General features: G+C 39.7%; 5 protein-coding genes and 1 long non-coding RNA gene across 8 annotated transcripts; 2 read left to right on the forward strand and 4 right to left on the reverse strand.

Moving 5' to 3' along the window:
* Positions 1-19,745: 19,745 nt before the first annotated feature.
* Positions 19,746-22,959, reverse strand: LOC140363150 (keratin, type I cytoskeletal 18-like). Its single transcript, XM_072449516.1, has 7 exons — positions 22,552-22,959; positions 21,946-22,028; positions 21,708-21,864; positions 21,170-21,334; positions 20,971-21,096; positions 20,473-20,693; positions 19,746-19,920 (listed from the first exon to the last, which is right to left on the reverse strand). The coding sequence occupies exons 1-7, from the start codon at positions 22,951-22,953 to the stop codon at positions 19,791-19,793; spliced, it is 1,284 nt and encodes a 427-aa protein (XP_072305617.1). The 5' UTR covers positions 22,954-22,959; the 3' UTR covers positions 19,746-19,790.
* Positions 22,960-23,927: 968 nt separating this feature from the next.
* LOC140363149 (keratin, type I cytoskeletal 18-like) lies at positions 23,928-30,723 on the reverse strand. Of its 2 annotated transcripts, XM_072449515.1 has the most exons (9): positions 30,420-30,723; positions 29,594-29,806; positions 27,522-27,604; positions 26,844-27,000; positions 25,930-26,094; positions 25,723-25,848; positions 25,119-25,339; positions 24,585-24,618; positions 23,928-24,050 (listed from the first exon to the last, which is right to left on the reverse strand). In XM_072449515.1, exons 1-8 carry the CDS (start codon positions 30,645-30,647, stop codon positions 24,594-24,596), a joined length of 1,218 nt encoding a protein of 405 aa, XP_072305616.1. In that variant the 5' UTR covers positions 30,648-30,723; the 3' UTR covers positions 23,928-24,050; positions 24,585-24,593. The 2 variants fall into 2 exon arrangements, with proteins under 2 accessions (XP_072305616.1, XP_072305614.1); XM_072449513.1 differs by lacking the exon at positions 24,585-24,618.
* An 867-nt stretch (positions 30,724-31,590) lies between these two features.
* Positions 31,591-74,646, reverse strand: LOC140363153 (uncharacterized). Of its 2 annotated transcripts, none has more exons than XR_011927135.1 (3): positions 74,537-74,646; positions 33,712-33,771; positions 31,591-32,643 (listed from the first exon to the last, which is right to left on the reverse strand). It is a non-coding gene; the product is annotated as an uncharacterized lncRNA (long non-coding RNA). The 2 variants fall into 2 exon arrangements; XR_011927134.1 differs by lacking the exon at positions 31,591-32,643 and adding an exon at positions 33,113-33,133.
* On the forward strand, positions 71,582-77,556 carry krt8 (keratin 8). The gene is made up of 8 exons (XM_072449517.1): positions 71,582-72,126; positions 73,548-73,756; positions 74,420-74,480; positions 74,559-74,654; positions 74,746-74,910; positions 75,006-75,131; positions 75,888-76,152; positions 76,759-77,556. Exons 1-8 carry the CDS (start codon positions 71,674-71,676, stop codon positions 77,049-77,051), a joined length of 1,668 nt encoding a protein of 555 aa, XP_072305618.1. The 5' UTR covers positions 71,582-71,673; the 3' UTR covers positions 77,052-77,556.
* Positions 77,557-91,871: 14,315 nt separating this feature from the next.
* Positions 91,872-95,458, forward strand: LOC140363152 (keratin, type II cytoskeletal cochleal-like). The gene is made up of 9 exons (XM_072449518.1): positions 91,872-92,435; positions 93,202-93,410; positions 93,483-93,543; positions 93,611-93,706; positions 93,816-93,980; positions 94,053-94,178; positions 94,256-94,476; positions 94,558-94,607; positions 94,742-95,458. The coding sequence occupies exons 1-9, from the start codon at positions 91,932-91,934 to the stop codon at positions 94,966-94,968; spliced, it is 1,659 nt and encodes a 552-aa protein (XP_072305619.1). The 5' UTR covers positions 91,872-91,931; the 3' UTR covers positions 94,969-95,458.
* Positions 95,459-96,945: 1,487 nt separating this feature from the next.
* On the reverse strand, positions 96,946-106,378 carry LOC140363161 (mitogen-activated protein kinase 12). Its single transcript, XM_072449533.1, has 12 exons — positions 106,156-106,378; positions 104,452-104,581; positions 102,371-102,429; positions 102,083-102,194; positions 101,063-101,092; positions 100,936-100,983; positions 99,412-99,526; positions 99,216-99,287; positions 99,025-99,104; positions 98,314-98,392; positions 98,045-98,218; positions 96,946-97,167 (listed from the first exon to the last, which is right to left on the reverse strand). Exons 1-12 carry the CDS (start codon positions 106,287-106,289, stop codon positions 97,106-97,108), a joined length of 1,095 nt encoding a protein of 364 aa, XP_072305634.1. The 5' UTR covers positions 106,290-106,378; the 3' UTR covers positions 96,946-97,105.
* Positions 106,379-117,306: the final 10,928 nt, after the last annotated feature.

Genomic DNA, 117,306 nt, shown 5'->3' on the forward strand with positions numbered 1-117,306 from the left:
AGCCTGGAACGTTCTGCACTATATGGCTTTAACTTCCTTTCTCATAATATATGTATGTTGTCTTATGATACTCATTCCCTATGGAAACATACTGTAAGAATCCTCCTTTTGCTGTTGTTTATTTCTCCTGTCTGAGTTCTTTGGCTCTAGTCTAGCTCAAACTTGAAGTAGTGAGGCCGTACCCCTTAAAAGGCAAATTCTTGATTTTCCTCCAGAGAGCCCCCACCCCTTCTTTGTATCACAGTCCCTTTTTCCCTGTGTTTTCTGTGTTTTCCTCACTTTTCCTCCCTCTCTCTCCCTCTCAGCCTGAGTGCTGTTGTAGGCACTCTGCCCCAGACAGACTCCTACCAGGTGTCCTTCCTCCATACCGCACCTTCACTTGTCCTTCCTCCATACCGCACCTTCAGTTCACTTCTCCACGCTTCAGCTCTCCCAAAGCAAGCCATGTTCAGACGGGGCCCTCTCTCATGTTCGCGGCCCCCTTCAGACTGGCTCATACCTTGTTTTCTCTCTGACTCGATGCGTGCCATGTGCAGTATAACTCGCAGACATGAGCTCACTCGACAGGCGATGTTTACAATGTGCCCCCCTCCTGCTTTACATGCCATGAAATTGACTCCTTCTAATCAACCACATACAGAGTAACACTTTGGGCTCTGCAAAAAGGTGAGTTTGGTTTAACTAACAAGGTGCACGGGATCCGGCAAAACATTGAATTCTCTCATTATTTGCTTGTCCGTTGAGGTGGGTAGAGTAGCCTGAATTTGTACTCAAGTAAGTGTAATGTTCGAAACAATATTGCTCCAAAACAAGTATAGAGTATTAGGCCAAGAGATTTACTGACATTAACTGACAAAAAATGGGGGAAACTTCTACTCAAGTAAAAGTAACTGAAAGAGTTTGAAGTGAATGTAACTCCGGACCCTTCTCCAGACCTTCTATAGACTCTTCTCTATATCTTCTCCAGACCCTCTCTAGACCCTTCTCCAGACCTGCCCTAGACTATTCTCTAGACCTTCTCCAGACTCTTTTCCAGATTCTTCTCCAGATATGCCCTAGACTCTTCTCTAGACCTTCTCCAGACTCTTCTCCAGACCTTCTATAGACTCTTCTCTATATCTTCTCCAAACCTTCTCTAGACCATTCTCCAGACCTGCCTTAAACTCTTCTCTAGACCTTCTCCAGACTCTTCTCCAGACCTTCTATAGACTCTTCTCTATATCTTCTCCAGACCTTCTCTAGACCCTTCTCCAGACCTGCCCTAGACTCTTCTCTAGACCTTATCCAGACTCTTCTCCAGACCTTCTATAGACTCTTCACTATATATTCTCCAGACCTTCTCTAGACCCTTCTCCAGACCTGCCTTAGACTCTTCTCTAGACCTTCTCCAGACTCTTCTCCAGACCTTCTATAGACTATTCACTATATCTTCTCCAGACCTTCTCTAGACCCTTCTCCAGACCTGCCTTAGACTCATCTCTAGACCTTCTCCAGACTCTTCTCCAGACCTTCTATAGACTCTTCACTATATCTTCTCCAGACCTTCTCTAGACCCTTCTCCAGACCTGCCTTAGACTCTTCTCTAGACCTTCTCCAGACTCTTCTCCAGACCTTCTATAGACTCTTCGCTATATCTTCTCCAGACCTTCTCTAGACCCTTCTCCAGACCTGCCCTAGACTCTTCTCTAGACCTAATCTCATCTAGAGAGCAAAGTCTGAACAGACTGTTGCTGAGCGTTCTGGCAATTTGTACTTGGCAATGTACTTGGATTTATGTTTGGATGGATTGATTGAACTTTCATTTTGGGTGTCAAGGCTGCTTCTCTCTTTCTTTTCTGTGGTCCTGGTGGTGGTTTCTTTTAACAACATCTGTCCCACTCGTAAGAAAACATCACATTTGTAATTTTCACATGTAAGAATGGGCATAGCTCTTTTAAATGACTGCAATTGCTGATTTACCACAGCTATTGCATTAGAGTGTTATTGCATATACAGAGTATACAAAGGGATGAGCATACCTTCTCACCAATGGATTGTGCAATACACTTCTTTAGCGAGCAAACAAGTGAAGTTACAGCTGGCTGAACTAAAGACAGAGACAATTACACTTTAATATTGAGAGGAATAACCTATAGGCAGCTGTCAAAGGTTTAAATAAAAGGTGAAATGTGGTAGCTTTTCCAATGACCAGATTCAAATATATATTGACATATTGCTTGGAGTTTTTGATTGTTTTTTGTTTTCATCACCTCCTATAGTGGACACTTTGGTAGAAGGTTATATAGACTATACACACTAGCATGCCTTTATTGTAAACAGAATATCTTTACCCTTCTCCTGGCCCCTGTGTGAGCCTGAGCATCTGTTTCTGTGGCAAGACTCTTGAGTGCAGCTGGAGTTTACAAAAAAAGTTATAGTCAGCGTGAAGCCACAGGCCAAAGACAGAACAAGAGCTACATGAACTGTCCCTAATGTACTATGGAAAATGACTTGACTAAATAAGTTAATTTGAGATCTATCTGCCTCTCATGGAATGGCATAACTAAAACAAGTGCATGAAATAAACACATGACAGTACAATAGTCCATCATTCTATTCTTATTAAACTACAAAGAAGATTATATTGGAGGCTGAACAATTGGAAATTTTGCCTAGTTTTGTCCTGAAATTCCTGAGCTGCTTCGCATAACTAAGTGTCAGCTTTCTCTGTGGGATTTATTTCCAAATACATTTTTGTTGCAGTTGCAGAAAATGACCAATGGCCAACGATGGCCAATAATATAATAGATTCAAAATGTGCTTTTATATTTGAGACAATTTTAAGAAACAATTAGCTATTTATCTTTTTTTTTTAATCCGTCACAACAAAATTGTACCAATCACCAACATGTTTCACTAGTTTATTTTTACAACCTAAATGTGCAATAGTTAAAACATTAGGTGGTAAACTGTTAAAGACTAATGAAATGTGGCAGCATTTACATGACCTTAAAAGAGAGAAAGGTGCCAGTGTAGTTGACGTCTACAGTGACATGGAACACTCATAAACACAACAGCAGGAAGCACACTGTCTGCTTCCACCTGAGTCCTCAGGGAAAATAAATAAAAGTCAACCAGGAGGACAGTGTCAAAACTCTGTGGAAAGTACTTGACAAAGAGAATTACCTCACACTGGAGCACTTTAAGTCCAAATCATAAAAATACTATGACGTTTCTTGTCATTTGAAAGTTTGCTCAATGTTTTAAATGTAAGGAGGCTTTAATTAAAAAAGTTGACAGTAGAAAAGAACAATCCATCCCATCAACCCACAGCACTCCTTTGTAAACCAACTTTGTATTTGCCCATAAGATTTATACAAGCTCTTTCAAGCATAGGTGGTTAGAGTACTCAATTACTTTGAAGTGGTATGGCTCAAGTACATTTAGTCAAGTGACAATTAGTGAACCACATAATTACTGAACTAAGAGTATAACACATTTGGAGAAATTACTTAGTACTGAGTAATAGTATGGACGTGAAATGCATATATTTAAAAAAGGATTTATGCTTACACTGTAGAAGGCTAACCAATTTTTTTGTTCTCAAGTAAGAGTAATGTTACTTCAAATAAAACATTAATCAAATATGAGTAAAAAGTTGTGCCAGAAAACTGTATTTTAAAAAAAAATGTTACTCAAGTAAATGTAGCTGAGTACTACCCTGCAAGAGCAACTATTGACGTGAGGACTTCCTGCGAACACATAGTCCTAAATAACATATAAAGGCTCATTACAGTATCTTGTTGTTAGTGTCACCCATGGGACCAGAAAGTGAAGACAGATTGAAGCTTTGGCACTTTTTACTTCTTCTACCAATCAGAGAGTGTTTTTTTGTATTTATAACGAGATATATTTTCTTAAACAATAACAATAGCTCAAAAGGAGGACCAAAATCTGGTCCGTCGACTAAGACCACTCCAGAAGGTTCCCAGGGCAGGGTGACTAAAACTGTGAGAACATTAGGTGGAATGTATTGCAGACATTTTGGGCATTGGCATGGGAACCTTTGACCAGTTATAGCTGATATTTATAGAAGCTTGTTGTGGAATACAGTGCATGAACTCAACATGTTATTTTACACTCTGAGTAAATGAGCAGACTAGAGCTCTATCTACTGGTTAGATTGTGAAGGTGCACCATTTTAGGATTGTGTGTAGTGTGAAAGTGGCTTGCTGTTTGATGTGTTAGTGGGTATATAATTATATTTTTAGCTCAGTCAATAAAAAATAACGTTGATTTGAATTTGATAAGATATTGTAATACTGTAATGTAACCCATAACTACCTCTTAAACATGCAAGCCATTTAACAATTTTCAGTTTTTATCTAAGCATAACTTTGCACCACTAGAGAGCAGTGCAAGAGAAGAAATGGTCAATACTTTGAGACAAGCCGTGATGGGATTGGGAAGAATACTTTTAGTTACAGAATACAGAATACCTCAAATGAAACGTGTGGTGTAACATGTTCCAATGGTCCAATCAGAGCACAGTATTCTGAATAATTGCATGATATTGTTGAATTATTGATCACTAATTAGAAAAAGAAAAACACAAGCACAAACACGCACTACACCTACTGAGTAATGTAATTAAATAAAAGGGATATTGTAGATAATAATAGCTGCTAACCAGATACAGAGTAAGATAATGAATGCATCTTTTTAACTGTCAGAGAGCACTCAACGTATTTATTGATGAATCATGGAATAAAAAATAAAAATAAATCGTATTTAATGGATGATGATATTTGTTTATGTTTACATTTGTTTATGGCTGTAGATTTTCCTGCACAAAAAAGCATGTCACTGTCACTTTTAGTTCAAAACTCTTTTCATGTCTGCCATATTGTTTACCCTAAAAACAGTGCAGAAACTAACCCATATGAGGGTCTGTGTGAACATAGGGGTGGAACTGAAAGACAAGGACCAAACAGAAGAATAAAAGGTGATTTTCATTCTCAGATTTACTGTCAACGTGGGGCCCAAGTCTCCCAGGGACTCCTAACAGCTCAATCTGTGTTTAGACAACAGTGGTTCTGGCACATTCCTCTGTACATGCCGCTTATGTGTATAATACTCTGGTTTATGTTATGAACACCCACAAGTACATCTCATACAAGAGCCTTGGACCCACACTCACTGAATCATAGTTACAGTATAATATTCAGGTCTCTCAAAACCTCTCAAAAGGATTTAAATGAATTGGGTGAAATAGATTGACATTGAAGTTCTGTATTTAATAACATAAAAATAGGCCTTAATGTATTATGATAAACATAAATTGTGCACAGAAGCTTCTCTCAGTCACAAAAAAGGGAAGGAAGACCATGGTGTAATTCACTGTACTCAAAGACAGCTCTTATTTGGACTTTTGTTTTGGCAACTGCTGCTGTCACATGGGCACAACTTCCCATTCAAGAATAGTGGGTGCCATGGCAACACTCAGAAGCAAAACTCATGTCTGGGCGTCCAGAAAGGTCCGGAATGTAGAGAAAATACATGCGTCACTGGAAAGGGAAATCGGAGTAGTCACGTAGCTTTAGTGTGAATTAAGGACAAGTCCGTCAAGTCCCCCATAATAACATATTTTTAGTAGAAGTCTCATGTCTTTCTAATTGTGTTAACTTTGTAAGCTTGTTCCAGTTTCCATTCTTTTTTTATATTCGTTTACTGTATAATACTCCCTCTTGTGGCGTGACTTCAGAACAATCCAATATGTTGCTTTATGAAGAAGGCTAGTTCTTGCATTTTTGCATCTACTTATTCTAAACTTTGGAGTAGGGCTTTGCATTACTATAATATAATATAATATAATATAATATAATATAATATAACATAATACAATATAATATAATATAATATAAAATAATAGCATAATATTTTATAATTGAGAAAATAGTTGGCTGCATAAACAATTCAACCAAAACACACTTTTAGTAAAGCTAAACTATAGGACAGACTAAATACTTTATTCAAGGGTCAGGTTATATTTTGGAAGTTGTAGATATATTTGCAGATATATTATGCAAGGAATCTTTTGCCAAAACAATGATGACAGTCACCAGGCCCTTTATTAGCAGTCTGTCACTGACCCACTAGTCACTCCAAGCTGCAGTGTCCTTTTTAGCAAACTGGTCCTCACTCAACATCATCAAATCAACCAACATCACCAGCTCATGTACAGTGGCAATAGATGTGTGCGACCTTGACTATAATAAAACATGTTGACTTTCTTTTGGCCACACACCTGCGCTGTTAAAATTTCATATCCTGTTTCACAAACACAAGACAAATTATTTAAAAAGGAGATGGACTCCGAAAACGCTTTGTGGCTAGGTGTTTTTTATTTTTATTTATTTAGTTAATTTTATTGTATTTCTGTTCTGTCTTTGTGATTTTAATGCATATTTCCTGCTGTGTGAAGCACTTTAAATTTCCTTGTGTATGAAATGTGCTCTACAAATAGACTTGCCTTGCCTTGCCTAATAGCGCCCCCTATTGTACAACACTAGTGCTGGTCTCTGTCTTGTGTGAAACATGAACTTGTTTGAGTGATCTCTGTGGTCCCTGGCACCGGCATCTCCAGCATTCCTCTGCCTGGAGACGCTCAAGTAGACAGCTTCCCCGAACGACATGACCTCCTCTGGGCAGACCACAGTGTGGGCAAGCTGTGAAAGCAGTGTATTGTCCGACACTGTGTAGACAACTACTGAATCAGTTAAATTGCTTGAGAGAAAATGGACTGCATTTCTTGGTGTTCATGCAGGGCAGTGGGAGTACAGTGGTGGTTTGTATCACTTGATTTATTAGAGGAAAGCCTGAAGATAAAGGTTTCAAGGGAAGGGTGTGTAGGCCTTTACATTGTGGTTGTAAAGTTGTACACGCGCTGTTGTCGTCATGTTAAGCCCATCTAAAAAGGCAAACATGGTTAAAAGATGTCCTTGGAGCAGATCTGATTTATTAGCACATAAATATGATTTAAAAGGGGATTTGTTGTCATCAAAACAAAATGGTTAAACTAGTGTAATGACAGAGTGGATTTGCCATTGTTCATTAGGATGTTGGTTGTTGAAGTGGCATGGGGGTCATGCTAGGATCATGCCCAGGTCATGGAGGTCATGGGTTGGAGGCAGTAATCATTTACTCTTATGAAGTGAATGGATGTTCTTCAGTTTATAATCCAACCATGTTTAGAGACAGTATTACACACTATTGCTCATTTCTGTACATTGTTCAATATCATTATTGTAAATCTGTATCGCTTTATATCATTATCTCATTATATTTTCACATTGTTTTAGTGACGCCACATGAACCTAGTTGAAGCACAGGTAAAGTTCAAGCTATACCAACGGTCTGGCTTTTATTAGAGGCGCAGAATTTCTTAATTTGCTTTCAGCATGGATGATCATCACTTATTCCTTGAGCAAATTCTTCAATAGCTCTGAATTCAAAAGCAATTTAATGGTTCAACTCCTCTAATCCTTTGTGCCATGTTAACCTTCAGAGCTGAGGAGGGAGGATCACACGCTACACCCTTTCCACACTCGTGTCAACAACAACAATAACAACAACAACAACAACACAGCCGCTCGTGGATGGCAACGTTTGTAAAAAATAACAAATAGATTAGAGTGGAAAGTCAAGCAAAGGATGCACAAAACAAAGCTGCTTAGAAGTCCCATATTTGGTTTGGTTTAGCCAAAGGAGAAAAGGAGACATGTAAAGACCATTCCCTAAGGCAGGCATGTCCAAATTACGGCCCAGGGGCCAAATGCGGCCCTCAGACCAATTTTTTTGTTGACCCTCTGGCTTCCTGCTAAGTTGTAAGTTGTGTAAGAAAAAATACTACTTTTTACTGTAAAATTGGGGGGGGGGGGGCATTTTGATGTTATACCAACCTAATATTAATGGTCCAAGTCTTATTAAAGGTGTGGAAGTGCATTGAAAGTGTGGAAGTGCTATGTCAAATGCAAAATTTCAATTGATTCACTTTGTCATTCAACAAATTTGACAAAGTTGGATTGTTTGTGGCCTTCTGCTCTGTATAAGTTTCAAAATGCGACCCTCGGTGAAAAAGTTTGGACACCCCTGTCCTAAGGCTCTGTTCTGGGTCCCCTATACTTCTCCATTTCTATATATTATCTTACATACTTCAAACTGCATAACACATGTTTATACTGAGGATTCTGTTCTGTATACTCATAAAGAAGGCTACATGCCTGGATGTACTTTATACTGTGAGGACAGAAGCTAGAGACGGGACCATTAGAGTTGGTGATTCTTTTTCTGAGCAGTTCTTAACCCTAATTTTAAACGGGTGACTTTACGATCTTTCCCACTGGGATTTGACTTGTTTTGCCCTCACTCCGCTCCATGTGAAGTCATTCAAGCTAAACTCATTTTAATTAACAACAATCATTATATTTTCCCTGCGATCAGCTTTCTGCCCTCTCATCCCCACTGACTTTGCCTCCCCCCTCAGATCTGCCTTTATCCCTCTCTTGGCATTAAAACACTCACGGAAATGCCAGTCCGCCTCATAGTCCTGTTCAAATGATGAAAAGCATTTGCGAGAAAGGAGGACTGAAATCTCCCGTTTATAGACTTGCATTTTGGGCTTAATACCAGACGTTCCTGATAACAAACACACTGTCCAAATAAAGTAGGGTCTAGTCCAAGCTTGGTATTCTCAATATTTTCGCAGCTGATGAAATGAAGCCACCTTTGTGCATTACATCATAGACTATACGGCCGGGGGGATTATCCACAGAGATGAGAGTAGGAGGACCCTATTAACTCATGCAATATGACTTCACTCTCCAAACATAACTGCGAAATGATAAAACGCAACTCTTGGTGAGACTATGTGAGCAGAAAAGCATACTTCATAATTGGATGGAGCTAAAAATAATAGTGTTTGGTTGAAGAGCAAAGAGCAAAAGTCTACAGGTTGTTTCATCATATTTGGTGGTGACGATGCACAGAGCAAAACAGTGATGTCATGGTCAATCTTGTGGGAGTAGACATTTTGAACACTGAACATACGTTTCCATTATGTCCTGTTATGTGGACATGTTTAGGATTTACTTGCCATACTTTGAAACATTCAGGGGAAGCAAAAAAAAAACATGGAGACAAGCAGGTGGTGAACAGTGGTACCAAGTTTGATTCCTGGACTACACGGGTCATTTGTCTTTCAAGTTTGTCATATCTGCATGATAATTTGGGTTCTGTGGTTTCACCTGTTTCAAAAACCTGCACTGTAGCCTTCATCTGATCAACACTTTTTCATTTTACTTTTGCTTCAAAGCATGAGCGCAGTTGTATTGTCTTGGAGTGGTTTGTCTGCTCCAGTCGGACTTCCTTAATGTGTGAGAATCATGGAAACAGACAGGCTCCATGCATGATATAATTTTCATTACTGAAACAACACTGGCTATTTTCAGCTTCTTTATTCAGTAAAGTGATGACCCAAAACCAAAGTCATTTATTGGAAAAAATACACAGCACAAAGTACGTATTTCCTACATCCACAATTATTACACACTGAACAGACATGACCTTCTTCCTGTCTCAACGTGTCCTCTCACACCTGGATATGTTTTAGTTTAAATCTAACTTGAAATGGGTCAGGTCATGGCAAATCCGTTTTGTCAGCTGCAAACAGGAGGTAGCCCCCATCCCACCCCACCTAACGGGACTTTCCTTTGCTCTTATTAGGAAGCCAGGTTATAAACCAACTCCATGTTAAATCACTTTCTGGACAGTGATTGGGTAAAGTTAGTACAAACATTCCGGGTCTTGTGGGGCTGAACATTGTGCTGGTGTTAAAATGAACTAACTGCAGGAGTCTCCCTTACATAGTCAGAGCAGTCTGTCAAGTCCAGAGCACAGAGCCACAGGAAGTCCAGTCACTGCTTATGTAAGAACTCGGCACGTAGGCCAAGAACAGAAGTTTATGCCTGTTCACACACCAGACAATAACATACAGACACCTCCATAGAGACTTTTAGAGAACAAGACTGAGGCAATAGCCCAGGGGGAGAATTTGGCTGCGTGACTCTCTTTAGACTTGAAGTTGTTTTTCTATTGTATTTGTTCACTACAACTAACCAAAAAACATAGTCAAAGCAAAGAGTCTGAAAAGCAGTCAAATAAACAAATATACTGCTGCCATCCTCTCCCTATTTTTCCATCCATCCATTCATCCTCTTTTCCATCCTTTTGCCCCAGGCCCGAAAAATGTTGTCACCAGGCCTGGCAACACAGAACATAAACTGGGGGTTTTGCTTATTGTCAATGCTTTAGGCTATACATATATACCTTTAACAGTACATTATTTAGACATCGAAACTGGCTTAATCAAAACATTGATTATAAAGAAAAGTATATAGTGACCTTTGTTTTGTTGCACCATTCAAACTATTTACTGCTAGACTTTAGCTCACCGTTTTATTATATTCCCCTTGGCTCTGACCCAGCCAGTCTCTTTTTCCCATATTAGAGCTACGATTACACTTTGATTATAATGGACTCAAGGTTAAGGTTAGTCCCAGCGCTAACTAAACCCACAGCGCTCTATCTCATGTAAGCGGCACTGTCAAGACAATCTCCCAAGGCTATAAAAGTTTACTCTAACTGATAAAACCTGTCTCTAACTTCCCACATTCCCTCTTCCTTATATCAGCTGTTAATTATTCCCAAAACCCTACCCGTTCATGCGCATAAATCCACTGACCTTTAGTAGCATTCCAAAACTGTCCAATCCCATGTGAGATGAGAGGAGAGCAGTCTGGACATGCAACGCCTTTTTTGGTCATATCACGGTGAGCTCAGGCCAAATAAACCACTTGCTGGAAGAATTGTGGAGTCAGCAGCAGCGCGTTACCGTTGCTTGACCTGGCTCTACCGAAACCTCCAGGCTACGCAACGGCTTCCCTGGACCAGGCCTGGATCTACATCAAGGACAGAAATGATTCCATGATCCTACATTTATGAAACTCTATGTGGTTTCACTGAGGAATTTAATTTGTCCTTGCGAGCCTTATATAATGTTTTGTGTGAAGAGCAGAGCTGACACAAGGGGGAGTGAGGTGTTAGAGTTAGGAGAGGTAGCATCATGTGAAACACTGCTTCTTCATGTCTCCAGAGGGTGAACTGGGGACAACAACTGTTATTAATTATTTATATTTAATTATTATAATAAAAATAATAATAATTAAATATAAATAAATGAATGAATAAATAAATAAATATATATTCTGATACACTGGATTTTTTGTTGTGCACAGTATATCAGAATCAACACCCACAAATATTACTTCTGATAATAGTGCAATGGATTTATATGGCACCTTTCAACACACCCATTACGCTTAAAATTCCATTATTCATTCACTACATATTTGGTGATGGTAGCCACGCATGCCCTGGGGCAGACTGACGGAAACAAGGGTGTCAATCTGAACCACAGGACCCTCCGACTACAATCCCTCCCAACAACAATTCCCATCTAAGTTTATTCTCTTGAGGTGCGTTCATGCTTGTCCTGATTTGGTCCTGGTTTGAGCCTGTGTTTGTCTTAGTTCTGGCCAGTCCAGGTTTAGTCCCAGTTTAGGCCCATTTGAATGGTCAATGTGAATGGTCTTTATGTTACCCTCAGTCAGCCCTGTGCCCAACACAATCACAGGCTGTTAATACTCCTCCCCATACCTTGACAAAATTGGTGACTCAGACCACCCACATGCTCCTTTTGAGCAGCAGACCCTGATCCAGCAGCAGAACAGACGGTAAATCATACACACCTTATTCTCGCGCAATGACACGTTTCTAATTCAAACATCACTATCTGTCCCTTGGATCACAGCTGCCCCGCATGTGTCCTCACCACCATAAGCAAAACCAAACAGACCCTGAACCCTATCTTCAAACGGGACAGTACGACAATGTGTTTTTCTCTCAATCTAACCATGGCAACGGCCTAAACACATGAGCACAACCAGATCTGTCAACGCAACCAACATTCGACCCCCTCCCAACTAGGAACAACCAGTTAGACAAATGTGTTCATCTCGTAAGAACCTCGAGTCCTTTCACTTCTCAGTGTACACAATGATGTCAGGTGAGGGCTCACGGCTTTCTATGTGTTCAAGGGAAAATATTTTAACAAAATAAAGTTTAAAGGAAAAATGTCTGGCTCTTTTAAAGCCCAAGTTCTGCACAAAGAGGTTGGCTTTAATGGTGTGTGTGCAAGACTAATTTATACTTGGGGCCCTTTCAACAAGCCAGTGTAAAGCTAACAATGACAACTACTGTTGATTACTGGCTCATTCCGTAGTCCGCTAGAGTACAGGGAATATTTACGCTCTTAGTTATCAGTGGTGTAGCTTTAAATGCACTTGTTCACACACTAAATTTTCTGTGCCACCCACTGAAAAACAAGAAGCGAGCCAAAACAGTGACTTTGAAGCTAACACCAAACGTTTCTAAGGGTTTTTGTGTCCAGAAAAAAGTCAGTTCTCTTGTTTTACTTAAGTTTGTTGGACTAAAGTCATAGCTTGGAAGATTCCTTTTGTTACTTTCTAGGTCTGTGGTTTCATAATAAAATAACCTTGTGATCCAAACAATATGCAAGAGGTGATAGTAAAAGTATGACTTTTCGTGTCAGCAATAAGCATCAAGGCTCATTGTTTGCTCACACGTCTCAGCCGAGTGAGCCAACAAAGAGAGGATCTTGTGACACAAGCTGTATTTCAAAAGCTTGTTATTTGCTATTTTTCTATGAACATTTACACAACTGAGCAGTTTGTGCTGTTGTATAAATAGCCTTAGAGAATATGTGGCCAATTCTCGTAGGCCTTTAGGCTACCTCGGGTAAATTTACAAAGAAAGTTCATAATGAATGTACGTAAATGAGAACAGACAACCAGCCCCCAGCATTGCTATCGTCAATTCCATTTTAAAATGCCAAAATGAAGGTGTTGTCCTCGAACTAGGAATTTTTAAGACTGCCCTTTTGAACACATTTATCAGACTCCATGGTCAGATTCTTTGCACAAATGCCTTCAACTTGAACATGTATTTTTATCACACCAGGGACAAACATATACGTGTCCTAATACGACCCTGCGAGAGCAACAGTTTCCCAAAAAGCAAATGTTATAAGCAGTAATTATGTGGCAGACCACTAAATACAAACTTGGTCTAAATCAGCGTTCCGTTATCTGTGTCCCAAACGAGACCCTGGTTTAACTGGGACCATACAGAGAAACCCCAGAGCGCCCTAAAGTCAGTCATGGTTCCAACTCATTTAACTTTCCCATGGTTAAAAGAACAAAGTCATCTGTCAGTATAAAGTTACTCCGGAGGACGCGGTGTGAAGTGCATAATATGAGCGGTGGAGGTGCGTTCGAGTGTCGTCAGACTTCCTGGCTCTCTGTTGTGACACTGGGTCAGGATCACATTTGGAACGGTGCAAACTGTTCCTGAGATGTTTTTCTTGTTATTTTAAACCATTTCATGCTCCATTTGGGTCTAAATGGGCCGTACAGGTTTACATTATCTGTAAATAAGAGACTTTCTGAATTCCTCGAACTGCCAAGGCCTCTGAAATGGCATGGGAGGGTACATATATTTTTAAGAGCTTTTTTTTACAATAACATCACAACACGTAGTGACACATATTTGAGTTTATAATATAGGCAGAGATTAAACTGTTTTCATTTCCACTACAATAAGACTCAAACCAAAACACTGTCTTAATCGTAGTTTTGTTCTCTCATCGTGCTTTGTTTTTTTTTACCAAACCGTAAAAATGGTTTGCTCATTGATAAACCCAATGCAGACACAACTTGAGTGGGATTGTGGTCTGACAACGTGACAAAACCTGTGTGAATTTGCTTAGAGACAGAATACGCTAATCACTTATCATGTTTGTTGTATAGTTTCACAGAATGGGTTATGAAAACACTGAAGGCATAGGGCGTGTTGCAGATGAAGTTCTACGAAATTGTGTGTTTCTGTGGTTGTGGTCTTTGTTTAATAGCTACTGACTATAGCACGACATCCCATATGCTAACTGCAGACTTAACACTTCTGACCGTGCATTCAGCAGCCTGTCATTAAAGTATAATGTGTGCCTATAGAGCACACTGTGTGGTAGATTCTACACTGTGAGGCAATGTGTTGGTCTACCTAATGATCTGTTGACAAGAAATATGATCTCAGTACGCAGCTGTGTTGTCAGGATTTTTCAGTAGAAGTGAGAAATGACAAAAGGATTTAATGAATAAGCTGTATCTGTACCTAATGATGAGAGACAATAATTCAGTTGGATGGTTGTTTGTCCTCAGTTCTGCCTGTCAGTACAAGGACATTTAAAAAAAAAAAATCGCCACCATGTGTTTTTTGCAACAAATGTACTAAATTTGGCAAGACCTTTTGTCACTAAAACCAACTCCATTGCCCTTGATGCTCCACATTTGATGAAAACATCTCAACCTGTATTTGTAAAGCTATAGCAAAGACAAATGTGTGGAGCCAATGTAGCGATGATGGTAAAGAGGGCCAGATTGGTAAATGGTGCATACTTTCAGGAAATTTATCAGAAACAATAAATTCTCCACATTGTAATTAAAAACGGTCTTCTCTTTTCCCCAAATCAACAAATGACACAACACTTGTGCTTATCAGGTGTTTAGATCAGTGAGCTCTTGCAACGGACTTATTCTGAAATAGAAAGATGTTACACCATAGATGGATAGAAAAATGTAATGCCACCAGGCAAATTCACTTGTTTGTTCACTTGTTTTTTCTCTGATTTACAAGTGAAGCCCTGGCTGAAATGTTACGCGTCAGGGAATTACAGGGTGCTATTGTTAATTGAATGTATTATTGGCTCTACTTCGGCTGTGTGACATTCAGCACAAGTTGCACATTTCCACACTGAAAGAGTTGAGCGGGGACTCTCTGGGCCGGGCCTGTATCCACTCCACAGAACAGCTCCCTCTGTCATATTTTTAGCTGTGGTTTGCGGTAATTATCCGTCCTACTCCTTTGGGTTGAGTTTCAACTTTTCTGGTCAGCGATTTCTTTCAGTTAGTCGCCTTAGGAACCAGACAAATGAGTCACCGCTGCATCGTGTCGAGATCTTTGTCAGGATGGAAAAGTGGATGAGGAGCCCAAACAGTGGCGGGATGATGGCACCAAGCCCAGTTTTGGTCAGTTTTGATCTGACTTTTGAACAGCCACCTACTCAGTCATAGTTCTGAACACTTTCATCCCATTTCCCACACTCTCGTACAGTATCCTAGTTTTGCAACACTGAGTAAACTTGCACAACGGTAGGACTGATTGTGGAGCCACGGCAAATTCTAGAGAATTGGATAAAAGTGTAACAAAGCTCACTTGTGTTTACTTTCTAGTTGATGGCAGATTGTGTATCCTCTGGTGGTGAGCAGTGATTAGAAGTGCTTCCTGTGGGCTGCCCAAATCCGTTTTTGGTTTAGTTTAGTCCGTTCATCATCTAGCAAACTACAAAGAAGACGGTATTGGAAATGTTTATGTCAGAACATCTGCCATAGAATTTTCCTTTTGCGTTTTGTTTAAAAAAATAGCTGTAAGCTGTTTCATCCTGCAACATTTATTTCTTTGCACATGTAGGGCATTTTAAGAACCCGTCTGTTTGTACTCTGGTGAAGGCTTAAATATCAGGTTCTGGTTAATGTTAGAAAAAAATGAAAAAAATTGATTATCTGGGGTTCCAAAATAGCCTGACGGTTGGAAATAGTTGTACCACAATGCCTATGAAAATGATCGAATTAAAGGCACAGTATGTAACTTTCTGGAGGTGGAATGGACTTTATGTCATACTGTGGAATATCATTGCCAAAGGAATAACATTTTCATATATGTAAACCAGCTTAAAGCAAGGACTCAGTTTAAAAACTATTATTTGAGTGCAATAAAACCATTAAAAAAAAAAAATGATTTTTTTGTTATGTACTGTGCCTTTAAAGTCATGTCTGTAAGCATCTCCATGGATGCACATTTCTTTGGATTAGAATTTAAGCCTTTCTGACATTTTTTCAGTTTTTTATGTGAAATTTATATTTTTGTTATACCGCACCCATAAGAATATGGTTTTGCATTCATTTGATATGAATTTGTGACTGGTAGATTGTAAGTCCCCTCATTAACTATCATGTTAATATCTGCCTTTTATTGCTGTGACACATCTGACAATCTGGATCTTCATAGATGTGATGGCCCGAGAAACATTCATCACCATTTTGGACTAAACTGAGCTTGAGGTTCTTTCACTCCACTTGTAAAACTATACTCACTTTTCCACCCTCTCTCCCACACCCCTGTGCTCATGCTCCAGCGCTCTTTCTCCCCCCTCAGTCTGTCCCACAGGAGAACGCCCCGCTCCGAGCCTGGGCCGGACACACCCAGTAGATGAGAGGGCCTCTCCTCCACATCTGTCTGTGTATAAATATGTATGTGTGGGTGAGTAGGTATTTATTACATTGTGGGGACTAATATTAGTACACACACAGTCACATCATGGGGACAAAATACGATGTAAATCCTTATTACATCAGGCGTATTTGTATGTGTCACTCTGACTGTTGTGCTGTCTGGTGTTTGATGTATGTGGGTGATATAACAAACAAACAAACAAACAAACAAACAAACAATCAAACAAACAAACAAACAAACAACTAACTAGCTAACTAACTAGCTAACTAACTAGCTAGCTAACTAACTAACTAACTAACCAACCAACCAACTAATTACACCAACAGCACAGTATGAAGATAAGATATGAGTTTAGTTTAATTTTGGGCAAATAACTATGGTTGAGGTTAGAATTGTGTAAAACGTGTGTGTGTGTGTGTGTGTGAGTGAGCCTGGGGAGTGATGGATAACTTACGCCTTATCAGACATTTTACCCCTTTACCAGAAAAGTCATTGTCCTGACCTCTGACCCTCCCTCATACTCAATCTTTCACAATAATGTCTCCTTAATGAGTTGTGAACTTTTTCTTGTTTTCCTTCAAATACAGTCTCAATCTATTTGTAATCCTTCCAGATGAGACTTGGACATCCACACGCCGCATGACGCAAACTCCCTGCAACACATGGAATGTAAGTATGTTTTCAACACAGTGAAAAAAAGCTGACATTCTGTAAAATTGCGGCCTGATTGTAGAGGTTAGTGGCAGACACCCAAGCACAGGGTAGACTCATCCTGGGTGGCACTGGATTCTTATGTTGTTACACCACACCAGATTACAGGAGTGAAAGGATTTAGCGCCAGGAAAGAAAAAAACAAAAAACCTTAGTCTTCCTTTGTTAAAAATGGGGAAAAACATGCTATAATCCACACAGTCCCTTGAACAAGGATAAGAGAGGATAAAGAGGCAAAGCAGGCCAGAATTCTCTCTTACAATCAGTAGGTGTTCATTCACAATACAGGATTCACAAGCAGCATAACACTTTTCATGAAGCAAAAGTTTAGTGAGGGAGGTCCAATATACAGACATATAGTCATGGTAGTAAATTACCTATCAAAAATGCAAATATCAACAGTTTACATGCACAATAGAGGTTAAGCAGCTATGGTAGAAAATGAAATAAAATAAAAACACATGTAAAAGTTAAAACTCCATATGATAATATTTTCTATCCATATAACAGCTGTAAATAAGAGTATGTAATATGTAATTATTAAGTTATTTCGAAGTTATCTGCTTGTATTATTATACTTATCTAATCTTACCTAATCTGTTTTTCTCTGGCTAATCTGTGTTGTGGCACTGGAATTACCCAATTGTGGGACAAAAAAAGGTTATATTATCTTATTTGGGGAATTAAATGGTGAAAAATGTATTATGTATGATCTATTATACAAAACACAATACAGAACACGACTGGAGAGCCAAAAAACAGAATCAATACGGATTGTGTAACGCTTTTACCCAACAAGACAAGAACAAAAGCATGTTGATTTATTTTACATTTTTATTGCACTAAATTTAAAACATATAAAAACGTGTGTCCTAACTGTGTGCTGGCTTGCATTTCCACAAACCTGACTCGTACATGACCTGGCGGAACCTCCTCGTGCTTGTTTCCATAGAATGTTGTTCCTTTAGCTTTGATATTCCACAGTAACCTTAAAATTGATCTAGCTACATGAAAAAGTATGGTTTCTATTTCCTTAACTTTCCACCTCCAGAAAGTCACACGGTGTAACATTGTTATTGTCCTCAAACGAAAATCCATTTTTGCAGCTGTACATCACCAGCACTTTCAAGTGACTCATCCAGGCACTGTCGTCTTCTTCTTGAATTAGTTTAGTTACAGGGGAATTTGAACCAGTTGATCTGCCTGTGTGAGTGATATTGCGGTTACATTTGCAGAAACCCTCCTGCTTCTGATCCATTGTGTGTCCGGCAGCAGCGACTCAGCAGCGCCGTATCAAAGTGTCTCCCCTTGGGCTCGCGGCCTGAGGAATGGCAGGTATGCGGCTTAGATCTCCTCTTTGTCCTTCATCCTCCGTCCGTCTAATCTACAGGCTTCACCAAGGCCTGGACACGAAACAACAAACGACTAACTATCAATGAGTCAAGCCAGGCACTAACGAACGATAGAGAGAACAGAAACAGGATTATGTTTGGTTGGGTTCTGCAAGTTTGTGACATGAGTTTACTACAGGGAACAATACATGTGCAAGTAAATAGGTTTTAAATAAATAACCTTTAAATAGCTTATTTTATCACTGTGTTGGTGGTTCATTAGGTGTGAATGTCAAGTGAGAATGATGACCTCTATAAAGTCATGACATGTGCAATGATTTCTATTTGTAATCAAAATGATGGATGGTTGGTTGGTTTCATGATTAACTGCAGGCTGATGTGACAAATGTGACAATTGAGCAATCGTTCCCGACAGCAGTAAAATCCCCATGTACTTGTGTCATCTATTATTGACATTTGTAACTATGGACATTTACAGACAAGGCTGCGTGGAACAGAACTATAAAATTGTGGACCAAAATGTCACTCATAAAGTGGGTGAATAGTGTGAGAAACGACCTTCTGAGAAAGATTGTAAAACACACTTGGTATTTTGATGGCAGACAGAATTTTCAATGAACTTCCACATTTCTGTCTGGTCTTTATACTAAATCTAACCGTTCCTGAATTTGGTAGCCTTTAATGTAGATCATTTCTATAACGGAATTTAGCTCCTTTTATTAGGCTTTTTGAACCAAATCAGCAAATGATGAAGAAAAAGTTCACTGTTTTTTTTTAAAAGTCTTATAATCAATAGTGACTTTATTGACAAAGAATAATATTCAGAGGTTGATCTATATTGTATCTATAAATATACCATTGTTGACATATGCCATTATAATGTACTGTATTGTATCTTCTCATCTACATATCTGGTTTACAGTAAATGTTGTGAATACTCTGCTCCGAGGCGACCTGGTTAATTTGCTCTTCCTTGAGAACGGGGAGTCAGAATTCTGATTTAAAGAGCCATTGAGGGTCACAATGTGCATTTCTCGGAAGCCGGAGGAATTTCCTGCCCTGCCTGTAGTGTGTGGGTGGAAGGGGGAGCACCTTGGACCTGTGCCAAGCGGCAAACAGACCACTTTGGGGGTAAGAATGCAGTCACAAGCTACAAGCCTGTTTCACTTTTTATTTCAAACAAAAAAGTAGTTAAGCAATGGTTTAGTCGACTACTTTTTCGCTGGATTTGACGTCTTTGCTCTCTGACACCACTTTTCCATCCACCAGAGTCTGAGTGACCGTCACCACTTTGGTCTGTTGCACCTTCTTCGGGTCAGAGGCATCCTCAAGCCTGGAACAAAAAGCAGCAGAAAGAGAAAAGTTTAATAGTTTGAAGTAATAAATCCTACATGAATCATAATACATTGAGAGAGGCAGTCCTGAGCATTGAGGATAGCTTCTTAAACTTAAAACATTATAGTTTTTTTTACCCTTAATGGTTCATGCACATTTGATATTGCTCCTATCTTCTACATTTCATCTCAAGGATAATTAAGTGCACTGGCATTATTTAGTATCTAGAATAAAGATCAGTGTGTCATGATCTAATCGGACAATTGCATATACTTAAAGCCTAAAGGACACTCCGTGATCTCAATAGATTAAGAAAAACTCTGATGTTGCACGCTCTGTCCAAGACCACAAAGCCTCGCCATGAGTTGTCTGGCTTTCTGGACTTGTTTTCCCTATCACATTTGAATAAGCTCATTTGAATGTTGGCTAATTTGCACAAACGGCTGACAGGGGCTAACATCTACTGCCCCTGTCCGAAGAGTTGTCGATTGTGGCAGGTATAATCTGGCAAATTGTGGTATCGTAAATGCGGCGTGTTTGTGGCCCTCACCTGAGATCTCCCCCGTCCAGCAGCCGTCTGTACTCTGCGATCTCGGCCTCCAGTTTGATTTTGATGTTGAGGAGCTGCTCGTAGTCACTGGAGTTGTGCTGGATATCAATGCGTATCTGACTCAGCTCCTCCTGCAGTCTCAGGATGATGTTGTTGTACCTTTCCATCTCCATGTTGTAACGTCCATCGATGTCCCTCAGGGTGCCCTCCAGGGATGCTTTCTGTAACAGGACAGTTGCCATTGGTTAATTGATGCCTGCTTATGCGAAAAATATACTACCCAGCTTTTGTCAGATATTAGTAGAAACTTGCAATTATTTAGTTTATCAAAATTGCCATGCAAGAAAACAATTTGCATCCGTATTTGCCCCATTAACCTAAATTGTAGCAGGTCAAAAAGGCTCTGACAAATGAAGCATGAAATTCACAGGACTTTCGGTGGTGACCTCAGAAGTAGAATAAGTAATAGTTGATCAATAAGTAACGTTGCTTTCATACCAGGCTGAGAGCAGACTGCAGGTCAATGTCCAGCGCCTGGTATCTCCTCCTGGTTTCACTCAGCACTGTGGTGGCTTCCTTCAAAGATGTGGTGTTCTCTGTTACCTGAACCTGGACTTCTGTGATCTACAGCACAAACATATTCCATATTAGGTTCATAAAGTAGAATCATTTATAAATATTCGTATGTATGACATACCTGAGATTCGTGCCATGCCTTTAGCTCCTGCTGGTTCTTCAGGGCTATCCTCTCGTAATTGGCCCTCATTTCCTCCATGACTCGAGCCATGTCCTGTCCTTTAGGAGCATCCACATCTACGTGCACGCTCCCGTGCATGACCTGTGCCCTCAGCTCTGCTACATCCTGTGCACACAGAAAATGGTCAGGGAGGGATTTCCTGAACAGGTCATTCAGGGTATCCTGTTATATACTGAAGGAACAAATAGCAATTTAATTTCAAGATAATCTAATCACTCCCTGTTACCAAAAGAAAATATAAAACTGCATTACAGAAGACAAACTACACTGATGGAATGTACGGTGGATTCAATATTAAGGCTTTTTCCTATAGGCTTTTGTTAGTAATGGCAGTTTTAGCTGCACAGTGTACAATGATGTAGCTTTTAGCCAGTGTCCAGTGCTATCTACACTTAATGCTAACAACACAATCTTTGCTGGCCTCGTTGCCAGTCCACAATCATAATAAGATATTTGAGTGTTATAAGTCTTGTCTTACGTCTTCGTGGTTCTTCTTGAGGGTGATGAGCTCCTCCTTCAGAGACTCGATGTCTCCCTCCAGGTGCAGGCGGATGACATTGGTGTCGTCCAGGAGCTTCCTGAGGCGGGCCACATCAGCGTCCACTGTTTGGCGCATGGCCAGCTCATACTCCATCCTGAACATGACACACAGAGATTAGGTTGTTTTATCTGAACTATTAGTGTAATGACTATAGTGATATGAAAGTGAGACTCACTTGACTCTGAAGTCGTCTGAAGCCAGGCGAGTGTTGTCCAGAGAGATGGCCAAGTGAGCATTGCCCTTGATCCTGTCTATGATCTGTACAGGAGGTTTATATTTAGCTTTAGCAAAAAAAATGGTTTCTAAATGGGTCTTATCATAAAACACAAGACTGCTCTAGTTCAACATTATCGGTCAAAGATAAGGATTCCAAGCAATAAACATTTCAAAACCTTAATGGTCTGACATTTTGAAGTCAGAATAAAAAAGGTCTGAATAATTAGTTTATAAACTTTATGTGGCCAAACTTTAATAGACAAGAATGCATGATTAAAAATCTATTTCTTATGTGTCTCTATAATTCTGACTCATACTGATTAATGTCTTGCCAATGAGTTAATTGAACAAGTTGGACATTCTTAAAACAACATTATGAAAGGTGAATATATTATGGCAGAGTTGGACCTGGTATTTGACCTTTTTTATTTTATTTCTTCAAATTCAATGAATGTAAGCATATATTTTATGCTCTTTATAAAGTAGCATTGTTAGATTTCTACACACAAACAGGTGATTGTTTTTCAGTAGCTTCTTTGTGACATTGCTGTTGTATGGCACTAACCTTGGCCCTGAGCTCTGCGATGATGACGTGGTATTTGGCGTAGTCTCTTCCCTCCAGCGGGCCTCTCTTCTCTATCACCTCACGGATCTTGATCTCCAGCGTGCTGTTGGCCTTCTCCAGGTTCCTCACTTGCTCCAGGTAGCTGGCCAGCCTGTCGTTCAGGTTCTGCATGGCAACCTTCTCATTACCAATGGCCAGGGCCGTAGTATCGGATCCAGAGCCATGGTAGTCGAAGCTGCCCCCGGTCATACCACTACCAAAGCGGCTTCCATAGGTGACGGTGGAGATCTTGGTTCCATGGCCTCCTGCGCCTCCACTCACACTGTGGGCGTAGTTACTTCTCCTCCCAGGGACAGCGGAGGAGTAAGAAGCGGAGATTTGGCGTTGCATGAGGGAGTCCATGGTGGAGGAGCGAAACAGTGAAAGAGCCGGCAGAGCTCTGGAGGTTTATATACCTCTGCTGCTGCACCATGGCCTCAGTTGATGTCAACCTTTAGCATGATAACCTTGACTTTGCCCCGGAACAGAGAAGGGTGTGACGCCATAACGCCCTATTGTATAGTAATAAAACTGTTTAACGAACTTATCTTTACTAGCCGTGATTTCAAAAGCAAGTCAATGCCGTGCAGTAAAAATGGGACCTAAATGTGTGGGACTGGAGGTGTCGAGTATTTTCGAGCTGATAAGCTATCTTTGAGTGCATGGAAATTTGACTTTAGGTCTACAGTATACTGCGTCAAGAATTTATGATATTCTTTACCCGTCCTTCTGAATGACTGATAAGGACTTAACTTTTCTTTTGTTGGATTACAAGAGGAAAGTTGATTCATGTTTATTGAATATTATAACTGGAAGTGTGTGGTTTATGGTAGAAATATCTCTGTTTATATATACACATCTAATACTTTGCTTGTTATATGAGCTTGGCTAGTGATCCTCAACAAGAATAACCACGGTAGTTTTCTTGTCATATTGGAAGGAGTGTGGCTGGAAAGAGTGTGGTTTCTAAGACTGAGCTGGCAACCATTAACCTTAACCTCATGGCATTGAAATCTGTAAAATAAATCAAATAAGAAAATGGAACTATATGGAAGTATAGTACAGAAAGTTGACTTTAATGACACCAGACATGAACATAGACTGAACTGAATGGACAGAAAACAAAAAAATATGAAAAATTGTTGTTTACAATTTGATTCTTTAACATTTCTGACATATTTTCTGCTCAATTTCCCAAATCTCAAATTTTGAAAACATACCGTCAACACATAAATACATGATTGACATGATGGAAATGAAATAAATAAAAGATGACTAGGTTTTCTGCAAAAAAAAAAAAAGGCCAAATGTAATTAGTGTTGCGTTCAGGGAGTGTGGGGCGGGGCGTTTAGAGGTTCTTGGTCTCTGTGCTGGAGGAGACCACTTTCCCGTCCACCAGGGTCTGTGTCACCGTCATCACTTTAGTCTTCACTGTCTTCTCTTGCAGGGCGTCTTGAAGGCTAAAGAGGAAACCATAAAGCGGTATTAGCAAAACATTGGCTATATAATTATATTCTTGGACAGAAGAAGAGTTATGTAAACTAATTATTAGGTCTCTAAATAACTTGACTAAACCATTCTTTCTTATTTCCATTTGATATAAACCAAGAAGCCACATTTTCCGACAAACCTTTTAACAAAGTTGTTGCTGTTTTTCATTGAATATTGTATTAAATATGATTATTGAGAGAAACTGGGAAGAAAGGATATTACAAATTTAATTTGAAAAAAATCATGGTTGATATGGCCGGTCTTTGATTAAATAACTTATGTATAGGACTTGGCCCCATTTAACAAAAACAATCAGTGAGAAACAGTTGTTTGCCCAACATTCTGGCACAAACCCTCATCATTCATGTAACAGGGGCTCTTTAAGCTCTTTATGCAAATGTATAGTTTTGTCTGATTCAAAAATCACTCTTGTGTTTTCAATTAAAATAGTGGCAATTATAAACTTGGTTAATTTGGTTGAAAATAATACGATTTCTACTTACTTTTTAGATTCACTGTACTTTTCCTTCCATTGAACTGGGAAAAGACAGGAGGCAGAAGATGAAGTTCTCCTTAAAGGGCCCATATTATGCTGAATCTACTTTTTATGCTGTGGCTTTAAGCTGTCATTTCCCCCTCAAGACACTAAGCTGTGTTTTGTTTAATAAACCTGTATAAATAGGCTTTCTTCTTTAAAGTTCAAAAAGTTAAATTCCACCAGATGATGTCCCGAGATGGTGCACTATTACAAAAAGTTCATACTCCTACACCTAATTTCACCACGCAAATGGCCTTCTTACAAAGCTTATCTCGCTAATAGCTTTCCATTTACACACTGCCGACAATCTAATGTTAATTACCAATGATAAGTGAAGATAAAAGTCTTAAAAATGCATAATATGGGACCTTTAAGAATAGAGCAGGAGTTATTAGGGAGACGTTTTGGACAGTTTAGCCAGGTTGGAACAAGTTGGACATGTACGGAAGATAGTGATAGAATAGATAATACAGTCTGACAACGACGGTGGTCTCATCACCTGAAGTCCTCCCCGTCCAGCAGCCGCCTGTAGGTTGCAATCTCTGCCTCCAGCTTCATCTTGGTGTTGAGCAGAGCCTCGTAGTCCTGTGTCTGCACCTGGATGTTGTTCTTCAGCTGGGTGAGCTCCGCCTCAAGCCCCAAGAGGATGGTGTTCAGCGCCTCGATCTCCATGTTGTAGCGCATCTCTGTATCCCGCAGCGTGCCGCCCAGAGACGCTTTCTGTATGTGGAAAAAGTTTGAATATATCAGCAATATTGTCTTCAATACTCTGGGATAACAAAATGCCTTTAATGAAGTCTTCTTTTTTTAAACTGCCTTGAAGGAGGTACTTTAAGAATAGAAGTGCAACAAGTCTTGATCGTCTCTAACATTTACAGTTGTGATTCTTTTCATTATTTGAGCAAAAATGGATGGGGCTTCCTGTGAGTGCTGTAAAGCGTAAACCAGCTGGTTAAAAGTAAATCGACTACGGTGTGGACAGCTCCATAGCAACAGGTTATTGGAGTGTTAAAGGTTCTGTCAACAGTGCAGTGAGCTGTAGTTAGAGTGCTGAGTATGTGAGAGAAGGTTTGTGTTAAATGAAGCGTGTCCACAGTCCTCACCAGGCTCTTCTGTGACTCCAGCTCAATTTCCAGCGTCTGTATCTGTCTGCGGAGGTCGTTCACTTCGGTTTGTGCGCCCTTCAGGGCCTCTGTGTTCTGCATCACCTCGCTCTGCACCTCTGTTATCTGAAAACAATGTCCATGTCATCAACTCAGCTGGTTTGTTATCATTTTACATCCATACAAAGTAGTGACGGTGGAACTTACCTGAGACTCGTGCCATGCTTTGAGTTCATCTTGGTTCTTCTTTGCCATCTGCTCATACTTGGCTCTGATCTCTGTCATGATATGGGACAGGTCTTGACCTTTGGGGGCGTCAACATCAACGTGGACACCTGATTGGGCAATCTGTTGACGCAGCTCTCTCACCTCCTATAAGTACAAAGACATTGATAGAGATGTCGGGCATGAAAAATACTTTTCAATAGCATTAAATTATCCAGTGATATATGAAATCTTTATTTCTATGATTGAGTAAACAATTACTTGTTGTGTTATACTTTTATAAACCAAGTTAATTTATTGCTACTGTTAAAATAAGACTGACCTCTTGAATATTATGAATCAAGGACACCCATTGTACTCACAATCTAAGAGTTTGCCTCTTTTAAATGACAGAAACATATTTTCCAGAATACCTTTGGTGACCTTACCATTTACCTCCAGGTTACAGTTAGATATAATAACACAGAAGGTGCCTTTGGTTCCTAGCTTTCAGTTTTCTATTTCCTTCAGTAAACAAATGGTTTTCTTTTGGCTTTGGCCACTGCATATTGTGGCAATTCACTCTTGCCAAACTCTGATGGAAATTCCTTTTACGATGAGCCTAACCGCTGAATTCACATCAAGATAGTTTAAATGGTGAAACATCCTCATCTTTGTATCTCTAGCTTTTCCATGTCAAATATATGGGAGTAGTTTGTTTGGAAATATTTTGTTGTCTGAATACAGGTGTGGCTGTTTGCTTAGCCTTTAGGTTGTTTTGTTGTTGTTCAATGCTTGGGGCACAGTTTGTCCTAAACATGTCAACAGTTAATTTGACACTAATTTTGAGAGTCAACAGTGACGTCAATGACCAAAGGCTACTGGTGGACCTGCAAAAGATTGTGTTATGTGCTTACGTTCTCATGGTTCTTCTTGAGATGGATCAGCTCTTCCTTCAGTCCCTCGATCTCACTTTCCAGGTTCATTCGGGTCATGTTTGTGTCATCAATCACCTTCCTCAGACCTACGATGTCTGCCTCCACTGACTGACGGATCGCCAGCTCGGACTCATATCTGCATTATGAGAAAATGAGCATGAGAAATAATACAATCATTTCTTAAGACGTTCTACACCCAAGAGTTATCGACATTTACCAATATCAAATAAAATGGATCAGATCATTTGCATAAAATGTAGTAAAGCCTTCGCTTCAGAACCTACAATATTAAACTAGCCTAAACTACACTGTGCTAAAAGATCTAACGTGAATGGTTATATGGGTTTTAAGTTACATTACTTGGAAACACTGATCCACATAACAAATAGCAAATGTATATTTTTTACCACTTTTGGGTGTTTCCTACTTGTCCTCACACAAATGCTCAGCTGTAATTCCCTAATCACCAATACTTAATATCCCTGTCTGTTCCACCCAATCTCTCCTCAGTCAGACAGAGCTCAAGGTGATGCTATAGTCAAATGGCTTTATGATGATGACACTGTGCGCCCACCCGCACACATTATCCAGGGTGTGTGCCAAAATCTGTCAGCGCTATATGTTTACGTTCTATGGGCGACACAGGGAGGGACTTACTTCACTCTGAAGTCATCTGCAGCCAATCGGGCGTTGTCGATATTTAAAATCAGACGAGCATTGTCAGTGGTGGCATCAAAAACCTAAAGGTTGAGCAAACAAAGACAGCTGTTCAACGAGAAGCTCAAACAGTAAATCTAATGGTCCCATTGTAAACGTGAGAGTAAATAGTCATCTGTATGGGCCCTGGAAGTAACCATCCCTTATATACATATTTGTATATAAGGGATCTGTGTAGTTTTCAAGGGTCCAGAACATTATAAAGTCAGAGATAATATACTGTTGGGATGTATCACGCCCAAGAAATGTAGTCATTCATCCATGGTCCATGTAGGAAAGGTTTCAAAGCCATCTGGATACACTGATGCATTTCAGCAAAATGTAATTTCCAAATGTCCAGATGACTACCTTTGAAACCTTTTCTAATATCACGCCCAATGGATTACTATTTTACTGTAATATAATTTAGAAAACGCATTCGGTTAGCCTTCTACAGAAACTGATGAGTATTTGCATTCGAGAAGATAAGGAATTAGAGCCAGAACCAGGTGACAAAGTCCACTGTCCAATCACAAACTGCCAGGTAACGTCTGACCAGGATGAGGGGGCATCTGTATGGAGCTGTGGAGGAGCCTGCGTGGCCCTGTGGGTGCATCGGCGTGGATGGCTGACTCTGCACTCTGGACTGGTCTGGGAGTTTGAGAGGCCAAGGTTTGTGTATTTTCCCATGAGAATTTCAAGAGAGGGAAACCGTTTGAATTTGAGCTGAGTGACGAATGAGTGCACCTTTGGCCTCCTGCGTGTTTACACAGCCCTTATGCCCTCAAAAAGAGTCCATGATTTTGACTAGCATATATAGTGTTATGTTACTTTAGTTTTGTTGATGTTCCTGCAATGCCCCATACATTTATTGGAACACATTTTTTCGTTTAATTAGTTTAACTTTCATGAGATTCTATTTAAAATGTGTGTATCAGTTTTTCCTTTTAGTTGTATTTGGGGGAAATTTGGCCTTTCCATTAGTGATGCTCCTTCCTAAAGAAAATATAATTTCTTTGAGGGAATGAGTAATTTATTTTCCACTTGCCAGAGCAGACATTTTCTAAGCGGTTGAACAGATTAACCAAACTGGAATGTTCCTCTGGGAAAGTTGTCCCTAAAGTCCAACACTGACAAAGTAAGTGAAGTTTGAACAAAACACATTTGTAGGACTTTCTTGAATTACTCAGTACAGTACAGTATATATTGGGCTGTATATACTGTAGTTCTATGGAAGTGAGCAATAGCATATTCCACATTTTTGTTCAAATCGGTTCTTAATGCCTCCCATATGTTCTGTACTCCGCAGTGAGCCTCATAGTAGCAGCTTTAGTATTTAATTGCACAGCCCTCTGTGTTTGTTTCTGTGGAGGAAGCGGAAAAGGCCTGTTACAGATGTGATGTATATCTGTTGTTTGACCCTTTTCTGGCCCTTGTTTTTCCCTGTTTATCTGAGAGTGGACATTCCTGCTTCATAGTGTTTCCGGCTCCTGCCCTCTGTGTCTGTCAATGCCCAGACAGCGGTATTGTGTGGGCACCATACCAGGACCCAGCAGGACCCTCTGTTATTTTAACAGTCAATCATTAACTCAAGCTGCTATGCTAACATTTAATCACATGGTTATAATTATATGGTTGGAAAATAATTGTAAGGGTAAGTATACACAGTTTATTTTGTTAAGTGGAAGAAAAAAAAAGGGATTTTACTTTTGTTGAAACCATTCATTTTACGTTTTATGATGTATTTGGGGTATTTTTTACTGGTAGTACAAGTGTGTGTTTTTCCATTGTCTGAATGTCGTTTGGTTTCAGTGTTGCATTGATGTGTGTAGCCCAAGGACACACGTGAAAGTCTTTATTTTTAATGTTTTGAGTAAATTTGTTTAGTTTCATGTGCGTAAAGAGAAGTGTTTGCCCACAGAAAATATTGTAGCTAAATGTACTTTACTGTATGTTTTAATGCTCCAAAAAGTACTGGACAAAAGTAGTACATTACATTTGTATATCTGAGTACCCAACACGGCCCCCCTCACCTTCTTCCTCAGGTCGTCCAGAGTGACCTGGTATTTGCTGTAGTCTCTGAAGTCCGGTCCACTATTGGCCATGGCCTCCTTGATCTTGATCTCCAGCTTCTGATTGGCCTGCTCCAGGCTACGCACCGTTTCCAGATAGTTGGCCAGACGGTCGTTCAAGTTCTGCATGGCAAACTTCTCGTTGCCCATGATGTCGGCGCTGTTACCGCTCATCTGGGGGTACAAATAGGCTTATTGTAGAAAATATTTGTTTATTTATCCTATGGTGAGTAAGTTTATAATGTTAGTCTTCAGAACAGTGAAAATGTGTTGGATGCTGTTTATAAAATTATGGGTTGAAATTGTAAAAGAGTTCCGTCATACTGGATGCTTAGACCAATAATTAAGTAACACAGGTGGCATACCATTGGCTGTTCATCTACAATGCTAGGCAACAGTGAAACAATGGCTGCCGCTAAAACATTAGTGGCATCACTGTGGAAGTTACTATTCCAGCACTGACTGTGTATGTTGATAGATATTATGGCAAATCAACAACATAAGTTATGATTTAATTTAATTGAGTCATGTCTAATAAGTATTAAACATAAATACGGTCATGTTCTTTTCCCCAAGAAGATCCCAAGAAGTACATCCATTTGTGTATTAAAGTTACATCATGTTTGTATGATGTATAACTAGAAATATAATTAGCATAATGATTCTAGAAATAGCAGAGTGAGTAGTAAAAGTAGTTGCAGTAGAAAGAGTGGCACTTTATACATTCTTCTCAATAAAATGTTTTTACTAGTATTATACATGGAAGCATTAGAAAATCTCCTCTCACCTGGATACTGCTGGAGAAGCCCCCCATCCCAGATCCGACCCCAGAGCCCATGGAGGACCTAAGAGTGTTGGCAGAGCTGACACTGATGCGGGACCCTCCGGCTCCTCCATGGATGCTGGAGGCTCTATAGACTGGGCCCGAGGCGCGGGACATGGAGATGCCCCCTGGTCGGGTGCTGCTGCCGCTGGAGGAGTGCATGGAGTACGTGGTCTGTCTGGAAGTCTTCATGGTCAGAGAGGCTGAGAGCACAGAGGCACAGGCAGGGACAGGAGCTCAGAGACACAAGGCAGGAGCAGCCGGTGAACCACTAAACTATATAAACCGTGGGCCCCAGGACCGCCCCGGCCCTGGCCCCTCCCCCTGAATCTCCGCCCCCTTTTCCACCGGCTTAAACCGCAGCATGCTCTCACTGAGGGCTTTGTAGTCTAAAAGTAATTGGACAGGAGATTTTTGAGATTAGTCCTTTATTAAAGTTTAAATCTGCTGACTGTTACTGCTTTGATTCTCCCCTTTTCTTTACGGAATTCAAAAGTGTATTACTTCACTCTAATTTCAAATAAAATATAACTTTGGTACCTTGTAGACTTTAAAAAAGGTGTTTGATTTTGACATATACCTACGTCTACTAAGTACACGCAATTGATTATGGTTATAATATCGATAGATGCAGGACAATACTACAATGCATGAATCAAATGGAATACAGCTTTGAGTGAGCTAATAATGATGGAGTTACACAGTTATAAGATAAATTCTCATAAAAGTATATTTTACATATGTCCCCTTTAAGTTATTGCATAAAACCTTGTTTTTAATAGGCTATATAAAAAATATGTCTTCACATCCTCAAAACTATACCATTGCAGAAAGCATTTACTCCTGCTCTAGTTAAACATGAGCTCGAGTTTATCCACCCTTCAAAAAAAATAAAAAAAACACAGAACAGTTTAGCAAATAAAAGGTTTGTTTGTTGTTTGATAACAAGACAACATTCAAATAAAAATGTATATGATAACCTCTTTGAGCCACATGGACAAGAAGACTAGAAGATCTCCATAAGGATCTGTAAATCCTGCACTTACCACTGCTCCTGACAAGATAATACAGTATTAGCTGTAATATTGAACAATCAGAGCACTTGAGTAATAACCAGTGCCACAGCTTGACACTCAGACTCTACATTCAGGAACAGATTATAAAGATGAGAAAACAAACAATTGACCACAGCACTTATCACCCCTCTGTCACAATGTGATTGAGACATCCACTATGTCACGCTCTGATGATTGAATCACTCACAGTATTGGAGCTGTCTCACTTGGGTCTGCTTAGATCACCCTTTCAATGACACTCTGTAATCCCCATGAGCCAGTCACTGATGAGACCATGTCTAATACAAATTATGATGCAAAATATGCTTTGTACATTTTATACCATCCAATTACATTTACGAGCTAATCACATGTCTGCTACAGCAGAAACGTAGTGCAAAAGGTTGTTGGGGTCGTTCATGTGTGAGAATGATAATTACAGACATAAACATGAGTGGAATGGCCTGGCACCAGATGTGGAGAGTGTTGTGTTATCTGGTCTGGTGCGCTGCCGGATGAGTGTGCGATGGGCCCGTCCCACAGAGGATCCGGCCAAACAAAGGAACAATCAGTGGCAAAACTGTAGGTACAGGCAACAATAACAGTCTCAAAGGCCTCCTGTAGATTAGGACATTCCACAGTAAACATTTAAAAGTACTTGCTGTGCAATTTTGAAAACATTATTTCAGTGTAGTGATTGGTGGGTGTGTTCAATAAAGCAGGTCATATTTTTCTTGACAATAACATTTGCGACATAATAAGTGTGAACCAACAATCCATGACATACATGACATATCCATTTGCTTGTCTCTTTCTTATCTGATTGTTTTATTTTCAGACTGTTTATTAGTTTGATCTAATCATTAAACTGTTCTGTTCCAACTTGTAATCTAACTTGCAATGGGCTAGGATAACAATGACAACATTTCTGACCTGTTTAGTGTGTCATATTTGTGTCAAGGTAAACCTCCATGCTGACAGTTTTCCTCCTGTCCGCAGTCATCCTCCAGGTTTCCGTGTTTGTTGTTCAGGAAGGAACCGCCAACAGGATATTAAAAGAATCAAGTGCTCCAGATTAATCCAAACAACCCGCATTTTTTTCTGGTACTGTCAGTCAGCCGGGATAGCACTTTCTGGAAAGATGATAAAAATAAATTAAACATTAAGCTTTTGTGTCCTGCACTATCTGAGGGTATTCAAGAGCCAAAGCCAATTCAAATGTGCAAGTTGGCTCTTGCTTGTTCTAAGTAATAGTCCAAAGATAGTGACTAAGGAGAGCGTGAAAAAATACCCCCATATAAAAGAGAAAACAGAATGAGGGTGAGAATTTAAAGTCAATCACGTGTAACAAAACAAAGTATCTCTTTGGTTTAGAGGATATTTATTTACATAGAAAGGGATTAAACAATATAGTTTCTATCATGACAAGCTAAAATGTATTTTAGTCAAGTATTTTCTGTAAAATTGTATCACAATTAAAGATGTTTTTTGTGTGTTTGTTGGAGAGACAGAATGTAAAACAAAAGTCCAAACCATTACCAGCTCACCATTAGCTTTGTTAAAAAAACCACCTTAAACACTCTAGCCACAGGTTATTGGAAAGATCCTGTTTCTCTAATCCATCTGCAAACAGGAGTATAAAAAGATAATTTTATGCTTTAAGAGCCAGCTCACTACACATAAGTGGATCCACAGCTGGACACAGCGTGTTACATTTCAAACAGGTTCTACCCAATATGGCAGACAGGTTTGGAACATATGGGTCTTTACTGGGGAATGGTAATGCCACTGTTGACCGGTTGTGGACCAATATACTCCCAAATCAGAAGCAGATGTGGATATGCTTAGTTCAGTCTGCAACACTTTAGCTAAACTATATTAACTGGTTGGGAATTCCATTTAAAAGATTATTAAGAAGTTATTGGTGATTTCTAGACCATCGTTATTTCTTACACAAAACACAAATTGAGTAAAAAAAAGTGCATGTCCGGTCACTTTATAAACACTTTGTAATGTAACAACTACTCAAAGTTAACTTCATTTATGTATTTATCTTTACTTCATTGTGGTCCAAAGAATGTCTTGTTTATAAAGTTTCTAAAACAGGTTTGAAATAGAACTGAAGGTCTTGTGGTCATGAGTTGCCACATAGTTGATAAGCTCTGAGAGTGGGTTATGAAAGTGGTTTGGAAATGTCTTACCTGGCAAAGTGGACGGAGTATTGTGATAGTGACCTCATGGTCCAAGGCAGGCTATGTGATCTGAGAGAAAAACAAATATGTAAATATAAAATGAAAAGCAATATCATCCTACTGCTTTCACAAAAACAGTACAACTTGTAAAACAATCAAAATAACCTCTGAAGAAAGACTTTCAGAAGTAAATAATGACACAGTATTTCTTTTATCACAGTGGGTTTGCCGCCTGTTTATCTCCATGGAAATGCTGTCTATTTGCCTTGAATGTTCCACAGTATAGCATGAAACACAAATAGTATCTTGAATTTATTTACTTTATACTTTTTATTGCTAATAAATTAAAATGGAGACAAGCAGATCATGAAACCATGAAAATCGTGAAATTTGAATTATGGCGACAACTTAGTCAATCAATCTAGCATTCTGTGTTTACTTCTCCTTGGAGTACATTAACACACTTCTAAACTTGAAATACTGTGTTGGTAATACTGTTGGTGGGATGGCTTAGTCTTCCTTTAGAGGTGATGGCCCAGTTTCAAGAATCTTTGTCAGCGACTCCCTGATCTCCATCACTTTTATTACAAAGATCTTGTTTCAAATCACCACAGCAATTTAATCTCTGCGAGGGAGAACACTCAGTACTTCACAGAAACAGTTCTACTAAAACTAAATGCTAGACATACTTTTATTCCGACATTTTCAAGATGGTGTTTATTGCATTTATTGTTTAAACGTTAATATGCTCTGAAAATATGAGAAATGGCATTGTGAATTTGCTCATTTCTCTTTACATTGCAGTAAGATAAGACAAATGCACTGTTAAGCACCTGCAAACTGCTTAGGTCCTTATCACAAAATAAACATGCAGCTTAAACGTATATTATAAAGTAGAAGACCAAATAGCACTACTCTGACCTAAGCCTTTCTTTGACAGACAAAATCTTTCAACACTGATTTCTCTCGGATAGAAAACTTGACATTGTAAACAAGCTAAGCTAATATTAGTGCGGTTTTGTGTTTTCACGTTTTTCAAAATTGTTGTCAAAGCGATGACAGAGTCTCTGCTGAAAAATGTCCTTTATACCTGCCAATAATACTGAAAAACCTTAGAATGAGCCCAGTGCAAAGCTCTACTAATAAACTTGGGATTAACATTACTCTGTTCAATTCGCTATTTGTATTCAATGTATTTCGATTTAACAATAGCAACAATCATTCTCCACATGTGCACAATCTTCTGGCAATTGTATACTGCCCTGTTCCTTATACCAATCAAACAAAAATAATTACAAGGTGCTAATAACCCATTTTTAAAAATGTCCTTACTGTTTGTAAAAGTTTGAGCAAGAAGAAAAGTATTCTTCTCAAAAATACACCTTTTTTGTAATTTTGTGAGTGATTGGCAGCTGGTGATTGGCATTACATTGACTGAGCAAGACTATATTGTATTTGTAGATATTCTTGTTTGGAGATTATTTATTTTTGGACACATCGCGTGAGTTGTACTGTTGGTTATCTGGGTCACTTAAATATAGCCTGATTTCTACTGAGGAAAGACATCTGTCACCACTTTTGTTTAGATAGCTCACTGGATCCAAGGGTCATATTTAGTCAGTAATTGAGCTAATATTGTCCAGCATGACTTTACAGTGTTCCCATGCAATCCAATTATTGCCTGAAATAAAGCAGGCTCGCTGAAAGTCTAGACATGGATTTCTGTATTCTTGTTGTTGTGCCGGACCCTTTTCTCCGCTCTGACCTTTGGGCGCCTGGACACCCACAGAACAGATGAATCAAAGGAAGCAGACGGGAGCAAAGATGCACCACAGAAAGGTCCTGTTGGCCAAGAACTTGGCCTGGGCCAAGAACTGACCAGATGCTGACCTCCGGGTGAGCGCCACACTGAGTGCACTTGGCTGATGCTCACTCAAAACACTCTAAACTGTGAAACAAGTCATCAGAGGACACCTGGTTTCACCAGAACTATCTGTGAAAAACAAGACCTGAATGCAATGAGAAGTACAGTGCATCTACAGCACTATTTCACATTTTGTTTTTTACAGGCTTATTACAAAAAGGATCAAAATCATTTTTTTATATTTCTAATAGATTTGCAATAATTCAAAAAACAACCTTCTTTCATGTTGTCATTATGTGGTATTGTTTGTAGAATTTTGAGGCAAATAATGCATTTTTAAAAAGGGGCAGTAACATAACACAAAGTGATTACTTTCCGAATGCACTGTAACTGTATGTTGCGGATGTTAAGCAGCAAAAAAAAATCTGGTTTTGCAAGAAATTTACTCTCAATGGTCTAAAAAGCATATTTTTTTCATTTTTTTCTTCATTATCATCGGGTTTTCAATCAGTATTAAGAGTAAGTATAAGAGAGTATTAAGCTAACTATTCCTAACTATTGAGTATTAAGCTAACTATTCAAGTCTAAAATGTCCGTATCAACACTAGTTTGTTTGAGTTACTTTGAAAAACCAGGTGCTCATGTTCTTATGGGTTTTGGATGTCTGGAGTGCTCTCACGTAATCTGACTTTACACTTTGCTGCAAAGATGTCCTGGAATCCTGACACGGGGCTGACAATTAGACGGTAAAAACAATTGAATCACCCGCACGCAGGTGGAAAAGTCACAACTCACAGGTGTGTGCGAGATTCCACCCAGGTGCAGACGCTGAATCACCAAACATAATATCGAATGTCAGGAAATGGGTCTGTTTTGGTAAGAACGCGACAAAATGACATCAACGGGAGGGGGAAGGATAAAGAGCGCTCTGCTGATTAGAAGAGAGATGCTTCATAGATTTACAGGAAGGCCCAGATGGCGCGTGTGACAGAGAAGGGCCTATTTTCGGACAGTTAAAAAGTTTGAATGAGGGTGTTGTCACGTCTTAAGGTTTACTGGACTGAGGTGGAGCAGAGATCGAATGTCAAAGGTGAAGTCAGAGGGTTGGGATGCAGGACTCACGCACAGAGGAATGCAGATGAATAGTGGAAACAGCGACACGCTGCGATGCTTTACGTGCTGTAGGCGTATGAATATGTTTGATGCATTCAGTATATGGAATATCTTTCCTCGCCCTCTGTCCTATTTCCACTGAACTCTGTACAATTCTAAATGCCCACCGTGGAACATATAGTTACCGAAAGGAAATAAGAGTAGGAATAAAACCTTGTTGTTAGTATCTGTCCCAGTGTCTAGTGAGTTTATCCATGTTTATGTTCAAAGTTAAAGTCAATTTGTCCATTTGGTAAATGTCCAATGTAATTTCAGTCCAGTCCTTGACAGTCGGCTCCGTCCCTGACATCCATTTACTTGTTATTGCTTTTTTTGCTGTAGCCAAAAGTACACTCCGTATGTATCCATCAATCGTTTCCATTGTTTGGGCATTATTTTAAAGCCAAATGGAACGTCTGTGTTGAAGACAATGTGCAGAGTCTCGATGATCTCAGTGCAGGATTTAAGAACAGGACAGCGCCTAAACACATGACGGTGATACGCCACTCGACAGCAACAGTTTCTCCAACAACCGGTACTTTCAAGTGAAAAATGTGCACTTTAACACGGTGTTATAAAATACTAGAGCCATATGACACAAACACCTAAGAGTTACATGTAAAACAGAAAGAATCCAAGCCTGCCACTTCTTATTCAAAGGTGCACTGCTTAACTTTTGTTCCACTTATGACATTAAAACTATCAATTTGGCATTCATTAATAACTGTTAGTGTTTTTATAGCTCAAAAATAACTTACGAAACAGGCAGTCTTACTTTGAGCGATGCTACCCTGTCTCCATGGAGATAAATTATGTTTAATGCCATCCTGTGAAACGTTCAAAGTGAGGCAATAACATCTCCACGGAAACAAGCAGGTGGCCAGACAAGAAAACGTACACAGGGTACATTTAAGTAAGTATCAATGTCATAGGTGAAGTATAAACAAGCTAAACAATTTGAATAGTATTAAGAAAACTTCAGTTATTAATTACACAATGATTTTCAGTTTAATTTAAAAGGCATTTTCCCTGATGTTACAAAGCAGAATCTAAAAGAAACAACCGCCTCTGTGTCCTCGGCAGTGGAGCTCCTAATGACCTTCTTTACCTAAGTTCAGCAGCATCAAAGCCCAACATGAACAAAGTGTACTGGTCCAATGGGAGGAGCATTCACACTTCATGCACTTTTCCAACAAAAATAACCAAAGCTAGCTAAACTCTAGCTTTCATCTTTATCCTGTCATCGGTGCGCAAAATCAAAGGTTGAAATTCCTGCTCCTGTTTGTTTTGACATCTTTGGAATTGCAACGTGGGTGCACGGTGGCAAAGGCGGTTAGCGCTCTTGCCTCCCAAGAAGGAGATCGTGGGTTAGATTCCCGGACCAGACCAACATCACATGATCTCTCTGGGTGGAGTCTGCATGTTCTCCCCGTGTTACCGTGGGTTCTCTCCGGGTTCTCCGGCTTCCTCTCACCGTCCAAAGACATGCATGTGTTAGGCAAAATTGGTGACTCTAAATTGGCCCTAGTGAATGAATGTGAGCGTGAACTGTCTGTAATGTCTGTGTCTCTGTGTTGGCCCTGCGACAAGTTGGCCACTGTCCAGGGTGTACCCCGCCTAAGGCCCGAAGTCACTGGGATAGGCTCCAGTCACCCGCGACCCCGAAAGGGGACAAGCGGTAGAATGGATGGAATTGCAACGTGATATAAAATGTGATTCAAATGTATGACTAGTTGTATTGGAGGTAGTGTTGAGGAGAAGGGTTTAAAGCATATTTTTGGGCCTGTTCAGAGGGAGAGGTTCTGGTTGTGTGGCTTCTGTGGCTTCTGTGGAATATTGTCGGCCAGAGGGTGGCTCCGATTAATGTGAAACATTCAGTTGTTAAAAATAAGGATGGGCAGTGTGTTGACACAGAACTGACAAAACAACTCTATTTGAATCTCCCACTACTTCCTTAATCATCAACAAAACATTTAGAAACATGAAGTTGTGGCTAAAGATGTCGACAAGTGTAGATTTACGAATTTACGAACGAGGAACTGTAAATTCACCTTCATTCACATTGTCTCTAATATATTACCATTGCTTTGTGATCATCTTTGTGATCTCTTTTATGACATAAATTGTTTTTAATTAGGTAATTTTATTGTATTTCGGTTTCTGTAATTTCTTTGGGATTTGAATGCATTTTTCCTGCTGTGTGAAGCACTTTGAATTGCCTTGTGTATGAAATTTGCTCTACAAATAAACTTGCCGTGCCTGTAAAACTGTAAAATCAATGTGACATAAACATGATAAAAAGCACTTTACTTTTAGCTTGACTTTTCTGGAGTATAGGTTGAATTGAAATTACGGAATTTTTCTTCTAAGATCCTCACAATTATTGTGTTTTATTACAATTTTGCCTATTGTGACCTGAACCATAAAAATAAATAAATAAATAAAAATACAAATAATTAAACAAAAAAATTGTCATTTGAAATATGTTTTAATAAAACTATACATTTGCTACAGGGCTGCAACTAATGAGGACTTAAGTCGATTATGTCTATTGTACATTGAGACCTTTTGAATTTCAGCCAAATAAATGTTGAAAAATGGTGACTTCAAGAAAGGATTATTGAGGAAAATCTGAAATATTTATATATTTTTTCACAATTTGATTTAAAAATGCCACTGTCTTTGTTATAAAACCCATGAATAGTCCAGATAACGTTTATCAAAATGCAACTACAACCAGTATGTTATAGACCACTTGTCACAATTAGTCGGTTAATTGTTGCAGCCCTGAATTGCTGCATGTGTTCATTGCTTTCTGACAGACTAATGACTAATACTACAAAAGGAAGTTTATGTGGAAAATTGACTCACTTTATTTGAGTCACAAAATTGCCCTCCCCAACTTAAATCTTCATCTTTTTTTATCATTCCCATAAGTTTCCACACATCTCGCAGTGATATTCGGATCCTCTGCGTCTCCTTCCTCGTAACCACCGGCGTTCCCGCTCTCCGTAATTACTCCCAGGATTCCTCGCTCTGACGCACAACGCAGCTAGGAAAAGCACAATCCCAAACGCGTTTCCATGACGACGAGTCAACCGTGCTCCGCTCTCTTTGGGATGAGGCCTAGAGAGTGGCGATGGGACTGGATTGACACAGTACATTTCACAAGACGCTGCCAGAACAGAGCAGCAAAAGCCGTGTTTGTGAGCACAATGGAGCCCTTTAAGTTTTACTGTGAATGATGTCCTCCGCAGGGCTTTCGATCTTAGTCAAGGGTGAAAAGAGTGAAAAGAAGGGGGTGCAGAGGAATGGCCCCTGTCTGGACCCATGGAATGTTGGACCAGGCCAAGTTTGACTCTTGAGGAAGAATCAGCCATTGATGGAGTTGTTTGCGACTCTATTCACTCCAGGACTTTTATCATCCAGGCAATTATGTTCATGCTGCTCAGTCGCTTGGTGTTGCACAGAAACGCAACAGTTTGAAGTATTTTCGAAGGGGCGCTGTATAACTTTTCTGGTGACAAGCAGGTAATGCCTCCAGACACAGTTACAGGCGAGCTCAGGTATATTAAGAATGTACTTTATGCTTTTAACTGTATTTTTTGAGTAATGTTATTAGATATTATAAAATAAGCGCTAGATGGATTTGTTTAATGTAATACTGGGCAAAGTAATAACACAGTATTGTTAAAGTGCTCTAACATCTGATATTAAATAGAAAAAACAACAACTAGATACTCATTTGAGCAAGTATTGATACAGACAAAAAAAAAATAAATCACTAACAGCAACAACTTTGACCTTTCCTGGACAGTTTTAGAATTATATCAATATCAACTGTTGAAAGCTGCAATAAGAAATATGTAATACAAATACATCATGCACATATAGGGAACAACACTGCCGTTATCTCTGTCCTTCACTTTTTTACTCTGCAATGTTTGTTTAGACCTTGTGTTACTCTGATTGGTTATTAATCTGCCTGTCAATCAAACTCATTTGAAAATGGAGAAAAAGGATATAATTCTAGACCAAAGCGTGTTTGTAAAGTATCAAAGTGTCATGAAGGGCTTTATGTTTATAGTCTAATTCACGGTGTCTAAGCGTTTTTCTTCAAATTGAACCTTAATGTAGAACAGGGCCCCAGACTGGCCGGGACATTTTTGATTATCCTTACAAACATCCGACTTCCGTTGTTTTGGAAGTCAAAACAGTGAATCATTCAAATGTGTGCATCGGTAGAGCTGTGGCACCGCGCCTTAGTCAGTCCATTACAATGCAAAACATTCAGTGGTCAGGGAACTTCAACTGCAGTACAAAAATGTTGCTGACATACAATCATAGCTTTTTAAGTATAATTAAGTGGCAACAGCTTCACTTGAATTGGCTGCGTTCCGTATATTTTACTAAATGCGTTGCTCTCATGCTGATCGCCTTTCCCCCACGACTTTAAAACGAAACACCTTGAACAGTTTCATTTTTAAACGCAGTGTCTAAAGTGGCTCTCAAGGTTTGAAAAATAGGTACAATGGAAAAATCTGTTCACCAAAAAATAACACATTATGCTTCTTACGAATGTGCCTTTGTGCCCCTGTGCGAAGAGAGGACCAATCCACAGAAACGTAAATACATTTTGAAAATGTGTTCCACGGCTGATTATATTTGGGATTACTACCCTCTAGAGACGATCTGATTCACCGATGTTTCCCTCTGGTCTGTGAATGGCTCTGCTTAAGTGTTCCCATCTGCAGACTGCTCTATTTCAGGTACGTCGTGGTGACTCAGTCCTCCCTGTAATTACGGGCCGCCTCTGCGCTACGTACTAAATGCAGCGCGAGGGCAGGCGGGCTGAAGGGAAATCCCACTTTGAGATGGGGCATCCCTAAACCAAGGCACCCCCGGACCCCTCCCCTGAATGACCCCAGCATATGGAGCACTATAGGTCTAATGCACGGCTGGAAACTATTACACACATTTTCCAACCGTGTTTCCCAGCAGTCTTTTCCATGGTACACCCCAATAACATGTAGCCCATAACTAGTGTTTAAAACGGTGGGGAAAAAAAGAAAAGAAAATTCCACTAGATGTATTCCTGTTATATGGTGAGCTGGGTACAGTTAAAGGAGACATATTATGCTAAAGCAACTTTAATGAGCTTTTAACCTTGCTTATTATTGGCGTAAGAAGTATTTTGATTGATTCATGCCTTTAATGTCCTGCAATTGAGGCCGTTTTCACCTACCCCCTATCCCTGCCCACATTTCTGTATTTGGTGGTGATTATTTAAAACATTTAGGCTCTGAGTGACACATGTAGGGTTCTAAATGTCAAGTAGCCACTTTTCAAAAATAAAAACATTTAAATGATCTGCTGCTTGTTACAGTGAAATGCCACAATGAGGAGGCGGGGCTTATCGGTTCTGCAGTTTTTAAGTCATTGGACCTGTTTCTATTACAAAGTCTATTACACAGACAATTCAACCATCCAGAGTATAGACATACCTTTTTCATTCAATTTGAATATTCTTTGTCAAATGAACCAACCGTAAACATTTTAAGAACTACATTTTAAATCAAGGCCCGAAGTCACTGGGATAGGCTCCAGTCACCCGCGACCCCGAAAGGGAACAAGCGGTAGAAAATGGATGGATGGATTTTAAATCAGAATAATTACTTGCTGGGGTACTTAACTTTTTTGTAAATCAAATGTTGTGATTCCCACAAAGACTCTATAGTAAAAGTCGCATTTTGCTATAATAGCTATGCCTAGAATATTCCACAGTGACATTAAAAATGTAAATCTCCATGGAGACAGGCAGGTGACTCCACCAGGCCAAGTTACTGGTCTGATCTGCGTGTGGTTATTTTTGAGCAATAAAAACACAGTGCACCTTTAACAGAATAGATGAAAATAAAAGCTACTACTACTATAATACCAACAATAAGGCGTCAATTAAAAGGCAGCATCTATTTTTTGGCGCTGCAGCAGTATCAAGCCTCTAATACTTTCCCACTGCAAACATGGTAAGTAGTTGCAGTAATCACACCAGTGGAGGAAGACAGAGGCAGTGGGACGAAGGCCAGAGACGGAGGACGACAAATGTAACACGCGCTTTATAACTGCAGCACTGGCGAATGTGAAAGAGAATGAGAGCGTAGGTGGCTCAGACGTGGCTCGTGAGCTGAAGCCCGTGGGGGGGCCAAGGGTCTGTCTGGCACACATATGTTGTTGGCATGTGGACAAGCGGGGGCTCCGAGGCTGCGCACTGACCTTCTCACTGCGCCGTAATACTGACACAGATGATTTAAAACTACTGCGGCGCATTAAGTCGTCGTCGTCTGAAAGTTACGTAAGATTTGATGTTTTTCCAGCTGGACTGTATTATTGTGAAACATAAAGAGAATAACTTTTTTTCACTAGCAAGGACCACGACCCCAGATACGATGCAAGGTGTTTATTGGCAGGGGAGAAACATGAACAGCACGAATGTACGAAGTTGATGCCGTTTTGGGTCTTCTTGCGATGAGGGCTGAAGGCTCCCGGGCCTCGATACCCCCATCTAGGAGATGAATTAGAATAGTTTAAAGAGGGTGGGAGGGAGGGGCACGAAAATCACGAACACAGGTGGGTGTGATCTGGATGATTAAGTAGTGTAGCCGCAGGAAGGGGCGTGGTCCTGCTCCCGAACTTAAGATAACAAACTTATCTCCATTTTGTGTTACTGTTTTACATTATAAGGTCATGCCAAACAAAGACCTCTGTGTGCTTTACATAGATTGAAAGAATTAATCATGCATGAAACTATGAAGAGAATTTACGGGTTTAGATTTGCGCTTTAATAGAGATATAGAGGGATATTGTTATAATTTTTTTTACAAATACTACATTATTTTTTGAATCAATCCACACAACAATAAATCTCTTTGAATTGCTGAACTGAGGAATGTTTGCATATTTTCATTCAACTATCTAGATATATTTGATTATTGGGTATGTACACTTTCAAATAAGCGTATATACCGGTAGTGATATTGCTGCACTTTTGTGATTAATTTGACATTTGTCTGATAATTAAACTTCGGTATACTCATGTTTGCCAATATAGTCCATTCCTTACTACCAGCGGTTGTGACTACAGTAAACTTTACTTCATTCATGAGTGTACTGCTGTCATAACATCTGTGCAAAGTACTACTCACACATACTTACTCCTTTGTTATATCCATTACTGCAAGTGTTTTCCCACTGTGTGTATGGAACTACTGGGCGTGAAGTTTATGTCTGTTTGTCTTCTGCCGACCTTCGACCTGGGTGTGTCGTGACATTTTGTGTGTAAACATTACTAATTCAACTAAAATAGCTCCTCCTTTTGACTTTCCCTTTCCGAAGTACTGCTCTATTCTTCCCTTTTTTTCACTAGTGCTCAGTTTCACTTCACTATTGCATTACCGTTCACATCTGCAACTGCCTTACTTTTCATTATCCCCTGTCCCATAACGCCATAAGTCTCCAGATCCCTCCTCCTCCTCCTCCATTTATTTCTGGGATTTAAATGCCATGAGGAGCCGAATCATTTTCAGCAGCCCACATTTTTCCCCGAGTCTGACCTTCAGGCTCAGATCCTGCACGCCTGACTCCTCCGCAAGAATGTGCTGCTTGTACATAAAACAGCGGAGCAGATAAGAGCGTCTTCACAAGGACAGTGATCAGACCGGCATTAGACTATCAGGGAAGATTAGTCGACTGACCGCAGAGCTCACATAAGGGGAATTCCTCTACATGGCCGCTGTTATATATATTTATTTTCTGGTCTGGTACAGAGCAATAATAAACTGCCAAAAGTAGAAATGTATGTGGTCAATAAAGTTGGTTGGAGATTGAAATACTTTAAAATAATAGCATTAGAAATAGCTTGAGTATTTGTATGATGATGTGTTTCTCAAATATTTCTACTTTTTTAAATGAATGACTTCCTGGTTAATGTTCAGTGCAGAAATTTGTAATGCTTCAGTCACGGAGTTCGGTCAGTGCAGATGTAGCCGTCACTATGGAAACGGAACACAAGCTTGTGACACAGCGGACGAAATGAGACGACTTTACGGAAAGGGTTTTCCACAACTGCGTTAAAGTGAGGTCAGTTCAGAGTCATTATAACGCAGAAGTCTCAAAAGATTCCTCTCATGCTTGTGAAATAGTCTACATATTTTATTATTTTATTGTGCTGTTGATGCAGCAATGAGGATATTAAAGTAATATTTACATTTTTGACACAATAATCTCAGTTGTATTAAGATAAATATGTTCATGCCTTAATGTATTAGTCATACTCAGTCAAAATAAAACTAAATCAAGGCTAATTTAGACTCAATGGGAAAAATCATGACTTTTTTCATGTTTTTATTTTGAAAACAATAAATTTCAGTTTGAGTTTGTTATAAATTATTTCTTCAGCCTACATTGCAATATTGATACTTTTGCAACATATTGTGAAAATGAAAAAACAAATCCACATCATGATATTACTCTGATATGTGTGATATAGGTGATATTATTGAGCAAAAGGACGATGGAAAACAAATTGCAGATTTGACCTGCAATTTTGGCAGCTTGTCTCCATGGTGATAGATAAGTTTAAGACACACAGGTGGTGGACACATGGACATAGTGCACATTTAAACAACATCAGCCCACCAACCAACCAAGATTGTTTTACCTAAAACTTTAGGGGGATCACAACCTGTTTCCATATTGTCAAATCACTATGATTCCGTTACGGGCTAAACTTTCTCTTTAGTCTATTCTTTTTCTAGTAGATTTAACTTCCCCTGTGTTGGCTAAGCACTAAATCTACGCTTCACATATTACATAATGGTGTCAGGTTACATGCAAACACTGGCAGCTGGCTCAGACAAAGGCTGCTTTTCTCTGCTACTACTGTCCCTCGCAGCTGGACACGGCCGGATCAGGAAGCAGTCCCCATTTCTCAAACGTGACACAATACCGGTGACATCTGTATTGAGCTGTTTCATAAATTCTTCATTCATGCTTTAATTCGTGCTTGTAGGCTTGCATGTTGCTTTTAAAAGTGCAGAGTTAGGAGTTCAGTTGCACGGAGGATCAGAAGGGGGCAGCACTGTGCAGGTGTAGTGACAGGTAACAACATTCCAGTCTGGTCTAATCTGATTCTGTACCGACCTTTATCCTCCCATCACTGTCCTTCACTGCTTTCAACTCCACGATGGTCATAGGGTTTTTATTGTTCTGTTGTTTTATTGCCTTGTGCTTGATTGTGTGTACTGCACTTTGGTCGACTTTGCTGTTTTTAAAGTGCTCTACAAATAATGTTGGATTAGATTGGATGCAGTTTTGTCAATGACTTGCTTTGACTATTAAAGGTTTTGCTAAAAATCTTGCCTAGTTTTCCCTCATGTGACAAATCATTTAATAGTTAATAATTGTACTTCCTGTTTGGACATGGGAAATCGATGTGGCGCAAGTTCAGATAATCCTTAGACAAGATTTATGGATCAACAAGGTTTCCATAGCAATTTCCATGTAAAGTAAAACATAAAAAGTTGCTTGTAAAAAAAATTTAAAATGTGTTTGATACGCATCTTTAAACTATCAGAAATGAGTTTGTGAACGGTCTCTACATTTCCGACAGAATTGTATGTATTGAACTACTGTGTGAGCTACTCCCTGTAATTTGCTACTTCCTGTAATTTTCATCTATTTATTCAACTTTCCTTCACCAACTGCAACTCGACAGATGTAAAACTATGATACATATTGACAACGTGTATTATCTCCTAAAAAAACATATTAATTAGAAGACGACTCAATTTGAATTACTGTAACTATACATCCAAAAATATATTTATTTATATTTTACTGTATGCATAAATGCTGTACTTATGTGGCACTCCCTATTCCACTATGTCTTGTAGAAAATACAAAATGTGTGGAAGGAAGGGCCTAATGGAGGGGCCCGCGACCTCTAGTGTGACGCTGGGAGTTGGGAACTGTGGGAGTGGTGAGTGTTTATCATCATTTCTTATCTGCCTCCGGAGTCCGGCCACATGAAAGGTGTTGTGTCTCAGTGTTAAAACAATGGCTTTCTGGGAAAATAAAATTCTTGTGGAGTAAAAAAGTAAAAAAAAAGATGTGTTATCTGCACACGGCACGTTGTAGGAAATGTCTGCCCATTGCTCACTTCTACAAACTCACTGTTACCTGTTTGATCACACTGTAGTTCTCTTTGTCCTCTCTTCTTTGTCACACAAACATAACTATCTCTACTATCTACTCATTTGGAAGTGTGTGGCCCCGGGCTGGAGGCCATTGTTCGCTCTGTCCTGACCTGGCCTGGGCCGCTGCTCTGCCGGCTGGAGCGGTGGCCATGAGAGGCGGTAGAAGCACACGGAAATCTGCAAATGGGCCTCTACTGGTAAAACTGTAATTAAAAAAAGAGAGAGAGAGAAAGAGAGAGAGAGAGCAATGTGAGAGCAGCTGCAGCAGGAGGAGGAGGAGGAGGAGAAGGAGGAGGAGGCGGAGTCTGAGGAGGCAGAGAGAAACGGTAACAAGAAACAGCTCTCGTCAATGAAATCATTTGGTTACACATTCAACAATGTCAACAAGAGAAACGCTTCACTACAATCAGAAGTACGCTTTCAACTGTATCTGAACTATACTTTTAAACTAGTGAAATACATATGAATCTAATCTGATCCTTCAAAAAAAAAAAAAAAAACAATGCTGTGGGTTATCCGGGGTCACTGTGTGGAAAACACTGTGAATTACCTGAAGTCGGTCAAAGCCATTGTACAATCCAATGATTATTGTCAACTCTTCCATCGGAAATAAGTCAGACATTTCAGAGTTTCCTTCAGGGATCAGTAATAATGTCTTGGTATGATGTTTATTTATGCACTAGACTAGATTAACTACTCATCTTGAGGTCTCGTGACACAATATCATCGCTCAGTCATCTTGTGTTTATCTCCATTTGTCAGTTGGTTGTAGATTTATCATATAAGACCCACATGTGATAGGACAATTAGGACGTTTGGACAATTTAGAATGATCACTTTAACATCTTTATTTGTTTTTTCTTACTGAATAAAATAATGGTGACAGGTGGGTATGTTCCATGCACATTTATAGTGTATGATCTTTACTTGTGTGTGTGTGTTACCTTTATTCTAAAGAAAACACAAGAACATAACAGGATATGAGTCTCCCGGCTTCTTCATATAAGACTCTGCTCTGGGGCACATTCACATCTCCACATATTTCATGCTGGAGGCTGCTGCCAAAGTCCCTGTGTCAACAAAGATAACATATTTAACCAATTATCCCCACATTTCAAACATCTGCAGCAAATCTTTTACAAAACATTGAACTGTGCACACTTTTGTGATGGATGTTCTGTCACCTGCTCGCCTTCATGGAGAATGGATAGAATGCTCCACAGTATAGAACTTTAAATCTATCTCCGTGGAGACGAGCAGGTGATGTCAACAGGCCACGTACAGGACAGATCTGTGAAAAGGCGACACCGCTCACTGTAAGACTGTTTTCTTTTGCAATACAAACATAATTGAATAAATGCAACCGTCACATTTTGGGGAAAAAAATCTAATTGAGATTTTTCAGACAAAAATTGCAATTGTCTATTTGTCTATTTGTGTTTTGATTCTATTCAAAGTTCAGATTTTAAATTTGTCCCGGAGAATTGACAAAAAAAAAAAAAATATGAAATGAAAAATTATGTTTTTTCAGAACATGTTGTACAGATCTCTAAACTTGAGTGTCAGCAGTTTTCATGTAGAATAAGGCAGGATATTTTGTTGTTTGTGAAGGAAATTATGGAACTTAAACAATTGCAATTTGCTTAATTGTGCTTAATTCTGCAGCTCTACTATGGAACATTCCAGGTAAAGCTATAACATCTTCATTAAAGACAATCAGACTCCTATAAGAAAAGTGACATAGTGAACCTTTACGCATTCACATTCAAAATGAGCAGTTTGGGAATAAAATGTACTGCTATCCAAACTAATGTTGGTGCAAAATACTTTATAGTCCAACAGCTTTTTTTTCATCAGTCATTCAGGCGGGGTTTGAGAGTGCTACAGTTGAAAGGTGTGTTGCAGGCGTGACCAGAGCCACCAGGTGTAGCCCAGATAAATAATTCACCAGAAGTGCACAGGCTAGAAAAGCTCTGAAGGATCTGGTTTACATGCAGCATACCAGCGTCTCTCACACACCACCACTGCTACCTTTGTTTACCACTGACAAACGGGAAAGGGTGAATAGAGTGTCTGAACTTGAGATGCTGTATTTTACCTTGAAAACACTGCCCAGGACACAGACGCACAATGGGTTACATAATACAATCTTTATGCACTGAAGTCCAGGCTCTCCGACAGACCCATGAATCAACTCAAGAGTGCTGCTATATATATATACACTACATTTTAACACTGTAAACTCCACCAGCAAAAGGCAACTCTCGTTTTCCTGACATCACAACAAGCAGCAGATAGACAGATGTTTAACCCTGGAAACTGGGCGCGGTCAGGGTCTGGCCCCGAGGTCACACTCAGACCAAGGTCAGGTTTAAATGGGCAAAAAGTAAACATTCTAAAACATCTTATTGGAACGAAAAGTCAAAGTCTTTGAAGAATTTCTTGATGTTTAACATGTCCTGTGAGCAAGAAGGAACAACATTTTCTGAATTGAATGTTTTAATTGTCTAAGCATCATCCCCCAAAAACACATTTCTAAAAACAAAAGATATTTCAATTACAATATAAGGGAAAGTGGGACTTTAAGTCTAGCATTGACAGGGGAGCTGGATGTCCTCTGGGACTTGGTGAGACTTGGTGAGGCTGTATAAACACTGCCTTTTGTATTTGTTGACCTGCACAGACCTGGTCAGACCAGTCAGGGAGCAAACTGCATCAGAATACTAGGTGTAGTAGTTTATTCAAAGTAGAGTGAGTCAGGTGTCTGCTTACACGAGTCATCACACCAGGATCACTGTGGGTTCACAATGTTTCTGGTACATTTTGGCTTTAATTCAATTTATTTATGGTAGAAAAAAATTCAGTTGAAGTCATCTGGACTCTGTTTTTTATGAAAAAACTATACTTTTCGACATTCATTCGAGAGTTCAGATGACCTCAACTGCATCTTTTTCTACCATAAATAAATATACTGAATTATTGGCGTTATTTTCGCACGTTACCTTCGTATATAACCTTCAGGTGATTCATTTAGCAATAGTCACGTTCTGGATGCTATTTGGTTGAATTACATAAAATTTAATGAAATTACTTGCATTATTGAGGCATTTATAAACTTGGTTTCTCAACAATTTGGTATTTGCATTAAACATGTCAAAGGAAATCAATAATCAAACATGCAATACACCGCAATTGCATTATGTTTATGGATCATTGAACTTGGTTATATTAGCTCCAAATGGAAAAATATAGTGAAACATCTCTTGCATGTGTGCACATATGGTTTGAGGCGCTACATGAGAACTTTAAGCAGTTTCATCTGGTACAACACAGAGGTCAGTTTCTGTAACATGGATCTCCACAGCGGGCCTCCCTGGCCCCCCGGCTCACTCACTGCTCCCTGGGCCTCAACAGGGTCAGGTCCTCTCTAACTTTCACCAAAAGTCTGGCCGTGTTACCCAGGGTGTGGCACTTGACTGTAGTAAATCACTTGTAGAAAAAGGAATTAGTAAATAAGCAGGACAATGGACAGTAAAAGAAAGGAAGTGTCTTGGTGTTTAACTTGGGATTTGGCCCTGACTTTAGCATTTGATAGGAGCCAAAATCTGCAGCTAGAGGAAATCTTTACAAGAAAGCACTCCTTGAAAAGAAGGCAGCTGCTGGGGTTAGGACACCTCTGTAGTGGTGCATTTGAAGAAGTACTAGTAAATGAACATATTCTTAATTAAAGTACATTTTCTTCCACAGAATAACAACCACAGTATTGATTATGTCATTTTGAGGATGGTTGATAATTCAAAAGATGTATTTTGTATTTAAATTGCAAACTGCTGTGACTATGTTTCTAACTTTTCATCATCCTGAAATCCATGGGTAACCTTTATAACTAAAGCGGGGCAAGCTTTTAACTGCTCCCTTTTTCATCAGGTTTCCACCACAACAGACATGCTATACATAGGTTGATGTTTATGCCGAATGCTCTTCCTCTGGCAAGTAAGAAGATCATTTCACTGTTATGTAGCGTACTATCAATGCTGAAGTTCATTTTGTACATTTTGTAACAGGCCTACCTCTCTGCCAGAGTCCAGCCTCACATATGTGTTTGAAATCGACCTGGAGGTGAAAGGTCACCTGACAGGCCGCTCAGGTGTGCCGGCTTAAGGCTGTGGGCAGGAGACAGTGAGCAATTGGACACTGCACATTCCATCCTCAGAACCATGAATCCAGCTCACAGAGGCTCTTGTTCAGCTGCGATTATAGATTTTGTTTTATCACTCCTCCTTTTCATTCCCACCAATCATCCCATAATCTCCACTTGTGCTCCTGAAATCACTGTTTATATCTGAGAGCCTTTTTATGAGTTTTAGACTTGAAGCCACCCACATAGTTGCGGTTAAGTTTTAATGGAATCTTCAACACAATAACATGTTTTACGCCAGCTTTTTCAACTCTTAAATGCCAGCATCTTAAATGTGCTTTTCCAAACACTATAAATGCATTTACCATTTAAGTCATTGTTTAAGTCTGTTATGACATTGTAGAAATGTACTTAAAAAAGACACTTCCACATGTTTGATAAAAGGCAAGAGTCACTATATGTGTCTCAATTTTGTGTAGTCTGCATTGTTTGAGGGGCTGTTTATGACCACTAATCATACATCATAGCCCATAACTTCCCCTTAAATACTATGAGCTTTATAGTATTTTAAGGGAAGTTTGGGGATTTATCAATGGGTTTCAGTCTGAGCACTGTTGCCATAGCAATGGAAAAATCAAAACAAAATAGTACATCTTTTAAATAGTAAACTGTCCTCAAAGTGTCATCTATAAACAGGAAGTTGAAATCCAATAATACAGCACTGTTGCCATGACAACCAGCTGACACATTGGTAACTTTTGTTTGGAAAGAGAAACACATTAAAGAGAGACAAGTTGCTTGGTCAAGTTGGTTAAAACGTACGCTGGAAAGTAGAGGGGCAAACTTTTACCAGTGGCCCATGTGAATCTGTCCAAACACACTAGTGCCCAGTGGTTGTCATGACGACACCCCCTGTTTGACAAACTGTCTCTCTCCTCCTCCACACCTCACTCCCTTTCACCCCTCTGCTCTGCCGCTGCCTCACTCTGCTCTTTCACCCGTTTTAGCACATTCCTCCGAGCTGCCCTCATCACTCCTCACACGGACCCTGCAGTGCCATGCCTCTGTCCTGGTGCAGTAAACCCACATTTGCACAAAGGCCTTTTGCTGGAGCAACTTTTCGCACCACTAAACTGCAGACCTCTAACTGTGTGCACCAATAAAAACAGTTTGGTATTTTTCTTTAGAGTTAGAATTCATAAAGCAGCAGTAGTAGTAGACCTGTTGTGCAAATACAGTGAAGTTAATACTACAAACATAATGTAAAATGCAAATGTTAAGTAAATGAATGCCCAGTGGGTGTTTGACACGTAGGTTACTGTACTCGCTGCCTGTGTCAGAGGTGCAACTGCAAGCTTTTGTTTCACTCCGTCCCTACTGCTACTGTTTCACTTCTTCTGGATCCCATGCTCCCAGAGGTTGTCATTTTCTCAGCATAAACATAAGCCTGTCTGTTTATGCTTTGATTTTGCTATGCCATATTTGGCCGCAGTTTCCAAGGCCACAATCTTCAGAGCCCTCGTGTGCAGCGCGGCCTCTATGACTCAGCCTTGGTCACATGACAGGAAGCTCAGATCCAGATTCAGGCCAGATTTTGAGCCCACTTTTTCTGTTCCTCACCAAAAAGCTGCCATGAGAGAGTGAGTCATGGCAGCTGTATTTCCCGTTCGTGAGTGTAGCTGTTTGGCCAATCCATTAGGGTGCTTTTCTATTGTTCTAATTTTATCATAATCATCTACAATGTGCAAACAATGCCACTGACTGGGGTGTTGATCTTTTGTGATTTTAGCACTCTTGAACATGTGATTTTCTTAGTTCATATTGCATGTAGGATTAGCAAGTAATTATGAGATTCACAAATATCAAGTTGCATAAGAAAAATCAATTTTTTTTATGTTAAACACATGTTCTAAAATGTATGGGATTCTTATATAAGTTTAGCAGTTAATTTTCCATAAATCATCTTGCTCTCCTGGATGTGTTTAAATGTGCCCATGAAAGAGTATACCATTTAAAAAGTCTGTAAACAACAATATTCTAAATTCTATAGAAGAGGCAAAAGGTGAAGTGAAACCGAATGTGATTTCAAAGGAGAAACTGAGGGTAACCACAGAACATCACAGCATAAGACAAATCCAGATGATTTTGTCAAATGAAAACCACTTTGAGCCTGTATTTTATATTATTTATTCATGTATTAGGAGATTATTATATAAGATGAAGGCAAAATCCAGAATTGGTTTTACATGGTAAATATTAGCCTATAATAGATTATTATGGTATCTACAGATATATTACAAACTTTACCACAAATTATACTTTATTAAGGCTAGGAAATTCAAAATTGTTGTATATTTTTTGTTATAAAGACCAAACCATGGGTGTCCAAACTATGGTCTGTTGGCCCTCAGGGTTCCTGCTAAATTGGCCCAAACAGAATACATTTTGCATCATCTGCATACAAGTGGATGCTACTTTGTTTTAGATTATGTCCAATTGCGTTTATGTAAATAGTAAATAGAAGTAGTTCAATGACAGACCCTTGAGGAACACCTTTGTTAAGATAAGAACATTCAGATTGAAAGCCATCAGCAGACACAACTTGAGCTCTATTTGTGAGGTAATCGGAGCATCCGGATGATCCAAGAGAACACAGTGATCCACTGAATCAAAGGCCTTCGACAAATCAACCAAAACAGCAGCACATTCTTCATGATTGTTCGATGCAATCGCAATGTCATTTATAACTTTGGTAGCAGCTGTGATAGTGCTATTCCCTGGTCTAAATCCAGACTGAAATATATGGTTAAGGAAGCATACACCTGGTTACCTAATAGCTTCTCCACGGCTTTTGCTAGGCAGGGCAGTTTTGAGATTGGACGGAAATGAATCAAATCAAACAAACCAAACAAAAGCATCTTTCTATAGTAATGGGATACTTTCAGTTTGAATTGTGTGATTAAAAACATGAGTTAAGTAATGTACTAGCAAATAACAATAACAACCTAGGTTTGAGGGTGTCAGCTCCATTGGACTTTTTGGATCTATTACTGTGTAAAGGGCTCAAGGCAAAATAATGATTATCAGCCCTATTCTCGTGTATTGGGGTAACAGCAATAGGGTCTAGACTAGAGCAAACACAATACTTACAGAATACATAAACATTGCAATATGATTTTTATATCTTTCCTATATCCTATATCCTATTTCTCTTTTTTCTATATCCTGCAGCCTCAAGGTATAATACCTCAATCACTTCTGAAATCATTTATTACTATCATGTAATTAACCTGAAAAGAATGTCATTTGGGGACAGGCGATGGCTCTGCAGAATATATTATAATATTTTGTATGCCAGTGTGATGTTGCAGGTTTGTAAAGGTTTAGTAAGGTGTAGCAGACTCCTGGGACCAGAGAAGAATCAACGACAATAAGAGCGTATAAACAGCTGAAAGGTGAATAGGGGCATTTGATCCGAACTGTGTGTCCGACCACACAAATGCCTGCTCTATCGGGGCTATAGATCTACAGTGTTCTGGTGCTAAACGGACACACCTTGGCACAATAACACAATACTTCAATGGCACACCCTCTGCCCCCTGTTAAAGCTACATTCACACTTTTTCTTTCTGATACTATTGTTATATCTATAGAATAAACATACTCACCTCAATGGAACCCAAAAGGGAATTCCGATTTAATTACCTTGACGTTTTTTCCCAACATTCAACACAGATAGACAGCATTGCCTTGGTAAATTCCTCACGCCACGGTAAACAAACACCACTGGAACACAGCGACTCTGCACTCACGGACCAGTGGATGATGCAGCGCATGATTTCCTACGGTAAGAGCACATATGGAAGATGTGACAAGCGTTATGTTGATGCTTTAAGAACGTGTCAGCTCTAACCTTACAAAATCACGCCCTTCAGTAGGAATAGGCAATGTAAATCACTAGGCATTTATGAATGAGTTGTTAAATGCAAAAGAAAAATACATCTCAAAAACATCTATGTGTCAGTGGTACAATAGGTCAAAGAAAGCAAACAGGAAAACAAAAACAATCTAGAGAAATGTCCCTTTTGTTTCTTATTCAAGCTATGTATGTATGTCAGTGTCACTAATGATGATGGGTTAATAACTTTTAGTTTTGAAGTCCTGACAGACAGTTTCCTAGTGTTTCTGCTGAATGCACGCCTCGCAGAAGTGTTTTAGCAAGCGACATCTGATTCTTTTCTTCTGGGCCCTTGTCCTGAGGAATGTTCATAAATCATTAGAAGCTTTTTTTGTAGCCGGCTGAAAGAGCGCTGAAGTGGACGCACAAAAACAAGGTTCGAGATCTGAGGCAGGTGAGTCCTGAATGCACTGCAGCCCCTCTACTAAACCCTATAACTGATTTCACCAATATTTACCGGTAATGCAAGGTCCAGTGTAAGTTCTTCCAATGTAGCGCTCAACTGCTACAGGCTTCTCAAACTGAACTGTGACTGACTCTTTGACCTCTAGTTTAAGTAAAGTCCCTGTCAATCCTTGTTTGGACTGTGCAGACAGACCAGAGTCACTCGATGATTTGTTTCAAACAGATCGTCTTGGGTCTGGTCACAGGCTGGACCAGATCTTCTCTATTATTAAGCTAGTTTTCCTCTTTAAGGAAACACACACATATAAGCACCTGCCTTGTGTAGATATGTGTACAAATATGTTCCATAAGTCAGCCCTTTACGGCTTTACTGCAGTTAATTGAAATAATGGCAAAGATTAATAACTAAAATCCCACAAATAATAATAGTATATAACAATAATTTGTGAAACCCATCAGTTACCCACAAGTTATCTGTCCTTTCCTCCTGTATCGACTGCGTTGTAACACCGAAATTTCCCCATGTGTGGACAATAAAGGATTATCTTATCTTATCTTATCTTATGTGCTCAAATGTGCCAGAAAACGTCACTTAAAGCTCGGGTCCCTAATTTCCAAACACTGAAATAAGAAAGTATTTTAAACTTCTCTAACTTATTCCTAACTTTCACAGATCATATTCTCTTTTGGGTCACTAGCACAGATTTATAACAAGCTCTCATCCCAAAGTGTCATATAGTGATTCACTTCTTATGGGTTTGAAGATATAAAATGTTTAATAATTAGATTTGGGTACCCAGCTTTAAAAGGCTATCAAATCAATTCAATTTTTGTATTATAATACTATTTGACATTAACTTATAAGTTATGTTTGCACATTTTCAAAACAACAATTTTACAATTATTTTTGATGAGTGGAGACAAATATTGCCCACCTTATAGTATCAAAAACAAGCTCAAGACTGCAAGACTGACCTGAACCAGTTAAACATTGACACTTTATGTGTCTCAGCTAGGGATGTCACAATATCCAATTTTACGATTATTCACAATTATTGAGACTGTGACCACACAGGGAAATCTTTAATTTTCTTTCCTTCCCGTGGTCTAGCAAGTGTGTGACCGGTTTTACAAATAGAACTTTCTGAAAGGCAAAAAAATTGGACAAAAACAGCCAAAAGTTCTACATTTGGGGTCTGTGACCTTAATAATCACGATTATCAATTAAACTTATATTCTGAACATCCGTAGTCTCAACAAAGCGCCTTGTTTCTCAAGCAAGTCTGAATTCTCCTATAGACTTTAAGCAACATATAATGACTCAGATTAGATAGGGCCCAAACTGTTACATAAGTCCACACTCTGGCCCATGCCTCCCATACAACCCGTCTCATAAAGGCCCCACTCAGCATTCACACATCAAACTGGCACAGTGTAAACAGTGCAATCAGCCTTTGTGTATCCTACACTTTGTTAGCTTAAACAGGCACGCCCAGGAGCAGAAAGGCACTGGGCTGAGAATGGCTCAAGTCTAGGCCTGAAAATAAGGACATGTAAAATACACTTAATGAGAGATACTTATAAATAACTGTAGTTGTCTAGATCAGTGTGCGTGCGTGCTAAAATAACAACCTTGAAATAACTTTTCCACGCTACATTGAGGGTTCAAATCCTGGCCCTAACGTGTTACTGAATGTCTCTCCTAACTCTCTTTTCAGCTGGGCTCTCGAAGCATTCAAACCACAATTATGTCTTTGATCAAATTTACGGGGACTCTATTGATTGCGTTGTATCCTAAATGATTCACAAAACGCATTTAAATGGGAGTATTTGGTATCAATGGCTTGGCTTTGTCTTTGCCCAAACAGGTATCAGTTTCTTTCACTATCAGATGACTTCGACAGCAGGACACTGATCTGGTCAAGATTCTGGTTTTCTTTGTTAACAATCTTGAATCTCATCACACTGTACATCAGTAAGATTATATCAGATTTTCTTTAATGATGTTTTATAGCAGGCAGACCTAAAACAATGTTAGGTTAGCAATACAGGACAATGCTTTCCCAGTCATTTCCTGGTTTCCCTTGATAACAAAAATACACAACTACACGGTTTTAACTGGCTCTTGCAAGTGCCAGTTAAAACCCTTTGGCACAGCGCCTGTATTCACATGCATACGTTTTTGGATGCCTGCAAAGCTTTAAAAAGCTATTTTCAAACGATAAAATAAAGCATGAGTAGACTACCAACACTCACTCTCTTTCTTCTGGGTTTGTGATCAATAAAATACATAATAATTTGATGAAGACAGCACACATCGGCCTGATTTTAGGTCATACTGCTGCTGCTTTTACAATATTCACTTCTCAGTTACAAAAGTTGGGTTTAGCATTAACCTTGCATCTTAGATAGTATAGCTGCAGCTCTCTGGACATAAAATAACAACACTGCTTCTCAAGAGTAATAATAGTTAATTAAATTTCACTAGTGCATAAATGAAAAAAATGGGTCTGTAAATCTGTTAGCAAACATAGTTCAAAACACTCTTTGTATTGCCAACATTAACAACATTTTATTCAAACACTTAAACAATGCCCTGAGCACAGATTCTCACTACTAAAATAATAACATTTAGAACATCTCAGTTTGGCCTACATAAAATGACAACTTAAGGGAGTGAACTTAACCCAGCCAAGAGAAGTATTTTTATTGCAACATCTCTTATTTACAACGTTGTGTAAATCAATTTGAACATAATGTTGTGTCATAACTTAAGATAGTTATCTACTTTTACAAAAGTACTAGGCCTTGTCTTACTCATAGAAATAACATCACCATGGAAACACAGACAATAATTTCCACTTAATCTGCACTTTCTGCCAATATTGACCCAAACATGTGACAGATCCTGTGATGAATGACATATTCAGATTAAACAGCAGTGGAGTCACTAGAGTGGCCAAACAGAGGAGTGTTCCAGTCTTGTGGACAGTACATACATTAAAGCTCTAGTTTTAACATTTATCTCATAGATTTTATGATTGACCTTTGTCAATGGTATAGACAGAGCAGTTAACATGTCATAACAGCGGAAGAGAATAAATATCTAAACTATTATCTAAGACTAATATTTATTGCTAAATTGGGCTTGTCGTACACTGGGTTTACCAGCCTAGACTCTGTAGTTAAATAACGTGACATTACAATATAATAACCCAGAAGAAGAAAACGTGATCAATAATGTCTTTGCAAGTGATTTCGAAACCTCTAAAAAGACGTGACAGTGCTTCCTTCATCAGAGAGGTTAATAATGTAATTTTGGTCCTTCTTTGTGTTTTTTACAAAGCAGATTTAAGTACCACTGCACATGTTTTGATCAAAAGTGTATTTTTTGAGCTTGAACACGATGTCTGCTGATGTACAGTAGTATCTCTCATAACAGCTGTCAACATGCACGGATGTGGTCATGTCTGCACTTGAGTGATGTCATGTACTGCCATGTAAAGTTAGTGGTGAATAAAGGAGAATAATCACAAGGCTCAGTAAAGAGACACACAGGTACTAAAGTGGGGATGCACCGCTGATAATGATAAAGATCGGTATATTTTCCTTGCCTGGGACGCAGACTGATTCCACCTGTATATGCAACAGAAGCTCTCCGTCCTCCACTGCGTCTCAGGCCAAACTCAGACAGAGCCGTGAAAGCCGGTTTGTTTACTTCAGTGACGCATGGGAATGGAGGAGCTCAGTGGGTCATCTATCATTTAGAAGAACATCAAACTTCAGAGTTGTGTACTTAGCTCATTGATTCTGCATAAAGCTGCTTCACTTCCATATTTTCTTTGATACAGACGGACCGTGCGTGTCCCTGATTGGCTAATCTACCTGTCAATCATGACTCGGGGAGATGAAACCAGTGACCAGACTCATGTCAAGTGTTGCAGGAGTGTGTATTCTTGGATGGCTGGGTAAATCATTGCCAGGATATCAGTTGAGTTGAGTTGAGTTGGCCCTGAACATCTTGAATCCATCATTTGATTTATTTAAGTTTATCCATTGGTACTGGTTGAGACCTGGTGTCAGCAAACATTTGTAGCCACAGTATCAATATTGGTATCAGAACTGGAAAAGCATGATTGGTGCATGTTTTTAAGAACTCTGAACTCTTGAACTCTTTTTTTTTCTTCATAATCTATGGTATGCTGGTGGAAATAGTGTAATTAGTGTAATTAGTAACCAACAACAAAAAAAACATTTTTTTTTTCTAAAAGGGAATGACATATTGTTCCGGAGTCCCATTATCTTTTGGGCATGAAAGTGGTTCTCAAACTGTGGTTCTTAGCTACCACTTTAAACATGCTAGGTCTTCCTTAGTTTAGTGCAATTTTTATTTTGTCCTCTTTTGGGTTAGCACTCGAGCAAAAGTATGAGTATTAGACATAGTTTTGTTAGACATAGTTGTTATTATTAGACATAGTATCCTAGACCTGGTTCAGTCACATTCATTAAATTGTCTTTTTTCTTTTAAGCAAAAAAATAGAATGAGACAGTAAATATGCATGTATCTTGTTTTAAGCACATTTGACAAAGATTTCAGTTTTCTTATTTAAGCTCAAAAAGGAGAGGAAGACATTAAAATATTGAATCCAACCATAACTCCAGTAGTCCTTTAACAAACCTATGGCCGGTGGTACTTGTAGAGTTAAATAGTTTCTACAAGTCACTACAAAATGTTTGAAAACCACTGATCTCTGGAAACAGGTGTCACTTCAGGTGTTATTGACCAAAACAAGGAAACAAGTTCCGAGCGTCACTGTCTCACATTTTCTGCAGCATTCATCGACACAAACTGACATCTCTCATTTCTTCTCCTTAAAATCTGCGTCATTTCTTCATTTTGTGAACTGCACGTCATATGTCTGTAAACCAAGCGTGAATAGGGATCATGTCTGAGTTGTAAAAAACCTGCCACCGAGGCGTGTGAAGGCAACAGCTGCATCAGACACATTTTACAGATTTAACACGAGGCATATAATTACCCGCACTCGCAGCCCGTCATTACTGGGTCGCAAACATGTCCTGTAAAGACGTTCGCCGCGTCACTCTCAGGTCACGTAGACCCACGCAGTGCTAATGTGACGCTAAACATCGACAACATTCTGTCATGCTCCGGCAATGTGGGTTTCATAGGTCTGAAAAGTAGCGCTTGTTCAGGTAAGTGCCAGTTACCCGTGCAAGGCTCAATATTGTTCTACTGCGCAGCCCCACAACGCGGCCTTTCCGGGCCACGCTCCAATGTTTCCCCGCGACTTGTCTTTTCCATCCTGCTCAGTACTCTGAATGTAAACGCCGACATTTAAAGACACTGGAGGTATTGTTCTGTTTGCAGGTAGCAGGGGGCTTTCATTTATGATTGTGGCACATAAGGGGCTGCACTTTTACAACAGTAATAATGACTTTGCACGTAGTATTTTGTTTGGTAAAAGAGGGGGAAAGTATACAGTAAATAAACAGGCTCAACAGTTCCAATTAAGTGCTGTGTTTCTTGGCAGAGTCAACTTAAGCAATTTATCAAAGTCATTAAAAGGCATGCAGGGTAGTTTTATATAAAAATGTATGAATGTGCAATACAATTTTTTTTTTGAATGTTTTGTGCAGATTTATGAAAATTGATTGCAGTTTGCATCCCAACTTCTTCCTTTTAGTGGAATAGACTTTTGTCCCTTTTATACCTTGATAACTGAAAACAATCCATGATAATTACCATAAATGCTTGACTTGAACGCTCTAGTCTAAACTGTTTACTGTATCTTTTAATCAACTTCTGAGTGTATAATTTCCTTATTTTTCTTCTCTGACGTAAAGCGTAACAATAGGGCCAGTGAGTTTGCGAATATTCCTCAGCTTCTCTTTGCAGGTTACATAACACTTAAAATGTCATCTCTTTTATTTTGGGCATGCCTGTTTCCACTCAGCTCTTGGACGGACCACACGTCCAGACAGAGCGCGCAGCAAACTCTCCGGACTTTTTCAACTTAACTCTCTCACAGAAGAGCAAATAAATGAGCGTCACTTTCGACAAATAAGTAATCCAGCTTTGGTATAGAAAAAAAAAACTAATAGGAATCAGGCTTAGTATAGCTACAAGGGAGGCTATTGTGAGACTGGTTTGATTGGGACCAGATTCAGAGCTGGCGATTTGCTGGAGTTGCACTAGACAAAGCCGAGACAGTAAATTTTCCAAATTGGCTCCACGTGTACAGAAAGCGGCGTATTCTCAGACATCCCTTCTCAGTTTCAAGTCCTCAAGTTTAAGAAGTGCATCCAAAATGATCTCTTGTCACTACGGAAACGCTTGGACGTGAGTAACAACTTCAACACATCAACATAAATCTGCTCTTTACATTGTTCGCAGGCAGAAAAAAACGGTGTGCGACCACAGCAAATCTCCACTGATGTTATTTCTCATTGTATGGGAGTTGCTATGGCGACCGCGCGCATATTTCCAAGGCATCTGCATCTGGGAAAGCCATCAGCGCGCCTGCGGTGAGAGCGCCGTCATGGCAACCGCGGGGTGTGGTCGGCAGCGTGACAGGGGGAGTGGGCGGAGTCTTGGTTTTACAGGGGGGCAAGCGAGGACGCGGGATGGAAACATGAGCACAATATATGACGTTCGCGTGGCGGTAAAACGGTGGTTTAAATACAGTTGTGAATCTCAGTTTTAGCCATGTAGATGAACTGGTGTGTGTATGAAAAGCTTGACCATGAGAAACTAGTGGGAATGTGCTGGAAAATAAAAAGAGCAAATCACAAACTGGGAGCCTGTGGGTCTTTGTGGGCACTGGTCAAATGGGCACCGGGCCACAGGGTGGGTAAGAACAGCTTTTTCCACTGAACCCACCTCCTACACCTCCTGTTCCTGACTCCTCAGAGGCGGCGGAATTTAATCATCTGGACTCGTTTTGAAAAGTTAACGTTCATTCAATATATTTATAGCTGAACTTTTTGTTCTTCTTCTCCAATAAAGCCCTAAAACGAACACTTCCATACTGCGTTTTGTGTTCATTATAAAAGAAGCAGTAGTCAATATGTGGCACTGACCTTTCTGTGCTTGAAAATAATCTTGCCTTTTTGTATTTTTATTTTCAAGTAAGAAATATACACTGACATACATCCATGAATCTATGATCTGTATTTGTAGATGCAAGTTTACTTAAAAACCATGTAGCCTACATGTTCCTACCTCTTCTTTCACCTTTTGTTACCAAAAACGTGCGTTTAAGTAAAATCTTGTTAATTGAATGACATTTACTAATAGTATTAACATGATTAGCTATATTAAAAGGTGCACTATGTAACTTTTCTGGTGAAGAGTCCGATACCTTCTTAGCTCCACAAAGATGTTATTGCTTTGCCTGGATGTTCCTCAGTGTGATATTCATTTATCTCTGTATAAATGAAAGTGGAACATTCCAAGCAAAACAAAAGAATAACATCTCCATGAAACAAGCTGGTGCACCTTTTTAAAGAGTTTTTGTTGCAGGTGTACATTTACCTCTGACAGTTTACTTCAGGTAACTACAGGCCTGTTCCACTGGGAGCAACCGTCAGTTGCTTCATCTGTAACTTCTTGGACAAGAATGATAGGCATTCCACTGATAATGCACTGCAGCTCCACGAAAAAATGATTTAGCTCTCAGGGTAAATTGTACCTAAAAAAGGACAAATGTTTTAATAAAATAAATGGGACTATGACTGACATGACAATAAACATTTTAAATTGTGTAGACTAATGAGCTCGAAAGTCAATGCAACACAAGGCCAAATAATATATTATTCCTTAGTAATAAACTAGAACCGAACAGAAACCCAACATCTTACATAACATGTCTTTCAGGCTGGAGTTGAACCTAGCTCCTTATGAGGTTCTGAATGTTGCATGTCACGGTACAGATATGTTTGTTTTTATAAGTGGGCGGAGCTATGTCTGCTGTTCCATCACTGTTTTCTTTGAATGAAATGTGTGGCACGTAGATTGTTTAAGTTGTATGACCTAATGCCCTTGACAACTTTGCAGTGAAATATACAGTGTTGCACATGTATCACCAGTATTCCAAGCTTCAGTAACTTAAATACCCAACCAAATGTTTATAGGCTAAATTTATTCGTCACCTAATGAAATATATATATATATATATATATATATATATATATATATATATATATATATATATATATATATATATATATATATATAAATAAAAGGTCTTTACAATTAAATTATCTTTATGTCTCAATAAATAACTTCTACTTACGGTACTTTAAACAGTATAGAAGCTACATAGAACCACTTCTTGTTTGTTTTAGATGTTTAGACAGTCCCTACAGCTCATATCTTGTGAATGATCATTCAATTCAATTCAATTTATTTTTGTAACGCCCAAAATCACAACAGCAGTTGACTCGAGGGGATACAGTGAAAAAACAGATTAAACAACGTTCATCGGGACTTGGCAGGCTCCCCTGTCCCCTCCAGACCCTCCTTCTGGGCCAGGAAAAACTACCAAACCGCTTTGGGAAAAAGTATCAACCTGGAAGAGTTCCACAGTGAAGGAGAGATCCCACTCCCTCTGACGGACAGGCCCACACGAGATAGACAGTGGAGCTGGAGCCACTCAGGAGGAGAACCAGTTCTTCCAGGCAGATGAAGAACCATCCATACGAGTAGAGAATTGTTATTTAATTTTTGCATAATTCCTTTATTTCCAAAGCATATGAAGCCGGCTGTTCTGGAGGAAAGTGAAGTAAATGCCTGCAATCTGAGACGAGTGGTCATCTTTCCCTTAATGGTACAGACGCGTTAGCTGAACAATGGGGTCTTAAACACAAAGGTTGTTGAAAGTGCATAGAGCCTGTACATTTCCTCAGAGATAGGCTGTCAGACACATAACAGTAAACATTAAACACAATACAATATTAAGGACCAACTTCCAGCAGGTTTAGTAAGAAATATGATTCTACATTAACTGCTTTCTTGTAACTGATACACATATGTAAAACAGAACCATTCTAGACGATGGATTATGCATGTAGATTTACAAAAAAATGTATTAAAAAAGGTATTAAATAAAGGTCTGCTACAGGGATATGTCACTGTGAAGAGGCGGGATCTCAGTTCAATTGACCTGTTTGTATTTTCAAGCCGTTTTAGATCAAGATAAGAAGTGTTGAATATTTTGAATAGAGGTACGATTCAAAGAGATGTCAAGATAATAAAATACAGCACTGTGCATTGGGAGTAAAAATATAAGGCTAAAAAACTATTATGTACAATAAATGGGTAGGATATTGCAGTTTACACTGGAAAAAATGTAAAATATAATGTATGGTATAGTTTAAGTCGGTGTAATTCCTCTTCTACAGTCTATAGTAGTAATAGTAATATAGTATAATAATAATAATAATAAATATAGCCGCAAGCGGCAATGATCGGCCCTCGCCACGCCGCCGCCACACCGCCGCCACGCCGCAAGAGGAGGGGGCGCTAACGCGCCCCAATTGTCCTTTTATTACGCCTACTGCTGAATCTGAATCTTCTCCCCTTTGTTTTACCATCAAAAAGCTATTTTATTTAGAATTCTTGGCAAAATGTGCGGCTTTGCCGCACAGACACCGTGACTCTTTGAATAAAAATGTGGATCACTTTTGATGGTCCACACCTGAAGATGAGTCTCACCAAATTTCAGGTTAATAGGGCTAACGCCCTGGGAGGAGTTTGTGAAAGTCTAAAGTGTAAACATGTTCTGGCGATTTCCCCATTGGAATAACATGGAAGGTTTCGGTCATCGTTATGGCAACGCCATAACAATTATGACATGGGTCTCAGTGACTTTTTTGATGGGGATGCTAAAATTGAGTTGTGTATCAAATTTCATATAATTTGGCAAAACTAAACATTTAACCTCCATATAAAATCTGTAGGGGGCGCTGTGGCGCCAAATGAATTTATTTCACTTCAAGTAGGTTTAGGGCAAAGAGTTTAACAACTGATTCTAATTTGACGCAATTCGGACTTTATCCGCGCAAACGGCAGAAATTTTAAATATGGGAGATTTCTGAAATTCTAGCTACAGTTTGCGGCTTCGCCGCACAGAGACCGTGAGAGGTATCAATGTAATTTGGATAACTTTTGATGTCCCACTCCTCAGTAGCATTTTCACCAAATTTCAGCTTTTTAGGGCCAACGCCCTGGGAGGAGTTCGTAAAAGTACGACGTTTGGAAAAACTCCGAAGTCATGTTTAGCCATTTTTGAAGCAATATGGCCGACATTTGGTTGGGCGGACGGCGTTGCCGTAATAATATTTTTTACTTCTCTTGTCACCATCTACCTCTGCGCCAAATTTCATGATTCTACGATCAGATATTTTTTGGGTCATTTCCCATCTCTCAATGCATTTTTGGTACATTTGGGGGCGCTGACGCGCCAATTTTTTTTATTTTAGAAAAGGGAAATAGCCAGAATGTAGAGAGGCACGATTTTTAGAGTTGTGAACATTTTTGTGACTTTTCGTCAATGTTCACTGGGTGAAAAATAGGGGGGTTGGTCCCGAGAAGAAGAAGAAGAAGAAGAAGAAGAAGAAATATAGCCGCAAGCGGCAATGATCGGCCCTCGCCACGCCGCCGCCACGCCGCAAGAGGAGGGGGCGCTAACGCGCCCCAATTGTCCTTTTATTGCGCCTACTGCTGAATCTGTGACGCTGTCACATCTTCTCCCCTTTGTTTTACCATCAAAAAGCAATTTTAATTTGAATTCTTGGCACAATGTGCGGCTTTGCCGCACAGACACCGTGACTCTTTGAATAAAAATGTGGATCACTTTTGATGGTCCACCCCTGAAGATGAGTCTCACCAAATTTCAGGTTAATAGGGCTAACGCCCTGGGAGGAGTTTGTGAAAGTATAAAGTGTAAACATGTTCTGGCGATTTCCCCATTGGAATAACATGGATGGTTTCGGTCATCGTTACGGCAACGCCATAACAATTATGACATGGGTCTCATTGACTTTTTTGATGGGGATGCTAAAATTGAGTTGTGTGTCAAATTTCATATAATTTCGCAAAACTAAACATTTAACCTCCATATAAAATCTGTAGGGGGCGCTGTGGCGCCAAATGAATTTATTTCACTTCAAGTGGGTTTAGGGCAAAGAGTTTAACAACTGATTCTAATTTGACGCAATTCGGACTTTATCTGCGCAAACGGCAGAAATTTTAAATATGGGAGATTTCTGAAATTCTAGCTACAGTTTGCGGCTTCGCCGCACAGAGACCGGGAGAGGTATCAATGTAATTTGGATAACTTTTGATGTCCCACTCCTCAGTAGCATTTTCACCAAATTTCAGCTTTTTAGGGCCAACGCCCTGGGAGGAGTTCGTAAAAGTACGACGTTTGGAAAAACTCCAAAATCATGTTTAGCCATTTTTGAAGCAATATGGCCGACATTTGGTTGGGCGGACGGCGTTGCCGTAATAATATTTTTTACTTCTCTTGTCACCATCTACCTCTGCGCCAAATTTCATGATTCTACGATCAGATTTTTTTTGGGTCATTTCCCATCTCTCAATGCATTTTTGGTACATTTGGGGGCGCTGACGCGCCAATTTTTTTTATTTTAGAAAAGGGAAATAGCCAGAATGTAGAGAGGCACGATTTTTAGAGGTGTGCAAATTTTTGTGACTTTTCGTCAATGTTCACTGGGTGAAAAATAGGGGGGTTGGTCCCGAGAATAAGAAGAAGAAGAAGAAGAAGAAGAAGAAGAAGAAGAAGAAGAAGAAGAAGAAGAAGAAGAAGAAGAAGAAGAAGAAGAAGAAGAAGAAGAAGAATATTCCGATGCGAAAACAATGTTTCCCATTTTTCAAATATCATAAACTATACATTTTCGGAAAGCGCTCGCGCTTTCCTACCTCATGGTGTGGGTCCCTGGTCACTGACGGGTACTTTCGTTAATTTTGAGTGGGCTCCGCCCACTTTGTGTTTTTGGCCCTCTATACAGTAATAATGTTCAATTTTTGCATTACATGCTTATATGCACGGAACATGCAAGAGATGGGAAACGTATTCGTGAGCTACTTAGGGCAAATGAGTGCTTTATATGGGGATGACGACCGCGAAGCGGTCGTCATCCCAATGTAAAGTGCTCGTTTAGTGCGCACTTTTGCACGGGCTTCGCCCGTTTACAACGGTAATGTTCCATTTTCCTACTATTAATTAGTATGCACGGGGCGTGCGTGAGTGAAGGAGTGCGTTAGTGAGTGTTTGGAAGTGGGCGAGCGCTTCGCGCTCGATTTCGTGCGCACTACGTGCGCACTTTCGCAGCCGTGCTTCGCACGGCCTTACGAGATTAATAGGCCTCTCGCCAGCTTGTGGCGCTCGGGCCTAATAATAATAATAATAATAATAATAAATATAGCCGCAAGCGGCAATGATCGGCCCTCGCTACGCCGCCGCCACGCCGCAAGAGGAGGGGGCGCTAACGCGCCCCAATTGTCCTTTTATTACGCCTACTGCTGAATCTGTGACGCTGTCACATCTTCTCCCCTTTGTTTTACCATCAAAAAGCAATTTTATTTTGAATTCTTGGCAAAATGTGCGGCTTTGCCGCACAGACACCGTGACTCTTAGAATAAAAATGTGGATAACTTTTGATGGTCCACCCCTGAAGATGAGTCTCACCAAATTTCAGGTTAATAGGGCTGACGCCCTAAGAGGAGTTTGTGAAAGTCTAAAGTGTAAACATGTTCTGGCGATTTCCCCATTGGAATAACATGGAAGGTTTCGGTCATCGTTACGGCAAAGCCATAACAATTATGACATGGGTCTCATTGACTTTTTTGATGGGGATTCTAAAATTGAGTTGTGTGTCAAATTTCATATAATTTGGCAAAACTAAACATTTAACCTCCATATAAAATCTGTAGGGGGCGCTGTGGCTCCAAATTAATTTATTTCACTTCAAGTTAGTTTAGGGCAAAGAGTTTAACAACTGATTCTAATTTGACGCAATTCGGACTTTATCTGCGCAAACGGCAGAAATGTTAAATTTGGGAGATTTCTGAAATTCTTGCTACAGTTTGCGGCTTCGCCGCACAGAGACCGTGACAGGTATCAATGTAATTTGGATAACTTTTGATGTCCCACTCCTCAGTAGCATTTTCACCAAATTTCAGCTTTTTAGGGCCAACGCCCTGGGAGGAGTTCGTAAAAGTACGACGTTTGGAAAAACTCCGAAGTCATGTTTAGCCATTTTTGAAGCAATATGGTCGACATTTGGTTGGGCGGACGGCGTTGCCGTAATAATATTTTTTACTTCTCTTGTCACCATCTACCTCTGCGCCAAATTTCATGATTCTACGACCAGATTTTTTTTGGGTCATTTCCCATCTCTCAATGCATTTTTGGTACATTTGGGGGCGCTGACGCGCCAATTTTTTTTATTTTAGAAAAGGGAAATAGCCAGAATGTAGAGAGGCATGATTTTTAGAGGTGTGCAAATTTTTGTGACTTTTCGTCAATGTTCACTGGGTGAAAAATAGGGGGGTTGGTCCCGAGAAGAAGAAAGAAAGAAAGAATAATATTCCGATACGAAAACAATGTTTCCCATTTTCCAAATATCATAAACTATACATTTTCGGAAAGCGCTCGCGCTTTCCTACCTCATGGTGTGGGTCCCTGGTCACTGACGGGTACTTTCGTTAATTTTGGGTGGGCTCCGCCCACTTTGTGTTTTTGGCCCTCTATACAGTAATAATGTTCATTTTTGCATTACATGCTTATATGCACGGAACATGCACGGAACATGCAAATGAGTGCTTTATATGGGGATGACGACCGCTTCGCGGTCGTCATCTCAATGTAAAGTGCTCGTTTAGTGCGCACTTTTGCACGGGCTTCGCCCGTTTACAACGGTAATGTTCCATTTTCCTACTACTAATTAGTATGCACGGGGCGTGCATGAGTGAAGGAGTGCGTTAGTGAGTGTTTGGAAGTGGGCGAGCGCTTCGCGCTCGATTTCGTGCGCACTACGTGCGCACTTTTGCAGCCGTGCTTCGCACGGCCTTACGAGATTAATAGGCCTCTCGCCAGCTTGTGGCGCTCGGGCCTAATAATAATAATAATAATAATACAATGATAAAATAGTAATACATCTTTTTTATAATTTTAGTAATACATTTAACTTCTAACTAATTGATAGCTTTAAAGGGCACATTACACCCTTGTTTATCCTTTTAACTCTTGAGCTTATCTCGTCAGTAGCCTAAAGATCTATTAATGCGTGACAATTGCTTGGAGCATGTGAGCGGCCCAGTTGAAAGCTTTCAATGTGATAGAATTAAAATTGAACTGGCAATTTACTCATTCAGACACGATGTTAAAAACAAAGGGTACACAAACCCGTGGACCATAACTGTATGTATTTCTTTTTTTACTATTTTTTTGTGTCATGGTTGTAAGAGAGGTACAACCCGATAAACAGATAAACATTCACATGACTATTATTACTTTACCTGCGCATAGAAGGTGAATTAAACTGGCAAATTAACTTATCTACTGTGGCTGTTTCAAAACAATCTTGTGTTTTTTGGCTATTTTTTGCTTCTACTGCCAAGTCTTGATTAAGTTACAAAAATGTCTGACAATCATGTGATCCGGGGAGACATGATTCATAATTCACGCTTGGATTTGCACAATTAAATTCTACAGCAGAAGCAACAAAAAAGACACACTTTTTTGCTGTACTTTGCTGTAGTTTCGGTATCATGTTTCTAAAAGGGGCTTTCTTCTAACTATGCCGCATTTCTATTGCATTCATTCACCAAACAGAAGCAGGCAGCGACTGTTTGGAGAGCTTTAATTCTGGTAATGCCAAAGCTGGTGACTCATGATGGTTATAAGATGGAGGGGAGGAGAGGAGAGCAGGCTGGGTATTGGTTCACTCAGGCATTTTTTCCACTCTTTTCACTGGATTGTAAAAAAGCAGCGTCAAAATTAGATGTAAGACTCCAAATATCACAAATCAACAACAGCACTATTCGTATATAGACACAAGTCCTCCAAAGCTCTTTACTGTATGAAGAGCTATTGCAAAACTAAATGTTAGAAGTCAAGGAGAAGCAAATCCCAATAAACTACAGCTCTAACAGTCTGTCTTTATGCCAGTATGTGTGTAATTAAATGCTGATAATGGCACAAAAACATACCAAACCAGTGCATTTTGTCAGTTACACAATACCGGCTAACAAATGACAATACAAGTGTTGGTTTCTGTGTAATTTCTCACCTCACAGCCAAGCCTCTCTGTTCTCTTGAACCTTTTTGGAAACTTTGAATAAATGCAAATGTGTTTCACCCAACCCTACTTTAAATGATTTTGTCAGAGCCCAGAATAATATATAACGTGTGCAAGACTCGCCTGGCAAGCATTAAACTTACCATTTTGGGTGAGTTTGCCAAAGATTTGAAGGGAAAGTATGCAAGCAAAACAAGAAGTTGATAAGCAAATTGTAATGTATTTACCGGTATATAAATGTGTGAAAATAGTCTTCGCCATCAACATCCCCTGTAGAACACCCTGAGCCTTTACTGTATTTTAATTATACATAGAGTGATAAGCATAGGAAAAAATCTGGAATATTTTCTTGAGCGCGCACCAAGAGCTGTGAAAACACCACACCTACATTTACAATACCAATCATTGCAGCATTGATTTGAACAGTTCACCTTCTTATCTCTGACCCACCCCGCTTACAACTGCCCTCTGACACACGCACGCCCACCCTATCTGCACTTTGGAAAGACATGGATCTCTTTGTTGGACCTCCAGTTAGGCCTATTTAGTCACGTTACATAACATTTTAACACCAATACTTCTAAATGTCTGACAATTTAGAGAGCCCAGTAGAACGAGCAGGTAATGAGTTTGAATGACTGGCCAGTGTGTCACGCAAGTGTAAAGTTACACCCTCCCACCTTCTTTCTCGGCCGGCCAATGAGGGCAGAGCTGAGTCCCGCCCACATCCACAGGCACTTTAAAAACTCCTCTGTGTGCTCACTTCTCTTCCTATCCTGGTCCTTTCCCCTCTGCTGACCAGCCTGCCTGCCTGCCCAAAACCTCTTCCACAACTAAAACAACTAACGCAACTATGTCGACCAGATCTAGGACAACCACCTCCTACAGCGTGAGGTCCTCTTCTGCCCCGAGGAACTTTAGTAGCTTTTCCTACTCTGCTCCTGGGGGTGGAGTGAGCCGCAAAAGTGCATCCGTGAGCTACTCCGGCGCTGGAGGGAGATCTTTTGGGGCAGGCGGCATGAGTGGGGGCGGTGGTTACATCTCCAGCTCCGCCGTCTATGGCCTGGGGTCTTCCATGGGCGGCGGTGGTGGTGGTGGTATGGGCATGGGTAGTGGTATGGGCATGGGCATGGGTATGGGCATGGGTGGTGGCATGGCCCATACCCCTATCACCGCGGTCACTGTGAACAAGAGCCTCCTGGCCCCCCTGAACCTGGAGATTGACCCCAACATCCAGGTTGTCCGCACCCAGGAGAAGGAACAGATGAAGAGCCTCAACAACCGCTTTGCTTCTTTTATTGACAAGGTAAGCTCATAAAATTATAGATAATATGTATTGAAGATTGTGACCGTAATTCGGCTGTTGCTGTCATTCAAAATAAGAGTTTTTGCTACATTGTCATGTCTTGTAATGCTTTTGAATTTCAAGTTATCGCTCCAAAGTTAGACCCCAGTCTGCTCACTTTGTCGAGTCATATTTGATTGAAGTTATGGAATATGTTAATTAGAAGCCCCCATATGTTGACAGTTGCTTATCTTCCAAGTTGACTTATTACCCCCTCTTAATGGTTCGCCCCACCTCCCACAAATGCATACATGACAGAAAGTGATGAATGTGATGTGCACCGCCACAAACGTTGGCTTCCTATCTCTTGGCGTGCCTTCCATGATGATGAGAAACAGACATTTGGTGAGAAGAGGAAAAAAAAGAGAGATAAAAGAGGCATGAAAAAAGTAAGAGAGAGAGAGAAAGGGTGTGTCGGCAGAGAGGAGAGCTTGTGATACGGGTTACCTTGGGACTGGGCCCTCCCTATAGCCGGGGTGTGGCTGCCTTTGTGGCCTTCAACCCTCCCAAAGACAGAGCAGGCAGGACTGGTGCTATTGTAATTGCCAAGTGACAGAAGTCCTTTCCAAAAAAATAAAAAAGAGGACTGAAAAGTTATACAAAACTTCTACATAGTAAACAAAGTAGCAACACACTTTCTAAACATTGCGGTGTTGAGTAACATGCCCTGTGTGCATCTGTCCTTTCCTGGCCCAAGCCGAGTTAATATTTAAAAAGGTCACTTGGTTTCAGGTTCGCATTAATGCCAGCTGACTTCTACATCCAAACTCAATTGAAGGAATCAACAAGCCCTCGCCTTATCACAATGCTAATCAGTTTGAAGTTTAAACAATGACCAGGACGGTGAAGCAACATCCTAACCAGGCCGAGGTCCACTCTCTCAAACCGCATATCTGCACGTTCAATCCCCCTGCCGCTTCAGCTTCCCGATGCCGTTCCCCCGGGGCTGAGTGACGTATTGCTTCACCTGGTTGATGATTTACCTTATCCCGTTTTAATAAGCACATAAGCAGAAAAGCCATGCATCTGTGGCGTCATGCCTCCTGCACAAAAACAGGAAGGAAAGCAGGCCTTTTCGGAGTGGGGATTTCTATTCTGTTCCTCCATCAATGGGTTTTTTCCAACCCCCTCACCCTTATACCTCCAGTCAGGATGCACACACACGCAGGGGCTTCCTTTGGAACAAACGAGGCTGATAACAAACCCAACAGCAGCTCAAAGAACCAAATATATACTACGACAATAAGCATGATTAACAACAAGTCATGGGAAGTTAAATCATACGGATGGGCCAAGGATGTACCGCGTTGGGGGACGAAATGATGCGTTGCTGTGCTCTTTTTATTCAAGCAATATAATGAAAGTGTGTTCTGCTTCGGTAGGTGCGCTTCTTGGAACAGCAGAACAAAATGCTGGAGACCAAATGGAGCCTGCTGCAGGGACAGACCACCACCCGCTCCAACATCGACGCCATGTTCGAGGCCTACATCAACAACCTGCGCAGACAGCTCGACGGGCTCGGCAACGACAAGATGAAGCTGGAGGCCGACCTGCACAACATGCAAGGCCTGGTGGAGGACTTCAAGAACAAGTGAGAAGAAGACATACATAAACATGCGCAAAAGAATTCAGAAATGGCCCCTTTTGTAGTCCAGTAACGCGAAATGATTAAATGTGATAATGTTGTGAGTAAAGGACACCAGGGACAAACTATTCAGCAATGTGAGGTCATGTTTGAGGGGACTACACCCTACATCTGTCCAACTGCTCGCGTCACGCACCGGACGATTACAACATTAGGGAAGCATGTTCAAAACGCAGTGGAAAAATGCATACGAATAACAATTCAGTCAGGCCTTTTCGTTACAGTTGCTTTAGGGGCGGATTTGACTGTATATTGTTGTATGTGTATCGCTCAGTGTAAGTTTTGTGTTTTATCATTTTGTTCTGTGTTTTTGAGAAGCACTTTGTGACTTCAGTCTGCGAAAGGTGCTACACAAATACAATTGACTTACTTACTACAGTGTTGAAGATTGTGACTGACGTGCAGACATTTCAGTTGCATAACAGCGCAGTAACATTTAATCATTTTACTTTTGAGTTCAGCAGCTGTTTCTATAGCCCCAAGTCACAGTGTTATACCAAGCTTCAGCACTAGTTACTTTAGTTTGTGATGGATGACTTGCTCCCCCTAGTGTTCACCGAAATATAGCATGATGATTCTACAAAACTAAAGAGTGTATTCTTGTTTTAGGTATGAAGACGAAATCAACAAGCGCACAGAATGTGAGAACGACTTCGTCCTCATCAAAAAGGTCAGTGTATGAAGCTGATTTTGAAATACTAACCAATGCTTATGTGTTTTACCAACCTCTTTTGCTTGTTGCTTCCAGGACGTTGATGAGGCCTACATGAATAAGGTCGAGCTGGAGGCCAAGCTGGAGAGTTTGACAGACGAGATCAACTTCCTCAGGTCGATCTATGAGGAGGTAAGAACAAAAATAAAATCACCATTTTCTTCTCAAACCTTTGGTCACAGTGCGAACGGATAATAATCATTTGAATATATTTGAAATGAAGGAACTGCGTGAGCTTCAGAGTCAGATCAAGGACACCTCAGTCATTGTGGAGATGGACAACAGTCGTAACCTGGACATGGACTCCATCGTGGCTGAAGTCAGAGCTCAGTATGAGGACATCGCCAACCGCTCTCGCGCTGAGGCAGAGACATGGTACAAGAGCAAGGTAACGTCTCAGCAGTTTATGGACAAAATGGATGTCTTGGATGATTCAAAAAGGAGACAATCCAGGAAGTGATCGGCTGTATTTGCACGTTTCAGTACGAGGAGATGCAGACGTCTGCCTCAAGATACGGAGACGACCTGAGAGCAACAAAAACAGAGATCGCAGACCTGAACCGTATGATCCAGAGACTCACGTCAGAGATCGACTCTGTGAAGGGACAGGTACTACATATCTTCTTTAAAATGTTCAAGCATAAAACTAGTCATTTAAGTCTGGTTTTTATGCTTTAAAATGTATTCAAATATACTTGACACTGATAAAAATCTTAAAATAAAAACTGCTCAATTTTATTTATAGAATAGATAAAGATAACGGCTTTAAGATAATGTTTTTATAGAATATATGTTTGATCTAGCGATTTAATGACTTTTCAAACCAGGCATTTGTGTAACAGTGTCTGTACTATTGATGTAATTATGTGAACTATAATTCAGGTTTGAAACAATATATTCTGACTAATAATGTATTTATTTATTTATTTGTCTATGGGAGTTTTTATTTATAGGAGATCTTCTACTGAAAGTGTTTTTCAGACTTCCTATAAGTGATCTGTTCTTCTGTATCTACCTCTGTATCTACCTGCATTGCACCAATGAAATTTCCCCAAGTGGGACAATAAAGGAATATCTTATCTTATCTTATCTTATAATAATAACTACAGAGATCAAATTTGAGATATTAGTAGATATTCATCTATTTTAAGGCAAATATTTTTTATGCAGCTGGAATTTCTTTGTAAACCTGCCTTTTTATGATTCAAGTATTGGGATTTATAAAGATTTGGATTATTTGTGTAATTTAATGGCCCCGGATTGAAGACACGCGCTAAAATGAGTCGATCAATACCATATCTGTTTCTATGGACGTGGATGTATGGATTTAGAAGTTTTATCTGAAAATTCTAAATGTTCCTCCAGCGCGGCAACCTGGAATCCCAGATCGCAGAGGCCGAGGAGCGCGGAGAGATGGCAGTGAAGGACGCCAAGGCTCGCATCAGAGACTTGGAAGACGCCCTCCAGAGAGCCAAGCAGGACATGGCCCGACAGATCAGAGAGTACCAGGACCTGATGAACGTCAAACTGGCTCTGGACATTGAGATCGCCACCTACAGGAAGCTGCTGGAGGGAGAGGAGGACAGGCTGGTGAACGGCATCAAGTCCATCAACATCTCCCAACAGAGCTGTAAGTTGTTGCTAATGCATATGTCTGTGTCAGTTCATATTTGGAGTATACTTTATGTGTAGATCCACATCTTTATGTTATGTAGTTTAGGAGTTAATTCACTTAGGACATTATCGAGCTTAATTTCCAAGCTACATTTCTATTTGGAAAAACCCAACCAACGAAGACATGTATAACGACTCACTTCCTTAAATGTTGATTGGTTGATCGATATATTGTGACATTCTGTAGTAATCCAGCGTCCGCACAGATGAAGTCACAGTCACAGCTCAAGTCACGAGTCCCAGACGAACAGAAAGCTATGAAAGAAAGCAAAAATAGAGCCGTAAATTAAACGGTTGGCTCTTCTTAATATTATATGCCATGTACTGTAGTGCGTGGAAAAGATAATGCTGAAGTGCTAGAAACAACCCATTCAAACTTATTTTCCTTGTGAATTCTCTATATTTCCTGCTGCAATATACAATACGTCTGGGTTGAATTAAGTTAAAGCTTTTAGAATGACACTTTATCTGCCAATTCAGCGTTTGTTTCAGTTAACTTACACGTAAACTTTGGTCAAACTTGCACGAATATTGACCTCATTGTCAATCTTCCCGCCTCCAGCGAGCTACAGCGGTTTCCCAATGGAGTCCATGAAGAGCAACTACTCCAGCGGCTACTCCAGCGGCTTCTCCAGTGGCGGCGGCTACTCCAGCGGCGGCGGCTACTCCAGCGGCGGCGGCTACTCCAGCGGCGGCGGCTACTCCAGCGGCGGCTACGGCGGTGGCTTCAGCAGCGGCAGCGGCAGCGGCAGCGGCTACAGCACCACGCAGAGCAAGAAGAACGTGGTTATCAAGATGATCGAGACCCGCGACGGCAAAGTGGTGTCCGAGTCCTCTGAGGTCATCGAAGACTGAGCGCCCCTTAAGAGAACCCACATCGTGTCTGCTTATTAGTTTTTATACTTACAGTTCACCCCAAATGTTGTAACAGCAGCCACTTCCAATAGAGCTTGTTTTTTTTTTTTTTCATGAAGTAATAAATTCTAACACTACCAAAGACCTGAAAGGGACCAAAGAATTTATTTGTATGTGTGTGGTCTGAGTGTATTGGGTAAAACAGAAATGGCGTTGAGGAAACAAGGCACATTGGAGAGACAAAAACAACACGATCTATGAAAAATCTCCTCACACAAAGTCGTTAAAATTTCACAATGGTGCGTTGAGAGGACATTGAAGGAAAATGAATGTATTTCGGCCGTGTCGGGGTCAGCTACTTGTTACAGTTAGGTAGTGCATGTCTTCCCTGAGCGTGTTGTGTAACTCAAACTGTTCAACCCCTTAAGGAGGCTGCCCACACCACACAGCTGTCCTAAGGTGCTGTTTTTGCTATGATCATCCAATAAAAAGGTGTTTACTAAAATCCCCATGTTTTGTCATTTGGAATTATAACGTTATCTGAAGTAAAAATCCACAATTTTGGGAATAAGTGGGTGATACTATAGAAATTGTTGTTTTGAATATGGAGTACACCATCCCTAAAATAAAATACATGAAAAAGTTGCAATATCAGATAGGATAAAAAAAAAAAAAAGGTTGTTGTTGTTGTTGTTGTTGTTTTATGGCGGTTGGCATCCGAGTGTTGCATTACCGCCGGACTTTATTCCTTAGACTGTTGTTGCTGGCAGTTGATATTTCTGATCCTAACAAAGACCCATAACTGGAGAAGGGCTAAAACTATAACTGCAACTGCCTATAAGAACTTCCTAATACACCCACAAGTGCCTACTTAAGAATGCAAGCTTTGTAATAATAAATATGCCTAATATTTGCAAGAAGTGAAAGAAGTACTTGAGTAAAAGTACATGTTGATGTGAATAGGATAAGGCAGACATATCAAATATGTTTTTGTCTGTATCATACGGGGAAATTGTCTTGAGCAAAGTGCTGACACTACAGAAACTATACATAATAATTGCTGCTATCAAAACTCAGCATGTATAAATAAATCTACTGCATGCTGTGAGATACCGCTGCAGTCTCTTCTCCCGCCACAAGGGGGCGCTGCTCCATGCGGATCCCATTGTGTTTCGTCACTTTTATATAAAGTCTTGACTCGCTTTTTGTCAGTGCAGTAAATGTAATACATGATTAAGTTTAAATTTACTAACGCAATAAACACATGCATTTAGCCAACAGCATTTTCAGGATAGGATTATGCAAGGTCTAAATGACACAAATATATGAATCTTGATAAATTCGTGCTTTGTAAATGAAGTCTCCTTTGAGGTTACTGTATAGTTTCTTCTTGTTTAGTTTCAGAAACATAACTGCCTGTGGCCTACCTGTTGTTGGAGGTTTCGTCTCGATGAGTTGAAGGCCTATTCCATGCTTGTCTGGTAAGTGTTTTTGAACACATTAGTGGCAGTCTACGTTTGCGTGATCTTTGTAGATTTAAAGATTGAACACAAATGCGCTGCATTGATTGTCCACCAGAGGGAAGTATTACTATAAGACAAGTGTGTTGTGGACTGTGCATTTGCAGCTCAGAGGCGTGGTTAAGTGTATAATAACATTTATTATGTATGTATGTAGTATTTGTTAAAGTTATTATTCTGTAGCCTATTGAAATTAATTCCAAAATTACACACTTTCAAAATGAGTGAAAAATGTATTACATTGTGTATTGTGTAAATGTATTGTCATTGAGTGGGGACATAACTGTTTCTACTCATTGCTAGCTTAAGCATGATGTAACTATGTGTGTGTGGAAGTCTGCTCACTCAGTGTGCACACTCACACCTGCATTTCTCCTGCTGCACCTGCATTATGCTGAAATATACTACTGCAACAGCCACATCTTTCTCATAACTGGACAACATTAGTATGAAAAAGGCCTGATTCTTATCTACTACCTCTGGCTACCAAATAGCACAGAACAGTGGGATTTCAGTGTCAGTTGTGCATATGCATGCACAGGCAGAGGTTTAGAGCAATAAAAATGGGCGAAGTTTAGGGCGGGAGCTTTGGCGTGTTGTCTTTCTGCAGTCTTTAATATCCATGCGTACAGTTGGAGGGAATGTGCTCAAGGCCCATATGCAATGGCTGCAGGCCAGGGGAGGGGTTCAGAGTTCCTCAGGATTATGGAGATAATAGAATTGTGAAATCCCGTCATCTTATGCAGTGAACGTATTATTATGAAACATTACAGCATTTACACATTAATGCAGTATACTCTTACAGCATAATAAAAAAAAAAGTTTGTCATCTGCATAATTAGTGCACTAATATGCAGATGACAAGTGTCTTTTTCTAGTTTTAAGAAGGTGTAAATTTGCAGCGTGCAGTGTACACATAAACTGATGTTATAGTGTTAACATGCATTTCTTCAAAGCCACGCCTGCTGAGACAGAAGGTAGAATTCCAGATCCACCGCACCCGGAAATAATATTATATAAACAGTGCAAGACCAAGCAGCTTACTTGCTCCGAAAATGTAAAACAATGAGCAGCTAGCCAACATCTCTGACCCTGCACACATAAATACAACTTTCAATTTTATGAATTAGAAGTCACATTCAATGATAAGAAGTGCAGAGACTTCTTAAGCTCATTTCATTAAGCAAAATGACCCCCAGGAGCTGCAAACAGATTACTTTGGAAGAACTCACTACAATGAACAATGAAAAACAATGAACAAGGGAAGATCGCCTGGCCTAGATGGGATCCCACTGGACCCAGCTGGGTTCACTGCTCTTAAACTTTTCAATAAGTTATGCGTCCTTCACTGATGGGTCGAATGTTGCTCACTGTAACTAAAAAAAGAAAAAAACACCAACAGAATGTTCCTCCTATCGACCGTCAGTCTTCTATACACAGAGTTAAAGGCTTTGGCAAAGGTCCTTGTCTTAAGACTTGAACAATACACTTGGTCCATCATTAAATCAAGGTTAGCATCAGACAATATACGGAGACTACTTCATATTATAGACGCTTCATCTAAAACTCCAAATCAAATGCTATTCTTTCTCTTGATGCCAAAAAGGCGTTTGACCGTCTTGCGTGGGGCTACCCGTGGTCAGTGCTGAGACAAATGGGTTTCAATTATGATTTTATTGCCATGATACAGACTTTATATGCCAACCCTAGTGCAATGGTGATAACGGGTAACGTTGGCTCTGCTAGATTTAGAATAACTCGTTCATCCCGTCAGAGTTGCCCGTAATCACTGTTGCTGTTCTGTCTCTCATTAGAGCCCAAAGCACAATTAGTTAGACAGTCACGGAGCCTAGAGCCAATTATGGTACAAAAAAACACTTTATGAGGATAATTTACACAAGCAATCCAACTAAATCCATTCCTTTTCTTCTTAATACTTTTGAACAATTTGGGACGCTATCTGGCTCTAAAGCAGTTGTGTCAAAGTCATTTGGGCCGCGGGCCGAACATAACGTAAAACATAAAACTATTAAAAATATAAGAAATAAATAGCTTTATATAGCCTACGCTGTTTTGAAGCAATTACTGGATCGATAAAAAAAACAAAAAAAAAACGTTTGTTTTCATAAACTGAAATGTATTTAGAAAAACAAGTGTAATTTCACCAATACTGTGCTTCAGTTTATGTGCATTACAACTTCAGAGTTGATCTACAGTTCAACACAGAGATAAACATTTGACTTTATAACAAAATAAACTTCTCAAGATCTAAAAAAACTTTTAAATGTACTAACTAACATTTCCTCTTCTGTGTAGTTATCTGTACACCTGAACTGACACACCACTAAACTTCTGCTCAAAAGTGCTTAAAGTGCACTTCTCCCTCGGCAGCTCACACAGCAGTGCAGCAGAGCCCCGTGGGGGCGGGGCGGCCACCGGCGGCATTGTGGGATGCGTAGTTTTAGCGATAAAAACGGTTACGGATGTAATTACGGTTCTATGAATCTATTTAAAAAAAATAATAATAATAATATATATATATATATATATATGTATTTTTTAAATACAAATTTGAAATGTTCGGCGGGCCGGATTAAAATGTCTGGGGGGGCCGGATTTGGCCCGCGGGCCATAGTTTGACACCTATGCGCTAAAGTAGACTGGAAGAAATCTGGCCTGGATCTGTCCTCTTTCAATATCCCTGTTGTGCAAAATATGAAATGCAATTATTATAGACCAATGATAGATAGATCAATGCTAATTATAGTAGCACTCTGCACTCCATAACTAATAGTGGGTACTTATTTTTGGAATGGCAAGCCCAAAATAAAAGCTTCAATACTATACAGACTCAAATCATCAGGCGGAATAAGCCTTCCAAACTTTGAGTGGTGTTCATGGTGCTTCACACTGCGGTCGCTTGTCTCATGGTTCCAATAGAAACGACTTAATTCAACCATATAGTCTGTGCAGCTTTATCTATTCTAATATCCCACTGAAGACGACCAAACCGAAGCATGGCCCTATCAACACTCACCTCATGTCTATTTGGACTGTTTGGAGTCAATTATGAAAAAAAAGAAAACATTCTATTCACAGTCACCAATCTTTCATAAACATTCACTTCTAATAGACAAACAGATTATTTCTTTCACTCCATTGGAATCCAAAGGGGTTCACACGTTTAGGGACATCATAGGGCAGGATGGACTCAGAGAATTTCTAGATCTGAAAAGATCCTATGACCTACCAGGCTCTACTTTCTTTTTTTTTTTAACTTGTAACTGTGTGCTGCGATGCGTGCTCAAGGTGTTCCATGAAGCAGTGGTATTATCTCTGACCTGTACAAATGCATCTGCCCATTGAGCAGCTCTGGAAAACAGATCTGAGTGGGACTGGAGCAAAATGCTTAACATCAAGAAAATTCAAATCACCAAATGATTCATTATACATTTATTCACGGGTATTATTGCACCCCAAGAGACTATGCAAAATTAAGATGGATCTGCCCTTAGTCTCTTGTTTTTTGAGCCTTCTTGTAATGTGATGATGTCAGTGACAAATTGCACAATTCAATAAAAACTTCATCAAGAACAAAACAAACCATGCATTTTTTCATCACTTTTCTGATATGTGCACAAGACTTACACTTGACTCTGATTCATTCACTAGACACGTTTTCCAGTCCTTCTTAGAACAGATACAACTGTATGGAGCACATTGTAGGATTCCATTCCAGGAACAGTGTGTCAAAGCCCAGGAATCCAACACAAGCTTCATGCTGAGAGCAGACTTGTCTGAGTGATTTAATGCAAAAGACACAAGTTCAAATCTGATGCAGGCTCATTTATCTACTAGCACAAATGGTGATAGATGCTTTTTATGTTCTAGTTACTAAAGTTTCAGTCTTTTTGTTTTATTGTCTAATTGCAATGTTACTTTTACAAATTTACTTTTACTTATTTTGTTGCCAGGAAAAAAGACGAAGCTGGTCAGTTTCATGGATGAGCTCAAATTTGAAAATATTTTTAATGAGTTATCTGCTACCTGTCTTAAACTGTTACATTAATACATTTTAATTATGCATCTTATCATCTTTTACATCAAAGGCCCACTGTGTAAGATTTACCTAAACATTTCAACTTACAATGTCTGCTATTACAAGCAAATAGTCCTTTTGTAAGTAAGTGTAAAGGATTTACACAGAGACACACGGACGTCCATTCCCCCTCACATGCATTCACTAGGGGCAATTTACAGTTTACCTCACGCACCCCCATCTAGTGTTGTCACAATACTAAATTACAAAAATGTCAATACTGAGGAAGATACTTGATACGCAATATCAATGTTTCTTATCAATGATCATTAAAAACACTTTTTTTAAACGTAGACACTAGAACACCAAAGCAGTTTCTCCAATATACCATGTGATCTTGTGCTAATAGATCCAGACCCTTCTCAATGACGGCCCCTGCAGAGCTGTATTATTCTTATTGATATGAATAGTGTGTATAATGTATAATGCACTCCCATGTGACATGACAGGTGTGTTATTTATGGGACTTTTTTATCATTAGATTCGCATTTAGCAGTTCCTAAATGCCTAAAGCCATAAGACCTCTCCTCGTGCAAAAAATGCACATAATGAACATGAACTTTATCCTGACCTTTTAGTGCTGCATTAGCTTCTTCATATGCTCTGTTATGTGCTCTGGTATCTGCTGCGCTGCCGGCTTGAGCTTATCTGGGGATGTGGCAAAAACATACAACATAAACAGCATTACAGTACTGACAGGATTTTTCAATTTTTTTCTCTATTCCCTATGAAGAATATGAGAGGTTCTGTGCATAGGAGTTTGGTTTATAAGAGGGTTTTTTTTTCTATTAAGAGTGTTATCTGTTCCTTTCTTCTGTATCTTCTTGCCTTGCAGCACCGACATTTCCCAATGTGTGGACAAATAAAGGCTTATCTTATCTTATCTTATCTTAACTGTAGACCTCTCAATCAAAAAGCCCCAATTTAATCATTGAAAACTAGCGCTGAATAGTTTTGGAACAATTATTATTAAATTAAATTAAATTTAATTAAAATCTTTCTGCCACATATTGTGATTTAAACAGGTCCAGCTGCCCTAACATTTGAGATACTGAAATGTGAATTGTTAACCAAATACTGGAATCCCATGTACTTCCTGAGCCTGATATACTGTATCAGTTGGCCGATATCGATATTTTGGCATTTCTTAAATATCATAGGCCGATATTTTGTTTGGGCTTAAGAAAGACAAAGCTTTATTTGAACACTTGAGTATGACCTGCACACATGTGATTACCCCCCTATGTGTTAATGGTAAAACAAGGTTGTGGTCTAAATGCTTTCACTCTTTAGACTGGAACTGAGTCTGTGGTCATTTCAAATCATGTATTTTAGAGAAAATTGATGACCTTTCCTTCAGTGCCACTGGGGCCAATCAGGAGCAGTGAATGTAGCTCTCCAGAGCGAATGGTCAAGATAGCTGGAGGATTTGTACCTTTAGTCTTTGTTTTGGATGTCACTGAGGATAAGAAAGTACTTTAAAAATGTACTTGTTAAAAAGCTTGACTAAAAATGAATCAATTGCACTGCCTTATGAACCTGTTTTGGAATGACAGCCGTTTTCTCGGTTTGAAGCCTGTAGGCAAGGCTTGTTTCTACTTCTGCCTGCACAAGACAGGTCAGGGCACAGCTGCGGCATAATTCTAAATAAGGACGAAACAACTCAGATTTCTCTTCCAATAAAAAGAAGGGCATCTTGAAAGGGTTAAAGTGAGCAGTCTTGTCAGAGCCTGTCTCCTCTAAGATGCTCTGGGAGTCGTGAGGTGTGGCTCGCGACTTAATGCTGAGCAAATAGCTGGATCAGAGTTATCAATGAAATAAAATGCATCACTCCCACAACTTCTACTGCAAGAAAATTGTGAGGATTTCCAAACCACAATAACATGGTGCTCTGCTTCTCGCTTGGCTGTGTTTTGAGCTCCGTGGAGTATTGAGGGATTTCTTGCTCGGGCTTGCTTTTTGTCTGTAGATGAAATCTCAACAGGCTTTGTGGTAAATCACACTTTCAAACTTACAAACCAAAGCCTTTTCCCTGCCATTGCCCTGTTGTTATTTGTTCATCTTTTATATCTTTTCTTTTGGCCATTCATATTTTAGTAGTATTAAGTAGGAAATGCTGAAAAAGTATTGACCGTGTCCTCGATTTACTTTTAATGTCATAATAACCAGTTGTGGGAAATTAGCAAGTACAAAAGTAAGAAAGTGAGTTATGTGCTTGCAGAATGTTTGGGTGTTTCTATTTTACTTTACTGTAGATTTTTACAGAGGATCATTTTACTTTTACTTCCCTTTGAGTGGTGGAAAATGTACAAATGTTTTACTTAAGTAAAAGTACACAAAATATTAAAGGAAAATGATGACACAAATTTTACAAAGATTTTGAGAACTCTTGGAGTCAAGTGTAGATATTTTGATATCAGTTCTTTTTTTGTAGCAACAGAAGCAACTTAATCTCATTTATTAAGTCTTGCTAAGCGCGAGCGGGTCATTGACTCCCTGATCCACACCACAAGGATCTACATCTCAGATATCGGAATATTTGGACCAGAGAAGTCGGATGGTGACTAAGAGAGCGAAGGTAGTCCACTCAGAAGAAGTCTCACTCCTAGAAGGAACAATAGCAGAAATTGAGGACAGTTACAAGTACCTGGGAATCCCACAGGCAAAAGACAATCTCGAAGAGGAAAGCGGCTACGGCCAAATACCTACAACGAGTGAGGCAAGTCGTCAGAAGCCAGTCCCGGGCAATAAACAGCTACGCCCTGCCAGCACCGTTCCCTCTCGCAGAAAGGTTACATGATATCGACCTGCAGACTTTAAAACTCTCTTTCTCTGAGTTCGGGATCAGGTTAATCTTGCAATCTCACATTAGCTCTGTTATTTGTAGCTTATTGCCAACATTATCTAGATTTAGAATTCTCTTCCACGTTTCCGTTAGGCTTGTAAGTAGTGCCAATCACAATCTGTTCTAAAAAAATAAGAGAGAGTTTTTGTGCCAACATTTGCCTCCAAACATTTGTAGGAGAATCTGACTGTTCATAAGTAATGCAATACGGGAAAGGGAGATAGAGGTGTGACTTTTGACGGAAGAAAAGAGTGACTGAGGGAAAGATACAAAGAAGAAAGTGTGACAGGCCTTTTTACAGATGTGTTCAGAGGCGTGGTTTTAGCCAGAGGTGCTTGGCATAGCTCCATGACAGGTGGCTCCTGAGGTGGCTCCAGGAGGCCAAGCCTTACACAGCACTGGGTGGAGAACACCAGTGACCATAAATCTGCTGCTAAAATCATGAGAGTTTAATGACAGTAATAAAATATGTAGCATTCAAATATGTAGCACATATATATATATATATATATATATATATATACATATATATATACATATACATATATATATATATATATATATATATATATATATATACATACATACATACATGCAATCATTGGGAATTTATCTGTGGTAAACTATAACTAAATTCAGACAAAATGTACATTATTTTAGTTTGAGAAGGCTCTATTGGAGATAGAGGGGGTGATCAGGGGCTGATTATTACGCATGGTGCATGGTTATGAACATGCATGATATACATGCTGTAAACACACCGGATTATTGCCATGGGCTAGTGTCACAACAGTTGGGCCAGACGTTACACTCCCTTAAAATAGTCTTAACATATAATTTCTTACTAGAAAAAGAACCTCCTGCCTTGTGCCATATGTATGTATGTTAAAATTAGAATTAGTTTCCCGCTGGCCCTGTCCTGTGGGAAACTAACCCATCAGCCAATATATTCAGGCAACTGTGGTTCTTGAACCATTCTTGAAAGCATCATTTGATTTCATCAATTATAAAATAAGTAACAACTCGCATTTGAAGCCAAAAAGTGATATGAATGATTTTATACTCACCAGAGAATAAAATCCTGTCCAAAAAGATTGACTCTGTTGAAGTTTTCTCACCTCAGCAGTGATTCTCCCACAATGCAATGCTTTCAGTCTGGTGTTGGGCCCATACAATATGGCGTTTGAACTTTAGATGTCTATTGTCAAGAAGTAAAGCTCTTTTAACCCTGTGTTTTAGACCATAACAAACATGTTCTGAATTACTTTGATTCTTGTATTAGTTTAGCAATGAATGTTCCTTGTGAATGCTCCGTGGATGTGTCTCAAATGTTTAACAGGAACCGAATCTTATGCTGTTTTTATATGTTCTACAGAGCACTTTATCATGACCGAAAGAACTGTGCCTTCATAGTGATGCACTAATTACCCAAATTGTCACATCGTAACAGTGCATTGGAATATAATGACTTGTTGAGTTCTACTCTAAATTGTGGCTAAAATGAATAAACTGATGATCATGTTTGAAGAGTGTCAGATTTCACCTCATTCTACCGCCTGACTTCGCCCGAGCTTCCCTGTACATGCCTGACGTGGCTCTGTCAGCAGGATATACATGTATGTGATGAATCACATCTGTCCTCCAAGTGCTCCAGGTGACACTTATATAAGGCTTAACCTGCCATGACCTGCTCTGACATAAAAAAACAGTCACTCAATATTCCTACAGCTACCTGCTTGTCAATGCCTGAACTCGTTTGATTTCTGAAGCTAAGCAGGGGTCGGCCTGGTCTGTACTTGGATGGAAGACTATTAGTAATATGATGCTCCGGTGGGTCAGCAGGCTGCACACTGTCGCTTCACCTTCCTTGTCTAAATGAAAAGGCTTGTGAATGAGGAAAGCGGAGGGGCTGATGATGCAGGGTGGCAGTCTGGCCCCAGGGCAGCTATGGTTACAACAGTAACTTACCACCACTGAAAATGAATATTGCACACAAATGTGTAAATGCAATTTTAGCATTTGTAAAAGTGCTATGTAACTGTAATGCATTGTTATTCTTTATTATTATTTCTAATCCTCTCAGGGGGTTTAACTTATGTAGGATTGGTATCGAAGAGCGGTTCCAGTACTAGAGTGAGTACAAAAATGTTCAAATAAGTATTACGTTTAATAATGCAGAGGATTTGTATTGTATGAGTTGATGCAAAAACATGTTTAGTTTAATACTTGAACAAAGTCTTTGTGATCTTTCCTGGTAGTGATGAGTAACCTGACCTGTATGACCTGTGGCTAATAAAACAGTCAGCACTGTTTGAGAGGGATGAGACAATGTTCAAACATACTATTGTGTGTCTATCATTTTCAGTTTTTATTCTAACTAGATAAAATAAAAATGCAAAAAAGCTGTAAGTAATTATTATTATATTTTTTCTATCTTGCTACAAGAAAACAGTAAAATATAATCGAAAAGATGTCAATATGAATTTTCTAAATATAATATTGTGTTTATGGGTTCTGCTCGTACCAAGTATTTTGTCCTGCAAGAAGAAAAAATATACTGTATGAATAAATGAATACAAATCATACAATATTTTCCTCCTATCACAACATCACTATTGTTACAGTATAAAGACATGAATTATTACTATAACAAGGAAAACGAAAACATAACGTACATTCCCCTATATGCTTTTCTCACCACATCATGTTATGCCCCTCATTCTCCTCGCTATACCCCTGCCCCCTTATGCTTCTTGTTCAGACATTCATACATATACCATGCACAATATAGTAAACATAAACAGGCTGCACCAAACTAGTTTTACAAGAAAGCAAAGCAACAACATCAATTTTGCATTGGGGAAACACAGGAGAGTCAAAATCTTTAGACAGTGTTTGTGTGTTGTTTAAGGCTGCTGTTCAATGAATGAGAAGCGCTCCCATTGTTGCCGTAATCCCAGAGTCCTGTTTAAGTCAGGGCGTCACATGAACAGCGATCAAACGTCCTGCTGCAGAAGAGAGCATTTGTTGCAGCTTTTGGCTCCTCAGAGTTTAGATCAAGTTTTGCTCCACTAAAATGATCTGTTATGTGGTTTAAAGGGTTGGTTTTTTTCCATTTTCTATTTTGGTGCTGCTTTGTCTCATATTTTAATGTCTTGATTTGTGTATATCATTGTGTTTGACTGTGTTGTTTTTAAAGTGCTCTATAAATAAAATTGGTTTGGATCAGATATAGGGCTACTCGATATATGAGATATGGATTTTGTTATGGCTGATATCCATTGTTTAGGGAAATTATATTTTTTGGTGGATATGTGGGGCAGATTTGAATTAATTTGATCAAATTATATCATTTCATTTGAATGTACTATAAACTCCTCCTCAGCCCTGTTTTACCACAAACTGAATAAGAGGGTAGCGGTAGTGCAGTCCCATTTCTGCAGTGACCTTTTCAATTTAAAGTGTTCAAATAAGGATTTTTCTGTATTCTTTAAGCAACAGGTCGGTCACAAACTAAATATCTACCTCTGATGGAGATTCAAGGCTGCAACCAATACAGTTTACCGGTTAGGCAGTGCCCCCCAGTCCTGTGTAGACTACTGTATAGTTACCGTGCATTGCTTGAATGCTGTGCTAATAAGACTTCACTCAATGGTTAGAGCTGCATTAAGGACAAATAATATATTTAGTATGGCCTTAGTTTACCTGGGCAGCTGCAGCAGCAGTGTTGGGTGTGGCGGTATTACTACTACACGCTACACAAACTCACTGTGCAAGAAAGTTAAAATAAACATGTGTCATTTGCTGTATGCTTTGTCAGATGATTATTTCTCACACCACATAAGATTCTTTATGATAATAGAAAATCATCCATCGACTTAATTTTTAATATTACAGAACTACTGTTTATTAAAAAAAATATGCGATTAAATTATCATACTTCGCAATATCTGGGATATTATTTATGCCAATCTACTTTATTTATATAGCTCTTTTTCAAACTGAAGAGTTTCCGAAGTACTGCAAGAAAACAAACAGTTGCTCTACTAGTGAACATAAAAATGTGCTGGAAAGGACATGTCTAAAAGTCATACCATCGCTTAAATGTCATGTATTGTGCATGCTTACCCAGAAAACGAGATATGCAAAAATATACTGAAGACTGAAATAGGCTCAATAAGATCAGAACAACTAAACTAAACTACAAGTGCAAACAGATTAAGTGTTGTTGACATGATGCTGTATCTTAACTCATCTAATACAGTATTTACCAATATCATAGTAGAAGTAGTTGTTCATTGTATAATTGCACCAAAGGGGCAAAACATAGAAATGTATGCTGACTGGAAACCACTAAGGCAATAAATGTAATCATTGTGTATAAACAAAGGAAGAGTTCATTTGCAAAAACAGATAAGCGCTAACTCCATGTCGAGGGCTTACAATTTGCTCTTTTCTATCAATGTTTTCAAATGCTAAAAATCAAATTCAGTGCAATAAAGCATGACTTCTTCTTGAGTGAATGCCCTAAACTATACTGTTGTTAATGATATACGTAAAAGCAAAAACAAAACAAAAACATTAACTTTGAGACACACTTTTAAAATGGGGTTTCTGTTTTTGCAAACCAACTCTTCAAATAAAGTTACATACAAAAATATCAGCTCTAATCAAACAATACACATGTAATGTTTGGGTTAACAAGACCAATTTCGATCCCAAACTAATACATGACAAACAAAAGTATTTTTGTGCTTATGACAAAGATACTTCAGTAGGCCTGTAATGCATTTTGAAGGCTCACAGTCACTTCAAACTGATTTAATTACTTGTTCTTGTCTCAGCAGTTCCTCGTGCCAAGTTTCAGTCAAGTCAACTCCTAACTAGAGGTTGGTTCTCACACATCAAATGAGCTTGTGAGCATTCCAGTGCAAGTGCCGACTGGAACTGCCACCCTCGTATCATAAGGTGAGATCAAATGCAAATTCCCTAATACTATGCAAATTCCCCAATACTATTGCCTTTTGCTTTTTATTTGAAATTAAAAAAGATAATTTCAATAAAATGCAAAGTGAAAGAATGCCTGGTTCAATAATGTGATGCACAATGTAAAAGTGACCAGAGAATATATAGTTTTAGATTTTCACTTCATTAAAGACATTTCTGTAACTCCAATATACAGTATTGTTAGTCATTTATTTGATTGATCAAAGTAGTCTTAGTCCACCAACATTTAAATTGTTTTGATTGAAAAGGATTTATATGGAGTGAGGTAACGGGAGTTTTTAATATCACATTCTACAGAACATTGTTAATGAGGTATTTGTAGTTTATTACATCTTTTGTGTGTGTAGTTTGGGTCAGCTGCACGGTCAGATCATAGAGAGGCTCGTGCTATGCCCTTTTTAGTCGACTAATCCATGACATTTCTTATTTTTCTTGCACAGTTAGCATATTCTTCCAAGACTTAAAAGGCCACTTTTAGGGTGTGTCGTGACAGTGCCCTGCAGCTTGTATTGAATGGAATATGCTGAAGCTGCCAGCAGACATGAGATGAGTCCAGACAAGAATCAGCAACACCACACACTCAAGAGCGTATGGTTGCTCGAACACTGGATTTCATACTATTGAATCCACACCCACGGAATAGTTGAAAGTAGACACAAGCCTCCATATGAATCTTCTGTCAGTGTGGAATCAATGGCTATGTTCACATGCACTCCAAAATCTGATTATTGTCTGACTTCTGGGCATTTAAGATTATTTAAACAACATGCAAACCCCAACCTCTGATGTGAGTAATCAGAAGGGCCATGATCAGAAAGAAATCTGATTTTTTTTTTATTTTGATCATCTTATAACTTACAAAACCTGATGAATCTGAGTGCACATATACCTCCAGAGTTCAACAGTCCAAAAGCAAGTGGTGATGAAAGAGGTGAATCTGTGCATCCAAAACTAGACCATTAATTAAATCGCACAGATGTAGCACATTCAGTGTGCATTTTTGTGTGACATGAGTTTCTATTTGTTCTAGATTGACAACAATGGTTTACATTGGCATATGTGCAAACTTTTGTATTGTATAAGACTGTAACCAGGTGCACCATGGCCTACAGCTAATCGAATTAAATTGCCTTCTCTAGCATGTCTTTATGTTTTTTCAGGCTCTGCTGCCATGACCTGCTCACAGCGGGGTGTGTCAAGCAGCAATATCCGTACAGGGGTGACACTGCTACCGGTCCAACCTGCTCCACTGGGATGCAGGTGAATGAGGAGGAGGAAGGCCGGCCTTCAGAACCGCCCACCAGCTCAGGTGTATAAAACTCCTCCACATCCTGCTACATGACACTCAGAGGGACTTGACTCTCCTCTAAGTGCACTGCTCTGCCAGGCCTCTCACCCTCCCTGCAACCATGAAGACCATGAGTGTGAGAACCACCAGGACCAGCTTCAGCAGTGGTGGCAGTGGTGGCTACAGTAGTGGTGGCGGCTTCGGTAGCAGTGGCGGCTTCAGTGGCGGTAGCATGCGTATGTCCGGCGGTGGATCCGGAGGGGGATTCACCTCCAGGTCTGCCATTGTCAGCGGCCGTGGCCCTGCTATCTCCTCCTCGTCTTCCATGAGACTGGGTTCAGCGGGCGGCGGTGGCGGATTCGGCGGCGGCGGTGGCGGATTCGGCGGTGGCGGATTCGGCGGCGGTGGCGGATTCGGCGGCGGCGGATTCGGCGGTGGCGGATTCGGCGGAGGATTCGGAGGGGGAGCTGGAGGCATGGCACCGACCATCTCCAATGTCACAGTCAACCAGAGCCTCTTGGCCCCCTTAAACCTAGAGATCGACCCCAACATCCAGGTTGTGCGCAGCCAGGAGAAGGAACAGATGAAGACCCTCAACAACCGCTTCGCCACATTCATTGACAAGGTGAGACGGATCGAAGGGTAGCACAATGCCATTCAACGTAGAACTCAAGTTGGTATTACGGGGCATGGCAACAATTCTCTCTAACTTTTCATTGCGTCAAAGTCAAAATTAAACTGGAGTCTAAAATAAATTAAAACAGTTTGAAAACGTCACTAAATTGGACCTTTATTGTTATAACATGCCAAACCTAATGTGATTATAGACAAGAAGAGTTTTCAATAGCTTCTTGTAATTGAAAGTGCAGGTAGGAAACACAAGCAGCCAGATCTGGTAACGGATGGCAGTGAAGGATCGTGTTCTCACCTACTCCTATGACGGCACACAGTCAATGGGCACAAGAAACTGGACACTCCCTTCACTAGTTGTAGAGTTTAACTAGTGCTGGTTTGACTGTTTGTAGCTGGAGGCATCAAGTTTAATTCTGTAGGTGTGCATTGGGCAAGGCTCATCTGTGACAGTTTTCTGCAGGCTATAAAGCTCTCACATCAGGTGGAGAAGGTGTGGCCGAGCGCGGGCACCAACTCCAATGTCAATACAGCAGCAATGCTAATCTTCAACTAAAACAAAGACCTGGTTGTAAACAGTCCTTATTTTAGTGCATACATTAGCGTGGGAAGGTCAACACACAAGCATGATGACATTATGTTCAAACAAAGGTAAATATCAAATATGGACTCTGAATGTGCAGACAAACATAGAATATGGATTTTCTTTGGAAGGGCTTTGCTTATGTGACATTTCTAAATACATCCTTTTGCTTCTGCAGGTGCGCTTCTTGGAACAGCAGAACAAAATGCTGGAGACCAAATGGAGCTTGCTTCAGGATCAAACCACTTCCCGCTCCAACATTGACGCCATGTTCGAGGCCTACATCAACAACCTGCGCAGACAGTTCGACGGGCTCGGCAACGAGAAGGTCAAGCTGGAGGGAGAGCTGAGGAACATGCAAGGCCTGGTGGAGGACTTCAAGAACAAGTAAGCTTTGTAGATACAAAGCGGCCATTTCAAACTGTTTTATCTTCACATTTAATACTTGCTGTGTTGCAGATATGAGGATGAAATCAACAAGCGTGCCTCTGTGGAAAATGACTTTGTGCTCATCAAGAAGGTAAGAGATACGGAGAAGATAAGCGCACCATTTTAGAGTGATGGCTAACTTGCTGCTCGGTTGGCAGGATGTCGATGGTGCCTACATGAACAAGGTTGAGCTGGAGGCAAAGGTCGACTCCCTCACAGACGAGATCAACTTCCTCAGAGCAATCTACGAAGCAGTAAGAACATACCCACAAAACATTATAAAACACATCAAAACATTGTATTTGAACATGAACCTCTAATTGATTTACAGACAGAATGAATTAAAATAATTTTTCTTTCAAGGAACTGTCTGAGCTCCAAGGACAGATCAAGGACACCTCAGTCATTGTGGAGATGGACAACAGCCGTGGCTTGGACATGGAGTCCATTGTAGCTGAAGTTAGGAAACAGTATGAGGACATCGCCAACAAGAGCCGTGCCGAGGCTGAGAGCTGGTATCAAGCTAAGGTACAAGCAATGAACAATACTACAATAATCTCATTTTTTAAAAACACCTTCTAATCATAAACTCTTTTTCAGTTCGAACAGATGCAGTCTTCTGCTGGACAGTACGGAGAAGACCTTCGCTCCACCAAGAGCGAGATTGCTGAGATTAACCGCATGATCAGCCGCCTCCAGAATGAGATCGAGACAGTCAAGGGCCAAGTGAGCTATTCTTCACTTCTTTCAGTCAATAGAACATATGAAATGCATGCATGAATAACACCTGTCATGTGCCTCAGCGCGCCAACCTGGAGATCCAGATCGCAGAGGCTGAGGAGCGCGGCGAGTTGGCAGTGAAGGACGCCAAGGCTCGTGTCGCTGACCTGGAGGAGGCACTCCAGAGAGCCAAGCAGGACATGGCCCGACAGGTCCGAGAGTACCAGGAGCTCATGAATGTCAAACTAGCCCTGGACATTGAAATCGCCACCTACAGGAAGCTGTTGGAGGGAGAGGAGGACAGGTAAGTCGAATGGCTTGTACTAGTTATGGGCAGTGTTTGGTGAGTGTGCAGAAATCATGCTAACTGAATTTGTTTCTTCAGAATTGCTACCGGTACACAGGCCACAGTTCACGTACAGAGCTCCATGTCAGGTTTGTCCTTTGTTATCATGTTAACACACGTAATGTCAGATAACGAAAAAAGTAGCATAAAGTAATTTAGTCAGTAGGTAGACTAAAATTGTATTCTAATCATGTCAGATCTAATGTATCTCTCTTCTCACCAGGAGGCGGCGGCGGTGGTGGCGGCAGCGGTTATGGCGGAGGCATGGGCGGAGGCATGGGCGGAGGCGGAGGCGGTTATGGTGGAGGCATGAGCATGGGCGGCGGCTATGGCGGAGGCATGAGCATAAGTATGGGCGGCGGAGGCGGCGGTTTTGGAAGCAGCATGAGCATGGGCGGAGGAAGCAGCAGGATGTCCTCCAGCACCAGCACGAGAATGAGCCGCTACTAAAGAGCAGAGCATCTCTCCACACTCAGGTCCTCGTTTCTTCGCCCCATTTTCCCCATGTTCAGCAAAGCCACCTGTTCACACCAGCAGGACCACGTTCTGAGAGAGTCAGAGATACCATCAGTCAGAGCAGCATGCGAGTCATTTCTCTCTTCTGTCAGTCAGCCTAGATGTCTTAGGGGTTAGTTTGTGTCATGACGGAGAAGTCTTTACACAGAGCTGTAGGAGAAGGCTGCAGTTATTCGTATGACTAACAAATAAACCAATGACCAGCTGTTACTGTCATAGGCATAACTATGCTCTCCTCTGCAGTCCCTTCAGCCATATGCACCACTGTCTTCTGAGGCTATTCTTTTACCCAAGTTTCAAATGGTGTCTGATCTCTGTATATTACATTTTCCTTTTTTCACACCATCAGGCTGACTGGGCCTCATGATTTATCCAAGTGTATGTACCACCTGCACCACAAATAAATCTGACTCATAACCTGCAATTCATAGTCTGTCTAATTTGTTTATTTTTATATTGGTGAAGTGTATGTATTACATATCAATACACAGAATCATGAGCAAATGACATGTTCTGAGAATGTATTGTTGCCACGGTGAATGGCTGTGTCGGTTATCATTTGTTCCTCTTTGTCCCACTAAATGTAACAGTATTATATAATTTAAAATACATATATAATCAAAATAGCCTAATATTGTTATGGCTATTTTGATGTTTAACAATTGTCGACTATCTCTCATGCTGCTCTCATCCTTCACAATGTACCTCAGTGGTTGATCTCAAGACAGTGAAAGGGAACTGTATTTCAGGCCTGGAGCAGAATACCAGTTAAATGAATGCTTTATAACCAACATGGCTGTTACACAAGTGCGTGTTTCCACAGAGCTTTGGATTGTTTGCATATGAGTTCATCTCCGGTGTGATATTTATATCCACTGACAGAGACGTAGGCAGATGCTTAAAGACAGAATGTCCTCCATTAAAAAAATTGAAGACTTGTAGAGTTCAGATAAGGACAGGTCAAATGAGTTTGTTATTCTACTGATGTTATTCTAGCATGTATAAAAGCATAAGCAACTGGAGACGTCTCCTAGATGAGAAGTGATCAAGTGTAGATATGTGGTTTTAATTAGTAAAAAACGATTCATATCATTGAGACTGTGGTCCTATCGTCTGCCCAGACAAGACTGACTGAAAACTGAAGGATCTGGCTCAACAATCATTCCCCTCTCATCATATAATGTTGTATTTGAAAGGGTTCTTACTCCCTGTTTCAATGGTATCCTGTATCCTATCCAACTGAAAAAATATCAGGTGGGACACGCCCTAAAATGTCTTACAGTGCTGTCCTCTGGTGGGAGTGGGAATCAAAAATGGCATTCATGTGTAACAGTTACAGATTCATTATTATATAACAGGGGTGTGCAAACTGTAGCCCGGGGGCCAAATGCGGCCCTCAAATCAACCTTTTTTGGCCATCCGGCTTCCTTCTAAGTTGGCCCAAACAACAAAAAAGTAGTAGCATTTGACAAATTCAAACATGTTTCTGTTATACCAACCTAATATTAATGTTCCAAGTCTTATTAAAAGGTGTGGAGGTGCATCAAAACTATATCAAATGCAACATTTCTAATGGTTCACTTGATTGTCTGGTTGTCTACGGCCCTTTGCTCCGTTTCAAAATGCAGCCCTCTGAGAAAACTTTTTGGACAACCCTATTATACAATAAATGTGAATAAAAAAAAATAAATCATTGCTATTAATATTAAGCCTTGCGTAACAAATAATATGCAACAGCTAGTAAAAGAACAACTTTTATTTCCTTTATGTATTTTGTTTATTTACATTACAGTCCAATTGCGCAGCATGTCCCTCATGCTCTACACTTTTAAAATGGGGGACGAGAATCCAATAGATTAAATATATTGGATTACACTGTACACACCATTTCGAAAACACAGACACACCACATTTTGACCTTTAAATATTTGCAACAACCACAACTTTATACTTTATACCAGCACTTTGTGAGCAGAGACACGAGAATTCATTGAACAATGAAACAGTCTATTTTAAGTGGAGTCATACATGAATTTGGTTCAGCTTGAACTAAACAGGATAAGTGTACAGTCTACATTGCAGTCTTCCTTGGATCGTCAGGGTCAAAGGTCATGATCTCCATGTGGATAAGACCTGTGTGACAAGGGATAAAAATAAAGACAAACACAGAATTAATACATTAAACATGTACAGTATAATCTCTCCACAACTGGTGGGAGTAGGCTACTATTTTAACTACAGCTGCCCTGGGACAGACAAGACTAGAACTATTTGTGAAACTATATTAATTGTACGGAAAAGCACGGAAAATATTAGTCTATATTATAAGTTTCAAAGTTTTGAATAAAAAAATACATTAGCAACGCATTATGATTAGATAAAGCTCAATTTATGCGTGATGCGTCCGCGAGGTTAGCGTCAGGGAAAATTTTGGAACTACGTGGAAATGAGCAGCTAACTCAGAATTTCAGATTTGTCTGAAGCCGCAGGAATGTATATACAACTATAAATACGTTTTCTCTGTGCCTCTCATTTCTGTGTGGAATGTTCATGCGGAAAGAATAATCCAAGTTTATTGGTGCTGTTAAAAATGGCTGTAAGGTTCCCTGTAAATTTATACTTGGGGCTAATAGAGAGTAGACCCTTGCAACACCACTGCACATTTTACTGATACTTTAACCTCAACTAAAAACATTTAAAGCCACAGTTCAGCCCATTTCTGTTAAGATTGCCAATTATTGAAAATATCAGAACATTAACATGTGTCATTGTCCGCTCTTAGTGACAGTTACATTCCAGGAGGGGGCAGCAGAGTTAAGGAAGGACATAATGTGCCAGTAAAGACAGGCAGTTCAAACTCCTAAAAAACATTTATTTTAATCAGATTTGAATGTTTTAATTGGAACATTGAGTTGAAATGAATAATACATCAGTTCAGGTCAGTTGTCAGGGCAGCTAAACTAAAATCTATCCTCCCTCTTTGCATGTAAAATGACTGGATGTGGCTTACTTTTCCACTCCCCCACCGCCAGCTCCAGGCTCTCAAAGGAGTCATCGTAGGGCTCCGAGTTGGGCTCAGACTCAGGATCGTGGTACTCGGACAGGAAGGGTTGAGACAAGCCCTGAGCGGCAGTGAGACGCTTCTCCGGGTCCAGCAGAAGCATGCCCTCCAGGAGCTCCACCGCTACAGACACACAAACACACACACAAACAAACAGAGCCCAACAATCAACACAGAATGATTAAAAGGAGAACAAAAAATAGGAAAATAGATCCTACCATGTTTTTCCATTTTGGGGAACACCTCCCTGAAGTTTCTCTTTCTCTGTGGAGGCAGACCCTGCACATATGTCTGCGCCTGAGGAATACACCAAACGTTACTTATTATTATTACTACCACATATTACATTGCATTATATTCCGAAGTTAAACGTTTTGTACAGGTTGCTGTGTCTGCACAACAATAAAGAGGACACTACACGTGGAGGAATACAGTCATCCTCATTTTTCTTCCAAAAGATGAGAATGTTCAACAATCATTACTGGTATTTCCTTTGTATGTGCAAGCTACGATAGAGAAAACGAGTTGTGTTTAATCAGTGTTTTGGCCTTGTTCTAAATAAAATAATGTAACATGAAAAATAGGCCAGAAGTTCGCTTAGGTTTATTACGGTATTATTGTCCTTTTAATCTTCTTTTTTTTTCAGAAAAATATGCTAATTTCCCCTCTTAAAACTGTTTTATTATTATTATCAATAATATAAATATATTATTATTTACTGAATTCTTTATTTCTGTATTCTTGCCTGTTGCAACAAAACCATAATATTCCTTACATTATTTTTTTTCTTTATTACTCTCCTCAATAGAGCACCACATCTCTGAGTAAAGCACCATTGTAAAAAAATGTTCTGATCTTTTTGGCTAGCTAACTGCACAATGCTACACAAATGTTACACACACTAAAACTAATAGCTCAAAAGTTCTTACATCTTTGCTCTGCATCTTCCGGACCAAAGTGCTGTCCGGGGTTCCTGTCAAACACATGATCTTCTTCAGCTGGTCAATGCCTGAGTAAACTGGTTAAAGCCATAATTTCTCTGGACTCAGAAAACACACACGCACACAAAAACTCCACTCTTCACCTTATTGCGTTTTCATGTATTACTGTGTGAGGATACTATCGTGTCCCGGGAGGAGAACCTGTCCAGTAATCATCTCAGCCAGGATGCAGGCAGCTGACCACACGTCCACTGGAGAAGAAACATTACGGTTATTTTCTTATTTGGTGAAAACATCACATCAAATATACTACAACTACTCCTAATATACTTGCACAGCCATCACTACTGCACCTCTGCCATCCACGTTGAGTACCTGTCTGAGTGTAGTGCATCCAGTTGAAAATGACCTCCGGAGCTCTGTACCAGCGCGTCACCACGTATCCAGTCATCTCTGTTTCCGTCTGCCGCGCCAAGCCAAAGTCCAGGATCTGAACACATCACAAATCACATCACAAGATTTGGGGTAGGAAATCAACCGATTAAAATGATAACGTGTTTGTTTTTTCACCACAAAGTTATTATTTTATGCTTGTTGGAATCAAATGCAATTCTTCTCCTTTAATGACAGGCATGCTTTTTAATAACATTTAAATAAATAGTCAAACTTTTACCATGCAAAAATAATATGAAATGTTATACTGAGGCCTGGTGTTGGAATGATCAAGAACCTCACTTGTTTTATGGCCATAGGAAAAGGGTCTATAATGATGATTTTTAACTAGACTTTGACCTCACGTAATGTGGTGTTGGGCTGGTTCCACCAAAAAACATTTCGATTGTTCACAAGTTTGTAAGGGCTAATGCTAACAGCTGTAGGGAAAATGGCTCTACAACACTTTTTGCTGGACTGACTTGAAGGCGAGTGACTGACAGCAAGATACCACTGGTATCTTTAAACATCTGAGGACGATGAACATCTCAATAACGTGGACTTTGACTCGGAGGCTCTTCTCTGCCCCACAGCAACAGGGGGTGTTCAAGAGCCCGAGGCCAAGGAGACCCAGCTGGTGTCCCCCACCATCCAGAGGCCTTCACACACAGAGGAAAGCCGTCTGGTCAAGCCTCTATCAGAGGAAAGCACCCTGGTGCGACCTCTCGCTTCCCTTGAAGAGGTCAAGGGCCTCAAGGAGCAGCTGGAGCCAAGTGACGGCCAAGCTTGAAAATCAGGTCCAAGTCCCTGAGTCATTGGACCAGAAGACAAAGACTTTTGAAAAAGCCCAATGTTACTTTCCAAAAGAAAGAGAACCAGCAAGAAGATATCTGCACACAATATCTGTTATCTACAGTATATAATACTGCAGTACAGGACAATGTGCAGCGCAAACAGCAACTCGCCGACACCAATAGAGTGATGGAGAAAAACAACTCAAACATTACTCTCCAAAAAAAACAGCCGGAAGATCAAATCAAGACACATAAGGATATCCGTTATCTATATGATGCTGCAGTACAAACAATGTGCAACTCAAACAGGAAATCGCCAACGCCAATAGACAAGGTTATAGAGCAGGACAATGTAATTACTGAACTGAAAAACACAGACAGATCAGTGCCCGATCCTGCTTTCCAGAGGAGCAAGAAACAAAGCGCAACATGAGCCACTCTAAAAGACTGGCCATCGTGGATGAGTAGATGGTAAATGTTCAGAAGAAAAAGAAAAAAAAAGATCAAAAACTGGGCATTTTGGATTGTTTGCCATCCACTCCTTGCAATAGGCCTATGATATTATAAACAAATAAAATACAGCTATCTTTACTTAGAGAGGGTCTGCCTTGGCGGCAAATAAAAACAGGGAGTAATTTCAAATATTTGTAATTTATATAGAGGTCTGCTTTACCTTAAGTTCACAGTTCTCGTTCACAGCAAGGTTTCCAGGTTTGAGATCCTACGACATAATAACATGTATGTGTGAGTATACATATGTGAGCCTTGGGCATATGGTACATACAGTATTTCAAACTGACCCGATGAATGATGCCTGCTGAGTGAATGTACTGCAAGAATGGATAGAGATACATAGTAAGTACAAGTACACAGATTCCTGACAGCAAATAGTCAGAGGGGTTTTCAAAGGGACCACGGTTACAACCCCTACAATTGCAAAATCGTAATGCTTTTACCACTACCGTGATTTTTGTACTACAACATACACTACTGCGACAGCTTAATACAGTTGACACTCAATTATCTTCATTTAGCCTCAACTATTACTACTTCAGCAACATCTACTATTAGTACTACTACTACTACAACTTGATTTCTACAGCAGATGTTGTTTACTAATACCCACTTTAAATGTATAAAGGATAAATCTGAACATCTCTACGGTTCTTTGAGTCTGAAACTCATATATATAAAACACACAGACATTATAAAAAGTAAACAAAAGTCCTGCCCTCTGAGAATGGTCAGTATTATTGTAGGGATGCATCAATACCAATACTATTGCAGGTTATTGGCTGCAAGATGGTGAGTAGGTTTGCGATTACTAATCAAACTCTTTATATATATTTCTGTTGTTACTTGAAGGATAAATAATTGTTACCTGACACATTTGGACCAGTTTTGTCAAGTTATTTCCAATTTCAGAAAAAAATATATTTTCAATCTATGCACTGCTATTAGTTGATAGTGGGGATTGGCAGATAAATAAAGCTAGATTGGGTTATCTCTAAAATGTCTCTATAAACAAAAAGCTTCGAAGCACTATGACGCCGGACGTACACGGACTGTAAGGTGGGTGCGGTTATTAAAACCAATGCCCAGCTATACTGGCCTCGGAGCACTGCGGGCGCGAGTCAGGGAATAGTCTATTTTTTCCAGACAACGCAGCTGTCTGGAGCATTTATCAGGTAATAAGAGTGTTCTCGCACAAAACCATGTGAATCTGCACGGCCATACCAGAGTTAGGGTAACGCTGCGACTAACCCGCACAAAATACACGCTGAACCCGCCTTGCATTAGGTGTGCACCCGGCTCCCCACCTTAAGCCCTCGGAGGAGCTGGTAAAAGAGGTACGTGATGATGCGGTCTGTAAGCCTCTTCTTCTTCATGATGTGCCCCAGGTCCTGCGCCACTAACGGCATCACCATGTAACTGTGAACAACACGTGGACTTTATCAGCACACTGTTTATCACCATGGTGAAAACAGAAAACGCAGCAGCCTCCAAAGGGACAAGAAGAAACATGCTGACATCCACACTCCTCACACAAGCACCCACATGTACATCGTGCACCAGGCAGGGAGACGACAGCCCAAGAATGTACTCACAACGTCTGGAATGTGTCCAAGGTAGAGGCTGGGGTGAAGACGTTCAGCAGGGAGATCACCTACCAACAAAATAATGCTTATCATGGTGCAGTTAGTCAGAACAACAAGCATTAGATCAGAGCTTTCCTAGAATTCTTATACGAATTTTCACTGTGAAAACAACTGGTACACATCCCAAAATTTTAGAAGCCACAATTTAAGACTGCATTATTTATGTTGATATTGTTTGTTACTTGACCTTTAACTGCTTGTCAAGCACTTAAACCATATAAAAATCCCTAGTTTTGTTAATAAGAGGCATAATTGAATGAAATGTGTTGACTATGGAAAATATACAGGTTATTGACATATATTCTAGATTAATTTCTAGATATGGCGATTTCCGAATAGACCAGGGACTCCATGAGAGAATATATTTTTGAAGGAAAACTGACTTAAATTCATGTTATCTATAAACCCCACAAGTACTGAACAGTAAAAAAGGATGGGCGAGTGCATCGGAGGATCCTTTTTGTAAGAATGGAGATGTAAGTAATTGTGGACTGGTGCTCATGAAGGTCCAAGTCAGAATAACATGGAGACAGGAAAAAACGACTCGCAATCTAAAAGAACAGTGCATATGTGCAAAAATGAGCCCTGAAGGAGACACTGTGTGTGGGAACGCTTACGCTGTGTCCATGTCACATCAAAGGACTTTAATGTAATGGAGTGCCTCAGACCTCCATGACTGCATTTTTGCACATTATGCACTGTTCTTTTAGATTGTTTTTTCCTGACTCCACGACAATAGAATACTACTATTACTACTACTAGAATACCACTTTAAGCGAAACTTTTCTGACATTTTTGTTTTGCATCATGAGGAGAAGTTAAAACATCTGCATTTTGAATAATACATTATAATTAGAACTATGTCAAGTAGGGCAATATTTTCTATTTGTATTTTAGATGCATTATTACTTTTAACATTACCATTTGGGCTGGCTTCTTGTTTACAGGCATAACACTGAAGCATGAGGGCAAGATTATGCACAGAGCTGTAACTGTGACCTGGGCCTTTACTATGGTGGTGGTTCATGTGACATCACAACATTTCACCAGCCAATAATATTTAATACAGATGGTGGGCAGCGGGAAAAAAAATTGACATAATTGTTTAAATGCAGATTTTTCAAAAGTAATTATTCCTAGTTCTTAAGTCCAGTCACTCATTTTCTGAGGGAATATTATGTTACCACTTTGACTTACGATTTAAATATGTCACCGGAGGAAACCTACACGTTTATAAAAGTGTTTTTCTCTCAAAACTAACACACATTAACTTATGTGAAAAAATACAAAAACAGACAAGCTTGATAAAGTAGATATAATGCAAAGTTGAGTGTTTTTGTAAGTAGGTTAGTTAAATTTGTGGTGTAATTTTAGCATTATTGATTCCATTTACTGTACGTTTCATTAGCTTAGCGAAAAACCACTAACTATTATAAACATATAGATGTCCAAAGTATTTACGGTACATGGTACGTAAATGTCTTAACATGCTGCTGGTGATTATCCATCTGTAACTCACTCGCTGCTTCGTGTTCATTTATTATTGATTTATTTTTTGTGGGACTTGGCTAATTCCCCATAAGGAATGACTGGAGCAGGAAGTGGAGCTTTTGTGAAAAGGGCCAATTGAGCTGTTCACTGTTCTGTTCACAGATTGGTGACCTGGTTTATGGTTCATATGTTCAACATCTTCTCTGTCTGCATGAATAAACAAAAGTATTGTGACATCATCAACTTCTATGTAACCACCTGAAATCCAGCAATAAACCTGCTTTTATTACTGTTACAGAGTTAGGAATTGACTGTTATTGTAGAGAATTATTTATGTGTCTGATTTTATGTTTGCTATAACAATACCAATATCAAAGAGCTGGAGTTGTGCAATCCGGCCATTCTCCTGCTACTGCTACCAACACAACTTCTGACAATTTGTGACTGAAAAATATAACTAACCTTAAATTCTGGCATATTGATCCCAAAAATGTTATTCAACCTGAATTGAAAACGGCAGTGTGTCTGGAGGTGCTTACATTGTCGTGTTGTATGTGGCGCAGCAGCCGCAGTTCTCTGTAAGCTCTTTTAGCGTGGATCAGAGACTGGAAAGGCCTGTAGAGCTTCTTGATGGCCACTTTGTCCTTGGTCTTCTGGTCAATGGCCGAGCTGAGGAGACAAATGTGATCAATCAGAAAGCAAAGAGTACAAAAGAGTACAAAAGAGGGATGGTGAACAAAGGATGCTGAAGTCAGAGCTGCACAACAAAACGACTGGACGAAGAACAAAAAGGAGATTCATGGATGGGGGGGGGGAGTTGCTGTGTTGTTATTGTTTCAGTAAAATTATAAAAAAATACTTTTAATATTTATAATATTATATATATATATATATATATATATATATATATATATATATATATATATATATATATAACACACACACACACACACACACACACATTATTACATACAAAACTTAACCAAAAAAATTTACATTTACTCTGAAGGGTGTTCTATGCACACAGATGTTTTTGTTAATGAATAGTCAAGCCTTTGATTTGTAGATTTTGTGTTGTAGAATAAAGATAAGATACTTCCATGAAATGCAAGTTGGAGTATTATGTCCCCAACTTGCATTTTATCTGAATGCACCACACTCTTTTTGTGTGAAATAATTATGATTAAAATAACCTGGAATGTTTTCTATAATTGAGTGACCCTAATTGAACAAACATTAACTCAGTGAAGCGACCCTAATGTTTTTATCATTAAATCTCACTCTGTTTGCACACCTGTGGATCCCATCTTTTAAGGAAATATCACCCAACTTCAGTTAAAGGCCAAAATGGCTGTGTGTTGTTTCTCCACAGTGCAGTGCGACTTGGTTGGCCTGCTTAGATTCCAGACCCAGATTCCAGTGCTCTCCTTCAGACCTGCAGGGACATGCTGAGGAGCCCGGGGCCTCAATGGAGGTTCTGTTTGTAATCACCGGGCCCTTCAGAGCCGGCACCACTGTTTAGCAATCTTTAACAATCAGACAGAAAATACTTTGTCCGTGCCTGAACCTTCACTTATCACTATCATTGAAGTCAGCGTAGAAGTTCTGTGAAGAAAACATTTGACAAAATGAAGATGTCAATATTAAGGTTATATGGGCGAGGCACTGTAATAAAACAATGGATATTCAAAATATATTATTTTTGCAGTGATTTGGGAATTTAAGTCATTATAATAATCATGTGCCTTCTAATGACAGAATAATAGAATGGCTGTCACATCACACACACACACACACACACACACACACACACACACACACACACACACACACACACACACACACACACACACACACACACACACACACACACACACACACACAGCCACTACAAAGTGCATTAGACTTAGTGTTTGCACATGAATTACAGCCTTGATAATGTCTTCTGTGAAGGCCTAATATGTCCTTGTTTTGACATAATCCGATTTCAGCCATACATTGTACCGTAGGCCTATGATCTGAAGGGGCGTGCTGCTGCTGTAAATCCTGCCCAAAGGCTTTTCACTTTTATGACCTGTGTTTGCACCGCCCCAGGCTTACGCACCTACATGTTTTTGGTTCTTTAAAATAACAAATAATATATGGACCTCACAAAGACCACTGCTACTGCTTTGTGTGGAGTAACATAAGCTGACATGTCTGCAGAAAGGGTAAAGCCAGTCTGCCCTCTGAGTGTCACTCACCACACGGTCCCGTACGCGCCAGATCCAATGGAGCGGAGCTGCGTGTATCTCTCCGGGACGTCCCAAGTGGTTTTCTGCACATCCACGCGGTAGTATCCTGCTCTGACAGGGGAGTCCGTGACCGGGGACCCCATGGCACCATGTGGACAGTCTGTAGTGTCTGTCACGTCTGTTCTCCCGTGCGTCTGACAGGTGAGGCAGGTACACAGAGGCGGAGGAGTGGGCAGTGGGCACGCCCTGAGCGCGCTCAGCTCTACATGCTCAGCGGTCATGCACCACCACGTCTGACAGCCAGAGCTTACATTTATGACCATTACGATGTTTTATTTGTTTTCAAGTTTTTATTTCCATCATAGGATTGTATTTTAAGTGGGCCCGATGATGTGAGTGACAAGTCTATCCTGAGCCGATCCTGAGTAAGATACATATCTGAGTTCCCGGTCTTGATTCGCAGATTGAGAATGACTCTTGGATGAGAGTTGAAACGTATCGTTTTTTCAAAAACACTCCTGGACGAAATAGGGATTAGACCAGTATATCTTGACAATACTTTGAACAAAGCCAACATGACCCTTTTGAAGGGGTTTGATCATCTGTGTTTTCAGAGAGAACTGGGAGGGAACAGAGCCCTGGTTCCTCAAGTGTTTAACAACACTGAACAATGATCAAGTGTTTAACAACACTGAACAATGATCAAGTGTTTAACAACACTGAACAATGATCTGATAACATTCAGTGAGGTCAGACATTGGTCAAACAATAACCAGGGCTGACTGCTTGAGTCACTGCGCACACTCAGAACAGACACGTCTTCGTTTACAACAAAGAAACAACTGGACCTATAATCATGATCAGTCGTAATAGGCATACTTCTTTTCTCTCCATCTAAGAATGTGACACTGGATTTTTGACGTACCCTTTATGTAAATAGGGAGTGTCTACAGAGCCGCGGCGCGCGGCCGAAACTGACAAGTTATTTTGTGCCGCGGCTCCTGAAACTGCTGCGCTATTTGACCACGCCGGGTTAGGGTTAGGGTTGGGTTAAGGTTAGGGTTAGGGTTATTGTTAAGGTTAGGGTTAGGGTCAGGGTTAGGGTTAAGGTTAGGGTTAGGGTTAAGGTTAGGGTTAGGGTTAGGGTCAGGGTTAGGGTTAAGGTTAGGGTTAGGGTTAGGGTTAGGGTTAGGGTTAGGGTTAGGGTTAGGGTTAGGGTTAAGGTTAGGGTTAGGGTTAGCCATGAGGCAGTGCCGCGGTTCCTGAAACTGCTGGGCCATTTGACCGCGCCGCGGCTCTGCAGCCACGGCCATATAATTAAGCGTTAATACACCTTATTGTCCAGCAGAGGGTAGAAACGTTCCATAATTCAAAACATTATGTTGGGCTATAAGCAGGTTGGTCTATAAGAAGTAAATATGCATAATCATATATTGTATTCAAGATATTGGCCTAGGCTAAAGTGAATTGATGATTGATTCTAATTATTAGGCTATTGTGTCTACATAAGCTGATAACCTAAACATTGTCAACACTTGTAGGCCTGGGTACAATTAGCTCTATTACTTTGAAGAAGGCCTATATCCTTAATGCTTTTTTTCATCGAGGCTGTTAACTCATCATAACTGGACTAATGCTTGGTTTGATCATGTGTGTAGCCCTATTTTCCCACTAAGCCAACAAAAATATTGGGAGCTTAATAAGTTGAGAATAATCATGTTATTTACTTAACTTTTTTACGAAATCCAATCAAATATAACATTACTAATTTGATTGAAGAAACATTTATGCAGAAATCAATTTCCGGTTTTGTTTTGAAGGATCCACACCACACCTCCACTGTTTCCGCTGTCAGTCTTGACTAACTGCCCGCGGCTCACTCACTTGAGTCGGGTTCATTCAGAGGAGCAGTCCGCTGTCCCGGCGCTCGTCTCGTTCAAACAACACGCTGTATTCTTTGTGTATTTGGAGGAGGATCAGCGACACGCCTGCAGACTCTACAACACATTTCATGGACTCGATCAGCTTTCAACTTGTGTGATTGTTTTAGTTGGATTGAGAGGACAGGGCAGTCGCGTGTGGTGGGAGTGGATGTGAACTCTTAACTAGACCGTGTTTGGATGAGAAGGACTGGACACCCACGGGGCAACAGGCGAACACAACAGGTAAGGTTTATTATATACTGCCTTGCGTTTTTCTGACTAAACAGCAACATACAAGAATGTAAAAGTAAATAATACTGTAAAATATAATAATAGTTATCACATATATAATGCTAATAAAGTAAAGTGCAAATATTTGTTTCCCTTGGTGTATTCAGTATCCATGAATTAAATGTTTAAGTCTATAGTTTGCTCATTGTTGTTAATTTGAAACTTGAGATTTTTGTTCATTTGAAATTGATAATTCTTTTTATCAGTTTTAAAACATTGAACTGTCCCATGTCTGATTTTGGAATTGTCTCATTATTATTTTTGACATTGGAAAGCACGCCATGTCAACGTGTCTGACTGCATTTCGTACACTGTAATATATGAAAGCAGCCGGTTAATTCTGACCTCAAACTAAACACTGAGTTTGCCCACTTGTTTGGTTGCAGCGGTCAGTCAGGGCAGGGGGCGAGGGCCAGGCACCTCTCTTTTGTCAGCTGATGGCGGAATGTGTGTGAGCCAAATGTCAAATACCTGCTTCACCTGCTTGTGTTCAGCCTGGACACTCACAACGGCCCGTGTAAGGCCAGACCGAGGACAAGAATGTGTTTGTGTTGCCCAGCTCTGCTTTTCCAGGAATATTAATGCATTTTTTGGTTTATTCATCATTTTATTCTCCTTTGTTCTCAGATGTTTTGTGGCCTAGTTTGATGCTATGTGTTGGATAGGGCAACATTTTTTAGGAGGGCTGGAGCAACTGCGGTATCATTTGACTTTATTTGGTGTATTTTTACCTGTTGTAAATATACATAATAGTTTTACACCAAACAAGTAGCTTTTTGTGGAGAAAAGATGAGAAATCTTTTGAAAATTACAGGAAGTGACATCACACTAGAAACACTCATTTTATGCATCATTTATACAAAAGAAACAACTTTTTTAACCGTTTAAACTGTAATTCATTGAAAGAAAGGTGCTGTCACATTTGTCAATTAGATGAGCTTTGGTCCAGTGGTTGCTGGGTAATTTCCTATTGTGATGTCATCAATTGCAACCAGGAAGTAAAATAATAATAACAAAAAAATGCTTTTCTGGGATGAAATTTGTATAAAATATTTATCTGAACTGCATTTTAGTTCAATGAGTAGTCCAACCTGTCATAGGCACTTGTTGATGTTCTTATTCTAGTAGGAGAGTTCATCCAATTCAAAATAAAGGATCTTTGTGTTAAGCTGGATATTAAAACCATCTGGTGAGTCATGATACTAATCTGTTGGGATGCCAGTTGCTCAGGTGGTAAAGGCCGCCTTCCGCCCACTAACCAGAGGCTGTACGGTTCAATCACTGGTCCATCATTGCTGTTATTGTGTCATTGGGAAAGACACATGTACATCTGCTTCTTGTCAAGTGTTTGTTTCTGATGCATGAAAGAAGTGATTGTGCGTGTGATTGATTGAATAGTACATTTCAAGTGTTCCGTAAATCCTTTCGTCGTTCTGGTTCTGCTGTCAAATTTTTGTTTATTTTGTATATTGCGCACAAATAATTCTGGTAACACTAATGTGGTTTTATTTGGAAAAAGGAAACTTGTTAATCATAATCGATCTTTTGTATGAAGATGGTGAAAATGAAATACAAATAAATTTAGTTTCAAAATGTGTTTCTTTGAATGATAAAGTGCAATGTTGATAAGTAATGATTTGGAATAGGGATGTATTTAAACCAATATGAACTGATATCTGGTTACTTAACATGTTGAAGTGTTTTTTTTTAATCAAAACTCGTTCCCATAATGATAGGCTCTAATAACATTAATTCTACACCCCTTACCGAAACATTACAACAGCAAAAATATATACAAAAATAAAATTAGTGCTTTAAAATGTCAATGTTTACTGGATTGAAGCTGGTAAAATATGTTTGCGTTCTCAAAATTACTCATTTGAGTATCGTGATATAGGGAATCGATACCCAATCCATGGTTCCAGTATTTGTATCAGTATCGGTGCATCATTCAATGTTAGTAATCATATTTAATCGTGAATAACCCTAGAGTTTCTGCCAATTTAACATTTTCTTTTAAGCTACAGGTGGAGGTACTTGTGGGGGGGGTGGTTGTTTTTGCTCCACCCTGCCCCGGCCTTTCAGCTGTTCGGAGATAGGGGAGGCTCACTTCTGATGCCCCTGTGAATAAATCAAACAGCCCCACACAAAAAAACGCTCCTAATGTTCTGCAAACTGCTCTAAAAAGGAAGAGACAGTGAATCTGCTTTGGCTTTGTTCGACGTGTTCCCATAGAAACTAATCAAATTCTTCCTTTCAAAATAACTTCTCCTTTGGTTTCATTTATTTGTAGAGTGTCGAGTGGTCTTTCTTTGTTCGATTTTGTGGTCATGCAGCCCTGCCTTGAACCTACAGAAACTCTTTCCTTTGAATCTCCGTTCTTGAATGGCTGACCATCTGTCTGCTTTAGGCTCTACAAGTACCATATCACGTTACCCCACTTGTCTGCGCGGTACGGTGGGGGGTCAACTATATGTTTGGTTATGGATATGAAGTTGTAGTGGATTCAGGCTACAGCAATCTAAAAACACTAGTGTAAAGTTGTCCTATGACCCACTGGTAACAGAAAAGCTGATTTCTAGGTGAGAAGAAAACTGTTACTTGGGGGTGAAATTTTGAATTGGATGCGCTAGTTTTCTCTGGAGTTGTATCAGTTTCCTGTTCTTTGCTAAAAGGGTCCCCTGGTGTTGTCTTCTGCTGCCCATCTGTCTGTCTCAAGGCAGTTGGTCTTTCAGAAATGGTCCTTTGCAAAAGTTGGTCATGTGATATATTAAAGCCGCCTTTATTCTTGAATGAGCTCATTTCGTCCCCCCCACCAGAGGGAATCTTGTAAAAGCAGCACACGGTGACAAAATGAGGCTGCTGTGCGATGTCTGCATCTAATAAACATGATGAAGTATTTGATCTCTGTTGAAATGAAAGCAGCACTGTTTTTGACTGTGCTTTGGCAGTGGGCTTCAGTTTCTCTTTGCTGTCTGGAAAAAGCTTTTTTAAGCTGTGCACTAACCCAGAAATCATACATGTAAATATGAATGATGTGCCAAAGGGATTGTGACAGCTTAAAACAGCTTTGTCCTTTCAGTTTGAAAATCGGCTATCTCGGCCGACTGGATATTGTCTCATCATTGCTCCATTTGGAGATTTGTTATAGTTGGCAGATATAACTTTAGATATAACTTCATTATATACTTTCATTGCTGAAATGGGAACACACAAGGCACAATATTTATATTTGAAGGATAAAAAAATAACAGTCTTTTATTACATAATGTATTGAATATTATTAAAGTTCTTATATTTTCCATTTCAAAGGCTTTTTAAGAATAGTAGTAGTAGCTAGTGGACTATTGACATAATTTTACCATAGCATAAAGGCAAAAGGGTAAAAGTAATTTAGCCCTATTTTCTGTGCACAAAAAACACCTTTTTTGCCGTCAGATGATGCATGACAAAAAAACAAAACATTAGCTTATGCTATTGTAGACCATATTAGTAGGCCAGGCTTGTACTTGAGTGCAGGGCACCGCCTCATGACATCAGCTGGTATGTTTCTGTTCAAACACACTTTGTTCCCACCCTTTTCTCCTATTGGTCAGCTCATGCTCTAAGTGAGTGACGAGTGGAATTACCCAATTGCATGGCATTGTGAACTCTCATAAGAAGCAGGCAGTGAGTTAGTTACCGTTTAAAGACTGATTTTGGTTTTGCTCTAGGAAATCCTAATATACGTTTTTTTTGGCATACTGCCTACCCTGATGTGGAAACAAGCCGGTTAAGCACCATTTAACATATTATAGGCTTGAATAATTATCCTCAGGAAGTGGCTTTTTACTATCTGTACCACACAATGTGAGAGAACACACTCGTAGGCTTACTTGCAGCTGCTCGCAGTGAATTTAAAACATGTCATAAAATCGAGACTGCTGCAGGCAGTGAGGACAATATGTTATGATTCACCGGAGTCAAATGTGCCTGCCCCAGGTTAAGGAGAGTACTTCTTCTCAGCAGCGTGTGAACTGGACGTCAGTGCTGGTGGTGATGTGAGACTGACGAGGTCTCATCGCGGCTCTGCCCCGGTGCCACATTCTGCAGGACACTGTCAGGAGTATTCATAGCTGCACACACTACAGGTATTCAGGCGGCTGGAGAGTGTGGAGTCGCTCCTGCTGAGAATGCTTGTTAATGAATTACAGCAAAAGGAACTGGAGTCTGCTGCATAACAGCACTTTGACAGCATGGCAGCATTTTAATCACGAGTGATAAAAAATGTGTAATTTGATGTTCCATTGTGCATTCATTTAAACTTTTCTTTGTTTTTGTACTTTGTGTGTTATTTGGTGCTTTGCTACAATATGCTGTATGTGCAGTAATGGTTTCTTTTGGGGAAGATTGATTTTTTTGCACAAACAAACTCTTCAAATGAAACTGGAACTTCTTTAAAAGTAAAGAAAAAAAAGTTACTTAGTTCTGAGAAATTACTTTTGTACTTTTTGATCCAATAGAAATAAGATTAAGAAGAAACCCTGATTTATTTTATACTCTGTTTTCATTATTCATCTTCTTAAATCTTTCTGCAAAAATAACACAGGGCTGTTTTGCAACACAAATGATCCTGTTTCTCCCTCTAGCATCTTTATGCAAACTAAAAACCAGGTCCATGTCACCTGTGCTTGCCTTTTGGATGGCTTCAGTCTGCTGGTTTCAACGTCTGTCTGCTGGTTTGAGCCTGTGGCTTTTCTGTGCTATGCACTATTCAAAATACAGCTCAGATTTCATTAGGTCTTTTTGAGAGACCTCTATAACTAATTATTTCCAACATAAAGAGAGTTTTTTGCTACAAATTGAGTTGAGATTACTGTCAGACGAGATGGGAGTTCAGCAGAAGAGATTTCAAGGATTGAGATACTTTTGTTGTCTGCAGTCACCTGCAGCACTGAGAGATGTGACTTTATCTGTGTCCTGTATCTTTTTGTGCAGTGAGCAGCAGACAGTTCTGAGATGGGGCTAATGTTGACATTGTGGTGTGATGGTGAGATCTCGGTGCCTGTTGCTGTCTCTGCAGCTGCCGGTGGGCCCTTATGTCACATTCTTGAGCTGCAGAGGGGAGTGGACTCCTCAGCAACACTTGTGGGGCACACCCTGACCACAGGGTTCTCTACAAGATAACTCGCATTGTGCAATGTCACTCACCATGTGTGATCACCAGGCAAGAGTGAAGGAATAATTATATATATATTATGTCATTATAACATATGACATTTGCTTTAATTTCCATACTTTTTTGAAGATCATTATTATTATAAGCCTGCTTTTATCTCTAATGTGCGTCTGTTTTCAGTGAATAAGCCCATAAGTTGTCATTTGAAATGCTGAAAAACCTTTTGCATGTTTTGACTGAATAATTTTGATTACATTAGTAATTGGATCAAGTTCTATTTTTACCATGCTTATATGTGTGGTTCTCCTGGTTTCAGTTTTATGTATGTATTATTAATCAAACTTTGCTTACTTTTTTACATTCAAGTCACAATGTAATCATTCAGCTTAAATGTTAATTTAAAGTGCTTAAACATCACATTATTCACAGGCACTAGGGTCAGAAACATTACACTCTTGTGCAGGATGTTATGGCCTGAAACATTTATCACAATCGACAAGAGAAAATTTGCGATAACGATACAATTTACTATACCTAAGTCTGCTTAACGGCAATTTAAAAAAAAACATTTGAAGGTCCTTGGTCCAAGTTTTATTTTAGTTTATCTTTTAGCCTCAGCAGAACCTCCACAGTCAGTGTTCAAGAAGCTTTAGGGTTTAGTGGCTGCAATTAGCCACAATCTCTGTCACAACTGAGAGGAAAATCGGCTACAAATTTCGTATCATCCGTGAATATCAAAAAAAATCACCAGCGATATGATCTAACCCAGCCCTAACCTTTACAAAGGAACTAAGAAAAGTGGACTCTAAACCTTTCTTTGCCTATTGTCTTAGCAAACCAATAAGTAACCACTGAATGTGAACACTCCTGGTAAAGATATACACACATTTCTCTTCCCCACACGACCCTGCTCCTTCCAAACCCTCCCATTGTTGGCCTACATTCAGATTTACAGATTAATAAATACATCATTACATTATCACACTGCCCCAGCGTTCAGGACTTAAATGGAAGCCCACTCCGTCCTAATCGTCTTGGGCTGTCCCGGATCACGAACACAACCCGGGGAATTCTGTCGTGGAAAAGGCCATGCGCTGACTCTGAGGGGCCCAGCGTATTTGGATAGAAAACAATGATAAGAGCTGTTCCCTGGTTGTACATGAGGAACGTCATCTGTTAGAGCCTCAGACGGAGAGGGTTGTTTTGTCAGCGTGGTCCAAAAGAACAGAAGCATATTTGAGACTGTAAAGGAAATTGTTCTGGAAGTGTATTACATTTTGGAAAATTGCAGAGAAAAATCACTGGCCTGAACATCGCTCCATTATGTGGTATATGTTTTTGTAATAGGGATGTCAATATTATTAGGTTAATTGATAATTGTGGTCAAGTCACAATATAGTCTTAAGAACCAAAAAATACAAGTTTTTTTTGTTCAATATATAGCCAAATATAAATTGTCAGTTTTTCAAAGCCGGTCACAAACTTGAGGAACAGTAATGGGAATGAAAGAAAGATTTCACTGTTATTTTGGTCACAACCGTAATAATTGTGAATTATCTGTAAATTGAGTTTTTTCCTCACCATAATTGTAACTCCAGAATTTGATATTGTAACTTCCCTATTTTGTAGTATGTTTTGTTGTTCCCTGTGTGCTTTTTCACTGCTCAATTGCATCTGCTGTGATTGAATAAAGTCATCTGAATGAGACCGATACCTCCATCCCAGCACCACCTTTGCAGTGGATTCATCAGAGTTCTAGCTCATATCCGGCTTTGCACTTCCAAACCATTGCTTGTTATTTCCTGTTGGAAAATGCAATGTGATTATCTTCCTAATGCATTCATTTGCCTCAATGTATCCATTTATCTCCTTTTAAGTTCGTCCAGTTTGTCCACTCTTATTTGTTTGGGTCTTGTAAGCGAGACAATCGTAACTTTCTCTTCTTCAAATGTGAGTTCTTCTTGCTTTATACTCTATTGTGATTTCTCAAAACCATTTCTGCTTTTGTTTGCATACAAGCTTGTACGTTTCTATCAAGCCGTTCCCATTGAAGCTTATTGATTGCATACTAAGAATGGCTGCTTTAAAATTATTATTATTAAAATATTGTTACTGCTTCCACCCACCAACCAACAACCTTGGCTTTGAGTTCGTACTAAAGCTGTCAATCACTGAAACTTGGACTTATTAGTCAATACCAAAAAGACATTAACTGCAGTGAAGATATTGGCTTCTCTCATTGTAATTAAAAAGATGCCATTTAAAGTAATGAATATATCTTATTATTGTGACTATAAAAAAGTCCTTTCATTAATTTAAAACACTAGCCATAAATTTAAAAGGCACATTTAATTAGAAATAATAGCTTTTAATCCATCAGCAATCAGGAGTCCGCGCCTGAATGGAAAATATAAGTAGATGATACAACAATATGAGGATTACGCTCTCTAATGTAATCCTGTTTCACCTAATCTTCTTACAGTGGGCCACAATAAGGCGTGGCATATTCGAGGCAGGGGTGTGTCCCCTTTGTGCTGAGGCATCACTGGGTCGGGGGACAGTGGTGAATGTGCCAACAGACCCCCGCCCCACGTCCCCAGAGAGGCCAGCCTGCAGCCCGCCCCGCAGGACGCCCAAACTCTGCTACCAGCTGCTCTTCTTCCTGTCGCGCCTCAACCCAACCCTCCACATTTGATTATTTGCAGTAGATGTTCCCATTGTTTGCACGGGGGAATGTGTTGTAACAGTAGCAGAAGTTATCAGTTTTTGGGTAATCCAGTCTTGATGTAGTGAGTCAGACTTTCATTGTTTTACCATGAGGGTATTTGTGCCAGATGACCTTCCTGTTGCGACCTGGGTCATGTGGACAAAAATTAGGGCTGAAACTTACAATCATTTTGCTGATCGAAATACCTGTAAATTCATATTTTTAATGAATTTGATCTAGACGAAGTTATGACTGCTTGAGGACGTCCGGATAGGGTGTATAACAAATAAAACAGTTTTGAGTCATAAAATAACTTTCACATGTGGCATTTTTTGGAGTCCAGATAGCAATTGTTTTGATTGATACTAAATTAATGACAATTATCTCAATAATTGATTAGTTTATCAATCGATTGATTGATTGTTGCAGCGCTAGTTAAAACATGTCTTTAAACATTTTGGTTGAAGTTTAATAATCACAAAAAGTGCAGAAATATCACATTATAACCCAATTTGAAAATTTACAACATCACGTTTTAAGCATTTTTTTTTTTACTATAAACTATATTCCTGCTATTTCAATTTTTAATAGCTTCAAAACAACATTCACAATACTATCTGCATTTTGATATAATGCTTACTACAGCTTCAATTAAAATCCTTCTAAGACTACTTGTTAATGGTACATCCGTTCAAACAATGAGAATGCTAAAGTGGCAGAGCTGGATAGTTTGTGTTTTCAAACGTACATTATATCTCTTAAAATACAATCCTCAACTTCTTATTTTTGCTTTTGTTTGCCACAACGAATCACATCATGAGTAAACTTTGTTGACCAGTTTGACAAATGTTTTTGGTTCACTTAAATCTTCAGTAACTGGTGCTTCTACAAATCAAATATTTACCTCTAGTTTTAATTTCATCATGCTAATCGTAGTCTTCCATTCTTCTTAGTGCTTTTTAAGTACAACCTGTCCAGTAAATGCATTCATAATTAATCAAACTTTCATTTCCCCTGGATATCCTTTCTGTGTGTTCTGTGCCCATTTAAACTATCACTTTCTCTCCGCTCACTTAACCCTT

Source organism: Eucyclogobius newberryi, unplaced genomic scaffold (assembly GCF_026437365.1).
Source record: "Eucyclogobius newberryi isolate DKJ021-1_F unplaced genomic scaffold, fEucNew1.0.hap1 SCAF_17, whole genome shotgun sequence".
Lineage (NCBI taxonomy): Eukaryota > Metazoa > Chordata > Actinopteri > Gobiiformes > Gobiidae > Eucyclogobius > Eucyclogobius newberryi.

Bases quoted from the DNA above. Each gene is read 5' to 3' on its own strand.
- LOC140363150 (XM_072449516.1), bottom strand. From the start codon at position 22,953: ATGGACTCCCTCATGCAACGCCAAATCTCCGCTTCTTACTCCTCCGCT. The intron at 21,865-21,945 runs GTGAGTCTCACT...TGTCATGTTCAG, and splicing joins TCAGACGACTTCAGAGTCAA to GATGGAGTATGAGCTGGCCA. The intron at 21,335-21,707 runs GTAAGACAAGAC...CTGTGTGCACAG, and splicing joins TCAAGAAGAACCACGAAGAC to GATGTAGCAGAGCTGAGGGC.
- LOC140363149 (XM_072449513.1), bottom strand. From the start codon at position 30,647: ATGAAGACTTCCAGACAGACCACGTACTCCATGCACTCCTCCAGCGGC. The intron at 27,605-29,593 runs GTGAGGGGGGCC...CTCAACCTTTAG, and splicing joins TGGACGACCTGAGGAAGAAG to GTTTTTGATGCCACCACTGA. The intron at 24,051-25,118 runs GTGATGAGACCA...TTTCCTCTTTAG, and splicing joins CTGGACGGGGAGGACTTCAG to CCTTCAAGACGCCCTGCAAG.
- krt8 (XM_072449517.1), top strand. From the start codon at position 71,674: ATGTCGACCAGATCTAGGACAACCACCTCCTACAGCGTGAGGTCCTCT. The intron at 74,481-74,558 runs GTCAGTGTATGA...TGTTGCTTCCAG, and splicing joins ACTTCGTCCTCATCAAAAAG to GACGTTGATGAGGCCTACAT. The intron at 74,655-74,745 runs GTAAGAACAAAA...TTTGAAATGAAG, and splicing joins TCAGGTCGATCTATGAGGAG to GAACTGCGTGAGCTTCAGAG.
- LOC140363152 (XM_072449518.1), top strand. From the start codon at position 91,932: ATGAAGACCATGAGTGTGAGAACCACCAGGACCAGCTTCAGCAGTGGT. The intron at 94,477-94,557 runs GTAAGTCGAATG...TTGTTTCTTCAG, and splicing joins TTGGAGGGAGAGGAGGACAG to AATTGCTACCGGTACACAGG. The intron at 94,608-94,741 runs GTTTGTCCTTTG...TCTTCTCACCAG, and splicing joins CGTACAGAGCTCCATGTCAG to GAGGCGGCGGCGGTGGTGGC.
- LOC140363161 (XM_072449533.1), bottom strand. From the start codon at position 106,289: ATGGGGTCCCCGGTCACGGACTCCCCTGTCAGAGCAGGATACTACCGC. The intron at 99,288-99,411 runs GTACTCAACGTG...TTTCTTCTCCAG, and splicing joins GATGCACTACACTCAGACAG to TGGACGTGTGGTCAGCTGCC. The intron at 99,105-99,215 runs GTATCCTCACAC...CAGTTTACTCAG, and splicing joins TCTCCTCCCGGGACACGATA to GCATTGACCAGCTGAAGAAG.